Below are 127,933 nucleotides of genomic sequence, written 5' to 3' on the forward strand. Positions count from 1 at the left end.
AAACCAGCCTCATGGTGGCGCTATAACAGGCCCATTTGTGTTTTTACCTATAACTGCACCGATCTGTGTAAAACGTTGTAAGCGCACTCCCTAGAGGTCAAGGAAAAACCCTTGTCCTGCATTTTTCACATCTGCCTTTTAGAGCGCCACCAGGAGGCCGAGTTATGTAAAACACATTTTTGTATATTACTCCTTCCGATTTGATCCAAATTTCACGCAAATCGGTACACATGATCTCTATAGTCTTGTGATCAAGACGGATGTGTTTGATTTTTCACATTCCATCCTGATTGGCTAAGATTCACATCTAAAGTTTGCAGTAATGGCTTGTTTTGAACAAAATGCCGCAAATCATGAATGCAGCATCCGACTGCGGTCAAACTTTGCACGCACATTCACACTATGTTGAGGAGCAAATGCCACCCTTTAACATTGGCCTGTTATAGCGCCACCAGCAGGTCTAATTTAGCAAAATGCCTCAAATCATGAATGCAGTGTCCGATTGCCGTGCAAGGCCTAAGAAGAAATGGCACCCTTTTCACATTGGCCTATTATAGCGCCACCAGGAGGCCACAATAACCTACCTGACCTGGCGGAGACCTGTGCTCCGAGGAGCACTTTTTCTAGTGTTCAACATGTCTCTCTAGTAACTGGTGATGTTTAATAAAAAAATAATTCTGATTGGCTGTGAATCAGGAAGTGAAATTAAAGTTTGGGGAGTTTCCAGTGTGAGAGACACACACACACACACACACACACACACACACACACACACACACACACACACACACACACACACACACACACACACACACACACACACACACACACACACACACACACACACACCTCATGTGACATTTTGATCACATGAACATGAACAGTGTGTTTTTAAAGAAATGTGATGGTTTCAGCAGTGAGATGGTAAATGGTGCATTCATATAGAGCTTTTATCCAAAGCGCTTTACATAGATTGTGCATTACATTCACACACCGATGGAGGAGGAAACCATGCAAGGCACCAACTTGCTCATCAGGAGCAATTAGGGGTTCAGCGTCTTGCTCAAGGACACTTCAACAGTAACTCTGGGGGAGCCCCCCCGACCGGGATCGAACTGGGAACCTTGTGGTGTCCAGTTCACTCTACCCGGCCACTCTACCCCTGAGCCACTGCCGCTAAATAAAAAAAAACTAAATTACCCCAAAGATCTACATAAATTTACATCTTAAAAGACAGCATTTTATGTTGATGGTTTTGAGAGAAAGTTATTTAATTCGACTCCAATAAATTAGTAGTAATTAATATTTACCATTTACCATATTTATCAGAGTACATACCTCATTCCATATTCCATCCTTATATACTCAAATGCAGTGATGGAAAGTAACTAATTACATTTACTTAAGTACTGTACTTATGGACAATTTTGATGTATTTTTTTACTTTACTGGAGTATTTCCATTTTTCAGTAATTTTACTTCTACTCCACTACATCTCTTTCTGTCTTTCTGTCTTTCTGTCTTTCTAGCTTTCTGTCTTTCTGTCTTTTTTTCATTCTAACATTGTTTTTCTTCAAAATTCCCCGCCATCGTCTTCCTGGAAACAGATGATGTAACATCATATCTTTAATCTGATTGGCTGATTTGTCTAAACTACAGAACGAGTTCTCCTTCATTCTCTTTCAGACTCCAGAACTTCTCTTGAGGTAAACATCTGTTTATTCTGATGTGTTTATTCTGATCTGTTTATTCTGATGTGTTTATTCTCATCTGTTTATTCTGATCTGTTTATTCTGATGTGTTTATTCTGATCTGTTTATTCTCATCTGTTTATTCTGATCTGTTTATTCTGATGTGTTTATTCTCATCTGTTTATTCTGATGTGTTTATTCTCATCTGTTTATTCTGATCTTTTTATTCTGATGTGTTTATTCTCATCTGTTTATTCTGATCTGTTTATTCTGATGTGTTTATTCTGATCTGTTTATTCGCATCTGTTTATTCTGATCTGTTTATTCTGATGTGTTTATTCTCATCTGTTTATTCTGATCTGTTTATTCTGATCTGTTTATTCTGATGTGTTTATTCATCTGTTTATTCTGATCTGTTTATTCTGATGTGTTTATTATGATGTGTTTATTCTGATCTGTTTATTATGATTGATTGATTGATTGATTGAATACTTTATTAGCAGTATAAAGCACAGGAAAGTACAGTTCAATACAAGGTCAGCTAAGAGGATTTAAAACCTAAGAAAGCCTATGGCTTGTTTCCATTGTGGTCCTTTGTACTCAATTCATAGAGACATTTAATGACAGACATATATACACTACTATGCAAAACATCATAAAAACAGTTTGAAAACAGAAAAACTAAAATATGTAAAGTAAACAGTTTGAGGGGGGGGGGCTAGGCTTTGACTTTTACAGGGGTCAGTTTTGAAGGCCTGCAAGCTACAAACACTAGCCTGAAGGGATGGAACCTTCTGATTGGTTGCGAGGCCGTTTCAGACTGAAACTTCAAAATTAAATGACCGAAAATGTCATTTCACTGTGACTTTAACTGGCTGAAGCGCAATGGACTTTTTTGTACCTTTAAGAGTTAAATGACACATTTCACATCATGTGTAAATGTACACAGAGTTAAATGAGGACACATTTCACATCATGTGTAAATGTACACAGAGTTAAATGAGAACACATTTTACATCATGTGTAAATGTACACAGAGTTAAATGAGGACACATTTCACATCATGTGTAAATGTACACAGAGTTAAATGAGGACACATTTCACCTCATGTGTAAATGTACACAGAGTTAAATGAGGACACATATCACATCATGTGTAAATGTACACAGAGTTAAATGAGGACACATTTCACCTCATGTGTAAATGTACACAGAGTTAAATGAGGACACATTTCACATCATGTGTAAATGTGCACAGAGTTAAATGAGGACACATTTCACATCATGTGTAAATGTACACAGAGTTAAATGAGGACACATTTCACCTCATGTGTAAATGTACACAGAGTTAAATGAGGACACATATCACATCATGTGTAAATGTACACAGAGTTAAATGAGGACACATTTCACATCATGTGTAAATGTACACAGTTAAATGAGGACACATTTCACGTCATGTGTAAATGTACACAGAGTTAAATGAGGACACATTTCACATCATGTGTAAATGTGCACAGAGTTAATGAGGACACATATCACATCATGTGTAAATGTACACCGAGTTAAATGAGGACACATTTTACATCATGTGTAAATGTACACAGAGTTAAAGGAGGAGTTCACCCAAAAAATGACATATTTTCTATCAATTGCACACCCCATGAAGCCTTGAATTCATGGATTTATTTTAGTTTTTGTGGCATTCCTAAGCCAATAATTTGATGACCGAGTGTGTATCCGGTAGGAGACACAAATAATCTACTTTGTGTCTCCTACCGGATACATTAGCCGGTAGGAGAAAGGAATCAAGTTATTGGCTTAGGAATGCCACAAAAACAAAAATAAATCCATGAATTCAAGGCTTCATGGGGTGTCCAGTTCACTCTACCCGGCCACTCTACCCCTGAGCCACTGCCGCTAAATAAAAAAAAACTAAATTACCCCAAAGATCTACATAAATTTACATCGTAAAAGACAGCATTTTATGTTGATGGTTTTGAGAGAAAGTTATTTAATTCGACTCCAATAAATTAGTAGTAATTCATATTTACGATCAGAGTACATACCTCATTCCATATTCCATCCTTATATACTCAAATGCAGTGATGGAAAGTAACTAATTACATTTACTTAAGTACTGTACTTATGGACAATTTTGAGGTATTTTTTTACTTTACTGGAGTATTTCCATTTTTCAGTAATTTTACTTCTACTCCACTACATCTCTTTCTGTCTTTCTGTCTTTCTAGCTTTCTGTCTTTCTGTCTTTTTTTCATTCTAACATTGTTTTTCTTCAAAATTCCCCGCCATCGTCTTCCTGGAAACAGATGATGTAACATCATATCTTTAATCTGATTGGCTGATTTGTCTAAACTACAGAACGAGTTCTCCTTCATTCTCTTTCAGACTCCAGAACTTCTCTTGAGGTAAACATCTGTTTATTCTGATGTGTTTATTCTGATCTGTTTATTCTGATCTGTTTATTCTGATGTGTTTATTCTCATCTGTTTATTCTGATCTGTTTATTCTGATGTGTTTATTCTGATCTGTTTATTCTCATCTGTTTATTCTGATCTGTTTATTCTGATGTGTTTATTCTCATCTGTTTATTCTGATGTGTTTATTCTGATCTGTTTATTCTCATCTGTTTATTCTGATGTGTTTATTCTGATCTGTTTATTCTGATCTGTTTATTCTGATGTGTTTATTCTAATCTGTTTATTCTGATCTGTTTATTCTGATGTGTTTATTCATCTGTTTATTCTGATCTGTTTATTCTGATCTGTTTATTCTGATGTGTTTATTATGATGTGTTTATTCTGATCTGTTTATTATGATTGATTGATTGATTGATTGAATAATTTATTAGCAGTATAAAGCACAGGAAAGTACAGTTCAATACAAGGTCAGCTAAGAGGATTTAAAACCTAAGAAAGCCTATGGCTTGTTTCCATTGTGGTCCTTTGTACTCAATTCATAGAGACATTTAATGACAGACATATATATGTCACAGGGTGAATGGAGAACCAGGTAGATTGAAGACAGAGCGCTCGTTTTTAGGCACGGGGCTTCGGGCGAGGCGGGGCTTTTCGAGATAGGGTTTATTAGCGAGGCTCGCGAGGAGGAGGAGGAGAAGGAGGACGCGGCACTGCGAGGCGGGGGTTTATTACGTGAGGCGAGGAGGAGCTCCTCCTCACGAAATAAACCGTCCTCCTCCTCCGAGGAGGAGAAGGAGAACGCGGAGAGGCGGGGCTTTGATGTGCCGACGGGGACCTGTCTTTTGTTGTTCCCCCCCACATAGCAACCAGGAAGCTACGCTAGGGGAACGCTGAACACGCGTGCACACGCACACGCTTGTCCACGACGGAGGCGCGCCGACAAGTGGAGCTTGAGGCCGAGGAAGCGCGCCCTCGCGCCTCCAGGCGCGAGTGCCCGCGCTGACCGGCCGATGCTCCACTTGTCGACTCAGCGCCGTTTGAGTTGTAAACCGATAGGGACAGAATAGTTCTTTTCATGGATCACTGTGTGTGTGTGTGTGTGTGTGTGTGTGTGTGTGTGTGTGTGTGTGTGTGTGTGTGTGTGTGTGTGTGTGTGTGTGTGTGTGTGTGTGTGTGTGTGTGTGTGTGTGTGTGTGTGTGTCAGGGAGAAAGTAAAACAAAAGCCAGAACACAATAAAAGTATCTTAACAGTCCTGCTTTCAATAAACCAAAAAAAGCATGAGCGCGTGTGTGTGCGCTTGTGTGTGTGTGTGTGTGTGTGTGTGTGTGTGTGTGTGTGTGTGTGTGTGTGTGTGTGACTGTGTGACTGTGTGTGTGTGGTTGCAGCCATATAGTTTGTGCACAAGCCTGGCTTGTGGCTCCCTCTAGTGTTGCTTCTACAGAATTGCTGGGTGGGTGGTAAAAACGAACGCGCCTTCTTCAATCTACCTGGTTCTCCATTCACCCTGTAACATATACACTACTATGCAAAACATCATAAAAACAGTTTGAAAACAGAAAAACTAAAATATGTAAAGTAAACAGTTTGAGGGGGGGGGGGGGGGGGGCTAGGCTTTGACTTTTACAGGGGTCAGTTTTGAAGGCCTGCAAGCTACAAACACTAGCCTGAAGGGATGGAACCTTCTGATTGGTTGCGAGGCCGTTTCAGACTGAAACTTCAAAATTAAATGACCGAAAATGTCATTTCACTGTGACTTTAACTGGCTGAAGCGCAATGGACTTTTTTGTACCTTTAAGAGTTAAATGACACATTTCACATCATGTGTAAATGTACACAGAGTTAAATGAGGACACATTTCACATCATGTGTAAATGTACACAGAGTTAAATGAGAACACATTTTACATCATGTGTAAATGTACACAGAGTTAAATGAGGACACATTTCACATCATGTGTAAATGTACACAGAGTTAAATGAGGACACATTTCACCTCATGTGTAAATGTACACAGAGTTAAATGAGGACACATATCACATCATGTGTAAATGTACACAGAGTTAAATGAGGACACATTTCACCTCATGTGTAAATGTACACAGAGTTAAATGAGGACACATTTCACCTCATGTGTAAATGTACACAGAGTTAAATGAGGACACATTTCACATCATGTGTAGATGTGCACAGAGTTAAATGAGGACACATATCACATCATGTGTAAATGTACACAGAGTTAAATGAGGACACATTTTACATCATGTGTAAATGTACACAGAGTTAAATGAGGACACATTTCACATCATGTGTAAATGTACACAGTTAAATGAGGACACATTTCACGTCATGTGTAAATGTACACAGAGTTAAATGAGGACACATTTCACATCATGTGTAAATGTGCACAGAGTTAAAGGAGGAGTTCACCCAAAAAATGACATATTTTCTATCAATTGCACACCCCATGAAGCCTTGAATTCATGGATTTATTTTAGTTTTTGTGGCATTCCTAAGCCAATAATTTGATGACCGAGTGTGTATCCGGTAGGAGACACAAATAATCTACTTCTGTCTACCGGATACATTAGCCGGTAGGAGAAAGGAATCAAGTTATTGGCTTAGGAATGCCACAAAAACAAAAATAAATCCATGAATTCAAGGCTTCATGGGGTGTCCAGTTCACTCTACCCGGCCACTCTACCCCTGAGCCACTGCCGCTAAATTAAAAAAAACTAAATTACCCCAAAGATCTACATAAATTTACATCTTAAAAGACAGCATTTTATGTTGATGGTTTTGAGAGAAAGTTATTTAATTCGACTCCAATAAATTAGTAGTAATTAATATTTACGATCAGAATACATACCTCATTCCATATTCCATCCTTATATACTCAAATGCAGTGATGGAAAGTAACTAATTACATTTACTTAAGTACTGTACTTATGGACAATTTTGAGGTATTTTTTTACTTTACTGGAGTATTTCCATTTTTCAGTAATTTTACTTCTACTCCACTACATCTCTTTCTGTCTTTCTGTCTTTCTAGCTTTCTGTCTTTCTGTCTTTTTTTCATTCTAACATTGTTTTTCTTCAAAATTCCCTGCCATCGTCTTCCTGGAAACAGATGATGTAACATCATATCTTTAATCTGATTGGCTGATTTGTCTAAACTACAGAACGAGTTCTCCTTCATTCTCTTTCAGACTCCAGAACTTCTCTTGAGGTAAACATCTGTTTATTCTGATGTGTTTATTCTGATCTGTTTATTCTGATCTGTTTATTCTGATGTGTTTATTCTCATCTGTTTATTCTGATCTGTTTATTCTGATGTGTTTATTCTGATCTGTTTATTCTCATCTGTTTATTCTGATCTGTTTATTCTGATGTGTTTATTCTCATCTGTTTATTCTGATGTGTTTATTCTGATCTGTTTATTCTCATCTGTTTATTCTGATGTGTTTATTCTGATCTGTTTATTCTGATCTGTTTATTCTGATGTGTTTATTCTCATCTGTTTATTCTGATCTGTTTATTCTGATGTGTTTATTCATCTGTTTATTCTGATCTGTTTATTCTGATGTGTTTATTCTGATCTGTTTATTATGATTGATTGATTGATTGATTGAATACTTTATTAGCAGTATAAAGCACAGGAAAGTACAGTTCAATACAAGGTTAGCCTCGATCTCCAGGCTTTTATTGCTTAGTTTTGCTAAAAAATAAAAGCCTGGCCCAACTATAGCCTGTACTGGGTATGAGGAAGTGTTTCATTTCCCAACCAACCAGAGTGCAGTGGGCGTCGCTCGTAATGTTGTGTTAACGGGGCGGGGGTTGACGGACAGATCGGTGAACCAATGGGATCAGGCGCCGTCTCTCGCCGGCTCTATACACACGCCCCTTTATACACGAAATCAGGAGGGTTGCAGCAGGCTAATACAAGGTCAGCTAAGAGGATTTAAAACCTAAGAAAGCCTATGGCTTGTTTCCATTGTGGTCCTTTGTACTCAATTCATAGAGACATTTAATGACAGACATATATACACTACTATGCAAAACATCATAAAAACAGTTTGAAAACAGAAAAACTAAAATATGTAAAGTAAACAGTTTGAGGGGGGGGGGGGGCTAGGCTTTGACTTTTACAGGGGTCAGTTTTGAAGGCCTGCAAGCTACAAACGCTAGCCTGAAGGGATGGAACCTTCTGATTGGTTGCGAGGCCGTTTCAGACTGAAACTTCAAAATTAAATGACCGAAAATGTCATTTCACTGTGACTTTAACTGGCTGAAGCGCAATGGACTTTTTTGTACCTTTAAGAGTTAAATGACACATTTCACATCATGTGTAAATGTACACAGAGTTAAATGAGGACACATTTCACATCATGTGTAAATGTACACAGACAAATACTCCAACTAATTATGTTATTTATTTTATTAATATTAAAATATTTAATCACTTCAATATGGATGAATAACGGATGAACTTTAACCTCCTATCATGTCTCATCTGAAAGCTTTTAATTAATTACATTCACAACCATCGTCTTCCCGGAAACAGATGATGTAACATCATATCTTTAAAATGATTGGCTGATTCTTCTAAACTAAATAACGAGTCCTCCTTCATTCTCTTTCAGACTCCAGAACTTCTCTTTCAGTAAACATCTGTTTATTCTGATCTGTTTATTCTGATCTGTTTATTCTCATCTGTTTATTCTCATCTGTTAAATTCAGTTCAGTTTTGATCAGTGATGATGAAGATTACAGCCACTCTCCTCATCCTCTCCTCTGTACTTCATGTCAAAGCAATCTCAGGAAGTAAGTGCTTTGTGAGCTTGTAGATCTGCTATTTTAAAAAGATGTTTATTCATTTGAAATCGTGAAATTGGACATTCTGCATAATAAGTACTTTCTACTTTTGGTACTTTAAGTACATTTTGATACCAATACTTACTCAAGTAAATGTTGAAGTCTGGAGTTTTACTTGTAACAGATTATTCATATTATTTCTACATTGCAATATTGATACTTTTACTTAAGTTTCCACCACTATATATTATATTATATTATCTTACATTATATTATATAATGTTATGTTCACATCCTGAAATAAATCATTATGAATCTGTTTCATAATATTATAAAAACATTTAAATCTGTTGAATAAAATGTTTGACAGGAAGATACTTTTCTTCTAATATTCAACTTTAGAACCAAACATGATTATTTAACATGATGATGATGATGATGATGATGATGATGATGATGAAGATTTGAATTTATTTTAATCTTTGTTTTATTTCCAGTGTTCCATGAACACATTCAACTTGTTGGCTGTTCAGACACAGTTAAAGACTCATATAAAGAGTGGATGATGGGACTGGATGGTGAAGTGGAAGGGTACGCTGACTTCAACAAAGGGAAGATGGTGGAGCCTCAGCCTCCGTTTGTAGATCATATCAGCCTTCCAGCATCTTATGAACTAGCTTTTTATCATCAGGCGTTCTGCAAAGCCCAGCTGGACACCATCCGCACTGCCTTGAAGAAACCACCAGTGAAAGGTACATGAATACTATGAACACAATAGTTATTAACTAAAACGGTTGAATATATTTAACATGAATGAAAATGTTTAAACATGTATATTAAGCATTTATATTTTTATGGTGAAATATTTTCTAAATAATATTTATTTTTAGTAAACATGAATATGTGCTCAAGGTGCTTTCATTTTTTATTTACAAATCTATGCATTAGTATCTGCTCTGTAGGCTACAGCCTGAGCTGTAGGTGAGGTGTAGATGGTACGACTATGTAGATTCAGCTTATACGTAGTATACCATGCAGATTAATTTTTTTAAAAGCCTATACCATCCAAAAACCGTCCGAGGATTGAGAAGCGTAGCTGATATACAGGAGGAGGGGGGGGAGGGGTGATCAGACGTTAACAGTCTTTTTCATGTGATGATGAGTGACCTCTGAATTTCACATGTATGCTAGACGGGGGAATAAATGAGACACAAACACTAACGTAGGCTATATAGTATGTTTTTCATACATGAACACACACACTAACGTAGGCTATATAGTATGTTTTTCATACATGAACACACACACTAACGTAGGCTATATAGTATGTTTTTCATACATGAACACACACACTAACGTAGGCTATATAGTATGTTTTTCATACATGAACACACACTAACGTAGGCTATATAGTATGTTTTTCATACATGAACACACACACACTAACGTAGGCTATATAGTATGTTTTTCATACATGAACACACACACACTAACGTAGGCTATATAGTATGTTTTTCATACATGAACACACACACTAACGTAGGCTATATAGTATGTTTTTCATACATGAACACACACACACACACACACTAACGTAGGCTATATAGTATGTTTTCATACATGAATACACACACTAACTAGGGGTGTGCCGATATATCGTCCCGCGATATATCGCGATACGTTTTCGTGACGATATGTATCGTTTTGGATTTTTTTTCCCGTTTTGAGTATGTTTTTCATACATGAACATACACAACTGAATCAGTTCTGTGAAGCGCATGTGGCTTCCTGCTGTAAATGTAGCTTTGGGGAGGAGGGGGGTTGAGTGGCCCCGCCCCACTCATTAACTATTCTATTGTTATTTAATTAGCTTCCAATGGTTCTTAATCACTTGTCCCATTCACCTGAAGACGCTCCCTCGTCTCTCACAGTGAGTTGCAGTCAGTGTGTGGGCTGCTAGTAGCCTGGTAAACCCTCCCTCCGGAAATCTCATTTCTATTTGATTCCAGGAGTGAGTCTGGCCTGATCGCCCATTCTGCAATATTGGCTGTGGGCTGGAGTTGGGCGGGAGTAATACCGTTGACTGACAACCCCTTCAGCCAATGATCGTTTTTCCCCTTCAGCCAATCAGCAGTTCACCAGTCTAATGTGACGCAACGGGACTTTTGAGACGGCCATGCCCAAACGATATCTTATAAGTAAATTCCGTGCCTCAAAATAGAAGTTAGAGAGCTTTTTGAAGTAAAAAAATAGCGGAGAATATAGCGGACAGAAAAGATGGCTGCCGTTCGTGTTTTGTCGGCTGGATTCAGGCTGCACTCGGTGCCATTCGGGCTCACTCAAACTCGCCACCTGATTGGCCAACTGTCGCTGTCAATCACAGAACGATGTGCGACGACGCTGATAGGCTCGGTTAGTTGGTAATTCCACTAGAAACCCCCACAATGGGTAATCAGGCCAGACTCACTCCTGGAATCAAATAGAAATGAGATTCCGGAGGGAGGGTTTACCAGGCTAGGCTGCTAGCAGTGGTGGAAATTTACTGAGTAGATTTAGAAGTATTGTACTTAAGTACAATTTTGAGGTATTTGTACTTTACTTGAGTATTTCTCGTTTTCAATACTTTTACTTCTACTCCACTACATCTCTGATCCAAATATTGTACTTTTACCCCAGTACATTTATTTGAAAACGTTAGTTACTAGTTACTTTTAGCATACATATAGCATATTTAACATACATTAACCACTTTAGCCCTATATACATTTCGGCCATTTGAAAATAGCCGATCTACAAGCTCAGAAGAGCTTGTAGATCTGCTTGTTTCAAAAGATTTTCATACATTTGAAAACATTCTGCAAAATGAGTACTTTTACTTTTGGTACTTTAAGTATATTTTCATACCAACACTTTTGTACTTTTACTCTTCCGGACTTTTACTTGTTAGAGAGTATTTCTATATTGCAGTTTTGATACTTGAACTTAAGTAAAACATTTGAATACTTTTTCCATCACTGGCTGCTAGTAGCCCCGCCTGCCTCCTATTACTCTGTGGCTGTTTTCAATTAAAATACATGAATCACCTTTCTGTGAGTGTTATCTCTGTTATCCTGGAAATACATGATGGGGTCTGACAGACAGACAGACAGACAGACAGACAGACAGACAGACAGACATTGTATTTAAGATATTCAATCATTAAAAACATTTTAATGGCAGATTTCACATCCTGAACCTATTTTAGACTTTATGTAGTGACATATTTGGCCGATAGGGGGCAGTTAGCCTAGTGTGGATATTATACAGATGATAATAAAACTGAACATTAATGACATTTTTAATTGTCTATTTCCAGATGGATATGTGTACTATGTGGCTTCCCGCTGTTTGTTTAACTCCAGTGAGCTGAAGGACATACAGTACATATACTCATTTAATTTCGATGGTGATGAGCTGGTCAGGTGGGACAGTAGAGTAGATCAGTATGTTGGATACACTGAGCTTGGTGTGAAGAACGCAGAGCGCTTCAATAAAGATCCTGGACAACTGGCTTGGATGAGATCAAACCGAGAGAGATTCTGCAAACGCAACATTGAGATCAGATACTCCTCTGTTCTGAACAAGAGAGGTGAGCTGATCTCAGAGCAGCACTCAACACTCATCACCTCATAAACTATAACATGACATCATAATAAATCATTCTATTCAGAGATGATTAATAGTGTTAATATTGATCTGATAATGATTATAAAACATTCCTTAACCCATATTTTACAAATGTTTGCTTTAAAAATATAAATATTTAAAGATTTTCACACATTCTCACGATTTGAAAAAATCGCTTATAGCGCGAGCTTGTAGATCTGCTATTTTTTAATAGCCAAATAAATATAAAACGACACAGATGCGTTCCTGTTTTGAATGGGTTAATATTCTGAGAAACATTTCAGATCCTCTTAACTCTTTAAGACCGGGAACGTATCTGTCATTTTAACATTTCTTTAGCTATTCAAAAATAGCAGATCTACAAGCTCATAGCGCGGCAAACGATATGTTTAAATTACATTATATAAATGCATTATATGTTGTAGAAAACTGTAGACTATTGTAGAATCTACAGTATTCTATGAAACGTTGTTCTCTGGTGCCATCTGGTGGCCAAACACTGACATTTACAGTTACAGTTTACAATGTAGGCATTTATCAGACGCTCTTAATCCAGAGAGATTCACAGTAAGCAAGGAAAACACAAGGTAATACATCAAATCCATAGAAATAGTAATCTAGGATCATAGGTAAACCAAGAACCTATCATCAGTCTAAACATTATATTATCAAACAAATTAATAATCTGTAAATTGAAACTATCCAAACTATAGGATGCCAGGTCTACAAATGACCTGACATCTGCCTATACATAATGCTATTTACATTACATTTTAGCCATTGCATAGTCCTGCGAGGTCGTCGAGACTAGGGCACACTTTGAGACCCAGAAGAAAGAAGAGTCTAGGACGTGCTGAGCGTTGTCCAGAGTGTTTTAGAGAAGAGAGAAGAGTCTAGGACGTGTGGAGCATTGTCCAGGGTGTTTTAGAGAAGAGAGAAGAGTCTAGGACGTGTGGAGCGTTGTCCAGGGTGTTTTAGAGAAGAGAGAAGAGTCTAGGACGTGTGGAGCGTTGTCCAGGGTCTTTTAGAGAAGAGAGAAGAGTCTAGGATGTGTGGAGCGTTGTCCAGGGTATTTTAGAGAAGAGAGAAGAGTCTAGGACGTGTGGAGCGTTGTCCACAGTGTTTTAGAGAAGAGAGAAGAGTCTAGGACGTGTGGAGCGTTGTCCAGGGTGTTTTAGAGAAGAGAGAAGAGTCTAGGACGTGTGGAGCGTTGTCCACAGTGTTTTAGAGAAGAGAGAAGAGTCTAGGACGTGTGGAGCGTTGTCCAGGGTGTTTTAGAGAAGAGAGAAGAGTCTAGGATGTGTGGAGCGTTGTCCAGGGTGTTTTAGAGAAGAGAGAAGAGTCTAGGACTTGTGGAGCGTTGTCCAGGGTGTTTTAGAGAAGAGAGAAGAGTCTAGGACGTGTGGAGCGTTGTCCAGGGTGTTTTAGAGAAGAGAGAAGAGTCTAGGACATGTGGAGCGTTGTCCAGGGTGTTTAGGGGGAAGAGAGAAGAGTCTAGGACTCAGTTTCGCTTTTGGTATTGGTTTCGGACCATGACGGAGGCGCACAGTCTCAAGCGAACTGAAGCCACGTGAAGGACCACCGAGCGAGCTAAAGCGAGCGAGTTGCCGTCCTGAACGTTGCAACGTTTGCTTGAGCCGACTCAGCGCTGTTGGAGTTATGTGCTCCATTAGGCACAGAATGGTAAATCATGTTGTGGGGACTGCTCCGCCTCCGAGTAGGTCAGTATCTCCTGATTACGCCCAATGAATGGTCTGATAAATGGTGGGTAGGTCAGTATATTGCCTACTCGCACATTCAATGGTCTGATAAAACGTGATAATCTCCCATTCAATGCATTGATAGCATTCGAAGCCGGTGATTTGATCAGGCTTAAAGATATGGGGGTGTCATACCTTTGGTTGCTTTGTAGGCCATCAGTGTTTAGTACTCTGTGAGGGCAGCAACTGGGAGCCAATGGAGGGAGAGGAGAACGGGGGAGAGCCGGGAAGCGTGAAAATTTTGGCTGGTTGAAGACCAAGCGTTTTGCAGCTTTCTGGATCATTTGGATCTCATTTGGATGATATACAATTATTAATGATAATGACATTTTCCTATGACTGGTATAGATAATAGTAATGGTAATAATAATAATAATTATTATTATTATTATTTTTAGGAGTGGAGCCTAAAGTGAGACTGAAGTCAGAGACTCCCCCTCGTCGTGGTGAACACACTCACATGCTGAGGTGCAGCAGCTACGGCTTCTACCCTAAAGTGATCCTGGTGACCTGGTGGATAGGTCAAGAACCTTTGACCTCTGGTCTCTCCTCTACCGATGAGCTGTCTGATGGAGACTGGTACTACCAGTACCACTCCTACCTGGAGTACACACCCAGGTACACACCTAACAGACACCTATACATATATTCTTTAAAAATAAAACATGAATTGGTAGGCTAATATTAAGTCACACTAAGACACACACACACGAACACGCACACGCACACGATTCCTCCCGAGTCCCGACCATGTTTATCACCAGTCCACTCCAGACACAACCACGCAGCAAACTTGTCGCCGTGCACGCATGACGAACGCACACAGAGACCCGCGGGTGATCATGCTATACATGAATACACACACAGGAACACGCTATAACGTGCGTATTATATCTCGTTACTAAGCTTCTTCTGCCTCTTGTCTTCCTAATTTTCCTGCAATGGGGAGGAAATAGTGGAATACACAATAAACACTAGTGCGGAGGAGAGCCCAGCGGGGCATTCACGCTCCTACACAAAAATAGTCAAACAAGTATTTTCTTCTCCATAGAATAAAATATTAACACAGATCAATGGATCAATGTGTTGAATCGCGGTGCGTTTCAGCGTGTAAATCGGCTACTTTCACAATCTGTCCTAATGTTAGTGCTAATTAACAGCTGCTCACTCACTGCCAGACCGAGCGGGGAGGAGGGGCCGCTTCAGCTCTAAGCAGATCCACATGGACACACATTCTACTTCATGATTATTTTAAAGATGGAGTGCCATGATATTTTTCAACCCTAAAACCTGATCATAAGGTATTATTATTATGTAAGGATTTTTTTCAACAAAAAAAAAGTGTACAGTAAGTGTTAAAATGTTGTTTTTATGTAGACACACCCACCAGTGCATTAAGTATACCTGGTTCTCACCTTAGCACCTCCTCCACCACCTTAGCACCACCCACCTGTCCTAGTCCCTCCTCCTCCTTATGCCCACACCTGTTGTGTTATGATAATGAGGGGGAGGGTGTGGGCTTTGTGATGTCACTAAAGCGCTGTTTCTCTATTGGCACATTTGACCCTCAAGGTTTCAGCCTCCAGGAAAAAACTCCAAATAGTCAGAGAAGACATAAAACACCATAAAAACACCACCGGGGGGCTTAATGAAGTTCTATCAACCTCATAGACACATGAAAAACAGAAAAAGTGCAAAAACATGGCACCACCTCTTTAAATATCAGTATAAGCTTATCTTATTGCCTATAACGGACTAATGCTATGGTGCCTAATTACGGGGCCAGGCTGCCAGCATGGCTCCTGGCCCTGTCTTAAAGGAGAATTCCGGACATTTTAAGTGTTATCTTTGGTGTGTCGTTACTCACCTACCGACGTAAAAAGTGGCGTTGTTTTTTTCCAGAGATTCCCCTGTCGTAATTTTTTCAACCCCCTCCGTTGTCATAATGGGAGCGCGTGGCTTAGGGAAATTCGTCTATTATAACCGATGCAAAGTTATTTTTTTCTCTACTACTACTCATTGTAGAGTCTCATGATAGTCAAACATGCGCTGAAAGTTCCTGAGAGGCTACCGCTAACGCCGAACGATTTAACACTGGTTGCTTGTTTCTCTACCTGGCAACACCAAGTTGCCAGGTTCTGGAAAGAAACAAGCAACCAGTGTTAAATCGTTCGGAAAAAAACAACGCCACTGTTTACGTCGGTAGGTGAGTAATGACACGACAAAGATAACACTTAAAATGTCCGGAATTCTCCTTTAATATTCGCTTTATTCTGTCACTTCTTTTTCTGTCACTTTTCGCAGTTCTGGCTGAACCGTGCAGTTGCTTTTTACGAAACTCGGCCATATGGTAGATGGTCATGAAAAACTATCAAGAAATAATTTTCACAATCTTTCGTCAAAAGGTGGCGCTATAGCACTCAATTGAAAATGGCAACTTTGAACAGGTACAACTCATGCCCTGTTTGACCTACAGCCATGAAACTTCGATACACATATGCGTCTCCTCATGCTGAACAACTTTCACCCTCTGACTTTTGACCTCTAATAATAATAATAATAATACCTGGGATTTATATAGCGCTTTTCTGAATACTCAAAGACGCTTTACATGTTGAACTAAATAGAGCAAGATAAAACAAAACAAAAACAAAACAACTTTAATAAGAGAATCTAGAGAATAAAAAGTTAAAAAGTTAAAAGGCTGCAGAAGGCCAGGGAATAAAACAAAAGTTGAATGGCAGTTGAAAAGGTGGTAGTGGATCAGGCTAGGTGAGAAAAGCAGTTCTGAAGAGGTGGGTTTTGAGGGAGGTTTTGAACACGGCAAGGGTGGGGGCGGTTTTGATGTGAGGTGGGAGTGGGTTCCAGAGGGTGGGTGCTGCAACGGAAAATGCCCTATCACCCCAGGTGTGCTTGGTTTTTTTGGTGGGGAATTTGAGGAGGTTGGCATCGCTGGATCTGAGGGAACGGGTGGGGACGTGGTTGTGAAGGAGGTCGGAGATGTATTGGGGTGCCTGGTGGTTGAGGGCTTTGTAGGTGATGATGAGGATTTTGAAGTTTATTCTGTGTTTGACCGGGAGCCAGTGGAGGTCACGGAGGACTGGTGTGATGTGGTCTCTGGAGCGGGTGTGAGTGAGCAGGCGGGCGGCTGAGTTCTGTACATATTGAAGTTTATTGAGGGTTTTGGCGGTGATACCGTGGAGGATGCTGTTGCAGTAGTCTATCCGGGATGAGATGAAGGCATGAATGAGGGTTTCGGCAGCGGAAGATGTCAGGGAGGGACGGAGACGGGCAATGTTCCGGAGGTGAAAAAAGGCTATTTTGGTGATGTTTTTTACATGAGGGAGAAATGACAGGGTGGGGTAAAAAATTACACCAAGGTTGCCTCTGACCTTTAGATCTCCCACCATTTTGAATTATATGAAAAACAGTCATTGGCTCATAACTTCTGCATTTTTTCACTTATGGAAAATCCGCTACTAACGTTTTGTCGGCAGAGATCCAAAGTTCATGTGTAAAGAATTGTGCAGTTTACTAAAAAATGTGCAGTTTACTCAAAAATCCCAGGAGGATTATGGAGTTATGGAGGAGATGGAGTTTTAACAATTGCAGTTTTATGAAAATTATTCATCTGCCCCTAACACATACATGCAAGAGTCACATTTCTTTGAAACTTTGCAGTAATGTAGAGGGTCATTCCAAATATCACTGAAACCAATCTTACTCCAATTGGCCAAAGGGGGGCGCTATAGCAATTGTTTGAAAATGCAAACTTTAAACAGGCATAAGTCATGCCTCTTTGGCCGAAAGTCGTGAAACTTGCTTCCACTTGTGCCTTGACTCATGAGGAACACATCTATCACTTTGACCAGTAAGCTCCGCCCTTAGATTGTCCTCAATTTTGAGCAGTTTGAAAAACACTTAAATCCAGGATTTTCCAGCTATTTGCGTGAAACTGTATCATCTGTGTGAGCTCCTTTTTAACTTGTTCTTGTCTGTTGGTCCAATGGCTTCTCTCTGCAGAATCTGCCTCACAACCGCAAGGTTGCCGGTTCAAAGCTCATTTCATGCAGACTTCATTTTAAGTGCATTGCAAACAACATGACTGTATCAATGAATTCATGTGCAATTGAGAGTATTTTTTTCAATGTATGACATACTTCATTGTGAAAATCTCACAACTTTTCAGATAGCAACGTTTTGTGAACTTGTAGATCGGCTACTTTCACCAGTTTAGGTTCCAAGGAGACGTACACTTTCTCTATCGGTAGATGGTTAGGGAACCAGTGATCTAGAGTAGTTAGCAAAACAGAGTCTTGGTTCATCAGGGACGGAAAGACGTATGTATCAACAGACACTACCAGTGTGGCATATCTCTAGCTCAATGAGAAGAGAGGCAGCCTATGAGTCCAAAGGTCACTGGTTTGATCCCTATCTGTGACAATGTGTTGAGGTGATCATGATTTGGCATTCTTAGGTTTACACATAGTGTTTCTTGAGGATAGGCTTAGGCGTTGTTTTACTGAGGTTAGGGTTAATGAGGGTTTAAAATGCTCATGTTAATTTCATGGTCTTCTTTCTCTCAAGTTCAGTCTTCTATGTTTCTATGGCTCATTGTGCATATTACTTATCATTTCTTCTTTCTTTCTTCTCTCTGCAATCACTGGCCCCGTATTATCGCTGCTTGCAGCTATATTTGGAGTTGTGTTTTTAATCTTGCATTTAAATAAAATAGTTAATCATTTAGTTATTATGATGAGCGGTGTGTGTGTGTGTGTGTGTGTGTGTGTGTGTGTGTGTGTGTGTGTGTGTGTGTGTGTGTGTGTGTGTGTGTGTGTGTGTGTGTGTGTGTGTGTGTGTGTGTGTGTGTGTGTGTGTGTGTGTGTGTGTGTGTGTGTTACAGATCAGGAGAGAAGATCACATGCATGGTGGAACATCCCAGCCTGACCGCGCCTATCAAGATGGACTGGGGTCAGTTACTGTAATCTACTGTACTCTACTGTAATCTACTGTAATCTACTGTACTCTACTGTAATCTACTGTACTCTACTGTAATCTACTGTACTCTACTGTAATCTACTTTACTCTACTGTAATCTACTATACTCTACTACAACATAACTAGAAATACAAATAAATACAAATACAAATACATTAAAACATCCTAAAAGAATAACCATTCTAATAAGAAGGTCATGACAGGAGTCTCACCTACTTAGAGCTTAAGTGTCACGTCTAGATGAGGTCCATCATCTTAGTTTACTAATGGCTGCAGATACAAAGACATTTATATAATTTATAGAATTATAGAATTATAGAATTTATAGAATTTCCACCTCAGTGTTTTAATCTACTGTAATGGTAATATAATATAATATAATATAATATAATATAATATAATATAATATAATATAATATAATATAATATAATATAATATAATATTTGTATTGTCAGATGACTCCATGCCAGAGTCAGTGAAGAACAAGGTGGCCATGGGAGCATCAGGTCTGGTTCTGGGTCTGGTCTTGTTCCTGTCTGGATTCATCTACTTCCAGTGGAAGAAACGAGGTGATGAGCATGTTTAATTAACAAGTTAATTAACATGTTCAATTAGCATGTTTCATTAACATGTTTAATTATTTTTTATACTACCAGTGGAAGAAATTAGGTCAGATCAACAGAGGATCACATGACATGTGGAACCCTCACAGAAATGCAAACAAACAAACAAACATGTAAAGCCACAACCTAAACTGGTTTATATTGGTTTAGAACCTGAACCGGTTTAGACGACGTAGTTAGAGGTCAAAGTGTGTTCTAGTTGTCACATTTAGCTTTAATACATCAGTGTTACATTTAGTCCTAAATAAGAGTCAAATGTTCACATTAGTTCTGATGCAACATGTGACCCTGATGACTGAACCCTAATGTTGTTGTGTTATTGTGTTGTTGTGTTGTTGTGTTGTTGTGTTATTGTGTGTACATTTATGCATTTTATGGAGAAATACACACAATACAGTACATATGATTTATTTGTGTGTGTGTTTTAACTGTCTCTCTTCTTCTTCTATCAGGTCGTATTCTGGTGCCTACAACCAATGACGATCTTTAGACTCCTCCCACACACCCAGGTTGACTTCCTCTTTCTTTGTACTCTCTTTTTTTTGTAAATATAAAACTATAAAACATACACAAAACAACATGCTTGTGTAAGAAGTGAAACAACTAGCCTGGTAAAACATCCCAGTTGCGAGAATTCACATTATCATGTGTCTTCTAGCTTAATTTCTTAATTTTCTTAAAATAAGAATGAATCTAATAATCAAATTGAATAATCAAATGATTTGTTGTATCAGACGACACTGGGGGGGGTTTGGAGTTTGGACCATTCAGCCTGCAGGAGTTTAGATCCCATAGCCTGAGAGGACGTTCAGGTGACTCAGTCAGGAAGTGAAGAAACGACACAATGCAGCCAAACTCTGAACCAATCATTTGAACTAAACATTTCAGTGACATTTCACTAACCCTTAACTGAACCCAATGATTCAGTTCATTGAACACAACATTTCAGTGAACTGAACCCAATGATTCAGTTCATTGAACACAACATTTCAGTGAACTGAACCCAATGATTCAGTTCATTGAACACAACATTTCAGTGAACTGAACCCAATGATTCAGTTCATTGAACACAACATTTCAGTGAACTGAACCCAATGATTCAGTTCATTGAACACAACATTTCGGTGAACTGAACCCAATGATTCAGTTCATTGAACACAACATTTCAGTGAACTGAACCCAATGATTCAGTTCATTGAACACAACATTTCAGTGAACTGAACCCAATGATACAGTTCATTGAACACGAGATTTCAGTGAACTGAACCCAATGATTCAGTTCATTGAACACAACATTTCAGTGAACTGAACCCAATGATTCAGTTCATTGAACACAACATTTCAGTGAACTGAACCCAATGATTCAGTTCATTGAACACAACATTTCAGACAACATTTCAGTGAACTGAACCCAATGATACAGTTCATTGAACACAACATTTCAGTGAACTGAACCCAATGATTCAGTTCATTGAACACAACATTTCAGTGAACTGAACCCAATGATTCAGTTCATTGAACACAACATTTCAGTGAACTGAACCAAATGATTCAGTACATTGAAACCACTGTTCATTCCATCACTAGCAGGATAAACTGAGCTGCCCTTCCTACTAAGATACACTATTGACAAAGTATTGATCAAATGTTGTTTGAATGGACTGAGTTGTTTCTACTTTGATGGTTACTGTAGTTGCAGGGAGGGTGCTGGGAGGTTAGGTTTTTAAGTGGTTTACTAATAACTTGTTCATGATCTATTAACTATTCATAGCATGGTTTTAAATCATTACATCTTTAACCATTAACAAACATTTAACACGTTATGACTAACACATTAACTAATAATTTGGTTTGGGAATGATTACTTTACTATCATAAGGGAAGGTTATTCTAAAGTGTTAACATGTTCACACAGTTAATACATTCTGATTCTTATTGGTTTATTGTCTTTTCACAGAACACCTGGCTGTGTTTTCAGAGAAGCAGAGAGTCATCGCTGCCCCCAGGTGGAGAGAGGATGAAATACATACGTGTCAATTCAGCTTTTAAATACTATTATAGGTTATATAGCATAGGGTTAAGGTTAGGTTTATAGACATAGTTTCTGTGAGGTTAAAGGTCAGGGTTTAGGGTTAAGGTTAGGTTTATAGACATAGTGTTTGTGAGGTTAAAGGTCAGGGTTTAGGGTTAAGGTTAGGTTTACAGCATAGAGTTAAAAATAATAGAGAGGGCACCGGATATCGCCTCCCATCCACTTGCATTGAGTTGCTCACCCAGCGCATGGGCTCAATTGAACCCTTCTTCCGGGTTGGAAACGTATTGGAAAATGTGATGGGCGCGGCCTATTTGGGGCTTCAGTGACGTCACTGGAGCCCCATGGGCTCGTTCACATACATTGGCCACACCTGCAATACCTCAAATGGCCAGCATGTTCAATTGGCTTCAATGAAACCACTGGGTTCTGGGGGCTTGGTTTACAGACATAGTGTCTGTGAGGTTAAAGGTCAGGGTTTAGGGTTAAGGTTAGGTTTATAGACATAGTGTCTGTGAGGTTAAAGGTCAGGGCGCCCTGACCTCTAGTATGTATACACTTCAATTTAATACATGATCCATACATTCAGTCTATCCTGTCCCATCGGCCCATGAGGTTTTAATTATGTTAATCATGTTAATTAGGAGAATGAGCGCTCTGGGTTGTGACAGTGACCTGATGAGAGTCAACAATAACAGAAAGGTCGTGCAAACTTTACTAAAGTAAAGAACAAAATATGTGTCTAATTCAGACAGTTTAGATATTCCTTGGTCAGTATTATTTATCTTTCAGTTTTTCAGCTCCACTGTTGTGTTTCTATCCGTTCATATTGGCTGAACTTCACTCATTAAACTAGTTAACAGCTCTGTGGACAAGTGATGATGATGATGATGAAGCTTGTGGATTCATTTATTTGTCAGTTGTTGATGATCAGGACACACGGGTGGCAAAAACAAAACCTTCACAAAGTATTGTGTTTACTGTATGTGAGAATGATGAAAAAGTGGAATCGCTTCCTTATTTGAAATTACATAATTTATTTAAAAATACTTTATTGGAGGAACATGTCAGACACGTCCCCTCCTTCCTCCCTGGGATCTGCACCTGTTCATGAATGGTTTGAAGTTAATATATTAGATTTTGGCTTTAATTTGCTTGGTTTGAATGGAATGTCACAATATCAATAAAGGAATAAAAAAATCACACCCTGTGTGAAGTGGGCGGTGTACCAATGATGTACAAAAAATAAATAATTATATAACTAAATAACTATAAATATATTTATTGAAACAGTCTTTATGAAAGTTATATTCCGATGTACAATGGTTAAAAAAAATACAATATATTTACATATATACATAATAAATTATTTATTTAAAAAAAACATTTTCTGTTATACATTATTGAAAAAAAATATATATTTTGACAATTTTTTTTGCCCAAATAAAACACAAAAAGAAAAATGAAATAAAACTATGTTATCTTATCCATTTCTAAAAAACAAAGAAGAGATAGGTTTCTCTCACTAAAGTTGAAGTATACTAATAACTGTATCTTAGTTAATAATATCAGTAATATTCAGTACACTAGTATTTATTCTAGTTTCATTCTGGTGTCGTTCTATTTTCATTCTATTCGAAAAGATATGTTTTGTTAAAATTAAGTTCAGTAATATTTGTTTGAAAGATAATTCATCTGTATTTCGTAATGCTGCCAATTTCTCTGCATTGCAACCTAACAGAATTTCAGCCATCTTGTCGAAACAAATTACCCAGACTGAATCGGTCAAATCTTTAATTTTCAATTTCAAAGCAAATTTGTAGATAAATATTCTAATGTGTTTGCATTTTCCACAATAAAAATCATAATCCCTCTCTGTAATTTTGGTTAGACATTCTGGACATGCTTGATAAATGCAGTTTTCTATATCGACGTCAATAATCTCACCCACTAATTTGTAGTAATTAATTACTTCTATCTGTCCTTCTGCTGAATTCTTAATTTCTTTCAATGTTTTCCAGGTGAAAAATTCATCCGATGAATTTAGAGTTAAACATTCTATTTCTAAAGATTTATTCATGTTCTTATACCAATTTTTAAGAAATAGTGTTTGTTCAATGTCGGGATTCAAAATAATGTTCGAAATGAATGATGCTGAGAGTGATCTACCTTTGTAATCTGAAATGCATGCTGATTTTATAACTAAAATTGAATCTGAAGTTCCTTTAAATGACACTGCTGTGTCCCCCCAAAGTGTTAATGTAACTTTCGTATAACTGTCGTCTAATAAATCCATGGTTCTTCTGGCTAGTATTTTGTTTTTTGTAGTCCTGATATTTGATACATCATTAACGTTCGTGATAATTCCAATTAAATCAACAGTATCTTTTTCATTCATCTTTTTCAACTTATCTATCTTCACAAAGTCAAACGTCATCTTCGGTTTAATTGCAATGGAATTACAAAGTTCAATTGTGGTATCCTGTGTCAATACTATTTCGTATTCATGCATTGACGAATAATTCTTGTTAGATGGCTTTATCTTTCCGTTTGAAATACGATAAACGTTTCCTTGTTGAACTTTGCTGAAAAAATTGTCTGTATCTTTATCATATGCAGTAATTCGAATTTGGCCAGTATCGTCATTTAAATTAAAACTGAAGAATTTACCTTTTCCATTACTAAAGGGAATAATGTTCGATTTCAACATTACGATACCTTGAATTAACAATTTTTTGCAACTCTTGATTTCAGCAATAGGAATAATGGGTGTATTTCTTGTAATAATTGGTGTATGTTGCTCAGTATGTCCATATTTTTCAGCATTGTGTGGGATCTGCGCATCTGTACTACTACATGTATGAATAATAGAACTATCAAGTCTGATAGATGGTGATGTATGTCTCATAATAGGTGTTTCAAGTTCTTCAGCATTGTCTGTGATTGTCTTAATGGTGTTGCATAGTGTTTTCTCAGCTATCTTCATTTTTGGATTTGTAGTTGCTGTTCTTGACTTCTTTCGATTTGGTGCTTTTCCATTTGAGTCCAATTGACGTTTTGGCATTCTAAAAATGATAGATTGAATCAATACTTTTCGATATTAAAACTTTAAGGGTAATCCTTGATATAATTACAAACTTCTTCTTTTGCAGAATATATAGTGTCTGATGATGATGTGATGATGACATTACCACATTATAGTGATGTCATAATGAATTCGTTATGCCTATTTACTCAGGCTGTTGAGGTTCGACAATGTTTGAGATATTATCTAAGCAGTTGTTAGTGTCAGTTAACTTTACTGTTATCATTACAGTATCATGATCTCTGGCTGTGTAATATGAACTGTAGATAGAGGTCTCAGCAGTGAAGTTTTTATTATTCCTGAAGTAGGCATGGTCTAGGTGTCCTCCGTCGAAATGAGTTGCTTCTTTTATGAGTTGTTCGAATTGTATTTCCTGAAGAATTTGAGAAATGTGATTGTTACAGTTTTCGGCAAAACATATGTTGAAATCACCACAGATAAGAGTTGTTTTCACAGGGTTAATTAAAAGTAGCAAATTATTGATTAAGGTTTGATTCCCTTTGCTTTTGTAGACAGAGATTATGTCTATGTCTGCTGACCAAATCATGGTGATTTGCATAGTATCATCGTTCAAGTCTCTTTGATGTTGAAATTTCTGTGTTCTGTAGTAAGTAGCTAATCCTTTGCCAAGTCCCTCACTGTTTAGATGGAGTGTAAAGCCATTAATCTGCAAAAATGGGTCATCATTGTTGTTGTGTTTGATCCATGTTTCACTGAAACATAAAATGTCAGCATAAGCTAGAACAGGGTCTACTTTAATTTCACACAGTTTGTCTACTAGGGAATGACAGTTGAGAGCTATTACTTTTAGAGCCCAGTCTTTTGTGTTTTCCCATTGTGTAGGGTTCATGTTGATGGATACTTTCTCCATTCTTCTTAGTTCCTGTAGGGCATTTCTATCTGCAAGTAGCTTTTCTTCTGGTAGACATTTAATGATGTACAGTTGTTCTAAGGAAGGAACTCTACTCAACATCACATATCCCATAGCTGGCTGGAAAATTGTAGTTAAATCCATTGCTGCTTTTTGTGGTTTAGGAATTTCTTGTCCTTGGAATTTATGGCATGTTGCAGCATAGCAAACTACCAGTGGAAATTGATAAACTGTTGCAGTGCTAGATGCATGAGATTGTTTATTTAACAAGCTATATGAGAATTCTACTTTTTGTATTGGTGTACAGTCTGCGTATTTGATCTGTACTACTCGTTGGGTTTTCCGTCTGTTTGCCCCTTGATATTCTTCATCGAATTTGATCATTAGTTGTATGACCTTTTGTTGTTGATCTTTGATTACTGCAACAAGGGTTCCTCTTGAACCATTGGTCAAACCATCAAGAGTGTCCAAATTATGAATTAGCATGACTTGAGCATTTATCTTGATTCTCAAAGTTTGTAGAAATGCTGAATTCCCAACTGTTCCTTTTGTGTTCACTCTAGGTTGAAAATTTGGAATTGTAGGATGATGATTAATGGCTTCTATTTCAATCAGTTCAGTTGTAAGTTCATTTATTCTTATATTGTTATGTTTGTTCACTGCTGCGTTAGTGCAACTAATGTATGTTGCACCAACAGTGTCATAATGGCCTTCAGGTCTGACTCTGGTAGTTAGAATTTCTAAATCCTTTTCAGTCTGCAGACCAACTCTTATTCTGTTCAGAATATTAGCATATGTATGGTCATCTCCTTGTCTGTGATTTTCTTCGAGTGTAATTATGTCAAAATTTTTCCAATGAGATTGAATGTTAAACGGTATTTTGTAGTCTTCACAGTGGGGTTCAGCAAAAATATAATTTGCTTGACATGGTTTCAGTTGCATGAGATCACCGAAGAAGAACATTGCAAGTCCTCCAAATATCTTCTTAGGTTGGAGCATGATTTCCCGAAGTCGAAGATCAAGCATGTAGAGCATATCTGCTTTCACCATAGAAATTTCATCTACAATAACGGCTTTGAGGTTTGTAAGCTGTATTCTTGTGTTGTCTCGTTTCTTATCAGTCAATGGATAGTGCTTATTACCAAAGTTGAATCCAAATGTTGTGTGTAATGTCTGTCCTCGAACTTTACAGGCTGCTGTTCCAGTTGGGGCAGTGACCAACACATATGGGTATTCAGGGTTGTCCCCAGCTTTGTGTAGAATATAATGAAGCCATTGTTTCAGGATGTTGATTACAGTAGATTTGCCACAGCCTGCTCCACCATTCACCATTAGTAGTGGAGCTTTCGGTAGAGGGTTTTTGTCTTTAAATGACTTAACAATATCTCTTGCATATCTTATGCCTTTTTCTACAACCTTCCTCTGATAAAAGTCAAGGTTTCTTGTATTTCTCCACAGAACATCTTTTGTTTCTATTTCAATCGGTCGAAATGTTCTTTCCAATTGATTGTCTTCCTTTAGTAGTTCATGATTGTTAGGATCAAGATGAGAGAAATTAGGGTAAGGTAAAGGACCATTCAGATTGCAGTCAAGAATTTCTTGTTCTCCTGTTGGATTTAACATATTTTCCATTTCTTGTTTTCGTGTAGACTCGTTTATTACCAGTCTTACTTCTTCCATGCTCTGTAGGTGTTCCATGACATACTTTTTAACCATCATTATTTCTTGCTGTAGGTTTTTGTATTTTCCTTTTTTTTCATTCTCATCACAAATACTATCAATTGTTGCAAGATGTTTGTCAATATCTTCTTCTTGACGATATGGTTTATATAGGAGTAATTCTGAGAACCAATATGATTGTGTGTCTTTGCTTTTATTAAATTTTGACATTCTCATAACACGGGGTTTGGTCCTCTTTTTCATGAATGGTGCTTCACCTGGATGTAGTTGTCTAAGTTTAAAAAATTGTGGAAGGGGTTTATGAGATATTCCTTCATGAAAAGTAATGAAAAAATGTAGTTTGTCTTTACAATTAGCATGTGATGGAGGAATTCCTTCAGAATGCCATGTTCTTGCTGTGTCAGTCCAAGCAGGAGAGTACATTTTGGCAAATTGGGCTAAGCAAATGTTTTCCATATGTGTTGGTCTTCTTTCATATTTAGTGACAATGTCATATTTCTCTACATATTGTCCTTCTCTTCCTGAAATCCTAATTTTGGTAGTATCATTGTACTGTTGATTATCATCAACTCTAAGGAGAAATTTGCTTCTTTCTTCTCTACGATTTGTTGGAACGAATACTGTAGTGATATTTGAGTCTCTAAAGTGGAAATCTGGGAAGATTTTATAGACTGCTTCTGCTTCTCCCATCTGTCGGTGTGATATGAAGGTATTCATGAGTGTTAACATCCTTTCTTTCAAATTACTGGAATCTTTTTCTTTTAAGGCATCAAGAAGAATCTTCATTGTACCAGTATCATCCTTTGTGTAGTATTCAGAAATATAGGTTATGACGGCATGGAAGTCTAGTGTAACTTGCAGATCTGTGTTGCCATTCCAGGCTTCAGCCCATTCAGGATTGTAGGAATTGACAAATATTTCATCTATGTCCCTGGCCATAATGAGAGAATAGCCTACCTTATTGATTTTCAAAGCTTCTAAATAGCAATTAAAATTTGTTTCATTCAGACCTGCCTGTTTTAGGACTTCCTTAATCCTCTTCTCTCTATTTGCTTCATATTCATCTTTGTTATTTGGATTAATGATTGGGAATTTCTGAAGGATGTTGGATATTATGTCATTGTTCAGTAGTATTTCCTTTACTGTTTCTAATAACTTCTCATATTTTCTTTCGTTTGTTGCATCTGCTTTCAATGTATCACTTACTAGTTTGTATGGTGAAGATAATAAAGTAATCCATACAGGGAACTTTGGGAAGAAGAATCTACAAGTTGTATTGTATTTTCTACAAGCTTTTGTGTGCTTGTGACAATTAACTTCTTTTACTATTTGACACACCTTTTTACCTACAATAGCAGGACTGAGACTAACAGAAGTAAAAGTGTTAGCAAAGTTAATGACGGCTCTTTCTTCATAGTCTTCTAAGTCAGTTTGGGTTTGGAATTTCTTGAAAGCTGTATTGAGACCAAAGAACTGAAAAGTCTTGAGAAGGTTATTTGACTCCAAATTAAATAAATGCAGTTTATCGAGGAATGGAAGCAAATTGTTTTTAGTATCTTCATCTACTATATCCTTTTTAACAATGACAGTATTAAGAACTTCTTTAATTATTCTTCGTACATCCACAGTTTTCTTCTTGGTAACCAAATTATCAATGTCATGAATTTTTCTTCCATCATACATTTTTAGTTCCATTTTGTTCATATCCACCCAGAGAACTCCATGATTGTGACCGGCTCCTCTACCTTGGAATTCCAATTTGGTTGAGTAGTATTCCACGGACATTGGATTGTGAGAATTCAGTATAATGTCTTGAATGAAGGTGTGCACTCTGTGTTTGTAATTTCTTGTAGCAGTTACAACATTCTTTCTGAGAATTTCATGGATTGACTGAGCTTCATCTATGAGATAATGAGATAATCATCTATGGTTATGTTTTGCAAGACATATTCAATCTTCAAATTCTTTTCTCTTAAAATGCAAGTGATATTTTCTTCCCAACGCATGTCCGCACAGCTGACAGTGAAGAAGAAATGGAATGGACCAAGGTTGTCCAATCTTGCCATCATTTCATGTTTACCTTTTTTGTGGTAACTTGGAGTATTAGAGATATTGTCAAACACAGAAAAAGCATTTTCAAGTTGGTATATAGTTTCTCCTGCTGTTGATGTGGACTTTTTTCCTCTCATGAATGAAACATTAATATTTCTTTGAAGCTGTTTCTTTTCAATATAGGCCAGTGCTGCGAAAAGGTAGCTGGGATCATCTCTGAATCTTGAATCTATGTTTCTCAGTCTTTGAATGAAATAGTATTGATCAGTGAGGTTGGCTTGTCTTGGATAGTGTAGGTTGAATTTTCCATCAGGATGCTTCATTGGAAAAGCCATGGAATCCCAATCTTTACTGTGAAGGATATTTTCTGGAATTTTTCCTTCACCAGGTGCAAATGTAATTACATGAGATCCTATATGTTTTTTTTCATCATGAAATGCTTCCGGGAATCTTGGTGTTGCACAAACTGATTGGTCATAATCAATTTGAAATTTTCTGATTGGGTAATTTTGCCTGTATTCTACTTCCTCTTTTTCATCATCATTTTCTACATTATCAGTGTCTGTTGTAATGTCATCAACAATAACATCAGCAATTTCATCTTCATTTACATATAGCAGTTGTGAACCTGTTGGATCTATATGTTTACACTCTTCTTTAAAGGTTAATGGATCTGTGTAGAATTGATAGTGAGGATTTCCAGTGTCTTTTAGAAATTGCATTGCTTTGAATAGCTGCTCAGGATTTATAGTTGTGTAGTGAACATAATTTTTGTATATCTTTTTACGTTTCAACTTAACATCAATGGTAGTTATTCCTGCCTGAGATGGAGTTCTGGGAAGACTGTGCAGAGTGTTCATTACATCATTATCTTCTATGGGAATATTAATAAGTCTGTCTCGTGTAGCTGGCATTAATGAAGTGGGAAGTCTAAATATCTTTTGAAACAAAATCTTTTTGGCAATAAGATTGTTTGCTAATTCTGTCAGCTGCAAATGTTTGGGTACAAAGGTTACTTTTAAACCATTAGCTGCAGACATAGGTGGCATTTCTCCCTTTGTAAGATATCTCTTACAGGTGTCACAAACATACCAGTTTAAAATAGAATCAATGTAAACACTGAACTTTGGATCCTTCAATTTGCTTTCAAATATTTCTTCAAATAATCTCTTATTTTTGTCATTGCATACTTTCTCAATAGTGTTCAGGACATTGTCATCAATAATGGAAACTCCTTTGTCAAACATCATTTGTTCACACGAGCAACATGGAAATATTGGACCATATTTGACAGTGGTTTTGAAGTTTTTTAGCCTCTGTTGTTGTGTAAGTCCTTTTGCCAAATCACCACTTCTAGGAAGACTCTTACTTCTCTCAAACATCTTCCTTTTACCGATTATCTTGGCTACTGTGTGCCAGGAAATCTTAACTGCAGCGGCAATTACTTTGTAAGTTTGGCCAGATCTGTGCTTTGCCACAATTCTGTCTTTCATCTCTTCTAGAATACGCTTTGATCTTTTATCCTTTTGCTTATCCTTTTTTGGGTTCTTCTTTATGTTTCTCACCAAGTCTCGTCTCTTGCATGAAATTCTTCTGTGACCTTGGACAAATCTATGCTTTCTTACAATTCCATCTTTAACTGCTAGCTTCTCAAACATCTTCCATTTACCGATTATCTTGGCTACTGTGTGCCAGGAAATCTTAACTGCAGCGGCAATTACTTTGTAAGTTTGGCCAGATCTGTGCTTTGCCACAATTCTGTCTTTCATCTCTTCTAGAATACGCTTTGATCTTTTATCCTTTTGCTTATCCTTTTTTTGGTTCTTCTTTACGTTTCTCACCAAGTCTCGTCTCTTGCATGAAATTCTTCTGTGACCTTGGACAAATCTATGCTTTGTTACAATTCCATCTTTAACTTTTTCTAATATATCCTTGGATCTTAAAGAGCCACTTCTAAGAAGACTTTCTATCTTCTTCCCAATATCGGTTTTCCTTTTTCTCATTTCAGCCATAGTGATCTTTGACTATTAATAGTCAGTAATATACTAGTGTTACATCACAGTGGTTTTAGATTAGTTTCGTCATATGTATCACTAGCCAATCACAACATGTGTGTTGCTAGCTAATCACAATACTGAATGGAGTCGATCAATCATGTACAAAGGATAAATACATTTATTGAAACACTCTTTATGATGGACAAAACCATAACTTGAAAAAAACAAAAGTTTGGTTTTTTTCAAGTTATGGTTGCTTATATAGGGCTATGCACATGTGTCATGTGACACTGGCCAATCACAGTCCTGAATAGGCTGTGATTGGCCAATCACAGCGCAGGATAATTCTACTAATTTCCTGGGCCCAGATCACAGGGCAGGAGTTAGTACATTTTTCCAAATCTCACTTATAGGGGCGGTTTCACCGCCCAAAAAACATAATTGTGCCTCATGTTCTCTTAAAGTTCACTGCAGGTGGGTTGTCAATTTCAGCCAATCAGGAGAGAGTGCCCATTTAATAGGTTCAATGTCATAGTGTTCAGTTTAAGTTTCATCACTTCCAATTCCACTTTAAAAACCAGGATGAGAGAACATATCACTCCAGTTCTTGCTTCACTACACTGGCTCCCGGTTGTTTTTAGGATTGATTTTAAAATTATTTTAATAGTTTATAAAGCTCTAAATGGTCTGGCACCTACCTACCTCTCTGACTGCCTAGAGAGATATGTTCCAAACCGGGCCCTCAGGTCTTCAAGTGCTGACCTGCTCGAGGTGCCTACAATGACATATAAAAAATACGGTGAAGCAGCATTCTGCTTTTACGGACCGACAGTGTGGAATAAACTCCCATTACACCTAAGACAGGCAGCCTCTGTCGATAGCTTTAAAGCACAGCTCAAGACCTATTACTTCACTCTTGCTTTTAGCTGATTCTTTGGTTGATTTTTAATTCCTCACTGTATTCCCTATTTTAATGTTGTTTTATGCCTTTGCTTTTGCCTTTGCTTTTATTTTATTTTATTTTATTTTTGTTTGCTTTATTGTTAAATTGGTTCTAACTGTAATTGTATTCTTGCTCTGTAAAGCACTTTGAGCTGCATTTCATGTCATGAAAGGTGCTATACAAATAAAGTTTATTATTATTATTATTATTATTTAATGTGTATCCTGTGTGAGTTCCCTCTCCTGATTGGATAAGATTTGTATCCCAAACTGAAAATGCATTTTCTGTTTAGTAAAGAGCTGGAGAGACATGGATTCAATTCAATTCAATTCAATTTTATTAAAGTGTCAAATCACAACAAGTTGTCTCAAGACACTTTACATGTAGAGAAGAGACCCGACAATCCCACCTTGAGCAAGAAATTTTGCGACAGTGGCAACGAAAAACTCCTCCTTAACTGGAAGAAACGTCAGGCAGACCCTAGTAGGCTCTAGGGTGGCGGCCTTCTGCCTCGACCATGTCGGGGGGAAAGAAGAGAGAGAGAGGGAGAGACAGAGGAGAGACAGAAAGAGATACAAGTAGTAACAATAGTAGCAAATATAATAGTGTAAGATAGTATATGATAATATAATATAGTACAGCAATAATGTGTATGCAGTATATAATGGTATAATATAAGAATGTTAAGATAATAGTATAGTGTAGTGGTATAGTGTAATGTAGTAGAAATCCACGGTCGTAATCCATGGAGACTCCTGTTACTGAACAAACACTCTAGCAATGATTACTATCACAATATAGATCTATTTAACACTGTTACTGAACAAACACTCTATAGTAATGATTACTATCACAATATAGATCTATTTAACACTGTTACTGAACAAACACTATAGTAATGATTACTATCACAATATAGAGCTATGTAACACTGTTACTGAACAAACACTCTATAGTAATGATTACTATCACAATATAGATCTATGTAACACTGTTACTGAACAAACACTCTATAGTAATGATTACTATCACAGTGACATCACTTATCCTTTAAAGTCAATGGGTAGGCCTACATGTATTTGACCAGACTTAACACTTGTTTCTATTAATCTTAAAATAATAATACAGAACGGTATGTTTCTACTGGTTCTACTTATTGACTTTATTGCATAATGCTGTGAATAAACACATCATTCAGTATGTACTGTATATATATTCTTTATTTATAAATAACTGCATCCACATGGTTGTACAATGTACAGTACAGCTGAAGAACATAATTACATAAATATCAAAGAATCTGAAGAAGCATGTTACATTATTATTATCATTATTATTATTATTATTATTATTACTATTATTATTATTATTATTATTACTATTATTATTATTATTATTATTATTATTGTCTCCGCCAGAGGTGGAGAGTATGTTTTCGTTCTGTCCCGCTGTGTGTCCCCCCCCCCTAGCCAAGCTAACATTGGTCAAGCTTCACGTGACACGTGACAATATGTTGTCACCAATGCTTTTGATTGGCTAGCGAGACGCATGACGAAATAAAATCCTATAAATAGGTGTGTCACTTCAAAAAGCCATTTATATTTTTTTAAGTGAGGTAAGACAGGATCAATCAGTCTTGATTGGAACAGTACCTTACAGTACAAATCACCCGTCCGTCCGTGCGTGTGTGTGAGAACACCTAACATTGGTCAAGTTTCACGTGACATCACAATATGTAATATAAATATATAAATAGCTTAGACAGGAACAGTACTATCCAGTACAAACAGAGATCACAGCTGAGATCACACAATGCAACTAACTCCCATTACGCAAACTGAAGAAGCAGCAAATCATCGTCTGAAACCTGATGAAGAAGCAAAGGCGCAGAAGGCCAAAGCTAAGAAACAGAGACAAAGAACACTAAACAGAGACAAAGAATCCCTAAATGACAAAAAACGAAGAAGAGCCACAAATGCTGACAACATGACACAGCAAAGATTGCTACAATCTCTGGAAGAAAAAGTACAAGAGTCTGTAAAGAACATCGAAAGGAAAAGAAGAACATTCCCAGAAAACTATGGTTAAAGATAGGGTAAGTGATTTCATTTGATTAAAATAGCACGGGTCTGCTGGCGGAGACTTGTGCTCCGAGGAGCATATTTTCTAGTTTATTCTTGAATGTTTTTGTAATCAATGGAGTGAAATCTAGGCTGGCCAATGATTTTATACTGTAACTTTGATAATAATAATAATAAAAATAATAACCTAGGGTATTATGTGTAATAGGTTAGAAAATAACAGCAAGCCGGCATGACATCAAACAAGTGCATGTGCACAGTATGTAGCAGCCTACAGAATGCTATAAATGCTAATAAAAAACACCCCAAAAAAAACAGTTGGATAGTAAACAGATGTCCAAGCTTGATCCAAATTGTACACAAATAAAAGTGAGTGAAAAAAAAATATGGGGGAAATCATCTGCTTATTAAAGAAAAGTGAAACTGGAGCCAGATCAGGTTGAGTTGTGATTATTGTAGAATTACAATTCCATTTAGGCATGTAACATTTATTATGCTCCCATCCAGAGTGAAATATTAACCTGAATATACATTCAGGTTAAGTGGAGGGATTAGACTGAGGGTTAACAATCAACTAAGAACATACAACACACACAAGAAGTAAAAAAAACAAACATCTTTTGTCTCGAGACAATTATTAAACCAACACTTATTATTTTCTGTTACATGCACATGGAAAGAGTTAAACGGTTGGAAATACCTGCCCCAGTGTGGGATACAAGCAGTTATTGCAGTCTGATAAGGCGAAACATAACCTTGAGACATTCCTGAGGCTGCTTCCCCCCTCATGTTCCTGGTCTGTGAAGGAAGATTCACTGTTGTTCTTATAATGTACATCTCATCCCCTCTGTTTACATTTGGGTCTCTCACATGGTAAACATAGGCATAGTCACGTCTGGAACATTTAGCATTGTGGTAACTGAGGACTTCAAGGTCTGTCAGGAGGACCTCTGTCTGAAGATAGAGAGGTTAAGGTTGATATGAGATGTTGAGGTTAGAATGAGAGAGGGTAACAGAGGTGGTGGGTCGACTTAAGGTTATAGGCGGAACCTCTGCAGCTGATGGCCATCTGCAGTGGGACTGAAGGATGCTTTGAGGGGCATGTGTGTGTCCTTCCATGGGTCAAGAAAGGTGGCCTTTCCTTTGTTTTTCTGTCTTTGATTGTTTAGGCTCAACAGCATTTTAACAACCTCCTGGAATTCTTTATTGTACATGGGAATTATATTATTATGTATTTCTGTAAAGGCTCGAAGCAAATTGAGCAATCTTTGGACTGTATGGCTAAGTGGTTAATGTGGCCTGCCCTGAAGCTAAATGCTTTAGACGAGGAAGGCTAGTAGCCTCGGCTATTATTATAGACCTACTTTCAGGAGCATCAAAGCAAGGTCAAAGCATCCACATTGTTTGAAGGCAAACTATATGCACTGTCATTTGAAAACATAAAGAATTATTATTATTGTTAATTTTTAAATGAACGAGTACAAAGTCGGTTATAAACTAAACATTATAAACTAACCGTTTATAACCCATAACAGTAACGCTATGCATTCCATGTATGATGTGTTATAAACATACCTATAATGCATTATAATCTGCTTATAACACTGTATAATTATAGTTAAAGCACTCACAAATACTCATTATGATTTAATAATCATATAGAATAAAGAATTTCATAATGACTTTTGTATTATAATTATTATAATCTCTAAAATCTAGCAGACATTTAATATATTTCTTAAAGCTAAAGCAACACATGACCAGTGACTTATAATTAAAGTAGGCTATACTTTTTTTAACAGTGATGATTATAATACATTAGGCTGTATAAGAGTGATTATAAAGCATTATACAATTATTATTAATGTCTTACAACTATGATAATTAACATGGGATGCATAGGAAGTGTCATTATACAATGGTTTATAATGTGATTGCATGAGTAGCCTACTGTACATGGAGTGGCCTCCACCAAACATTACTTCAGACTGTAGTCGAAAGTAAAAAAAAGTTTTGTGCAAACTATTGCAAACTGTCAACCAAGCAAATTGTTGCGCACATACGTTGCCAGGTCTGCGTATTATAAGTGACTGGGCTTATTTTCCTGTAAAGTCGCTTGTAAATATTCGTACTTGCAGGACAGGTTGCTTTTGTTTGGGCTTGTTTTTGAAGTGTAGTTGCTTATTTGGGCTTGCTTTCAATGTACTTTTTTGAAGATAGCTGATGTAATAGGGCTCAAGTGGTAAAACTGGTCGCTTCTTTTGGGCTTTTTTTCATAGACCTGGTCGCTTGTTTCACTCACAGAATCTGACAACACTGCCCTCAGTTTGGACCAAAACAAAAAACTCCCCCCTCTTCACCACCCTGCGGCTATCGACGGGCTCTAGCCAGTTACTTGAGACCCGATTGCCCGATTTAGCAAGTGCGGTCAGCGATCTACGTTAGAAGTCCCCCCGACCCGACAGGCAGCAGGGCACTATCTAGCCTACAACAGGTTTTCGTTAAAAGACGATTTCCAACGCCTTCCGCCCCCAACGTTGGTGTGGTCGAGAACTGCCTTAACTGTAATGAAATAGTGTTATAAGCATATTACAATGCATTAATATACATAACCTTATTATAAGTCATTACGATGCTTTAAAATGTGTTATGATTTGGCTATTGTTTGAAATCATTATGAGAATGTATGAGTTCTTATAACTGTAATTATACAGTGTTATAAGCAGATTATAATATTGCTGTGCATAGACATGGCATAGCAAGTGCAACACTTTTAAATGTGAAAACACGTTGATGATGCTTCTAAAGGAACGTTTACAGAACATAGAAAGGTGCTGTTTCTATCTGACAAAAGAGAACCTGACTTTAGAGAACTCTTTAGCTTTGTTGTGGTGAGTCGTGACTGATGATAAGCAGCCATTCATTGTTCGGTTACTTAGTTTCTATTCTGCTAAATATCGTTTACACGGGCTAAGTTTCGTTTTGAGAGGCTTGTAACAGATGGATGCATATCCAGGCATGTCCATCCGCAGATGCGCTTAGGCTATACATGCTCACAGCTACTCTAACCTTTTCAGGGTTCGCTGACCGTGATGGGAATACCACCCGTGAGGACCATGGTAAGACATGATTGATTGATTGGTTGAATACTTTATTTAGCAGTTTGCAAAAAAAATGCACAGAAAGTAGGCTACTGCTCTATATAAAGGTATGCTAAAAAGGATTAAACCCAATAAAGCACTATATGGCTTGTTCCCATTGGTCCTGTGTATTCAATTCATCACAATTGCTCATAATGGTAAGAATATTAGCCTACTATTCTAAACTTTGCTTTGATTAATAATAATAATTGAATGTAGCCTCAAGTTTTTTTGCAACAGGGCTATAATGTATATAGGCTATAAAGGGAAGACAGATTAAAGGCCTAACCTACTGTAGCCAAATATATCGTTTTTGTTAAAACAAAACTATTTTTGTTGAAAGTTAAAGTTATATTTTTTGATAATTATGATTGCTAGAGAGAGCATTTACTTTACTTTACTTTACTTTACTTTAGGCTACTTCATTAGTTTATTTGGTCGCGACAATGCACATTAATGAACATAATTATGGTAATAAGCCTATCATCTAGCCTTGGATCAAGATAGATGTATTTGATCGATTTAACATTTGCATATCTTTGATGTCTTGGGCTTTACCCCCCAATTGTCACTGAACATCCGCCCGTAAAGTCCGTATTTCTCCGAACATGTACAAATGCAAAATATACGGTGCTTACCCGGTAGCCCCGGATGTTAACTCGTCATTCGGAATCTGTGTGTACTATATTAGTCCGTATTTTTCAATAGATATGTGTTTTAATCAATTTAATCCCGTATGTGCCTGAACGCCATTTGTTTTACCCTCGTTTACTTCCATTTTACATTGAATGTTATACCGACTTTCACCAGGTGCGCGCCATCACTACCGCCCATTGAAGGAACTTCCGACAGAATCCGACAAAGACGGAATTAAAACACACATATTTATTGAAAAATACGGGCTAATACAATGCACACAGGTTCCTAATGTTGAGTTAACATCAGGGGCTACAGGGTCAGCACTTTTTATGTTTTTTTTGTACATTTACGGAGAAGTACGGGCTTTCCACGCGGATGTCCAGTGACAATTGGGGGGTAAAGCCCAAGACTAGTATCATAGATATACGAAAGTAAAAGTCAGACTCGACAAAACAGTCTTCCGGATTGCCGGATTTTGCAAATGCAACTTTCCATCTGTTGTCCCCAAAAAGATCACAATATAGCCTAACAACAAAGGTTATAACCTTGTTACATTGCGTTATAACAACACGTGTTATTAGGCTACATCAACAAGAGGCATATATATATATATATATATATATATATATATATATATATATATATATATATATAATAAAAACTGTTCAGAAAACCTAATTTAGAGTACGCCTACTTTATAAAAGTTTTTTTTTTCATAATCAGTTGTGGTACCAGCAAATGACCAGTTTGTGAAACAGCATTCTATATGTGATAAGATTATACAATGGAGGTATGTCTTTGCAGTTTGTTCAGTATGGATAGCCGTCCCATTCAGTCTATCCAGCTCTATAACCTAATAAAAAGAAAAGTACTATGAGTAGGCCTAAACTTCATGAACTCTAGTCAACTGCAGGTAGGGATAAAGAATTAGCCTAATTAGAATGATAAGAAAACAAGCAGCCAAAGTGCTTATTCATGTACAAATATACCTTGAGCAAGAAGGCACGCATGCACGCATGCACGCATGTACACACACACACACACACACACACACGCACACACACACACACACACACACACACACACACACACACACGCATGCACGCACGCACGCACACACACACACACACACGCACGCACGCACGCACGCACGCACGCACGCACGCACGCACGCACGCACGCACGCACGCACGCACACACACACACACACACACACACACACACACACACACACACACACACACACACACACACACACACACACACACACACACACACACACACACACACACACACACACACACTTCACACATTATTCAGTCATCTTTGTCCTCTTTCACTGCAGGTGGGCGAGGTGGCCGGTGTTGTTGTGTTCTTTGACTTGGAGACAACAGGCTTCGGTAACTTGTGTTTGAATCTCTCACTTGTATTGTGGCGAAGTCTAAATTATTTTCAGCAGAGGAATTTCTTTATACAAGTATATTAGCTGTGATATTTTATTATGCTGTTGATAATAACACAGTTGATCCTGTTTGTTTGCACTTGTACATTGTACAAATAAAGCACACATACATGGCCAAATTTGACTGACCACAGGCAGTGGAAAAGTAGTAGCCTAGAGACTGTGAATCTGTATTTCCTCATAGTCCAGTGTGTGAGGATAGAAAGCCTCAAGGTTATATCTTAAAGGGATATTTCACTTTCAAAAAAATGAAAAAAGTAATTGAAAAAACACGGCCCCCTCACGTATTAGGGGGGCGGTATGAGTCACCAGAATCTAACATGGTTAAAATGGAGTTTGAAGTTACAATGGGTTTGTATAGGAAGGGGGCGTGTCTGATAAAATGAATATCAAATATCTAAATACTGAATCGAGCAACTTAAAAACTGTCTGGGGGTTCACAAAAGCCTGAGTAGACGATAAAATGATCAAAAGTTTTTTTGAAAGTGAAATATCCCTTTAAACTCGTATAATAAATAAAGACTGCTCCGTTTCAGTGAGTGGTGTATGCAGTTCTGTATTGTCTGTATCAAATGAAGTCCATAAAATCTTTCATCTCTGTTCATTGTTTGCCAAGCCAATTGTTGTAAGGATCAAACTGGGATAATTGGTTCAATTATTCTTCACCTCAATCTCACCCCATGTTCCTAACTTGCTCTCTCTCTCTGTCTCTTTCTCTCTCTTTTCTGTCCTACATAATCAGACAAGAAATGGTGTCCGTGTCACATTTTGCAGCTGGCTGCCATCAGTGGTGACAGAGAGTTTAACAGGTTCATCTTCCCGCGCCGTGTTATTGATCACGATGCCTCTCTCTTAAACGGCTTCACTACCAGTACCTACGGAGGCTCACTCCTACTCCATGGACAGCTCGTAGACGCCGTCCCCCTCAAGGATGCCCTCATTGATTTCATCAGCTTCCTGAGCTCCTTACAGGCTCCTCTGCTCCTGGCAGCCCACAACGCCGAGCGTTTCGACACTGCGGTGTTGACCAGGAGCCTGCGAGGGTGCTTCCTCATGCAGCAATTCCTGGCAGTGGCCAACGGTGGGTTTCTGGACACTCTCCCGCTCAGCAGGGAGCTGTTCCCTCATTTAAGCAGCCACAAGCTGCCGGTTCTGGTGAGCGAAGTCCCTTACATGTCCTACAATGCACACGACGCTGTGGAAGATGCCAGGGTTCTGCAGGAGCTGTACATGGAGTGGAAGCCAAACGAGCAAGCTGTACAGAGATGCACCTTCTATTCTAACTAACACATTTTGAATCGGTTTTTATTTCTGGTCTATTTACAGTTATCTTTACTATTCCAGTTTATAGCTGGACAATTTTCGTTTTTGGATACCCATTTCTATTTAGTGTTATTAGTTTGTGATTTTAGTGTTAAAGTCTCAACATGTTTAACGTGTTATTGACAACAACAAAAAAATATTCACACGCACGCGCGCGCACACACACACACACACACACACACACACACACACACACACACACACACACACACACACACACACACACACACACACACACACTGGGAGTCGGCAGTATACTCCCCAAGGCTAGCAGCAGGCTCGACAACAGAGAGTTATTGTGGAACTTATCAGTTCAGCCACAGGCTGACAAAGTCTTGAATGCCAGCCTTGAGACTTTGAACAGAAGAGCACATCTATTTCCTGAGATAGGTGCGTAGGAGAGGGATGAATGGATCAAAAGTAGCAAACAAAAACATTCTGCACACTGTCTAACGTGTAATGATATATTTATTCCAATGTTTAGGTTTTAGACATTTCCCACTTCTTTGCCTTGATGAAGATCTAGCACTGAAACGTCACAATATATATATATACACACACGTGTATATAAATGGTTATATATATATATATATATATATATATATATATATATATATATATATATATATATATATATACATATATACTGTATGTATATAATTTTTTACAATCAATATTTCTCTGCTGTCGGGCAGAAACCAGCTAACTCCAAAATATTTTTCAGGAAATGACAAAAACAAAACAAAAAGTGGAGTTAGGAGGTTTTGTTCATCATTGATAAGAACAGCTAAATGACAAATGAGATTTCCGGAGGGAGGGGTTTACCAGGCTGTACCACTGTAGCTCTGGGATGTGAGTGTGGAACTGTGTAAAAGTGTGAAGCTGTGTGTGTGCCCTGTGTTTCTGTAATATACATGTGTGATCATTTATACCTTCCTGATTAATAAAGTTTTTTTTAAAGAGTGCTTTAATTCCTTTCCATCTTTCATCAATGTTGTCTTTGCTTTTGAAGCTTCTTTCTTTTCACATTATTTAATGTTGATTTTTTTTGTTTTTTTAATCAATGGAGTGAAATCTAGGCTGGCCAATCATTTTATACTGTAACTTTGATAATAATAATAATAATAATAATAATAATAATAATAATAATAATAAAAAACCTAGGGTGTTATGTGTAATAGGTTAGAAAATAACAGCAAGCCAGCTGGCATGACATCAAACAAGTGCATGCAGTATTAGTATGTAGCAGCCTACAGTAATAAATGCTAATAAAAAACACCCAAAAAAAAAAACAGTTGGATAGTAAAACAGATGTCCAAGCCTGATCCAGATTTTACACAAATAAAAGAATGAGGTTAAGTTGAGTCACTGGTTAAGATCAAAACACAATATGAACTAAGTAACTAATCTTATCTCCATTTTGTACACTCTCAGAGTTACAGACCTGTATAGGGTGCACTTTTTGGACCCCTGATGTGACGTTTAGAACAGTATTCTAGATCAGTGGTTCCCAAACCTTTTTAGCTCAAGACCCAAAAGAGAAATTTTCCGTTACCCAAACTAGTGAAAATAGCAGATCTACAATCTCACAACGCCACCTTTGCGCCACGTTGTGAGCTTGTAGATCGGCTATTTTCACTACTTCTTAAACATTTGTTTTAGTGGAGGTGTTAAGACCCCAAAATATGCTGTTCAACTTCAAGTCATGATGCAAAGGTCCCCTTTGGTATGGAAGTACCTTAGGGCCATAGGAAAACATTTATCCAAAGAGACGAGTTAGATCACCCTTCATTTCTGAAATATACACGTTTTTAAAAATGGCCGCCACCATTTAATTTTTGGGGTCAAGTAATCCAATTCAATAGGTTTCCAGGCAAAAAACCCAATCATTTTCTTATTGCCATTGAAAACAGGGGTAAAATATGCACATTTTATTAGAAAAATATGTTTTAACAGGGTAACTTTCCATTTATTTCCCCTCTAAAACTTTAATTTAGTTTTCCCTTTGGCTTGGAAGTACCTTCGGGAAATAGGAAATAAATTATCCAAAGACACAAACTAGATAAGACCTCATTTCTAAAGTATGTGCGTTTTTAAAAATGGCCGCCGCCATTTACAGCAATACAGCATAGCCCATATCTTTGCTTCTGTTAGAGCTATAATGATAATATTGGTGTCAAAATGTACATTTCTGGGGCCAAGGAATACAATTAAATAGGTTCCAAGACTAAAAAACCCAATAGTTTTCTCATTACCCTCACAATGGGGGTAAAATATGCACATTTCATCAACAAAATAAGTGACAACAAGGTGACATTAAATGTTTCCCCCTATAAAAAACTTTAAGAAGTACAACCTCTTATGCACATGCCATATGCTCTATGTGTGTCTGTCCAATCTAGGAACCCAGTCAAAAAAAAAAAAAAACAGCACCCTCTTCTGTTTTTTTCCTTTGAATTTGACTCTGGGGGGGACCTCCCAATAGAATGTGAATAACAGGATGGTGGCCATTGGGTCCGCCCTCAGCCCTCCACTTCCGGTCTATGTGTCTTTGTTTACATTCCTAACATTCCTAACTATACACGTTGTATCAGGAGCTCCCGACAGATTTACTGTAGCTGCGGTCACCTCAATCAGAGGTGACAGAACAGCTGAGACACTTTGAGGTTAAATTTGAGGTTTGCATTACTTTCTCTTTGAATACAGAACATTTTTTATGTTAGCTGTGCCATTAAAGTTCAAAAAGTGGACAGAGCAAGAAGAAGACATGAAGAGTCTGTGAGCCCAGTAAAAACACAATGCATGAATAGTGGTGGCAAGTTCACTGCACAGTAGTGATGAGCGGGTCGACCCGTAACCCGCGGGACCCGCGGGCCTACCCGCGGAGCGGGTAGGTCGAGTCAGGATTTCAGAGAAAATTATGCGGGCTGAGGGTGAGCGGGTCAGCCGCTCTCCACGAAAAAAAAAAAAACTAACCCTATTTTGACCAACATGCTTGTTTATTCAGCCCATGACAATGTTGTGCTACTGTAGACATTTAAAGGGACTTTGGGTACTTAAAAGAGCGCTATATAATATATATATATATTCCCACCGCGGGTCGCGGGGCGGGTTGAGCCATAGATTTATATATGGGTTCGCGGGGCGGGTTGAGGCGGGTCGCGTTCCGTCGCGGGTTGGGGCGGGGCGGGTCATGAAAAAACCCGACCCGCACATCACTACTGCACAGGCTTTACTCTCATGCTCATCATCATCATCCTCATGTGAACAAACCACACCGTGTTTCTTCTGTGGTGAAGTTGGCAACAGAAAGGAACTAAGGAGGGCTTCCAACCTGGGATTGGATCGAAAAGTGAAATAATGTGCTCAGGTGCTGGGTGACAAGTGTCTGTTAGCTAAACAAGCTGCTGGTGACATGGTAGCTATGGAGGCAGTCCATCATTGTGCATGCCTGACTAGGCTCTATAGAAAAGCAGAAACCGCCGTTGTGACACGACAGAAAATAAGGCAACACAGGTCATCAGAGCACATGTCCTCAATGAATTGTTTGAGTCAATCAATTATTGTAACACCACGCGCCTTGTGAGGATATTGACATCAGATCTGTGCGACTAGATCGTGGCTGGTCCCTGTTATGTTGTTTGATGATGACCTGGCATGAAAAGCAACACATCTACTGAGGTCTCCATCATCTTCAGAGCAGCTAAAATGCTCCGGGAAGAATATCTTCCGATGAAACAATAATTTACAGGTTCCTTCACAGCCTCCTGATTCAATCCCTCCCCTGCTGCGATTGTTCCTAAAGATGCTTCTGGATGAATAAGGTATTTACCAGCCAGCCCCTGAACCAGAGAAGTGCCAGGTTGCTACATCAATTGGGCAGCAAATCATTTACAACTCTGTGAAATGCAGATCCAAGAAATGTGGCAGTAGTGTTAGTTGTCACATAAGAGAAAGGGAAACACCAGCTTCACTGTATCTGGCAATGAATCTGCACCTGCATACTGGCAGTAAACACCAGGTGGATACCATGCATAAGCGAGGTATGTGTATGTTATATAGTGAAGTTTACTATTACTACTGCTAATTTCGGAAAGCAGCCAGTCTGGGGGCTGGGGGGTTGTCTTGGGCATGACGTAGACTAGTACCCCGGATGCGATGTTTTCGTTCAGTTGCATGCTACCAGCGGAATGTTGTGATTGTATAATGCTGAAGTTTACTTGAGTAGAAAGGATTATTTCACAACACCTGTGTGGTTATTCACAGTCACGATATAACAGTGTGTATCATATGATTGCTTGAAAACATTGAGTACAGTGATCAATCAGTGGGAGCAGATTGGTGTGGTGGTCCCACCTCAGGCAGTTAAGGGTGTCTTCACCAATGGTGGTTTTGACAACATTGACCACAACCCATCATCAACAACAACAAAATCAGCCCTCCACGTGACATGCATTAGCATTCAGTAACATCCTAGTTCCAGCTAAGATGGGGAAGAACCTGTTCAATCCTTGCCAGCTTTCTACACAACAATGGATCTGGATGTTTCACTCCAAACTGATGTTCCTGCCCTTAATACAAACAGTCATCCTCAGCCAGCCTCTTGTCCTCTCAGCAACATACTTGAAGAAGGCTCCCAGTGGTTGGAGAGAGTCAGACACCTTGTGGGGAAAGCCAACCTTGAGGGTGAAGAATGGATCTCATGGGCTGCATATTATGCAAGCATTGCAGAGCGTTGTTCAGCCCCCCCCCCATCCAGATCATACATACTGCCACTGTTCATAGAGTCTCCTACCAGTCCCATATGGCTTGGCTTGGCATGCAATGAATGTCCTCCTTCAAGCAATCAACTACCTAAATCCAGGTCAGACACCAGTCATGGTAGCTGATCAACCCCTATTCACACTTGCCAAAATACTTCAGTGGAAGTTCCCCCAGACAGAGCTTGGTGAGGACTCATTCCTAGTTACATTGGGGGCAATGCATACAAAGAAGATGCTCTGGAGTGTGTCTGGAGACTGGCTGGATGGATGGCAGTGGATGGACTACAGCTCTTACCAATAGGGGTATTTCAACTAGTGGCAAAGCTCAGTCTTTCATTGGTGTTCACCACATCTGCAGAACCCGGTACATGCAACAGGTGTCTGTAGCTGCTCTGTATGTACTCATGATGAAGGCTTATGAGCGATATTTGGAAAAGGCAACAACTGCAAATGATGAGTGGAGCCCCCTCTTCCTTGTGTCCTTTGATGAATGGCTTAAATTTCAATTATTTCAAGGGACTTGCCAGAACTGGTTATTTGCAAGTGCAAGACTCAAATTACCACGACAATCTCATTGTCATGGTAGTAAGAAAACTATTGGGGATTGGTTTTGCCTTGAAACCTAATTAATTGGATTCCTTGACCCTAAAAATGTAGTCTTTGACACAATTTTTACCATTATAGCTTTAACAGAAGTAAATATGGGTTCTGCTGTATTACTTCAAATGGTGGCGGCCATTTTTAAAAACGCATATATTTCAGAAATGAAGAGTGATCTTATTTGTCTCTTTGGATCATTTCTTTCTTAGTGCCCTAAGGTACTTCCATACCAAAGGGAAAAGTAAATCAAAGTTTTAGAGGAGGGGGGGTAAGTTACCCTGTTAAAACATATTTTTCAAATGAAATGTACATATTTTACCCCCCGCTGTCATGGCAATTAGTGAAGACTTGGGTTTGTTGCATTGAAACCTATTTAATTGAATTCCTCAACCCCAAAAATGTACAATTTGACACCAATATTATTACTATAGTTCTAACAGAAGCAAAGATATGGGGTCTGGTATAATAGTGGTTAATTGTCATCAGCCTTTTTTATAAAATGTCTATATAGATGGGTTTCCGCGCGACGTCATCACAGAGCAGAGTGTGCAATCTGCGCATGCGGGAGGTAGAACGACCCGGAAGTGCCATTCACTCTATTGTTATTTTCGGGATTTAGATAGGCATAATGCTGCTATTATAGGCATAATAGGCATAATGCTGCTATTATATACAGACAGATCCAACTTCCGACAAATCATTTTTATTGAGTAAAGAAGATATTACAAACTGCATCATTTAATCTACTTTCATTAAACCCGGTGAATACCATTTATTTTATCAATGTACAATGGCCAGAGCTGCTGCGGGTAATAGCGCCCTCTACAGGCTCTTCCCTCCACTGCGCGCATCATCCTCTCATGTTTACAAACGGGAAACCCATCTATAAAGAAAATGAAGGGTGATCTAACTTGTCTCTTTGGATATTTGTTTTCCTATGGACTTAAGGTACTTCCATGACAAAGGGGAAAGTAATTACAAGTTTTAGAGGGGGGGGGGGGGGTTAAGTTACCCTGTTAAAACGTATTTTTTTTAATGAAATTTGCATATTTTACCCCCGCTGTCATGGTAATTAATGAAGTATTTGTTTTTTTTGCCTTGAAACCTATTTAATTGGATTCCTCAACCCCAAAAATGTACACTTTGACACAAATATCATTATTATAGCTCTAACAGAAGCAAAGATATGGGGTCTGGTGTAATAGTGGTTAATTGTCGGCGGCCATTTTTTTTAAAACGTCTATAAAAAAATAATTAAGGGTGATCTAACTCGTCTCTTTGGATAATTATTTTCCTATGGCGCTAAGGTACTTCCATACCAAAGGGGACCTTTGCATCATGACTTGAAGTTAAATGTGTCTTAACACCTCCACTATTTTCTAATTTATGGAATTTCTTCGATTTTTTTAATTATTTTTATTTATTCATGAAATTCTTTTGAAAAATTATATATGTATATTTTTTTTATGTTTTGACATTTACTAGTGACCCATTAAATTGGTCTGCAACTCATTAATGCTTAACCTTATAATGCTTTATAATGTGTTATGATTGTTATAAATTATTATAAGTATATGAGTTCTTATAACTGTAATGATACAGTGTTAGTGTTAGTTGAGCAGGTTAGAACAAACAGAGATACATAGGTGAAAGGAGCTTGTTACAATCCTTTCTAGGGGAAGGATGGATTGCGACATAAAGTTGGAGAGTGAAACCCAGTTTTTATTTTAGGTTTGCATTTTTACATGTTACTTAAAGTATTAAATGATGAATAAACTGACAAAATATATATAGTTCTTTTCAACGTAAAAAAAATAGTTGCTATAAAATACGATAAAAACAGATAAAAAGAAAACAACTCCTGGATATTACATGCCATGGTATGTCATCTGTTAATTTGTTTGTCTGTACAACAGTACAAGTTGTGTGTGGTTATGCAACTTGAACATGGACATTTCATTCATATGGACAATTCATGGACATTTAAAAAGATGACAGCAAATGGCTGCCAACAAGGACATACATGTCATTTCATTTACAGTGTTTCAGGTGTCTTGCACTGGGTAAATAAAACCCCCTTGAGAAACAGCAGTTGGGAGTTGCCTATCCTGCCTCAGAAGAATACAGTTTAGGAGCAGTTACAGCTATAGCAACACCAACACGTAGGCTACTTTTAAAACCATGCGCTAAAATGTGAAAACCAGTTGTAAGTGTCGTGTATTAAGGCATAACTATACTGCGGGTTACCAGGCCAGGCTGTTTAAAAGTAGAGGAGAAGAGACGTCCGGACCACGTTCCAAATCATTCATTTATTCAGCAACAAACAAACAGCATCATAGCAACAGCAGAAGGAGCCGAAGCTCCCCCCAGCCTCACGACGTGTGAGACAGTAGGCTACCTACCCACTAACAAGTCATTTACAGTCACTCTTATACATTGTCGTCTGGCTCACATTAGAATACAGGTGGGTGGGGGTCAGAGAATCCCCCCACCTGTTGATCAACTTTTTTGATCAGTGTCGCTATCTGATTAGCAACTGTATGTCAGGAAGCCAGACCTGATGTCTTCAGGTTAACAATGGAGATGTAGATTGCACTTCACACCAGAGCAGAGTGTCCTTGATTTTCTATGCAAACACTATCACAACACACTCATGATTACTCTTATACTATAGTATAATTTCTATCCGATTTTTAATTGCATACTGTTCAATAGCCATACGGGCTAATATACCACATAAGTAACTAAGTATATTTACTCATGTTTTTTTAGAGGTATTTTTTACTTTACTGGAGTATTTCCAATTTTCAGTACTTTTACTTCTACTCCATTACTTCTCAGAGGAAAATATTGTACTTTTACTCCACTACAATTATTTGAAAACTTTAGTTACTAGTTACTTTGTCGATTTTGATTATTATTACAAAACATACATTAACCACTAGGCCTATATACATTTCGACCATTTGAAAATAGTCGATCTACAAGCTCACAATGCATAGCTGTGTATAGATCTGCTATTTTCAAAAGATGTTTATACATTTTATAAATTTGAAAACTTGTGAAATGGGACATTATGCATAATGGATACTTTCTACTTTTGGTACTTTAAGTTTAAGTACATTTTGATACTGTAGTGAACCTGCACTTGGGTGACGTCGACAGTGACGTGTGTCACAGGCTGATGGCACTCACCCGATTGTGACTGACAGAAGGAGCGCTAATCAATCACGGCTGGACATGATTGTGTTGAGGGTGACAGGACACTATAAAGCTGTGAACTCAGAAGTGACAGGTCGTGTTGGAGAGCGGAGCTCAGTCCAAGTTACAGGCGAAGCCTGCAGAGCTATTTTGTCTTGCACTCACTGCTGGGGGGTGGTGCTGCTCGCATGCTGTGTAGGGCTGCCGGCGGCGAAGATAGATAGGAGGGCCAGGGCCAGGTTGCTGTTTAGGCAGGGCGAGAAATTAGTATAGCGGGGACTAAATAGGAGTGCTCTTCCGCTCTTCATATGTGCGAGTGGTCTCCTACAGTCAACGGAGACTGCTCACGGCGTTGGACGGGCAGCGTCGACTCACACAAAACTGACTGTCAAGCAAAGCTGCCGACCCAGCGCCAAAGCTCCGACCCTTTTGGGGGGTCGCATACCTCGGGGAAAGAGCGCCAAAGCTCCGACCCTTTGGGGGGTCGCATACCTCGGGGAAAGTTAAGTAGTAGTTTTTCCTGCTCAACCTGAGCGAGTCTCTCTTCGACTTGGCGTTTCTTTCCGTCAAAGTAGATTTGGGCTCTCAGCTCCTCGAAGCTGAACTCCACCGCCGCCTCTCCCTTCAACTGCTCCTTGCAGTACATAGGCCGCACGTTGTCTCCGCCCCTTTCCTCAAGCCCGCCTCCTCCAAGGAACCAGCAGGTTGTGTGTGTGTAGACTCGTCTTGCATGTCTTCATAGACAGTAAAGGGGACGGACAGCTGTTCCTCCATCTCACTGCTCTCTGATCTGGACGCCTGTGGGAGGTGCCTGGGAACACTGGTTGGAATGGCCAGCGTATTACCAGTTTTCCCTGGCTGTGGTTGGCTGTGGGGCTCTGGTGCCGTAGCCTGCCGGGCTGAGTCCACATCACATGTCTGGAAGGTTCTGCCGGGGCTCACGCTTCTAGACGAGACGCCTGTGTGTGAAGCGGATGTGCTCAGATCTCTCCTCCTCCTGCGACGATTCACACTGGTGCTGAGGGGAGCTTTTGGTGCCTCCTCCGGGGCTGGACCCGAGCCAGACTGATGCCCCTGCTGCAGAACCCTTTGGTAGTTGAGGAGTTGGTCTGCAGGCTGGGTGTTGGAGGCCAGTCCCTGCTGGACGAGACGCAGCGCCATCTGGTGGTCCCCCTGGGACTGCAGGCACTTGGCCCAGGACAGGTAGAGTTCGGCGTTGGCCACGCCGATCAGAATCAGAATCAGAATCAGTTTTATTGTCACATCACAGGTTTACAAGGTAAAAAAGTGGGTGAAATTCGTTTTTGTACATCGTTCCCATCGCAACGTTAGTTTCCATAGAAAGAAGAGGGGGGGGGGAGAAGAAGAGGGGGTGGGGGGCAAGTGGGAAGGAGATCAAAACAAGAGAGCAACAGAAGGCCAGACAAGTTATCTACATATTTACAAAGTACCTGAGATAATAAAAAAAAAAAAAAAACTAAGGTGCCTGAGCATAGCAGCAATGTATTGTATACTGTGCATGTTATACTTATACTGTGCATGGTATACATATGGACGTTAAGGTGCTTAGAGGAAAAGAGCACAATAAAAAGACAAAAAAAAAAGTCAGTGCGTTATACATGGGATTAAGGTGCAAAAGGTCAGTGCGTGTCCACCTAGGGTGGACTGACCCTGGTATAATCCGCAAGTAGCTCCATGAGGGAGTGCAACAAAAAGTCATTTGTACCTGGTGTAGTCCACAGGTGTGTCCGAGGGGGGGCTAAGTCCAAGTCATTGTCCCTGGTATAATCCACAGGTGTGTTCAGGAAGAGCCAGAAAAGTCTGCACCGCCTGTTGTCAGGCTGCTGAAACAAGGCCTATGCCTCATTCAGGCTTATGCCCCATTCAGCATTCTGACAGCAGCCGGATTAAAACTGCACCAGTACCTGGTGGTGGAACTCTTGATACTGCGGTAGAGCCCCTTGCCCGGTCGCGGTCGTTGTAGGGGTTTGAACAGTCTGTGACTTGGGTGGTGCTTGTCCTTGATGATGCGCTTGGCTTTGACCGATGCCGATGCCGATGCCCTCCGCCTGCATGTAGCTGTACATGTCCCCCGGGGACGCACTCTGCTGGGCCAGCTGAATCCAGAGGTTGACGTAGCGAGTTGTTGTAGTTGTGTTGGTTGGCGAACTCGATGACGGCTCTCTCTAGCAGCTCATTGACTTTACTGCCCTTTCCGCCCTGTGGGAACACTTGCCACGCCCATTTGATGTACCTGTCCCAGACATCCAGCAGCGCGTCTCCAGTCTGCGTACGGAGCATAGACTGTAAAAAGAATGGACAATGGGAACGTGACGTCACCCATTGGTTTCTACAGACCGTAAATGAAGCCGATTGTTGAGGAACGTGCAATCCGCCATCTTTAATATATACAGTTGGGCACGGCGGAACTCAAACGCTATTGCTTGAGACCAGACATGTGACCAGGGAACCGGAAAACAACCCCCAAAGAATGCTATTGGTTGGGTAGCTTGTCAATCAAGAGCGGGGCAGGGAATGAATGCTATTGGTTGTGTAGGTCGTCAATCAAATCATCCCGCCCCTCCTGGAGCATAGCCTACTTTATCGTCAATTTTAGAATAAATGGGACCATAGTTTAGCAAAACGCATATCATGATGATTGAAAGGAGACTTTAAACTAGTGACTGGAAGCATATAGTATTTATGACAATTTTTATTAAGGTAAGAAAATCTAGTCTAAAGTTTGTCCAAAAACCCATCCGCTTACAATGAGAGAATATTCTTTCTGACACCTGCAGCCACCTACTGGCCATTTATATGAACTGTCTCTTCCTTATCGGCCTCATTGTAAATATCCAAGCCTTGGCCCTTGGTACGGAGTTGTGCTTCAAACAATTCTCTTTGCTGCTGGATGTCAGCTGATGTTGATCCACCTGGGAGGTCCAATCCAGATGGATTATACCTCTGCTCTCCTTCAGCCATGGCGTTTGGAGCTGAAATGTTGTTTTATTCAATGTTTTCGTAACGTTCAAACTTCTTTGTAAACGTTCACAAACAAACCGCTGCCACCAAACGTTTGAACTCAACTACAATAACCCGTTGTCAGGGGGGAACATGAATGGGGAGGGTAATGAGAACGCACCCTCTACTAGCTCTAATCACTCTGGGTGGGCAGACACCTCGTCCGATATTTATGCCTGAGACATTCACAGGGGCAGGCCGTGAGTGGTCCGATTGGTCAGAACAGTTTGACTTGGTAGCTGAGGTTAATCATTGGGATGAGGCACTTAAGTTCATGTCTCTCTTGCTGTCAGGGCGTGCCCGAGACATGTATAGTGGCCTACCTAGGGAAGCTAAGAACAATTATGTCCTGTTAAAAGCAGCTATGTCACAGTGTTTCGAGCCGTGTGATAGCGATGATTGGGGCAGAGCTAGCTTCACTGCCCGCCGCCGGCGCCCAAATGAGACTGCCAGGGAATTTGGTAATGCATTGAGGAGGCTTGCAAATAGAGCATATCCCTCAGCTGATGATCGCACCCGTGATATGTTGGCCAGAGACCAATTCATATTGCATCTAGCTACAGGTGATTTTCGAGTCAGCTTACGAGCTGCAAAGCCTAAAACATTAGAAGAGGCCATTGAATTGTCCGCTGAAATGGAGCTGCTTAGAAATCTGGAACAGTCTCACGTGACTCCAGAGGCTAAAGTGATGGGTGTGTCGGTGGCGAAATCCAGCAGCGAAGAGCAGATGGGGGTGTTTGAGGAGTTGAGACAGGATGTTGCGTGTCTTCAATCAACTGTTAAAAACATGCAACTAGCTCCAAGGGCACCAAAGCCCTCGCAGCCCATTGAGCACCCCAGTGGGGACCGTGGGCCGCGTAGTGCGCCACCTAGTGGGGCCGCCAGTCAGGGGTACAGGGACAATGGAGGGGGTTGTTGGGAATGTGGGTGTACCAGACACATCAGACGTAATTGCCCATACCTGCAGGGAAACTAGAGTGGGCAGGTACCGCAGGCCAACTGCCTGCCCCCGAGTGCATTAAGACAACTGTGGCCGTTGCAGGTAATCATGGGGGTTCTGCGTATATTGCAGCAAAAATAGGGGGGGTAGACTCATTCCTATTAGTTGATAGTGGTGCAACATTCTCTGTGATTCCAAAAGGAATTTGGCTAAATATCACTAATGGGGGATCAAAGTTGGGTGGGCACCAGGGGGAGGTATCTGCTGCAAATGGTGGGGGGATGGGAATCCTGGGGAAGTGGCAAACTGTCTGTCAGTTTGATTCACTGGCAGTAGTTGCTGAGTTTTTGGTGGCTGATGTGCCATCTCAGGAGATCTTACTGGGGTTTGACTTTCTCCACAAGTATGGAGCTGTAGTAACCTGACGCTTCCAGATCCAAAGAAGCTTTCGTCACATTTGCGTCTTGAGAAACTAGTTACTCAATACCGCCCCCATCTGACAGAGTCAGGTTAGAGCTGTAGTGGATTTTGAAAAAAATGAATGTAGAATAATGGGGAACGCTTTCCTCTTATTGTGCCAGCAGACCTGGAGAAACCCCAAGTCGTCACAGTCCCTCTGGACACAGTAATTCCCCCCCGCAGCGAAACGATCATCGAAGGTAGAGTAGGAAGCATTATGGGGTCTGGGCGGGAGGGGATGTTTGAGCCGGTTGAATCTGTATCCGAACATTGTAATGTCATGGTGGCCCGGGTGGTTTGTAGGGTAGAACAAGGCTCCCTGCCAGTCCGGGTCATCAATGTAACTGACGAGGCACTCACTTTGAAGGGAGGGCTGAAAGTGGGTATGTTACATACTGATGTAGAAGTGGGGAAGAAGGCAGAACATTTGGGGGTGGGAGACAGGGGGGGTGGTTCACCTTTATCTTGGTCAGCTGACTCACTATCAGACCATCTGGGGTTAAAACAGAAAGGTTTTGAGGCCCCGGAGTTGGCAGTTATCCACGATTTACTGTACCAGAATTTAGCAGCATTCAGTACAGGAGATAATGATTTGGGGAGAACTCACTACACTGCGCAATGCGCATCAGATTGATACCGGTGAGGAGAGGCCAGTGAGGTTGCCCCCTCGTCGTGTCCCACTCCATTTACAGCATGAAGTGTCAGAGCAGGTAAAGCAGATGCTTGAGAATGACATTATTCAGCCCTCTCACAGCCCCTGGGCAGCCCCTGTAGTTCTGGTCTGCAAGAAAGACGGCAGTCTCCGCTATTGTGTTGATTACCGTAAATTGAATGATTTAACTCGAAAAGATGCGTACCCGTTGCCCCGCATTGATGATGCCCTTGACATCCTGAGTAAGTCGTGTTGGTTTTCCACTCTCGATTTAGCCAGTGGGTACTGGCAGGTCGAGATGGACCCCCAAGACAGACCTAAAACAGCATTTACTACGGGTCAAGGCCTTTTTTAGTTTAATGTGATGCCTTTCGGCCTTTGTAATAGTCGGGTACATTTCAGAGGTTGATGGATCTGGTGTTGGCAGATCTGCAGTGGGTAACCTCTTTGGTGTACTTGGACGATGTTATTGTGTTTGGCCGGACATTTCATGAACACGCCGCACGCTTGGATGAGGTGTTAACTAAATTACGGCAGGCTAATCTCAAAGTAAAAACAGCTAAATGTAACCTATTTGCTACTCAGGTTAAATATTTGGGCCACATAATTTCCGAGCAGGGTGTGGAAGCTGACCCTGCCAAGATAGAATGTGTGCGACAGTGGCCTGTACCAAAGAACCAGACTGAAGTCAGAAGTTTTGTTGGGCTAGCATCCTATTATAGAAGGTTCACGAAAGGTTTTGCCGACATTGCCCGCCCCCTTCATCAACTCACAGAAAAGGGTAGACGGTTTAAATGGACAGACAGCTGTCAGGCAGCATTTGAATCCCTAAAGCTTAGTTTGATGTCAGCCCCCGTTCTTGCGTACCCTGATCCCCACAAACCATTCATTTTAGACACAGATGCTAGTGATACAGGCATTGGGGCAGTATTGTCACAGGAAGAGGAAGGGCAGGAGCATGTCATAGCCTATGCCAGTAGGGCTCTATCCAAACCGGAAAGGAAGTATGCAACCACCAAGAAGGAGTTGCTGAGCATGGTCATGTTTACTCAACATTTTAAACACTACTTGTTGGGCAAAGAATTTGTGCTACGCACAGACCATAACTCTTTGAGGTGGTTGCATAATTTTCAGTAGAGGGACAGCTAGCTAGGTGGCTAGAACAGCTGGCCAGGTTCCAGTACAAGATTGTGCACCGTCCTGGACGAGTACATTCTAATGCAGATGCACTCTCTAGGTTGCCGGCATTTATATCAGAAAGAGAGGCAGGGGAGTCTCCAGTGACTCAAGCCATACGTGCAATACATCATGCTCGTCCTAAGGGACCGCCAGTTCCAGATGAGGGAGATGAGTTGGCGCAGGCTCAGAGAGAGGATGTGGAGTTACAACAAATTATTGGGGGAAGAAGGAGTGTGTGCAGCCCCCCAAGGAGTTACACAAGTTTGCACTAGTATGGGCGCAGTTGCAGGTGCAAGGTGCTATGTTGGTGAGGGTACCTCCCAGCAATTCAGATGCAGCCAACCAGGTTCAGGTTGTTCTCCCCAGAGCCTTGGTGCCGAAAGTGTTAGAACAGCTGCACAATTCAGTTACGGCAGGCCATTTGGGGGTACAAAAGTTGCAAGCTAAGGTGAAAGACCGGTTTTACTGGCTGGGGTGGTTTGGGGACGTGAAGCGATAGTGTCAGGAGTGTCTAGTAGTGTAATACAGATAATCGGCTGGTTGTTTAGAACCAGACTCAAGAGCCACTGTGAAGGCCCCTGATGTCACCACGAGGATGTCAGATAGTGTCAGACATCTCAATACATGGAGCTGCCCATGTCAGTTATGCCCAAATATGGGACCATGACGTCAGTCCTGGACGTGACGGCCATCTCCATATATGGAGTCTCTGGGAAGGGTTCGCATATGTCAGACCCTGTATCTATCGCACGTCTTGGGTCTCTATGACGACTTCGTAGGTCGATCGTCTCCATTTATGGGGATCTCCATATATAAGCCAGTGCTGGCAAGTATGCCCTGAACGTTCGCAACATCTAGACTGTGGCTCTCAAAAAACAACGGGACCACAGCGGCGCGTTCCCCTCCAGACTACAGTAGTCTCCAGGCCGTTTGAGCGGGTGGCACTGGACATCTTGGGGCCACTGCCAGAGACCTCTAACAAAAATAAGTACATCTTGGTTATTGGGGATTATTTCTCCAAATGGACAGAGTCCTTTCCCCTCCCAAATCAGGAAGCTAAGACAGTGGCCAAGGTGTTGGTAGAGCAGTGGGTTTGTCGCTTAGGGGCCCCCCGTACTATTCACACAGATCAAGCTCGAAATTGAGGTTTGCCAGCTGTTAAAGATGCACAAAACCTGCACGTCACCCTACCACCCCGAGTCTGATGGAATGGTAGAAAGGTTTAATAGGACACTAATCTCCATGTTGTCCTTGTTTGTGGAGGAAAATCAGACAAATTGGGATGTGCTGTTACCGTATGTAATGTTGGAGCAGTGTGCACTCAAGTACAGAGTTTATGCCCTAGGTAGTGTTTGGGCAGGAGATAATTCTCCCAGTGGACTTGATGTTGAATCTTGGTGGGGGGAGAGGTTCTCCAGCTACTGAATATGTGTCTAGATTGGCTGACACACTGTCCACAGTGATAGGTGCTGTAAGGCAGTGTTTATCAACCTTTTTTGTGCCAAGGCACACCTGGCATAGCCAAAAGATCCCAGGGCACACCTAGATATACGGTATATATATATATATATATATATATATATATATATATATATATATATATATATATACGGTATATATATATATACACACACACACACACTAGGGGTGTGCCGACTAATTTCACGAAACGATACGATACGATATTGGGCAAACAAACAAATATTTCTGTTTTTGCATTATTCAGACATGCAAACTTGTAGCTTTTCAGCTTCCACTAGCCGTTTTGAATCCAAATAGTGTGACACCTGACCCGAAAAAAAACACTGTTGTCACCCTTTTCACCTCGGGGCTGTTTGCATGCCTGATTATTATTATTGTATTTTTTTTAAATTTTTTTTTCAAACCATCTTCAAACGGCGCAGCACACCTCAGCAGTAGCCCCGGCCCAAAATTGGGACGTTTGCCAGGGTTGATAGACACTGCTGTAAGGGGACATCAGGCCAGAAGGCTTTGATGTTAGAGTCAAGTGGCAGTATTATTCAGAGGGGGAGTTGGTATGGGTCCGTTCTAAGGCTAGGAAGAGAGGCGTTTGCCCGAAATTGCAGAGGCGATTTAAGGGCCCCTATAGGGTCCTAGAGAGAGTGACAGAAGTGTTATATAGGCTTGTGTTAGTTGAGGGAGGACCCGAGGTGGTTTTGCATTTCAACCGACTGTTAAGAATAGTATAAAATAGTTGTATTTCTGTACCCAAAATCAGAATCACTAAAACACATTAAACAGGAGTAAATACAGACATTAAGTTCATAAGAGCAATACAGAAGTCACACAGGAGTACATGGGAAGCACCCAGAAATGCAGAGTAAAGAATAAAGAGTTAGAATTAATGATTAATGACACCAGATGCGAGGAGATAAGCATAGTTAAGAAAACAAAGGGCTCCAGGGGTGGGTGGCTAGACGTAGAGAATTCCAAAGGGACCAAAGGTATAGAGACATAGGGGGAAATGCAATGCTAGATTTGACTCAGTCGACTCAGGACATAGAAGTGAGCAGCAGAGAAAGGGAGCCTCAGGCTTCGCGGTTTGACCCCAACAACCATGCATCACACTTCTCTAGGTACATACGTTCTGACATATGCCCTAGTGAGGCATGCAAGAAGCTCGACATGTGTCAGAGTGAAAAAATAGTTGTCAACACAGGGCCTATGCAGTTTACAGGATGAGACAGATCAGAGAGGAGGAGAAACGGGACAGCTCTGGCACCGAAATTGATTCGGAACCAGATCTGGAACTCATAACATCATGGGAGGAGGAACAGAGAGTGAGACAGGAAGACAAAGACACAGAGAGGAGGAGAGAGAGAGAAAGAGAAAGGAACAGAAAGAATGAGAAGGAGGTACAAAGACTAAGAGAGCAGGAAAGAGCAAGAGAAAGTGAGAGAGAGAGAGAAAGAGACCAAGAGGAGGAGAGACAGAGACAAAGGGAACAGGAGAGAGCAAGAGAAAGTGAGAGAGAGAGAGAGAAAAAGGAGGAGAGACAGCAACAAAGAATGGCAGAGGAGCAAGGACGTAGTGACAGATACGAACGAATGCTAATGGGGGCAGGGCACACAAATACAGAGGAAGAGACAGACGAGGTGGGAGAGCTAATAAGTGCAGCTTGCATGACACTTAGAGCCAGAGGTCACACTGATATACACACTGCAAACACAACTCTACGTGTCTCAGGCAATCACGGCACTCGAAAGAAGGCGAGCTCTCCCCAAAACAACATGATGCCCCTCTTCAGCATTGGGGGAGGCCCCATCCGTGACTATCAGCCATGGAAAATTAAGGAAATGACAGAATTAAAGAAACTGCTTCCTGACTTGTCGGATGGTTTTACTGGCTGGTACAGACAGTTAGGTTCACTCACAGTTGGCACTGAACTCTGTTTGGGAGATATGCGCCAGTTGGCAGCTGCATGCACTAGCACCTCTCAGATGGAGGAAATAGGCATGCAGGAACACTTAGGGCTAATGATAGGGCTCTGATATCATTCCATGAATTATAATGTGATTTACCTATGGTTACCTCTTGTCTTTTATTAGTGTTGTCTGCTTTAGTATAGTTCAATAAAGTATCCTGTTAATGTCCATTGGAAGTTCTGCCTCCGTTATTAATGCTTACAGTAGAAATATTCTGTGGGCGGGCTCTTTACATTTCTCATACCTGAGACAATGGTTTATTACAATACCAATACTTTTGTACTTTTACTAAGTAAAAAAACGTTTACTTGTAACAGATTATTTCTACATTGCAGTTGATAAAGTTATTTAATTTAACTTTATAATTAGATTGAAAAAGATGGTTTGGTACTAAGACCCCCCAATAGAGCGTCGCAGTTCCCGCCCACTTCCTGTTTTTTTTGGTGCCGGAAGAAAAAACTCAATGCATTTTTCCTTTGACATTTCCAAAGATATTTATATCTATTAATTTAAGCCTCGAATCAAGCCATCATGAGATGACATGAATCATGACCATAAAACGTTTTTTTCTGTGATTTTTTTAAATTTTATATTTAATTATATGATATACTATATTTAATAAATACCCTTTGTTTTGCCGTTTTCAACAAAAAAAAATCACAGAATCAAACGTTTTATGGTCATGATTCATGTCATGTCATGATGGCTTGATTCGAGGCTTAAATTAATAGATATAAATATTTTTGGAAATGTCAATGGAAAAATGCATTGAGTTTTTTCTTCCGGCACCAAAAAAAACAGGAAGTGGGCGGGAACTGCGACGCTCTATACCCGTCCAGTCAACACCCAAATAAATGAGAGTCACACACCGGTATGTCCAAAAATGATCAGTCTGTATTGCTGAGCGTGCACACGGGAGGCAGTACAAGTTACAGACAAGAATAACAATCACACACTAATATTGTAATAACAAACAATGGTATTTATACACAGTTGGACTTCATTGACATCAGACATAGGTGCATCCTTATGATTGGCTTTAAGACCCTCAGACGTAGAATGGAGTCATAGGATGGACAGGCGTCTGGCTGTCTTAATAATAAGTTGTTGTTCATCTTATGGTGTCCTTGTGTACAATTCTCGGTTCCATAAACAAGTTAAGTTATTCCTTCGATATCATAGGACATGTGCATGGTTTTATCTGTGACAGGATGACAGCTGACAAAAGGGAATTAGTGACGATGTCGGGTCAAACAGAGATATCGGTCATCGTACAGAGATACAGGTCATTAGGACATTAAACACACCATTTGACATTAAAGCGCAAAGCGTTGACAAGACAAGTTTTACTGATTTGGAAACATATGGAGCCGGTGTGGGTACAAGATATGCTCGGCCTGCTCGGCCATGCGCGGGTCCTTCGCCTGCGACTGACGTCACACACTATGATTGGCTGTACGTCTGAACGATGACGTGGCACATTCTGATTGGCTTGTGGCTTTTTTTCTTTTCAAAACTTTATTGAACACTGTAACAAATCACACTAACTAACTGTTCTTCATATAACAATGTTATGTTGAACGTCTTTTTCCAATGGTAACCTATTTATATCATTGATATATAAAATAAGTTTGAAAAGGGCTTAATGGTGATTATTTAGTGAATAATGGACAATTTGTTTGTTTTAACAGAACGTTTTATTAAATAAGTTTGAAGATGCTTAATGGTGATTATTTAGTGCAGAGGTCTTCAACAGGGGGTCCGCGACCCCTAGGGGACAGGGGGTCCGCGACCCCTAGGGGATAGGGGGTCCGAGACCCCTAGGGGGTCCGCGGAGGTACAGCAGGGGGTCCGCGAAATTGTTTGATTTAAAAAAAAAAAGTATTGACGTGTTAAATAAGTTTGATAAGGGCTTAATGGTGATTATTTAGTGAATTATGGACAATTTGTTTGTTTTAACAAAACGTTTTATTAAATAAGTTTGAAGATGCTTAATGGTGATTATTTAGTGCAGAGGTCTTCAACAGGGGGTCCGCGACCCCTAGGGGACAGGGGGTCCGCGACCCCTAGGGGATAGGGGGTCCGAGACCGCAGATGGGACTTATAAGGGCCCAAATGTGTACTAAGAGCAGCATTCAATTTCATTGGTCCTCGTACCTATTCAATTTCATTGGTCCCCTAAGCGGGGTAGGGGCGGGGTTAGAGGTGGGAGGCGGGTTCAAAGGAATTTTGAACTGTGCAGCGGCAGCCATCTTGTTTCACCCTGCTGCAGCTACTGTTAACTGCCTACTGGTCCTCTTCTCTGCTCCTGATAAATAAAACTCCTGCTCCCATAAGGTAAATCTTTTAAACATTAATAGGTTTGATTAAGCTATGGTTTGCTAGCTAACTAACTAAGCAAGGTGCTGATTGTTTTGATTAGCCTAAGCTAAGGTTTTCTAGCTAACTAACTTAGCAAGGTGCTCATTTCAGCTTAGTTAAATAAGACAAATAAGAGCAATAACAAGACAGAAATTAGCTGTTGGTTTTACACGTGCCACTCTGCCTTGAAATGCAATGTTATTTAATCATTTTCAAACATAGCTAGCAAGCTAATAAGGCAACTTCTGCTACAAGGCAATGCTGTGTCCTAAGAGCAGCAATTTAACTTTGTTCTATGCATACCATCTAAGCTGCCCTGAGAGCAGCATTGACAACGTGCCCCCAGAGCAGCAATTTAACATTGGTCTATGCATATTATTAAAGCTGCTCAGAGAGCAGCATCGACAAAGCAGCAATTTAACATTGGTCTATGCATATCATTTAAGCTGCTCTGAGAGCAGCATTGACAAAGTGCCCCAAGAGCAGCAATTTGATATTGGTCTGTCTATATTATTTAAGCTGCTCTGAGAGCAGCATTGACAACGTGCTCCCTGGGCAGAAATGTAATATTTCTCTATGCATATCATTTAAGCTGCTCTGAGAGCAGCATCGACAAAGCAGCAATTTGACATTGGTCTATGCATATCATTTAAGCCGCTCTGAGGGCAGCATTGACAAAGTGCCTTAAGAGCAGCAATTCAATATTGGTCTATTCATATCATTTAAGCTGCTCTGAGAGCAGCCTTGCCAACATGCCCCCAGAGCAGCAATTTAACATTGGTCTATGCATATTATTAAAGCTGCTCTGAGAGCAGCATCGACAAAGCAGCAATTTAACATTGGTCTATGCATATCAATTAAGCTGCTCTGAGAGCAGCATTGACAAAGTGCCCTAAGAGCAGAAATTCAATATTGGTCTATGCATATCATTTAAGCTGCTCTGAGAGCAGCATCGACAAAGCAGCAATTTAACATTGGTCTTTGCATATCAATTAAGCTGCTCTGAGAGCAGTATTGACAAAGTGCCCCCAGAGCAGCAATTTAACATTGGTCTATGCATATTATTAAAGCTGCTCTGAGAGCAGCATCGACAAAGCAGCAATTTAACATTGGTCTATGAATATTATTTAAGCTGCTCTGAGAGCAGCATTGACAAAGTGCCCCCAGAGCAGCAATTTAACATTGGTCTATGCATATTATCAAAGCTGCTCTGAGAGCAGCCTTGACAAAATGCCCCCAGAGCAGCAATTTAACATTGGTCTATGCATATTATTAAAGCTGCTCTGAGAGCAGCATCGACAAAGCAGCAATTTAACATTGGTCTATGCATATCATTTAAGCTGCTCTGAGAGCAGCATTGACAAAGTGCCCCAAGAGCAGCAATTTGATATTGGTCTGTCTATATTATTTAAGCTGCTCTGAGAGCAGCATCGACAAAGCAGCAATTTGACATTGGTCTATGCATATCATTTAAGCCGCTCTGAGGGCAGCATTGACAAAGTGCCTTAAGAGCAGCAATTCAATATTGGTCTATTCATATCATTTAAGCTGCTCTGAGAGCAGCCTTGACAACATGCCCCCAGAGCAGCAATTTAACATTGGTCTATGCATATTATTAAAGCTGCTCTGACAGCAGCATCGACAAAGCAGCAATTTAACATTGGTCTATGCATATCATTTAAGCTGCTCTGAGGGCAGCATTGACAAAGTGCCCTAAGAGCAGCAATTCAATATTGGTCTATGCATATCATTTAAGCTGCTCTGAGAGCAGCCTTGACAACATGCCCCCAGAGCAGCAATTTAACATTGGTCTATGCATATCATTTAAGCTGCTCTGAGAGCAGCATCGACAAAGCAGCAATTTAACATTGGTCTTTGCATATCAATTAAGCTGCTCTGAGAGCAGTATTGACAAAGTGCCCCCAGAGCAGCAATTTAACATTGGTCTATGCATATTATTAAAGCTGCTCTGAGAGCAGCATCGACAAAGCAGCAATTTAACATTGGTCTATGAATATCATTTAAGCTGCTCTGAGAGCAGCATTGACAAAGTGCCCCCAGAGCAGCAATTTAACATTGGTCTATGCATATTATCAAAGCTGCTCTGAGAGCAGCCTTGACAAAATGCCCCCAGAGCAGCAATTTAACATTGGTCTATGCATATTATTAAAGCTGCTCTGAGAGCAGCATCGACAAAGCAGCAATTTAACATTGGTCTATGCATATCATTTAAGCTGCTCTGAGAGCAGCATTGACAAAGTGCCCCAAGAGCAGCAATTTGATATTGGTCTGTCTATATTATTTAAGCTGCTCTGAGAGCAGCATCGACAAAGCAGCAATTTGACATTGGTCTATGCATATCATTTAAGCCGCTCTGAGGGCAGCATTGACAAAGTGCCTTAAGAGCAGCAATTCAATATTGGTCTATTCATATCATTTAAGCTGCTCTGAGAGCAGCCTTGACAACATGCCCCCAGAGCAGCAATTTAACATTGGTCTATGCATATTATTAAAGCTGCTCTGACAGCAGCATCGACAAAGCAGCAATTTAACATTGGTCTATGCATATCATTTAAGCTGCTCTGAGGGCAGCATTGACAAAGTGCCCTAAGAGCAGCAATTCAATATTGGTCTATGCATATCATTTAAGCTGCTCTGAGAGCAGCCTTGACAACATGCCCCCAGAGCAGCAATTTAACATTGGTCTATGCATATCATTTAAGCTGCTCTGAGAGCAGCATCGACAAAGCAGCAATTTAACATTGGTCTTTGCATATCAATTAAGCTGCTCTGAGAGCAGTATTGACAAAGTGCCCCCAGAGCAGCAATTTAACATTGGTCTATGCATATTATTAAAGCTGCTCTGAGAGCAGCATCGACAAAGCAGCAATTTAACATTGGTCTATGAATATCATTTAAGCTGCTCTGAGAGCAGCATTGACAAAGTGCCCCCAGAGCAGCAATTTAACATTGGTCTATGCATATTATCAAAGCTGCTCTGAGAGCAGCCTTGACAAAATGCCCCCAGAGCAGCAATTTAACATTGGTCTATGCATATTATTAAAGCTGCTCTGAGAGCAGCATCGACAAAGCAGCAATTTAACATTGGTCTATGCATATCATTTAAGCTGCTCTGAGAGCAGCATTGACAAAGTGCCCCAAGAGCAGCAATTTGATATTGGTCTGTCTATATTATTTAAGCTGCTCTGAGAGCAGCATCGACAAAGCAGCAATTTGACATTGGTCTATGCATATCATTTAAGCCGCTCTGAGGGCAGCATTGACAAAGTGCCTTAAGAGCAGCAATTCAATATTGGTCTATTCATATCATTTAAGCTGCTCTGAGAGCAGCCTTGACAACATGCCCCCAGAGCAGCAATTTAACATTGGTCTATGCATATTATTAAAGCTGCTCTGACAGCAGCATCGACAAAGCAGCAATTTAACATTGGTCTATGCATATCATTTAAGCTGCTCTGAGGGCAGCATTGACAAAGTGCCCTAAGAGCAGCAATTCAATATTGGTCTATGCATATCATTTAAGCTGCTCTGAGAGCAGCCTTGACAACATGCCCCCAGAGCAGCAATTTAACATTGGTCTATGCATATTATTAAAGCTGCTCTGAGAGCAGCATCGACAAAGCAGCAATTTAACATTGGTCTATGCATATCATTTAAGCTGCTCTGAGGGCAGCATTGACAAAGTGCCCTAAGAGCAGCAATTCAATATTGGTCTATGCATATATTAAGCTGCTCTGAGAGCAGCCTTGACAACATGCCCCCAGAGCAGCAATTTAACATTGGTCTATGCATATTATTAAAGCTGCTCTGAGAGCAGCATTGACAAAGTGCCCTAAGAGCAGCAATTCAATATTGGTCTATGTATATCATTTAAGCTGCTCTGAGAGCAGCATCGACAAAGCTTTGTTGTCACACTTATGTTCTTTTCTCACTTTAGCTATCTGGATGACTTGGCAGATGCAGGGAGATTGAAGGTCTCCCACTCAGCCTTGACTGATACAGAGGCATTGGAGAAGGGCCTGGGACAGCACATTTCCATTGATGAGGAAGGGATGTGCTCTGTGCCAGCAGAGTCAGACCTCAGCCACAACACAACAGACTGTGCCATCCAAACAGTGGATTTAGTGAAGATGCAGTGTGACTGTAGCTCTTATATCAAAGGCAATGTATGCAAACATGTAGCTTTAGCATGCGCTGAAGCACAGAACAGATGTGTAGATATTGATAAACTTTGTTCTGATGTTGCAAAAAACATGATTGGAGTACATCAGAAATGTTCAAGTACAGTAATGAACTGTACACAGTTGTTAAGAGGGCACATACATTAGCCTTCAATAAATGTGGGATTCAGTCACATAAAAGAAAGATCTCTGCACTCCATGCTTACCGCCAGCGAATGGAAATTGCTAAACGCAGTGAGCTTTACAAAAAGCATATAAAAAAGTGTCTAAAAAAGCTCGTTAAAGGGGAACGCCTATATTGAACCTTGTCTATTGCTCCATCTATCTAATTGAAAACTGAGGCCAATTCTATATAATGTCTTCTAAATCAGCAGTTGTCTAACATTTTGTGCCCAAGACACCCAAACTGATTTGGCCATGGAGCCCCCTTTGAAAATGTTTTGTGCCAGGGATCTCCAAAGGAGTGTAACAAAAAATAGAAAAATGTCTGTGTGTGTGTATATATATATATATATATATATATATATATATATATATATATATATATATATATATATATATATATATATGTATATATATATATAATTATTATTTTTTAAATCTACATTAGAGCTAAAATCAGTGTTGTAAAGTAACTAAGTACATGTACTGAAGTACTGTACTTGAGTAACATTTTGATTTTTGTTTTACTTTTTACTTTGAATAATTTAAATTTACTTCTACTCCACTACACTGACAGACAAATATTGTACTTTTACTCCAGTACAATTACTTAAAGTTGTTACTACTTTGCTACTTTTAGTTACTTTGTAGATTTTGATTACAAATATACATTAACCACTTCATCCCTATGTACATTTTGGTCTTAGCCAATCTACAAGCTCACAATGCGTCATATTGTGATGCATTGTGACCTTATAGATCTGCTATATTTAAAAAAAAGATTTGTATAGAGGGTATGAACATGTATAAAGTGAATGGGAAATGGAGTGGCAAAGTGAGTTTAACATTGGTTAATGCAATCAGACTGTATAAAATCAGGGCTTTTCTGTTTGGATGTATGGGCTGTCAAGGCCAGAAAGTATTTTTTTATTTCTAAAATTTTGCCACTTAGATGTTTTCGCATAACTTCCGGGTGATAATGTCAATGATTATACCCTGTACACGTTGATACCAATACTTCTGTACTTTTACTCAGGTAAATTCTTTAATTCCGGGCAACTTTTTCCACCGTTGCTGAACACAGATGCTTTCCCGGTTTTAAACCAGCTCTACAGTCATGTCCCCCACTGGATGAAAACATTAGGGTTCAATTAATGTAGTTTCATTATTGTTGGTTAACTAATGTACAATAAATGATTAAGAATGTGATTTGCTGTGATTTGCTGTCATCTGTCTGCTGGAAGATATAAACTGAATAGCACAAAGGCGCCCAGAGCACAAAGGCCCCCAGAGCACTAGAAGGTTACATCTCTGTAACCCGTTTTGATAGAACGCTTGTGTTGTCTAGTTAAGATTTCTTCTTGTTGCCCTGGTCAAATAATGTCCCATGGGTTTATTTTTAACTTTATCTAACGCCTATCCCCAAACAGAACCATAAAATGGTTCCCACTGAACTCATTAAAGTGGTTTTCTTCTTCCCTGTTTTAGGATCCTAATGGTGTCTAATTAAGATTTCTTCTTGTTGCCCAGGTCAACTGATGTCCCATGGGATTCATTTGGTGACGACTTTGAAATGTCCACACAAGGACGATGTTCCTATCTCCTGAACCAGACAACATACAAAGACTGAACTGACTTTTTTTCCTGCCCCAAAACATTATACTTGGAAGTTTTTTCCAATAGTGTACAGAAGGTGTTAAAATTATGTTTTGTGGCCACACACACCTGTTCATTAAGTATAGAGGGTATGTGCGTGACATCATACCAGGAAGTTAAGCTGAAACACCTACTGCGTGGCAAAAAAAACACTTTCTGGCCCTGACAGCTCATGCATACAAACAAAAAAAACCTTATTTAATGCAGTCTGATTGCATTAAACAACATTAACTCACTTTGCCACTCGATTTGCCATTGACTTTATGCATGCGCATACCCTCTATACCTGGTTTTCAGGTGGGTGGTGACCCAGCTGAACTTAGCCAAAAGGGGAGCTGTACTTGTGTCATTAAAGCTGTGTCTTTTGACTCGGAGGATGAAATAATTAACTCAATGCAATAATTGAAATAATTGACTCAATGCAATGAAACCATTTTATTATAAGGAGCCTATTTACATTAGGTGATTCTACAAATGTCTTCTTCTAAATCCGTATGTTTCTATGTCAGTGGTGCTCAAATATTTTAATGCCAAGGACCTCAAAAATTATATGCATTTGGCCGCCGACCCCCACTGAAAATATGTTGTCTCCACCAGGCCGTAGGCATGAGGGGAGAGTATGTTTTGCACCCTGTTTGACCGTGTGTGTGTCCGTCCATCCGTCCGTCCGTCATGTCCGTCTGTGAACACCTAATGTCCGGCACCGTTGGCTCGGCAGCTATGAAACTGTGCACACACACTCCCTGGATGCCAAAGACGAACTTATGCCCCACATTTTCCAGATAAGCCTGTTATAGCGCCACCATGATGCCGATTTCTGCTAAACACAGTATCTCTATAGTCATGTGACCAACATGGATGTGTCCAATTTCCCATATTCCATCCTGATTGGCTAAGATTGCCTTCCATATTTTGCAAGATTGGTCCGTTTTGACCAAAATGCTTCAAATCACGAACACAGCGTCAGATTTTCATGGCCTACGAAGAAAGGCCACTTGAAAATCTTCATATCTGCATCATGGTGGCGCTATAACAGGCCCATTAGTGTTCTTAGGTATGACTGCACCGATCTGTGTAAAACTTAACATTCAATAGAATCCTCCTATTTTCCACACCAATATACATATCCACTTTCAATGTTTTTCTTTGTGATCCTCTGCTACATTCAATGTCTACAAATTACCTACTTAATTCACACTCAGTATAGCAGCAACACTTTCTGCGCTCTGATGAGCACTTTTTCTAGTTTCAGTTATCTTTTTTGGAGCTTCAGTCTTGTTTCCTTGAGAGCCTGCTGGATCATTTCGAACGTGAGGTCAGCCACTTTCGGTCCAAGACCATGTGTGACTTCATCATAAGTCTCCATGTTGATCTTGAAGACCCTTTGGATCTCCTCCAGGAAACTACTGTAAACACACAAGTTTTGACATCTGAGACCGGTTCATAATACTGTACACACAACACATCAAGGATGTCCTGGGAGCACGTTGTCAATGCTGCTCTCAGAGCAGCTTAAATAATATAGATAGACCAATATCAAATTGCTGCTCTTGGGGCACTTTGTCAATGCTGCTCTCAGAGCAGCTTCGATGATATGCATAGACAATGTTAAATTGCTGCTTTGTCGATGCTGCTCTCAGAGCAGCTTAAATGATTTGCATAGAGCAATATTACATTTCTGCCCTGGGAGCACGTTGTCAATGCTGCTCTTAGAGCAGCTTAAATAATATAGACAGACCAATATCAAATTGCTGCTCTTGGGGCACTTTGTCAATGCTGCTCTCAGAGCAGCTTAAATGATATGCATAGACCAATGTTAAATTGCTGCTTTGTCGATGCTGCTCTCAGAGCAGCTTTAATAATATGCATAGACCAATGTTAAATTGCTGCTCTGGGGGCATTTTGTCAAGGCTGCTCTCAGAGCAGCTTTGATAATATGCATAGACCAATGTTAAATTGCTGCTCTGGGGGCACTTTGTCAATGCTGCTCTCAGAGCAGCTTAAATGATATTCATAGACCAATGTTAAATTGCTGCTTTGTCGATGCTGCTCTCAGAGCAGCTTTAATAATATGCATAGACCAATGTTAAATTGCTGCTCTGGGGGCACTTTGTCAATACTGCTCTCAGAGCAGCTTAATTGATATGCAAAGACCAATGTTAAATTGCTGCTTTGTCGATGCTGCTCTCAGAGCAGCTTAAATGATATGCATAGACCAATATTGAATTTCTGCTCTTAGGGCACTTTGTCAATGCTGCTCTCAGAGCAGCTTAATTGATATGCATAGACCAATGTTAAATTGCTGCTTTGTCGATGCTGCTCTCAGAGCAGCTTTAATAATATGCATAGACCAATGTTAAATTGCTGCTCTGGGGGCATGTTGGCAAGGCTGCTCTCAGAGCAGCTTAAATGATATGAATAGACCAATATTGAATTGCTGCTCTTAAGGCACTTTGTCAATGCTGCCCTCAGAGCGGCTTAAATGATATGCATAGACCAATGTCAAATTGCTGCTTTGTCGATGCTGCTCTCAGAGCAGCTTAAATGATATGCATAGAGAAATATTACATTTCTGCCCAGGGAGCACGTTGTCAATGCTGCTCTCAGAGCAGCTTAAATAATATAGACAGACCAATATCAAATTGCTGCTCTTGGGGCACTTTGTCAATGCTGCTCTCAGAGCAGCTTAAATGATATGCATAGACCAATGTTAAATTGCTGCTTTGTCGATGCTGCTCTCTGAGCAGCTTTAATAATATGCATAGACCAATGTTAAATTGCTGCTCTGGGGGCACGTTGTCAATGCTGCTCTCAGGGCAGCTTAGATGGTATGCATAGAACAAAGTTAAATTGCTGCTCTTAGGACACAGCATTGCCTTGTAGCAGAAGTTGCCTTATTAGCTTGCTAGCTATGTTTGAAAATGATTAAATAACATTGCATTTCAAGGCAGAGTGGCACGTGTAAAACCAACAGCTAATTTCTGTCTTGTTATTGCTCTTATTTGTCTTATTTAACTAAGCTGAAATGAGCACCTTGCTAAGTTAGTTAGCTAGAAAACCTTAGCTTAGGCTAATCAAAACAATCAGCACCTTGCTTAGTTAGTTAGCTAGCAAACAAACCATAGCTTAATCAAACCTATTAATGTTTAAAAGATTTACCTTATGGGAGCAGGAGTTTTATTTATCAGGAGCAGAGAAGAGGACCAGTAGGCAGTTAACAGTAGCTGCAGCAGGGTGAAACAAGATGGCTGCCGCTGCACAGTTCAAAATTCCTTTGAACCCGCCTCCCACCTCTAACCCCGCCCCTACCCCGCTTAGGGGACCAATGAAATTGAATAGGTACGAGGACCAATGAAATTGAATGCTGCTCTTAGTACACATTTGGGCCCTTATAAGTCCCATCTGCGGTCTCGGACCCCCTATCCCCTAGGGGTCGCGGACCCCCTGTCCCCTAGGGGTCGCGGACCCCCTGTTGAAGACCTCTGCACTAAATAATCACCATTAAGCATCTTCAAACTTATTTAATAAAACGTTTTGTTAAAACAAACAAATTGTCCATAATTCACTAAATAATCACCATTAAGCCCTTATCAAACTTATTTAACATGTCAATACTTTTTTTTTTTAAATCAAACAATTTCGCGGACCCCCTGCTGTACCTCCGCGGACCCCCTAGGGGTCTCGGACCCCCTATCCCCTAGGGGTCGCGGACCCCCTATCCCCTAGGGGTCGCGGACCCCCTGTCCCCTAGGGGTTGCGGACCCCCTGTTGAAGACCTCTGCACTAAATAATCACCATTAAGCATCTTCAAACTTATTTAATAAAACGTTCTGTTAAAACAAACAAATTGTCCATTATTCACTAAATAATCACCATTAAGCCCTTTTCAAACTTATTTTATATATCAATGATATAAATAGGTTACCATTGGAAAAAGACGTTCAACATAACATTGTTATATGAAGAACAGTTAGTTAGTGTGATTTGTTACAGTGTTCAATAAAGTTTTGAAAAGAAAAAAAGCCACAAGCCAATCAGAATGTGCCACGTCATCGTTCAGACGTACAGCCAATCATAGTGTGTGACGTCGGTAGCAAGCGCAGGACCCCGTGCATTTCATGTAGCCGAGCATATCCTGCACCCACACCGGCACCAGATAACAACTATGGAGCCAGCTACATGGCCTTGGAAGGGAAAATATAGTAGAGTTACAAAAGGCATGTTTAAAAGACTGAAGTACAGGCCAAAAAAGACATCACTATATTAATTTGACATCTTAAGCAGGTTTATGACACTAGACAAATTAGGATCAATCAAGTTTAAGATCAATCAAGATTAACTCTATCAGCAGTATTGATACTTTTACTTAAAATACTAAATACTAAATATCTGTACTTTTTCCACTAGCCTTGGTGAACTGAAAACACATTGATGACGCTTCTAAATGAACGTTTACAGAACATAGAAAGGTTCTGTTTCTATCTGACAAAAGAGAACCTGACCGAAGCGTGAGGAAACCTTTGACATGAACATCTTTTGTATTCAGACTGACATGGTGACAGAGAGAGACCTTCTTTAACCCCAGAGCTTTGGTGACTCATAATAGCAGCCACTCCTTGTTTGGTTATTAGTTTCTATTCTGTTGAATATTGTAATAGGGACTAAGTTTCGTTCTGAGTGTCTCTTAACTTATAGAGATGGATGCATCATCCGCAGATGAGCTTTGAATAGCACGTTCACAGCTACTCTAAACCTTCTCAGGGATTCGCTGACCGTCGTAATGGCCATGGTAAGACAATTGCGCATAATGGTAAACTATTACTATTCCAAACTTTGCTTCGATTAATAATACGAATTTACACCTTTGTTCCATGTAGCCTCAAGTTTTTGCAACAGGGCTATAAAGGCTATAAAAAGGGAGATAAAATGCCTATATTCGGCTGCCTATGTAGCCTACAGTAAATGCAAATTTGTTAAAACAAAACGATTTTTGTTAAAAAATTACCTACACATGAATCATGATTAAGTAGGCTATAGGGTAAGTGATCTAGTTTTGGTTAAAAAGGTTAAAGTACTATATTCTGATAGTAATCATTGCTACAGAGCGTTTGTTCGGTCACATGGGTCTCTCCAGCTGTTCAGTCACAGGGGTTTCTATATTTCCCGGTGCCGTTTGAGCAGGACATTGTCGCACATTTTCCACTTTACATGTTTCTTACCCCTTTCTGTACATCGTATCCAAAAAGTAAAGGTTTTCTGAAACGCTCACAGATGTTCTAAGTTCTAGCTGGCAATAAAATCTATCCAACGAGTTGAAAAAAGTATTTAATTCGCTTCTGTCCTAAGCCGGTTCCATAATATTTTGCATTAGAAGATGCAATTCAACATTTGACCAGTAAGGGAATCAGTAATTTTATCTCTACGGGCGCAACTCTTGCGCAATGTCTTAAAAACATGTAACCGGCAGAGGACAGGAGCGAGTTAAATACTTTTTTTCAACTCGTTGGATAGATTTTGCCAGCTAGAACTTAAAACATCTGTGAGCGTTTCAGAAAACCTTTACTTTTTGGATACGATGTGCAGAAAGGGGTAAGAGTAAGAAACATGTAAAGTGGATAATGTGCGTGTGACAATGTCCTGCTCAAACGGCACCGGGAAACGAGGAACCTCATCTCGGAGCTATACAGCGGAGGGAGAGATTCCGTCGGAGCTAGGGGTTCTCCAGCTGTTCAGTCACACATGGGTCTCTCAGACTCCAGCTCTTAAGTAAACAGAAGATAGTGCATTTCCAGGTAGGTGACACAATTTAAGCCAACCAGGAGAGCACTGAAAATGCATTTTCTGTTTAATAAAGAGCTGGAGAGACATGGGAGACTATGTACTGAACAAACACTCTATGAGGTCTTCAACAGGGGGTCCGCGACCCCTAGGGGGTCCGTGGAGGTACTGCAGGGGGTCCGCGAAATTGTTGTTTGATTAAACAATATTTTTATTTGAAAAAAAAAAAATCATTTTCCCCCCCCCAAAATGTCAAATTGTCTTTAAACATAACATGAATCCATAGCAAACAGATAAATGGAGGCACAATGCACAATAACATGGTATGTTTATACATATTTTACTTTACTATATGAAGCGATCGAAGATTCCCAAATGAGGATATCAATACAAAAAGTAAAGCCATGAACCTGCGGAATGTGCCCTCTACTGGCAGTGAAGTCAGGACTTCAGAGCTATTTAACACGTATTTTAACCAAAGTAAATCACTTACCCTACCTTTCAGAAAACCTAATTTAGTAGCCCAGTCCATGTGTCCCTCTTCCAATGAATACATTCCCTTAGGGGGCATTTGTAAATAAAACAGGCACTTTTAAAAGCTCTAAAATGTTCTAATCTTGTAATATTATGTTTTTCCAGACTGGTACAGTGATGGTATTGAGTTAGGTTTTTTTTTATCAAACACTTTAATGGCTCTCTTAAACAGTTGTTCTACAGATGATTGTGGCACCAGCAAATGACCCTTTGAAACAAAATGTGTGATAAGAATACAATGGAGGTATGTCTTTGCAGTTTGTTCAGTAGGGATAGCCGTCCCATTCAGTCTATCCAGCTCAGCCTAATAAAAAGAAAATACATTTGCAGCATATGAGTAGGCCTAAACTTCATGAATTCTAGTCAACCAGGTAGGCAGATAAAGAGTGACAAGAAAACAAGCAGCCGAAGCGCTTAAACTCATGTAAAAATAAACCTTGAGCAAGAACACACACACACACACACACACACACACACACACACACACACACACACACACACACACACACACACACACACACACACGCACACACGCGCCACATTATTCTGTCATCTTTGTCCTCTTTCACTGCAGATGGCTGGTGTTGTGTTCTTTGACTTGGAGACAACAGGCTTAGGTAACGTGTGTTTGAATCTCTCACTTGTATTGTGGCAAAGTCTAAATTATTTTCAGCAGAGGAATTTATTTATAAAATGATATATTATTATGCTGTTGATAATAACCCAGTTGATCCTGTTTGTTTGCACTCCTTATGGATTTGAAACTATTGTATGTAGTACAATAAATTAACTGCTCCGTTTCAGTGGTGTATGCAGTTCTGTATTGTCTGTATCAAATGAAGTCCATAAAATCTTTCATCTTTGTTCAATGTTTGCCGAGCCAATTGTTTTAACGATCAAACTGTGATAATTGGTTGAATTGTTCTTCACCTCACTCTCACCCCTTCCTTCCTAACTTTCTCTCTCTCTTTGTCTCTCTTGTTTCTCTGTCCTACCCAATCAGACACGGCACAGTGTCACATTTTGCAGCTGGCTGCCATCAGTGGCGGCAAAATGTTTAACAGGTACATCTCCCCGCGCCGTGACATTGACGCTGGTGCCTCCCGTATCAACGGCCTCACTGTCCATGAAGGGCATGGCTTTGAACGGCGTTCACTCCTGCTCCATGGACAGCCCATAGACACCATCCCCCTCGACCATGCCCTCGCCGACTTCATCAGCTTCCTGAGCTCCTTACAGGCTCCTGTGCTCCTAGCAGCCCACAACGCCAAGCATTTCGACAGTGTGGTGTTGACCAGGAGCCTGCAAAGGTGCTCCCTCATGCAGAATTTCCTGGAAGTGGCCAACGTTGGGTTTCTGGACACTCTCCCGCTCAGCAGGGCGCTGTTCCCTCATTTAAGCAGCCACAAGCTGAAGGATCTGGTGAGCTACTTCCTTCCCACATCCTACAATGCACACGACGCTGTGGAAGATGTCAGGGTTCTGCAGGAGCTGTACATGAAGTGGAAGCCAGACGACAACACTGTACTGAGTTGCACACATTTTTAATCAGTTTTTATTTCTGGTCTATTAGTATTTAGTTTTCTTTAATATTTCAGTTTGTAGCTGGCCAATTTTTGTTTTTGGATACCCATTTCTATTTAGTGTTAGTGTTATTAGTTTGTGATTTTAGTGTTAAAGTCTCAGCATGTTATTGACAAAAAATAAATATATAAATAAACACACACACACACACACACACACACACACACACACACACACACACACACACACACACACACACACACACACACACACACACACACACACACACACACCCCTATAGTGGAAAATTAACGATTGCAAAAGGGGAAAAATATATACAGTATAATATACTGTATATTATACAGTATGTATATATTTTTTTACAATCAATATTTGCTAAATCATGCCCCAAAGGAACATCTTCTTTTGCCACTTACTGTAATCAGAAATCATCAGAACATTGCCATCTATTGGGCATTGGACCATCGCAGCACAGGAGTTAAGTGTGCTAAAAAGAAAAAATGTAAGGAAAAATAGCAAATACAATTTTGCCTTTGTATCAACAATATTTCTGTTGTGTTTTAAAGCCAGTATTTCCCCCCCCAGTTTTGTTCCACACATGATTAGTTTTAGAATGTAAATGAGCAATGCTCTCTGTTTCCTGTCAATGTGCCTTTGAGCAAGTGACTCACAACCAAATTCCTCTAGTGGAGGAACCCAGTGGCCTACAGTAGAAGACTGTCACTGTAGCTCTGGGATGTGAGTGTGTGGAACTGTGTAAAAGTGTGAAGCTGTGTAGTGTGTACGCTGTGTTGCTGTAATAGTGATCATGTATATACTGATTAATAAAGTTTTTTTAAAGAGTGGTTGAGACCATGCTGCCTTTCCATCTTTCACCAAAGTTGTCTTTGCTTTTGAAGATTATTTCTTTTCACATTATTTAATGTTGAATGTTTTTTTTGGTGTGAAATCTTGACTGGCCAATGATTTTATACTGTAACTTTGATAATAATAAAAACCTAAGGTATTATGTGTAATAGGTTAGAAAATAACAGCAAGCCAGCTGGATTGACATAAAACAATTGCATAGGTATTAGTATGTATCCTACAGTATGCTATAAATGCTAAACAAAAACAAAAAAACTGTTGGGTAGTAATACTTATCCAGATTTCACACAAAGAATGAGCGTAAGTTGAGGCACTGGGAATAGCATTGTCCACTCATTTGTATGTCCATGGCAAAAATAGAAATTTGACAAAAATGTCCACCACAAGCCAGCATGGCGATGACCCCTGGTCACTGGTAATTAAGATGAGCCACACTCAATGTTTTGAGGAATCAAAAAACAATATTAACTATGCAGCACCAAATATAATTGATTGATTGATTGATGTACTTTATTTAGTAAGACATGAGAACATCAGTACATGGAAGTACAAATTCACAATACAAGGTCTACTAAACTGGGAGTCTCATTAAGCACTAAGCTTGTTTAAGATGAGATCCGCATGCACACAAATCATGATGACATAAGAGACAGACAGATATACACACTACTATACAGAAAGTCATACAATCAGCTTACAGGTTACTGGTATGAAGAGTTAAAAAAAAATGTACAAAAGAAGAAAACGAAAAGGGGGGGAGTAGGGGGGGTAGGTTAAGACTTAGACAGGGGCCATTTTCAAATTGCAGCCTCCTGAAGGTGTATCTTTAGGGCAGTTTTGAAGGTGAGTAGGGTTTACACTCCTTTACTTCTTTTGGTAGGGCATTCCACATTTTTGTGGATCTTAACTAGAGTGTAAGACAACAAACAACAAACTCGAGTTTGGTTCCATTTTGTACACTCTCAAGAGTTACAGACCCGTAAGGGTGCATTTGGACCCCTGGTGGTCCCCGGACCTGACGTTTAGAACAGCATTCTAGATCAGTGGTTCCCAAACTTTTTAGCTCAAGACCCAAAAGAGAAAATAAAACGTTTGCCCGGTACCCAAACTAGTGAAAATAGCAGATCTACAAGCTCACAATGATTATTTTCACTACTTGTTTTCTAATATATGGAATTTCTTTGATTTCTTTTTTTATTTATTCATGAAATTATTTTGAAAAATCATTTTGAAAATGTTTGCTTTATTTAATTTTTTGGGGGAAATGTTTTTTAAATGATATTTAAAAACAAATTGTAGGAAACAAAAAATAAAGGGATATTTTACTTGCGACCCATAACATGTGTCCGCGACCCAAAAATGGGTCCTGACCCACTGTTTGGGAAACAGTGTTCTAGATTAAGTTTGTGCAATGCGCATGCGTCAGTGTTTTGAATGAATACGGAGTGGGAACAACAACAACCCATGTCTGGAACTCGGAACGTTTACACATAGTAGGAGGAACTGATGAGTATTATCCACAATAATAACTCTACTTCTACTATCTGTGAAGGCCACCGATTCACCGGTCAGCCGTCGGTTAGTTTAGGTTTAAAACTGTCGTCCTAAAGCGTGATGAAGACAGACGTATCGGTTCATTTAGATCCTTGTCAACCGCTGGTTTTCTTTGACTTGGAGACAACTGGACTCGGTGAGTGCAGTAGAGAGTGGAGTGTCTCATGTTTTCGGGTGTCCCTGTTTTATAGAGAGGTAGACTCTAGTCACTCTACCATAAATAGGAGGACTAACTAGCACAATGCATGTGTGTTATTTATTTGTGTTGCTGAAGTAGCGTCAGTGTAACATGGAACAAACTAGAAATGGCGCCCCCTCCTGGCCGTTGTGTTTGACTTCTCACAGTAAATTCAACGTTTTCAAACCAAAACAGTTTAATTGTATGCACAATAAGCACTTACCGCCTTTGTAATTGTTTTACAAAGTCTTAAGAGCTATGAATAATAAAATATAAGATAAATGAGAAAGGCTTTTGTCTGAAGAGTGAAGAGGTCTAGGTCAGGGACACAGACATATGCAGTTGTAGTTTACAAATGTAACTACTTTTCACATTTTCTGTTGTCAATTATTTGTACAAGCTCTTGTTTTATTGGGTCTTGTTTATTTTGATACACTTATTGGTTTTAGCTCTTGCTCATTTGATTTTGTCTCATCTGTTTAAGAAAGTAGGTAGCTGATATACAGTATTGCAATTTTACATTAGCGCTAGGTATACTCTTAGTTGCTTGTTTTAGAAGAGAATGCACTTAAGACTTCCGGTGATTAGTATTTTTCTTGCCTACCTATGTTGAATGCACTTATTAAGTAAGTCGCTTTGGATAAAAGCGTCTGCTAAATGACCGTTATGTAATATGAAACAAAGACAAACGTTAATATATAGGTTACAATCACTTACGAGAAATATTTTACAAGATGCATCACTACTAAACTGATTACTAAGATGTAATTAGATAAAGTTTCCATGACTGTTGATTCGATAAATTGATTTTGTGGATTAATCGCTTCACCCATATGTATTCGTCATACCGTTCAGGAGCGAGCTGTGAAATCATCCAGCTGGCCGCAGTGAGCGGAGATCACTCTCTCAACCTTTTCACCGTACCCCGCTGTCGCATGCAGCACGGCGCTGCCAGAGTCACCGGCTTCAGGGTCCGCAGACACAGGCTCTACCTCCACCGCCAGCCCGTCCGCACAAACTCCCTCCGGGAGGTGCTGGTGGCCTTCATCGCCTTCCTCCGCATGCTGGGTCAACCGCTCCTCGTTGGCCACAACATCAGGCGTTTTGACTGCCCGGTCCTGGCCAGAGCGCTTGATGAACTGATGCTTGGAGCCGAGTTTGAGTCTTCAGTCTCGGGCTGCCTGGACACCCTGCCTCTGGCTCGCGACGTGCTCAGAGACCGTGGCCTCCGCAGTTTCCGACAGGAGAACCTGGTCCGGGAGGTGTTGGGGATGGACTACAAGGCCCATGATGCTTTGGAGGACGTGCGTGCCCTTCAGACGCTCTACGGACGTGCACTTCAGCCCGACTTGACGCTTATGCACAGACATGCTTTTGCTATGGAATCTGTGAAACGGACGGGATCGAAGTCCACATCTGGTCAATCTGTGGCTTCTCGCTCATTACCTGAACGATAAGTAATGTTAATTGTGGGTGTGCTTCATGTGTCTGTGTGCCGGCATAAGGAGCTGTGCATCCATGCTGACACACAGTAACACCTAACACACCCTGGCCACAATTAATTGTATTACAGTACCTTCTGCTGGGGTTATCTACAGCAGTTATTTATGCCAAAATAACTGCTGTGAAAAGGGTCTGCTAAACAGTTTGATGGCCAATGAACACTGACGCTGATTATTACATGGATTGCTTAAGGCCATTTTCATGGTTGCTGTTGCTGAAGGGGAGCCAATCCTCATTACTTTTGCAGTCCAGATTTTTCCAGTCGATAAAACCTTGTTCATCAATCCTTTATACCAGTGGAAAGACATTGGACAGTTATGTCAACTGAGTCTCAGGAATAGAGCCTGCTAGGCTGCTTCCGATTGGCTGATATCCATTTCTGATCATCCAAAATACTTTGTCTCTAAATTATGACCTATAATAATGATCTAACTAAGATAAATGTATTTAATGCACTTAATTCTATTTCCTATACATGATTTTAAGGTGTGATGGAGTTGCTAATAAATGTCTTGAATTTTACCTTTTGGGTGCAGTATTTGTATGCATGTATGTTGAGTATATTTGCTTGTTAAAAAAGGATGTGTGAGTTGATCACACACTGGAACAGAAAAAAGGCCAAGGGAGTTCTTAACCACCTTGTGTGATCTGCGTGTGTTCTCAACTCAGGTCCTGGGGTCCAGAGTACTGCTGGTTTTCATTTTAGTTGTCTATTGGGGATTCATGTAGACCTGGGACACCAAGCCAAGTTTATTTTTTTTATAGCAGATTTCATATACACAAAGGGAAATTCATAGTGCTTTACATAAGGCATAAAATGGCATTTAATGTCATACAAGGAATTTAGGGAAGAAATAAGATTGGCAAAATTAGGTCAGGGTGTATTTGTATTTTTCCTCATACAGATTCATCAGGAGTATCATATTGTAAAAACATCTTATACTCAGACAACACTTAGGACTTGAACCCACATGCCAAAGGAGACCCGGCCCTGGTCAAGCGTACTACAACCTGACTCTTCGTCCTTCAGTATACTGTAGGTACCAACCTCGAACGTAACATTTATGAGTGTCCTTTATGCCTACAACACAGTGCATTATACATAAAAATGAAACGTGTGTAAAGTGAACTTTTGTTTTACAGACCCCTAATCTCCAGTTATTTACAAGGAAAGTAGATGGTAATCAAATATAGTCACAAGGAAAGTATCCATAGGAAATGCATAGTACATTATGTAACTAGTTGGCAAAAATAGTTATTAGAAAATAAGTTTGTACTTTGACATTTTATTAAGCATTATCCAACCTTTTTGGGGAGTCTTGTTTGGATCCTCTAATTCTTTCCGTATCTTCATATAGATAATAGTAATAGATTTAATTGTCTTCATGTGGCTACTAAACATTTTATCTGGAATTGAATCTATAATTATGTCAATATTTCTGGATTGGTTCAGTTTCTCTGCATTTCTCTTGCATTCTATTAAGTATAATGAAGCGCTAGTTAAAGGATATAGACACGGAAGCAAAGGGAAACACTTAACGGAACAGGTCTTTATTCATCCATCTTGAGATACTGTACTATATTCTGTACTATACTTTCTCCCCACAGCTCCATGCAGTGGGAAACACCATCTCATTCCAAAACACTAAAACATGCCCTCATTGCAGACTTTAATATTGGAAAACATTCTCATACAGTTGCTTAGATTAAAAAAGAACCCTTGTTATACCATCACAGCCTTCAGATCTGTGTGCTATTAAGATGCACACATGTATTTTAAAATTCTAAAAGTAAAACACTTTAGTGCAAACAAGTTCAGTAACAAAGTGCCTGATTGGTTAAATTCTTAAATATCTACTATTGTTAGACCTTCATATTAGCACCAACAAACCAGCAGTGAACGGTTACTTCATCAGGAAGAAGACAGCAGGATCAGATACACACAGTAAAACATCAAAGCACCCCATACAGGAAGTTGTGTTACAGTAAGTACACAGGATGCAGGAAAGTAGCATAGACATATGGCCTTTATGACATTACACAATGGACCCCCAATATTTCTTCAACAGTAGAATGTATAATCTGTGGTCTGTTTCAGCCCAGGGCCTTCGGATGGGATGGGATGAATTTAAACTCTTTCAACATAGATCAGGGCTGGAAACGTTTTCAGTCATCATCCACTGTGGTCCACCCTTTACAAGACACTTTTTGCCATTTCAAAAGACAAACTTCACATTTTTACTTGAAATTCAGAAATTGACAAGTGGTTTTCTGCAAGAAAGGTTGGTACTGTACACAAACTTCCCAGCCATTACTGTTGCACCAACCCTGGATAGGATGAACAAAGAAACCCATTCTTAATCTGGCCTTGAGTACAGTAGTTGAGGTCACAGTAAACCGATTCCATTTTCTCAAAGCAATTCGCTAAAGTGTTAAAGCATAAAACAAAATAACATAGTCTCTCTGGAAGCTGTTTTTGTAATACGGTACTGTGATGGGCTTGGTACAGCAATATGCTGCACTACTCTACACAGGTGTACAGTACATTACAATATATGTACTGTATTATATGTGAGCAGTACCGTGATTTCATTCTTGTATAATAGATATGTTCGGACAAGCAATCTGATTTGTCAAAGCCGCATTCCAACCATACTGATGAGTCCTATAGCCGTGCTGTATGGAATAATGTATTCGCTATGCTAATAGTAACCATGACACGGATCTATATAGTGATCATTCTTCTGTTCTTAAATACATCTTAGTACATGACTAAGAATACAACTTTTTAGATGGTACGCATGCATTGATATCCCTTATATGAAAGATTTTTGTTGGTATTATGGCTTATTTGAATGTTTATGGTCTTTGTACTCGTAGACAATAAATAAGCCATCTACGATGTGATGACTCTGCACATGGACAGAGTAGACATCTCACCATACCGGAGGGTTCACCATACTGTTTATTTTAGGGCTACACAGTTAATTGGAAAATGGTTAATACTTATGATGACTAAACTTTCCAAATTGCAACATATTTCAAAGAAAAGTGCTGGAGACCGACTTAAACAGGATGTTCTGTTCTTGAACAGAATGTCTGGCCTGTCAATTCAAAGTAGATGTCACAGAACGGAATACGATCATATTCAAACGAAACAAAAAATAAACATCAGTTTTCCACCTTCACCTATTATGCAATATTGTGCAGACCTAGGCTGTGTGTTGTGTGTGTTAATGTAATCATGTTGACCTGGGGTTGTAGTCGTACCTTACAGAAAACCACTACATCCAGTTAAACCAATCCAGTTGCATTCGATTTGTCAACTACTTGACTCAGGGAGCATGCCTGTTGGCATGGAGGTCACAGGGTGCTCTAGACTGTGATTGGTTGGGGAGACAGCAGAGAAGTCATGTGGTTTCTCTCGTTAAGGAAGTGTTTGGACCAATCAATTAGAGGAGTCTGGATTCACCGTGGCTTTGTGCTGGATTCCACCAAGTGATAGTTTATTCTTAAAATTTCAACAAGGTTCTAAATTTGTTTTTTTGCAACAGCATCTCTCTGTAAAATTCAGGACTGGATAAATAATGTGTGTAGAACCAGGCAGAACCCAAACTTTGTCAACTCTGTGCTACAAAATAAAAGTTCTTCCAAAACCCCAGGGAACGGTGTGACTTCTCCACTCTCACACTGCAGGACGACAGACTCACAGACTAGAATCCTATTCCCTACAATAGGCAGCAGGCTCGGAACATGGTCATCCCCGACTGGGACGCAACATGCAGGCAGACACTCTCATTGGCTGACACAAAGAGGACGATGCCCCGACAGAGATTGATGTCAGAGTGGGCAGCGGCAGAGGTTGCAGTGGCATCACCCTCGATGACCAGGAGAATCCCGGCGCAGTCCAGTGGGGCCACTGTGTACTCCTTGACCCCCGCTGGTACCTGAGGGACAAGGTGAGATTAGGGCAGCTGGTACTCACCCTGCCTGACCACTAAGAAATGCCCAATTTGTACTCATCAATTGTTTTACCTGTATCTTCATGACAGTGAAGTCTGGTATGGGGGGGTCGTAGAGGGTCACACAGGGGTCAGAGGGGTCCTGGGCGGAGGGGAAGATCTTGGCACTGGCTGGAGCAGGACTGTAGTTCAACATCTCGCACAGCGTGTTGACGTCGATGTATTTGGGCGTCAGGCCAGCTCGGACTGTGTTGTCTGAACACGCCATGCACTCCATACAGTCTGAGCAAGACAGGTTGGGGTGGGGGAGGCATTGAAATTTAGAGGGAGGCAGAAAGAATTAAGTATGGTATGGCCAAAGATTTGAATTACATTTTTTACTTTTAATCCATATCCAAGTGAGTCAATACTGACACAATACTTATGTTTACGCTAGTTCACTACAGGAGCTTCCATGCAGTAGGGGAGTCCTGCTAGCCTGGTAAACCCTCCCTCCGGAAATCTCATTTCCATTTGATTTCAGGAGTGAGTCTGGCCTGATCCGCCTTTCTGCAATATTGGCTGTGCTGGAGTTGGGCGGGAGTAATACCGTTGACTGACAACCCCTTCAGCCAATGATAATTTTTCCCCTTCAGCCAATCAGCAGTTCACCAGTCTTAATGTGACGCAACGAGACTTTTGAGACAGCCATACCCAAAATGGGTTGCCTTTTTCGGATACAATGGTGTCACTGCCCGCCCCTACCGGTTCTCTAAATTTTTATTTTTAAATAGGCTTTGTCATGATTAATTGACCACATATATGAAGTTAAACAACTAAATTCTATCCAAACGATATCTTATAAGTAAATTCCGTGCCTCAAAATAGAAGTTAGAGAGCTTTTTGAAGTAAAAAAATAGCGGAGAATTGGCCGCAGATGGCTGCCGTTCGTGTTTTGGGCTCACTCGAACTCGCCACCTGATTGGCCAACGTAAGCTGTCAATCACAGAACAATGAGCGACGACGCTGATAGGCTCGGCCGTTTGGCATACACAGCCAATATTGCAGAAAGGCGGATCAGGCCAGACTCACTCCAGGAATCAAATAGAAATGAGATTTCCGGAGGGAGGGTTTACCAGGCTAGAGTCCTGCATGCATCAGCTTGCTTGGAACCACAAAACCAAGCACCAGGTAGTATGTACTGTGCGCAATGGAAAAGCCCAGTAGTACTCTTCTTTTCCTTTCGGCTGTTCCCTTCAGGGGTCGCCACAGCGAATCATCTGCCTCCATCTCAAGGCAGGTACACACTGCAGGACCTTAAAGTGCTCGGGGGTCATCTGATCGTTAAGCATTACACACTGCAGGAGTTTATTTCTTGACATCGGCTGTCATATGTCGTTGTGGTTTTCACACTATATATTTATCCCCGACCAGGGATTACACACTGTAGGATAGTTCACTAGGATGCTATCTCCAGAGTCAGACCCAATACATACATTTGTGTTTATTCCAATTCATTTTAATCGACGTAATCCGTGATATGCCTCTCCCCCTCTCTCTCTCTCTCTCCCTCGCACGGCAAGTGCGCTGATTCCGCTGAAGCAGTCAGTGACAGAGTTGCCATGTCCGCTTATTATAAGCGACTTTGGGATTGTTTTTCTGTAAAGTTGCTTGAAAGTGTAGTTGCTTTTTTGGCCTTGTTTCCTAATGTTGTTTGAACCAGTTGTTCTCAAACATTTTCATGGCAAGGACTCCCAAATTAATATTTGTCCGCAGAGGCGCAGCCCTTCTGAAAATATTTTGTGCCATAGACCCTCAAACAAGATCTGTGTGGATTTGGAAAATATTCCACAACCCCCCCCAAATTAACCTGACGCTTCCAGATCCAAGAAGCTTACGTCAAACATTTGTTTCTCAGCTGTCTTGAGAAACGTAGTTACTCAATACCGCCCCCATCTGGCAGAGTCAGGTTACCCCCAAATGTCTTCTTTAAAAATAGCCTATCTACAACGTGAGCTTGTAGATCGTCTATTTTCAAGTATCCAATGTATTTGTATATAGGCTTAAAGTGCTCATAGTCGCTTTTTTTGGGCTTGTTTTCACAAACCTGGTTGCTTATTTCTCCCGCAAAATCTGGCAACACTCACTCACAGACAACGACACACACACACACACACACCGCTCGCTCTCTGTGTCTTTCTCTCTCTCTCTCTCTCTCTCTCTCTCTCTCTCTCTCTCTCTCTCTCTCTCTCTCTCTCTCTCTCTCTCTCTGTGCAATAGTCTCAAATAAACAGCCCCCCTTTGAGCACGCTCGCTCACTCTCATTCTGTTTTATAATAATGTTTAACTTAATACAGGACTGGACGGTAACTATGCGTTGTGTGTTGTGGTCAGGTCCACCGACCTTCCATAGCCACGGTGGCTGTAATGTGCTCTCATTGGCTGTAGCGTGCATCTCCTCGCAGAGTGGTCTCAACTCCTTTCACACTGTATGATATTGTCTGATGTCCTATCTGCGACAGAGCTGAATATCTAACAGGGTAGTTATCTGAAAAAGGTCGGAAAGCCGTCGCAGAGCGGATAATCGCGGCCATATCGTCTCGCGGAGCCTTTCACACACAGCGAGCATTAGCTCGCCGATCAAAGGCCGATCTGTGTCAGATCGGGAGATTTTGTCGGCGAGCGCCAAAAAAGGTCGGCGACAGCATTATCGGACCAAATATCCTGCAGTGTGTACATGCCTTCACCCTGTCCTCTGCCTCCTCTTCTTTCACACCAACTAACTTCATGTCCTCTTTCACTACATCCATAAGTCCCAACCTCAGCAACTTTCTACCAATATACTCACTATCCCTCCTCTGTACATGTCCAAACCAACTCAGTCTGGCCTCTCTGGCTTTATCTCCAAAACATCTAACATGCGCTGTCCCTCTGATGTACTCTTTCCTGATCCTATCCATCCTTGTTACTCCCAGAGAGAACCTCAACATTTTAGTTGCTGCTACCTCCAGCTCTGCTTCCTGTCTTTTCCTCATTGCGACTGTCTCTAAACCATACAACATAGCTGGTCTCACCACCGTCTTGTACACCTTCCCTTTCGTTTTTGCTGATACTTTCCTATCGCACATCACACGTGACACTTTTCTCCACCCATTCCAACCTGCTTGCACTCGTTTCTTCACCTCTTTTCCACACTCTCCATTGCTCTGGAATGTGGACCCTAAGTACTTAAAATCCTCCACCTTCTTTACCTCTACTCCCTGTAACCTCACTGTTCCACTTGGGTTCCTCTCATTCACACACGTGTATTCTGTCTTGCTACGGCTAACCTTCATTCCTCTCCTTTCCAGGGCATATCTCCACCTCTCTAGATTTTCCTCTACCTGCTCACTGCTCTCACCACAGATCACAATGTCATCTGCAAACATCATGGTCCATAGGGATTCCTGTCTAACCTCATCGGTCAGCCTGTCCATCACCATAACGAACAAGAAGGGGCTCAGTGCTGATTCTTGATGCAGACCCACTTCCACCTTGAACTCCTCTGTCACACCTCACCACTGTCTTACAACTTCCATACATGTCTTGCACCACTTCCTCATACAATACCAAAGTTCCTCTCACGGCACCCTATCATATGCTTTCTCTAGATCTACAGTACAAAGGCACAATGCAGCTCCCACCATACAGTGAAAAAGTGCCATTAATCAACATGGATAGTGCAATTAATCAAACTGACCACCAGACAGGTAGGCATGGGGTTCGTTGGCTCCGAGGAACATTGCCTGGCCAGGTTCTAGCACCATGTGATTCAGAAAGTAGATGGAGAAACATCCGATGTCACCAGGATACTGAGAATGGAGGCGGAGCAACAGATCTCCATGGCTGCTGGATGTATCGTGTCCCGCCGCACCTGGAAGGAGAGTGACATTCATCCGTCAATCAATGATAGGTAGGTCAGTCCAACACACTCCATCCATTCAAACAATTACACCAATCACACTAATACTTCAAATGGGCATGCCAATGATTCACCATAATTCCCCTTCAGGGATCAGTAAAGTTTGATCTAAAATCAGTAGTTTGAAAATACAAGACATTTTAAGTGGTTGCTTTGTCTTTCCACATTTACAATAAATAAAACACATCTTATCTTATCAGAGAGGGGCATATCTTCTAGAGACAGGTCAGAATTGAGTTTTTTCATTTCTCTATTCTATTCGGTCTAATTATAGGGCTACAAATCGTTCAGACACCCCTTTACAACAATGAAATCTTCTCTCTGTAACTACTTCATCATTCTACCGATGTCTTCCTCACCTTCCTCAGTGACTCTCTTCACCAGCGTGTTGAGTTTGTCGACAAACACCTTCTTCTCACAGTTCATCATCCTAGTGAAGCACTTCTTAAGGGCTTCGCTCACACAAACCGCATCTCCCACGCTGCACTGCAGCTCCTCTGCCGCTGCGTTCCCCACTAGCGCACGGAACTCTGGGACAGCTGGCAGACAGACAGGCACACACACAGTGAAATATGACTTTCTCTGAGATCAATCCTTGGTGAGAAGTATCAAGCATACATACATACATTAATTAAATAAACTTGGGATGTACTGATATTCCACATGATTATTTATTTATTTTATACAATTTATTGTTTTGATGTTTACTTTGTTATTAATTAATGAGAAACTTAATACCCCGTTTTTGCTTGAAGACGCCTTCAAGAAATGAATTACAGAAGTTCTGGACTTAGTGAGTTCCTATCTTTTGTAACAAGTCCATAAGTGGTGGCAAAACAGACCCGTCTCTGTTTATCAATTTGACTGATCCTTGATGTGATTGAAAAGAGCACGTGTCGCCACTGATTCAGAGGGACAGCTGCAGGGAAGGCTAGTTTTAAATTGAGATCAAACTCAATTTAAAACAGACAGACTTTGTCTACGTTTCTGTGAGTTGTGTTGGAAGCAGACCTGCGCCGTCACAAAAAACAAACTTCATTGCAATAATCAATCAATAGCTAGCATTATCTTATAGTTTGTTGCACTTTAAAAGTATGCACGGTCACCAAATATAAAGCATTCATCTTACTTCTCTTAAATGAATAATAATGACAACTACAATAATAATAATCTCAACAACCCCCAAACCATCTTTATGATCCCAGGAAGCTCAAGGGATTGCGGGTACTCACATGTCAGGAAGCCCAGGATCTCCTCTAAAGGCCTGAAGCCACAGAGCCCTTGGAAGCGGGTGAGAGCGATGGCCATCTCTGGTTTGTGGTTGTTGTCGGGGTAATGTTCCGGAAACTGAGCATGAAGCCTGGCAGCCAGCTCCTGGCCAAACACCATGATGACGAAGACGAGACAGGATGATTAGTGATGCTGAATGCCCACATCTCAGTAGCTTGTTCAAGTACTCAATAAATAATTAATGGGTAACAAATAATGTATTCAAACAAATACCATCAGTAGAACAGTATATAAATAATTGTGTTTTCAATTCCTTTATGCCAGCCCACGAACAACACTGACAAGAGAGTGATTGAACAGAGATAGTGCTACCTCTAATAGTTCCCAAGGATATTAAATCAGGTGACAGTTGCTGTCTGAATATGACATTGATACATTTGGTCTAACGCAGCTGTACTGTATTCAATGCTGCTGGAATGTACAATGTTTATTACACATACTGTATGGGTTATATATATGATCTGCTCCTGGTAGCATGTCATTCATTGTTTGTGTATTGTATATAAGTCCAGTTCTCTTTTACGTACAACATATACACTGTCTGACAGAAATCCTGACAGTAATGCTAAACATTCTGATTTTAAAGGGAATAGTAAGCATTAGTCGGGAAAAACATACTTAACATATACAGTACATAATACACAAAGGTGTAAGTCGATTTCATTGAAAAAAAGGTAAGTAGCCTTGGCAACCAACGGTTCCTGAGCCATGTGGCCGATAGGCTCCGGAGCCTATCTCCTGTTTCTGTAGCGTGCGGCGGCTTGATGTACAAGTACATCCCCCAGCCATGATCTACAAGTACACCCCTTGCACATGACGCTAGTATGTCGCAGGGACTTACCCCATATCCAACCCTTGATGCAGAGTGCCAAGCAGGGAGGCATTGGGTCCCCTTTTTACAGTCCCGGCTGGGGAAACTGACCCTGTGGTTCTTCTAAATTATGTCACCTCAAATTCTTACACAAAACAAGCACGACCTGCGGTGCAGCGAGGGTTTCTATAGCAGGAAACAACAGAATGACCTGTGTTGTAGTGTGGGATTCTGTAGCAGGAAACAACAGAATGACCTGTGTTGTAGCATGGGTTTCGCAGTCGACAACAGGATGAAGCTTCTTCTTTTACATGCGTTTACTTCTGCTTTATCTTTAACAATGTAGTAGGCTTAGGCCATAGTTTCAAATGGAACTCTGTTTAGTACCTCCACAGTGACATGTAGGGTATGTATAACCGGGCCGTGCTTTTGCAACACGTGGGCCGAGCACTGTCATTTACGTTTGCACACTTACTGTATGTTAAGTATAATTCAGGCCTTAATCTCAACAATGCTTTGTCATTTTCACATTGTTGTTTTACCTGTAAACTGTTATTCTTTTTATTATTATTATTATTATTGTACATTTCCTGTTACACCTTGTCCAGAACCAATTCCTGTATTCCAAATGGAAAGGTGAGTTCTGAATGACCAAACATTGTGTACAGTATGTGCACATATCGTTTGTATAGAGTGCATGTGTGTTCTTTTGCATGAACAGTATGTGCACATATCGTTTGTATAGAGTGCATGTGTGTTCTTTTGCATGAACAGTATGTGCACATATCGTTTGTATAGAGTGCATGCGTGTTCTTTTGCATGTACATCAGTGCACGTGGATACCTGTGAGATTAGACAGCGCATATACAGTATGTGGTCTTTTGCATGTACAGTATTTTTTTTGTGTGTGCACACATGGTATACTCACCCTATTGGGATGTGCCTGTATAGACAGGGCTGTGTTGACGGAAAGCACCTTGAAGAGGAAGGGAAGCTGGCCCTGGAAGGTGTCTTTGACCTTTGACCCCAGACAGGCAGGGTTATGGGTAATCCACTCTCCCAGGGTCCTCTGGGATATTCTGTTGTCTTTGATTTGGGCATCACCTTTAGGGTGAGCACCCATCCAAAGCTATGTGAGAGACAGAGAGAGGTCACCTTTAGGGTGAGCACGCCACCCATCCATAGAGTTCAAAACTTTTAATGAGATCATTTGGATTTTGGGTAGTTCAAATCAAAACCAAAGATATGGATATCCGATCAGATCAGGAAATCAAATCCAAGCTTTAATCGGGATAAAATCTTCAAAATGGGTAGTTCAAAACAAAAACACAGGATTGGGATCATCAAAATCTGGATTACCTTGATCGCACTGGAAGGGTAGATTTAGAGTGGATTACCAGAGCAAAATGCACCATACAATTAATTTAAACATATGTTTCATTATAAATAAGATGTTAAAGTTTGTAAATTGAAATAGCCTTTATGGTTGATTACAATTACAATTTATAATTTGTTGTCACATTTGCAGTGTACACTTTCCTACTGTACCTCTCAGAACAGTGTATTCAAATAATGATTTAACAACCCCCCCCCCCCCCCCCAACACTATCCTGAAATACTTTGAAATACAGAGACAAAAGTTGGCTGGATTATCTGATCCTGGATCACAAAATATAGGATTTCAAAATCTTATCAAATCAGATTAAAAGTTTTTAACTCGTGGGCCAGGCTATGTGAGAGACGGAAAGCGATCAGGGGATACTTTGGTATAGATCCTAATCCAGGGGTCCTGGGAACCCAGAGTACTGCAGGTTTACAATATAGCTGCCAAATTAGGGTCTAACATGGAAGCGTGACTATAAGGATGCACATTTTGAGGCCGAAGAGTGAGACCTGCTGCGAAAATCTGGATCGGTAAAGTTAATGATTAATGCTCTCCACTCCACTTGAAAAAGTATCCTTGAGCAAGGCACTGTGTAATTTGCTTCAGTGTAGCTGGTAAGAAACCAATGGCCGATTAGAGGACAGCTTCCAAGTGTGAATGTGAGTAAATAATGTTTAGTAACTGTTTAATAAAGGTTAAAAAATATATATTTTGGTCAGTTGACACAGAGAAGGCATTCTAACAATAAATGCTTATGCTGCCATATCCAGATAACTCGCTCTGCCATTGTGCCAACACAACCCCAGCAGATAAGAAATAATGCAAATCAATAGCACCAACCACAGCATGTTACTCAACTGTGATTCCGCTGTTAATGTACGTGATAAGGTCACACTGCCAAAACTAGGGCTGTTGACCTTTATGACAAAGCCTCCAGAGGCTGCCTTGAGGCTAAGAATAGATGGATGCATGACTGGCATGACGGGTTAAGAGCATAGCTGTCAAGATCTTGACGTGACGTAACGTTTGTGTGAAGATAGATAATCTATACATGTAATGGGCTTTTCAAATAGTCTTACAAGTTTGAGCTTTGTGAATCTCTCTTGTTGCGGCAATTCAGTGGTCGAATATCTAGTCGGCAGCAGTGGCTCAGGAGGTGTGCGGCCACTTGGGAAACTGAATATTCCCGGTTCGATCTCTACCTGTGTTAGTGTCGGAGTGTCCTAGAGCAAAGCACTGAAACCCTAAATGCTCCAGATGAGCAGGTTGGTGCTGCTGTTGTCGGTGTGTGAATGGGCACATTGAAAAGCGCTTTGGATAAAAGGCGCTATATACTGTAAATACACCATAGAGTATAAATTCAGGCATCAAGCCTGAATTTAAGCTTTCTCTATCCAGGGATGATTTCACTGGGTATGTATACGTTTTTCAGGCCCACCGTTCCGGCTACCTTTTTCAGTACCATCTTTCACATTCCTACACTGCATTCATTGTTTTTATTTGCTGTTTTCTCATGCCCCCATGTAAAGCGTCTTTGGGTACTCAGAAAAGTGTTATATAAAATCAAGATATTATTATTATTATTATTCACAGCAAAGAAATGCCCATAACACAGCTCCAATAAGTAGTTACTACTCAAGGGTACCTCTGCATATGGTTTGCCATCTTCGATTACAGCCAGAGGGTCTCCACCAACAACCAGTTTGGCTACTTCACTGCTGAGCCCCACCTTCCCCCATGCATAGTTCTGCACAGCACAGGTCAGTGGAAATACTGTGGAGGAAAAAATCACAAAATACACAGATCTAGTTTCTGTTCAGAAATAGATACCTCATCACACACCAGACGTATACTTACAGTGTTATTTACAGAAGACAAGATCAAACTTTATATTAAGGTGACGACGGTCCCAGCATCTTTACAGTACACAGCAATAAAACCTGTGGTGTAAAGTAACTAAGTACATTTACTCAAGTACTGTACTAAGTACAATGAGTAAGTACAATTTTGAGGTATTTTTTACTTTACTGGAGTATTTCCAATTTTCAGTACTTTGACTTCTACTCCACTACATCTCAGAGGCAAATATTATACTCTTTTACTCCACTACAATTATTTGAAAACGTTAGTTACTAGTTACTTTGTAGATTTTGATTATTATTTAAAAAAAAACATACAGTAACCACTTCAGCTCTATATATACATTTTGGCCATTTGAAAATAGCCGATCTACAAGCGCAACGCACTGTGAGCTTGTAGATTGCTATTCTCAGAAGATCTTTATACATTTGAAAACTTGCGAAATGGGACATTCTGCATAATGAGTACCTTTACTTTTGGTACCTTAAGTACATTTTTATGCCAATACTTTTGTACTTTTAGTACATTTTGAATTCCGTACTTTTACTTAAAAGGTAGGGTAAGTGATATTTTGGGGTATTTTTTAAATTTGTATGAAAAAGGTTAAAGTATTATATTCTGATAGTAATCATTGCTACAGAGCGTTTTTTCGGTCACAGGGGTCTCTCCAGCTCTTTAGTAAACAGAATATAGTAAATTTTCAGGTAGGTGACAACATTTAAGCCAATCAGGAGAGAGCACTGAAAATGCATTTTCTGTTTAATAAAGAGCTGGAGAGACATGGGAGACTCCTTATACTAAACAAACTCTATAGCAATGAGTACCATCAGAATATAGAGCTATTTAACACTTATTTTAACCAAAGTAAATCACTTACCCTACCTTTAACAGTATTATATTTCTACATTGCAGTATTGCTACTTTTACTGAAGTAAAACATTTGAGTACTTTTCCCACCACTGAATAAAACACACTTTTGCGACGGTCCCTTAACTCTCGCCAGCTGATTCTGCGTCGTTCATTGAAAGCAAAACATCAGCTACTTTAATTACAACCATTGAACGTGCTTTAATTGATCTAGTCTAGATAACGACGTTATGACAATTAATCAAGGATCAGTGATGACTGAATATATGCATTTATCCTTTCCAAGTAACGTTACAATCGTAATTAAATGATCAATGACTCTCGTTAAGTCATGTATATGAAGAGATGAACATTATTGTAATCCTAGACAGAATTCTAACCATACTGTACTCTTTTTGGGGAGTAATAATGCACCAAGAAGATAGATGAAATAAAATAAAAGGATACAGGATTCTCTCACCCACCTCTTACTTCCTCCATGGCTGTTCTGTTCTGTTTTCTGTGTGTATGGTCATTGGCAGAGTTGCCAGGTTTTGGGAGAGAAATAAGCAACTAAGTTTGTGAAAACAAGCCCAAAAGAAAAGCACTTTAATTAAATACACCTTAACCTACTATCGGATTTTTTTAAAGTTAAGTGTTTTGAATTTTTTTTATATTCAAAAATATTTCAAACACAAATCTGGTACAAGGGTCACATAATACTTTTAGATGGGGTGGGGTGGGGGGGGTCCATGGACAATTACATTTGGGGGTCCTTGACATGAAAATGTTTGAGAACCACTGGTTTAAATATCATTAGGAAACAAGCCCAAAATAAGCAACTACACTTACTTTGGAAACAAGTCCAAAAACCCGCACCCGCAACTACCAATATTTACGAGCGGTTTGCGGTTTCACAGAAAAACAAGCCCAAAGTCGCTTATAATAAGCGGACATGGCAACACTATGTATGGTCACAGCGTACGTGACGTCACGATGATAAATCTCTTTAGTAGGCTAAAGTGAGGCCATAAAGTAGTTGAGTCACTATTATTCACCCAAATGTCTTAAATGACTCTGAAATGTACATGTTTGTAAACATCTTTAGCAAAGAATAAAATGGAGATTGGACAAAACATTCTACATTATTTTCAGTGGTGGAAGAAGTGCTCGCATTTTTTACTTAAGTAAAAGTATCAATGCAATGTAGAAATACTCTGTTACAAGTAAACGTCCAGAAAAAAAAGCAGATCTACTGTGAGCTTGTAGATTGGCTATTTTCAAATGGCCGAAATATAAGTGGTTAAAGAAGAAGTGAAGAAGTGGTTAATGTATGTTTTGTAATAATAATCAAAATCTACAAAGTAACTAGTAACTAAAGTTTTCAAATAATTGTAGTGGAGTAAAAAGTACAATATTTTCCTCAGAGATGTAGTGGAGAAGTAAAAGTACAGAAATTGGAAATACTCCAGTAAAGTAAGAATACCTCAAAATTGTACAGTACTTGAGTAAATGTACTTAGTTACTTTACACCACTGAGAATAGTTTTAAAAAAAAAGTAAACAGTGAACAATACGGGAAGAAAACGATACAATTCCAATATAATTCGTTTATTGTCGTTTATTGAATTCGTTTATAATTCATTGGAAACAAGTCCGCAAGGACTTTTATGAACGGACCTGTTAGACAAAGTATTTTAAATGTAACTGTGCTGTTTTACATTTTTGCCTAATAAAATGTTCAATCAATCAATCAATTGAGAAGCTAATGTTATAACTAACTAACTAACCAGCCAATCAGCTTTTTGGACTACACTTGTAGTCCATTTGGTAGGATGTGTCTGCGCATGCGCTTTAAACGATTCAAGGAAGTGGTAGACTGAGAGGAGGAGGAGAGAGAGAGGCACATCAAAGTATTGTTGATTTCCTCCAAGTTCGCGAAGACAAAAACAGCGTCCAAAATGTCTGGATTTGACAACAACCCGTTCGCAGAGCCGGCGAATGACAACCCTTTTCAAGTAAGTGTGTCGTAAAGAATCACTTTTTATTACATTACTAGTATTAACTAGCAAGTTGAAGGTCCCACTCAAAATGTTGATGACTGGCTTATCATTCGTAATAATGATGTTGCATGCCAGGAAATGTGCTGGGCGGGACCAGCGTGGTCTCTTGACTGTCGTTGGCTAATCCGAAGTGATTGACATGACTTTAAGCCAGTCGACGAGCCCTATCTGTGTTACGGGCAGTGTTGCCATGTCGGCTTATTATAAGCGACTTTGGGCTTCTTTTTCCTGTAAAGTTGCTTTTAAATAGTGGAGATTGCGGTTTTTTGGGCTTGTTTCGAAAGTGTAGTTGTTTATTTGGGCTTGTTTCCAATTTATTTATTTAAACCAGTGGTTCTCAAACATCTTCATGTCATGGACCCCACATTAATATGTATTTGTCCCTATAACCCCCAAAATGTTTTATGCCAGGGACCCCCATACAAGATTTGTGTTCAAATGTTTTTAAAAAATCCACATTTTTCACATTTCCAAGATAGCCAAGATCAAATAGCCAATGAATGTATATGTTTTAAAGGGCGAAGGGTTCGCTTCTTTTGGGCTTGTTTTCATAGACCTGGTTGCTTGTTTCTTTCTCAAAACCTGGCAACACTGGTTAAGGGAGGGGTTACCCAGGTCTTTGATTTCACAGGAAGTTACAATGTATCAAACTTTTAGAATCAAACTACTGCAGGGTCACATTTGACGTTTTGAAAAGAGGTGTGGTGGGAAAAGTACTCACATTTTTTATTTAAGTAAGAGTATCAATACTGCGATGTAGAAATACTCTGTTACATTCAAGTAAAAGTCTGGAATTCATAATTGACTTGAGTAAAAGTACAAAAGTATTGGTATCAAAATGTCCTTAAAGTACCAAAAGTAGAAAGTACTCATTATACTTTATACCACTGCTCACTGTAACTCATATTTTTTGTTGTTGCTAGTGGTTAGCTTTTCAGCCCTGTGTAAACCATTAACCAGATGGTATTTCCATAGTGTTGTGGACAAAAGATGTCTCATTCAATGTATTAGGCCCTGAGTTAATCGTAACAAAAAACAAAAAAACAACCTCTGGTGTCATTATGAAACCACCAGGTTTAAATAACACATCCCTATTCCCTATAATATCATGGAAAGAGGTACTGTAGGCTCAAATGTGAACTGTAACTTCGTAGCTGTGGACCTCACAACTCACTGACCCCAGAGAGACATCAAATATCCCCTACACATTAAACACATGGTTAGTGGTGAAATGTTCAGAATTTCTCCGCTGTCTACATAGTAGCCACATTAGACAGTTAGACTCTACTGTGGTCTACTGTTCAAATAATGACCTATGTGAGATATCTTGTAGCATGTGTCAGGGGGGAAGTTGGAAAGGAAGCAGACAGCCAGGCTAAATGCATTGTGCAACATGCATGATGGATTATAATAATCTTTGGCTCATCCAAATCCAAGCTGTGATAACGGCTAATACTTTCTCACATGACGATACATGTCGAAAGCTAATTGCAATGTAGTATAAATTAGCCTTTAATATGGATGTCATTAATATCAACACATCGGTGTATCTATTAGAGATGGCACATGTATTTACATTTGATAGGTTGTGGCAATGTGCTGTGTTGCTGTATGTGAAAGTTACCAGTTAACTGTCATTTCAGCAGAGTTGATATAGGAATGTGTCAAAATATATCAAAATCGATATTTATAACCGAATAACCAAGAAGCTCTTTTTTAAATATATATATTTTTGTAGTATATCAGTGAATCGACACGAAATTGACTAAATCAATTAGTCTGATTAACCACTTAACTCACAATTTTTGTTAATCGTTTATTAATCGTAATCGAGGCAAACGTTTGTAATAATCGTGATAATGATTTGAAGTCATATCGCCCAGCCCTAATATCTATCACGTTGAAGGTTTAGATTTTTTTACTCAACCAAAGAAGAATAGTACTTCTAGACCGTAATAATGTTGTATACAATAATTTTGAATACATCTGTGTCTGTGACGTGTGTATATTGAGACTATGTGTGTTACTGTATAACAGGACATTCATTAAAATGTGTTGTTTTTAATGTTCATAAAGTTGTGTTGTGAAACAACTTGAACTACATTCAAGGATGTTTTGAAAATAGCAGTATTTTGAGTCATTTGGAGTGAAAATAGGCTGATTTAAATCGTAGCACCCCTAGTCAATTTTCAATATGTATCATATTGCAAGTTATCCAACTTGCCATTATGTCCTTGTATGGCCACTTTTACAATGCGTCAGTCATTTGTTTACAGTGTTGCAGTCACTAGACCTGTCAGGTGCACAATAAGCTGACATCATTGACCACTGTTTGTCTGCTGGGTGTGGCTGAATACATCAAATAGCCTTCAGCTAGCAGCTGGAACATGGGGCCCGCCTGACCAGCCCTTTATTTCTAACTGCCCTACAGAGTGAGGCTCTTGACTAAGTTGACTAATTTGGCAAAGGTTTTACTGAACCTGGTCCTGTTTGAAAGCAATGCAGCCTTCTTAATCCCATATGAGCCGGAGCACAGTCTGTGATCCTTGGGAAGGGCCCTTCAGACCTTACTGCAATCTAGGTAATAGATTAAGTAAACACACTGGTTATGTTTAATGTCTTACTAGGTGTGGCAATTCTGGCTAATGTACAGCCATCTTAATACTCTAAGAGCCAGGAAACAGTGTTAGAATGAGAGTCCATTGTCCCCACTGTCCCCATTCCATGTGAATTCACTCACTGATCATGTCGGTTGTTGGTTTTCTATCCTACCAGAACCTCTAGTACTGCTGGTTTTCTATCCTACCAGCCAGGACCTCTAGTACTGTTGGTTTTCTATTCTAACGGGACCGACCTCTCTAGTACTGCAGGTTTTCTGCCCTACCAGGCCCAGCATTGATGGTTAGAGATGGGACGATAATCGCTATCGCGATAAAAAGCTGCTTTTCCGTCTACACAGAGATTTCTTCACCAAAAACAAGCTCACTATGCGTCGGGGCGCGTTTTGAGCTTGTAGATCTGCTATTTTTGGCTTATGTTCCCCCCTGAATATGGATGCTGGGATGCAAGTGGTTAACAAAAGTGGCATTTTAAGAGGTTTGATTTTGATTATCGTGATTATAGCGTTATATCATACCATTCCTATTGCTGGTTTTCTATTGTTCTACAGTATATGTGAGTGAGGTCCTGCTGTCCCTGGCCATGTGTGTCAGTTTGGATCTCATACATACTGTATTTGTGTACTGTATGTCCATACCAATGTCACTACAGCTGCTATACTTGCTGACACAATACTTATGTTTATGTTTGAGATACTACTCAGGTGACATTCATCCAGAGAAACTTAATATGTGACTGACCATTACAATTCATCTAATTTTATCTAATTTCCCCCTGTCATTCAGTGTAAGACAGAATGAGGGTATCAGTTGCCTAAAATGTAAATACAAATTCAAGTTTCTCGAGTAACACAGTTGAAGTCTAGAAGGGTATATGGGCTCATTAGTCTATTCAGTCAGAATACAGCTAATGTTAAGGAAGTGGCACAAGACCTGATTACTGATCATCAAAGTGAATAGTTTCCTGATACAATCAAAGGTTGTGTAATGACCATTAATCTCTATACTGAATCATGTCTCATACATTATGAGACATGATTCAGTATTGAGATAAAAAATGTTTTTCTTTACATACCGGTATGTAAGAAGAATGTTTTAATTCTGCTGTGTAATCACATCATTTATCTGATACTTCTGTTATTAATTTTACACCTTTTCACTGTGGCTTCAGCATTGTATCTTTCCTATTAGTCTGTGTGAATGGAGGCCATATCTTTAACTTTTGTGTGAAAGCCTGCAGGTGTGTTCAGCACAGCTGACTGATTTACAGTTACTGTGAATCACATATCTGGGTTAAGTGAGTGACGTCACATGGTGGGTTTGTTCATGTGAGGTCCAAGGTCACAAGTTCAATCCCTACTTGAGGTTTCCTTGAGGTCCAACAACTTAAGGTCGCAAGTTCAATCCCTACTTCATCAATGTTTCCTTAAGCGACATTGCTAACCCTCTACCTGCTTGCTCAGTGGAACTCACTGTAGATATATTAAGTGTCATGTCTCAAAGTGGAGACCAGCTACCAGGTCCTTGAAGAAAATGGAGTGGGTCCTTAGAAAGATAATTATTTTAAATTCAGTAATATCACCAATATCACCATGTCCCTATTTTGGGCAAATCTTTGGATTTGAAAAATTATTATATTTTCGAAGCATTTATAAGCTCACAACGTGTTGATGTGTCTCGAGTAGAGACACCAACGCGAAATACTCGTGATTATAACATGTTCTTTCTTTTATATCAATAGATTTTGTCACTTTTTTTCACTGGAGTGAAACTTGCCTTGCGTAAACACAGATTAGGCCTATATGCAATGCACCATGGGAGACATAGAACAAAAAAGCCAACATATAGGCCTAAACTCCACAATAAAGATATGTGCTACAGTGAATGTGCACAATTATAATGATCTTTACACAACAGAGTAACACATATCTACATTTTTATCGTGGATAAATTGAGGAAATAAAACGGTCCAAATTTGATTTTGTGTTGAGTTTTGACCTGCTCCCTAGTCATCTGGGGGGACTGGGTTTGTATGCCAGTTAATATCAAACTTTGATTTTTCTGACTATACATGTAACACAGACACTGGCGTCCTATCAGCTATAAACTGTTCTTAGATCAGCTGAGTTGACTTTGCCTGGATTCTACAGTTAGTCTGGAGAGACGAGCTGAGATCTGTTCACATGATTCTTTTTGAATGATGTCATGTATGAACTATAATGCCATGCAAAAGGATGATACATGAATAAATCATAGTTTACAAACAAAAACAGAACACAGTCAAGTAGATGAACACTCAAACACACAAAGGATGTAGAAATTATAAAGCAATATTGAAAGGAGGCATAATTCAAGAGAAAATAAATGCTACTGCTTAATTTATACGTTCTATGACGGAGACACAGGCTGACGTTTAAATCAGGGTTAAGAGTACATAATCTTGTACGGTTATCAAAATTCAAAGTTTGCATATCAAAATAACTAAATGAAAGCTATCAGATGTTGCTTTCTTCACCCTGTCCTGTGTAGTAGTGATGTCTGTATAGGTAATGATTGAAAGAGGTTATCAAAACAATGTCTGAAGGTCACTCTGTGCTGCTTGTTACACAGCTGTGAAATGAACTCCTAGTTGAGATTCATATGTATACATATATATATATATACAAATTATATGTTGTCGTCGGCGACTAATCAATTTAGTCAATTATAAAAACATCTATTTTAATTATTTTGTGCCCATTCATTGATATATATACAGTATATATATGTCACAGGGAGATCGAAGAACCAGGACGATTGAAGACAGAGCGCTCGTTTTTAGGCACGGGGCTTCGGGCGAGGCGGGGCTTTGATGCGACGCGGACCTGTCTGTTGTTGTTCCCCCCCACGTAGCAACCAGGAAGCTACGCTAGGGGAACGCTGAACACGCGTTCACACGCACGTGATAATAGTTATTGTCCATGATGGAGGCGCGCCGACTCAGCAGAGCTTGAGGCCGAGGAGGCGCGCCCTCGCGTCTCCAGGCGCGAGTGCCCGCGCTGACCGGCCGATGCTCTGATGAGTCGAATCAGCGCCGTCCGAGTTGTGAACCGATAGGGACAGAATAGTTCTTTTCATGGATCACTGTGTGTGTGTGTGTGTGTGTGTGTGTGTGTGTGCGTGCGTGTGTGTGTGTGTGTGTGTCAGGGAGAAACTAAAACAAAAGCCAGAACACAATAAAAGTATCTTAACAGTCATGCTTTCAATAAACCAAATTGAAGAAAAAATCCTGGCTTGCGTGTGCGTGTGTGTGTGTGTGTGTGTGTGTGTGTGTGTGTGTGTGTGTGTGTGTGTGCACTTTAGCTGGGACGCCTGGCTCGTTGCTCCCTCTAGTGTCTAAATTGAACGCATGAGCGCGTGTGCATGCGCGCGCGTGTGTGTGTGTGTGTGTGTGTGTGTGGTTGCGGCCATATATGTGTGTGCACTTTAGTTGGAAAGCCTGGCTCGTGGCTCCCTCTAGTGCTTTTTCTACAGAATTGCTGGTTGGGTGGTAAAAACGAGCGCGCTTTCTTCAATCTCCCTGTAACATATATATTCTTTTTTTAAATGCGCCTTGATTAATCGATTATCCTACATGAGCCAGATTAGGTCTGTTATTGGTTCTAATACAGTTCGATACATTTTCAGTTAAGTATTGAAATGTTGACTGTGATGCTTTATTTGTGTTTCAGGACCCATCAGTCACACAGGTGACCAACTCCACTGTAGAACCTGTTGACCAGTTCAACCCTTTTCCTTCACATCCCACTGTAAGACACAAGAATTGCTGCTCTTGTTATAGGAGTAACAGGAGTCATAGAAGTAGTATCACTGTTGTTACTCTGGTTATAGGTATAATAGAAGTAGCACCAGTATTGATACTCTGGTTATAGGAGTAGTAGAGAAGTATCAGTTGTGTTACTCTAGTGGTTATAGGAGTAGTATAAGTAATATCAGTATTGATACTCTGGTTGTAAGAGTAATATGAGTTATAGGGCATAGCAGTGGTGGCCATTTTGTGGTTCCACTTCAAAATAGTCAATGCATTTTTCCCATTGACATTTCCAAAAATATTGATATCAATTATTTTAAGCCTTTAAGGTCCTGGTGAATCATGACCATAAATGTTTTCCCCCTGTAATTAAAAAAATATATATATTTAATTATATGATATACTATATTTAATAAATACCCTTTGTTTTGCCGTTTTCAAAACGTTTTTTTTCACAGAATCAAACGTTTTATGGTCATGATTCACCAGGACCCTGGATGGCTTGATTCTAGGCTTAAAATAATTGATATAAATATTTTTGGAAATGTCAATGGCAAAAATGCATTGACTATTTTGAAGTGGAACCAGAAAATTGCCGCCACTGCTATGCCCTATAGTAGCAGTAACAGTGTTGTTTACTTAATTGTTTTAGCTCTTTCTGAATTCAGTTATATTCTTACAGTATGTCAAGAACTTTGTGAATGCTTCCTTCCTTCCTTCCCTCAGGATGATGTAACCATCAACACCACTCCTGCCTTCACCACTCCTTACCAGCCCGCTGTCCTGCAGCCCTCCATAGAACCTAGCCCTCAGGTCAGTCACCTCCACACAGTACTGAAACTGACCTAGGATCTGCTTTCCCCATGCATTCCGTTCACACAGTCATATCTCTGCAGGTCCTCCCTACTAAATAAATACAGTTTGACTTGTGGGAGACCACGGTTGAGTTTTTCATTTATTCGGCTCTGCAACAAATATAGTTATTTATTTTAGTATTCCCAACAAATGCAAATGCAGCAATGCAACATATCGACTGTCAGCCCTGAATGTTGTATTAATATATCAGCATTCATGGACTCCCTCTTGTCCAATAGTATTATTTCGAGGTAATGTTATAATCGTGTTTTAGTGTCACTTTGACCAGTGGTGCGTTCTACCGTGTTACGCTGTATACGCCGTATACAGTGCAGATTTGTTTGGGGAAAAGCGTATACATTCTAATAACCATTTCATCCATTGAAAACGCGATAGCGTATCACGCATGTCGTGCAGGGAACGATTATCGTATACCCTCCGAAAAAACCTAGAACACACCACTGACTTTGACATAACTTTCATGTCCTACCCGGTTCCCCGGCGCAAGCTCCAAAATGTACTGTTGAGCTATAACATAAAGCATGTGGAAAGGCACATTTTTTCCCCATTTAAGTTTCACACAATGCCTTTTATCAGCCAGTTGTCCTACCTGACCACATGATCTAAATGGCTCAGTAGAAGAGCAGGGAGACTACCTCTGTGTGTGTGTGTGTGTGTGTGTGTGTGTGTGTGTGTGTGTGTCTGTGTGTGTGTGTCGTTTGTTGTGTCATGCCATGTTTCTTGTTGTTTCATGTCATCTCATGTCGTGTTGTGTAGGCAACAGCAGCTGCAGCCCAGGCTAACCTGCTGCGACAGCAGGAAGAACTGGAGCGGAAGGCAGCAGAGCTTGATCGCAGAGAACAAGAGTTACAGAACAGAGGACCCACAGGTACAAAGCAGTAGAACTATACTGACCTCTGCTACTACACTACTGCTATTCTGACTGCTACTACTGCTGCTACTTCACAGATCTCTATTATCTTCTCAATCTTTTATATGTTGTAAGTATATGTACCAACTCTGTTGTTTACTTTGGAAGGTAAAGCCAACAACTGGCCTCCTCTCCCTAAGAGCTTTCCCATCAAGCCTTGCTTCTACCAGGACTTCTCTGAGGAGATTCCCCCGGAATACCAGAGAGTATGCAAGATGATATACTACCTCTGGATGTGTAAGTACAGTACAATACAAACCATAATACTGCTTGTACTCATTAGTATCAGTAGAATTTTGATACTTTATTCACCTTCAAAGAATAAGCTTTAAAGAATAAAGAAACGCCAAATCATGTTATTTTATTATTATGCCACCATGTACGGTAAAACATGTCACTCCTAGTCATTTCATGTCCAAGAAGAAGACATCATAAAACAGTCAATACAGGCATTAAGTGTTATTGGTGCTCTTTCAGCACTCCATCGTTTGTTTCTGTCTCTGTTTACTTCTCTCTGTAATGCTGTCCTCCTTGTCTCTCCTGGTCATTGTTGAACTGTGTCCCTCCATTCTGTATCTCTATTCCTGCTGAGTTGATTCATAATGGTATCTGTCCCTTGTGTCCCTCCAGTTTATTGTGTGACTCTGTTCCTCAACCTGTTGGCGTGTCTGGCCTTCTTCACAACTGATTCGACATATGGCGTCGACTTTGGCCTCTCCATCCTGTGGCTCATTCTGTTTGCTCCCTGCTCCTTCCTCTGCTGGTACAGGCCGGTCTACAAGGCCTTCAAGTGAGTCTCTACGTTCCTTCGATTCAACAAATCCTTAGCTTCAGTGCTGTTTTGTGGGGTCTATTTCTGTTCTCTGCTACAGTGAGTTACACCAGCCTTGACACCATGTATGTGGTGGCATTAGTTGTGATTGGCTAACTTCTGTAGAGTGTATTGTGTGGAATTGATGATATTGGTGTTGACTGATGCAGTTGTCTGTCTCATCTCCAGGTCTGACAGCTCATTCAGCTTCTTCTTTTTCTTCTTCGTGTTCTTCTGCCAAGTGGTCTTCTTGATCATCCAGTCGGTGGGAATCCCCAAGTGGGGCAACAGGTGAGTTACACCCAGTCTGTCGAACGGGTAACCAACAGATTTATACAAGAAATACTTAAAAATCGACAAAAACTGTGTGATAATAACAAGAATTGGAAGATGTTTATGTCAGCTGCAGAAGTTGTATAAGTAGGTTTTAACTCTTACCCTGCCAGAGTTTTTTCAAAAAGTCTGTAGCCTCTGCCAGGGTTTTGACCGATTTTGGTACCTTTTCGCATAGCCACAGAATATTTTTCTCCAGTATGATTGATCCCAGATAATTTCTAATCACAGATGAGATTCAGGTGTGGTTTCACAAATGTCAACGAGGTCAATTTGACCTTGTTGTCATGTGTTGTTTGATGTTTGAAAATAGCTCAAAACCAGTAGTTTCAAACCAAAAAACATTGTGAATTGTTTGTCCGTTTCAATTTTAACATTGAAGTGAATGGAGCAGCAAATCTTTGGGAATTGTTATCTCCTTATTCGTTTGGAATATCGAAAAGGTGTCAATGTTAAATAATTAGAGAATCTTTTTAGAAATTTTTTTTTTTTGAAAAAAGTTTTTTTTTTTTTTTTTTTTGAAAGACGTTTTTTAACGTCTTTGGCAGGCAATAGCTGAAGGCCCAAAGACGTTAATAAACGTCTTTGGCAGTTATAGAGTTAACATTGATTTAATTTGGGTTGCCTGGTGGTTCAGCCTCCTTTTGAGCGTGAGGACCAGAGTTTGAATCCGACTTACGTCTTGTCTTGCATGTCTCTCCTCTCTCTGGCCTTGGTTTCCTGTGTCTACTATCTGAAATAAAGTACAACATACTGTGAATAAAAATGATATAATTTTTTTTTATTAAAAAACATTGATTTAATTAGCCAAACAAAACACCTACATGTAGAGTCTGGTCTGATGACAGGGTGCCTCTATAATGATACAGGTGACAGATTAACTTAAATTGCATCTGCATGCACACAAGGTAGCATGATCCTGCTGTATGTCCTGTGTTTCAGTCCTGTAAACTACTCTACTACTCTCTCCTCCATCTTTGTCTTGCCTCCATTTGTATTATCAGAGATCTTCCATCCTTCAATGCTTCACTGCCTGTCTCTGCTTCCTGATGACTTCTGTAAGTCTCTGCTTACCCTGACCACACTAACTCTCTATTTGCCTTTTATGCATGGCAGTACTAAACCAAACCTTTATTTCTATGTCACTTTTCAAACCATACTTGCATTATAGACCATAAAATAAGAAACTGAGGATTGTTTGAGGTTGTCCAAATCAACAGGTTTTGCAGTCAGGTGAGTAAGCTAAACATGATACAAGAAGAGCAAAAGGGAAGCTTGCACACCAACACATTAAAAAAGGAAATGTCCACAGAGGTTAGATCAGATGCAAAAAAAACTGCTTTTTAATGATCCATAGTGTGAAAAAAAATATGAAAAAGTGTACTGGTACAAAATGGAAATGTTTCGGTAAAAAAAGAAAACATCCTCAGTCTGCCATATACTGTAGGCTCTGTGGCAAACTGAGGATGTTGTTTTTAAACGAAACATTTTTTAACCATCCTCTGGCTGCCATAGAGCCTCTGCTTGTTTTGATTGCAAACCTTATTTAGAAATGACATCTCAAAAATTTAAATGAAGAACTATTAGTCTCAGCTGAGCCTGACGGTGCAGTCTCCTTGGGTCTTAAGGCAGGTACACACTGCAGGACCTTAAATGGTCGGGGGGGTCATCTGATCGTTAAGCATTACACACTGCAGGAGTTTATTTCTTGAAATCGGCTGTCATATGTCGTTGTGGTTTTCACACTATAGATTGATCCCCGACCAGGGATTACACACTGTAGGATGGATGCTATCTCCAGAGTCAGACCCAATACATACATTTGTGTTTATTCCAATTCATTTTAATTGACGTATCTCTCTCTCTCGCTCGCGCGCGTCAAGTATATAAGCTTTGGGATTGTTTTTCTGTAAAGTTGCTTGAAAGTGTAGTTGCTTTTTTGGCCTTGTTTCCTAATGTTGTTTGAACCAGTTGTTCTCAAACATTTTCATGGCAAGGACCCCCAAATTAATATTTGTCCACAGAGGCGCAGACCTCCCCCTTCTGAAAATATGTTGTGCCATAGACCCCCATACAAGATCTGTGTGGATTTGGAAAATATTCCTCAATCCCCCCCCCCCCAAATGTCTTCTTTAAAAATAGCCTATCTACAACGTGAGCTTGTAGATCGTCTATTTTCAAGTATCCAATGTAATTTGTATATAGGCTTAAAGTGCTCATAGTCGCTTTTTTGGGCTTGTTTTCACAAACCTGTTTGCTTATTTCTCTCGCAAAATCTGGCAACACTCACAGACGACACACACACACACACACACACACACACACACACACACACACACACACAGATCGCCCGCTCTCTGTGTGTGTCTCTCTCTCTCTCTCTCTTTGCAATAGTCTCAAATAAACAGCCCCCCTTCGAGCACGCTCGCTCACTCTCATTCTGTTTTATAATAATGTTTAACTTAACACATACAGTGCCAAGATCCCGTCTACACGTTCTTTCAAATCCATCGCTTGAGTGCCAGGATTCATAAGAGCCTGTTTACACGTTCTTTTGAATTTTCATTGTTTAATCTGTGATCGCACGGCTGTGTTTATTTCTCATCAACACTTTCGTTTTCCACTTACGTCACACTCACCCGGAGCCGGATGTAAAAAAAAAAATCATTTCCGGGTCACGTTGTTTTTCTCCGGTGATTTTCGGCCAGAATAAGGAAAAACACAGTTTTTCACACGGTAGAAAAGACAAACGGACAGCTCAACTTCTATTTTCTTTGGTCCGGGTGACTAACAGCCATCGTCGTAGTGTATCACGTCGTTTTCAGGCCGATCAGCGGGCCGGGAATTGTCGAAAACGTCACATCCTTTGAATGACCGGATATGACGTGGGCCTGTTTGGGAGGGGGTGAGCGAGGTGATCAATGTTTGGATGTGCTGCTCTCTACTGGTGGAACAATCGTAGGTGCTTGACAACACAATCAGAGAATGTATTTGAATGAAAAATTACAAAACAAAAAAATTAAAAAACACGCAAATTGCTGGCACAGGGGTGAGTACATTATGAATAAACTCTGGCAGTCAATGTGTTAATACAGGACTGGACGGTAACTATGCGGGGGATCTGTTTGTTGTGGTCAGGTCACCGACCTTCCATAGCCGCGGTGGCTGTAATGTGCTCTCATTGGCTGTAGCGTTCATCTCCTCGCAAGGTGGTCGCAGCTCCTTTCATACTGTATGATATTGTCTGCTGTCCTGTCTGGGACAGAGCTGAATATCTAACAGGGTAGTTATCTGAAAACGGTCGGAAAGCCATCGCAGAGCAGATGATCGTGGCCAGATCGTCTCGCGGAGCCTTTCACACACAGCGAGCATTAGCTCGCCGATCAAAGGCCGATCTGCGTCAGATCGGGAGGTTTTGTCTGCGAGCGCCAAAAAAAGTCGGCGACAGCAAAGTCGGACCTAATGTCCTGCAGTGTGTACCTGCCCTTAATCATACCTCTGAATGGTCTTAGATCATGTGGAAGCTACATGTATGACGGAGAGGGAGTGGCCATGTGAGAACCATGGAGTTTCCGGTTTGATTATGCCAAAGGGTTCTTGAGCAAGACACTGAATCCCTAATTGCTCCCAATGAGGGTGGTACATTGCATGGCTGCTTCCACCATCTGTGTGTGAATGTGTGTCTGAATGGGTGAATTCACACATGGGATAAAGGCGCAATAGAAATGCAGATCATTGACCATTTTACCAAAGTTCAGCCCAAGGGGCCTGCTTGTGTGCCTTTCTAACAGTCTTAATTGTTGAGGCTATATCAATGATGATAATTTATGGATGTTGTCAAGATCACAGACATCTGGTCTTTGCCAACCAAGTTCACCACAGAGGTCTTACGTAATAAAATTATGATTTTATTCCTCATGTCTTATAGTTGACATGAACATCTTCCCTTGCTGCTTATCAAAAGATTTCTTGATCAGAATGATCTCTTACCACTGGTTCTCAACCTCAGTTACTCTGTATGTCACATAAGAACAGATTCGCCTGCAATGATCATAACATGTATTGCATGTCACTCCTTGCTCTGCCAGGTCAGCTGAAAAACACAAAAAAATACTGGAAACTTCAAGACTCTTTTTCCATGCCAACTTATAGTTCTATACGTTGATTCCAGAAGCTCCATACACCATTTTTTTCATTCAGTGAAATTTTAAGTGTGAAGTTCAATATTTCAAGCTCCTCCATTAGGAAACTTAGAAAACAGCCAGTACACAGTAAATGTCCTTTTCCCATAGCCCTGTCCTCTCCACGGACAGAGCAACATTACTGGCTGTTTTCTCAGTTTCATTATATTGTTGAGACGTGCACCTTAACTCATTCACTGCCTAGAACGACTAAAACGACTTTTGTCCTTTAAGCCCCCACTGCCAAGAACGACTAAAACGACTTTTAATTTTTTCAAAAAAAAAAAAAATCTTTTTTTTTTTTTTTTTTTTTTTCTTATTTATTTATTTAATTTTTAACCTAAAGACCAAGGAGATATGATTTGTTGAAGATCTAGACTCCAATCCACTTCCTTGTTAACTTAAAACTTAAACATTTTGTATCTTGGCTCCTGAGTACTTTTTTTTAAAATTGAAACATTTCTGGCAGTGGGCAAACGCAAAAAAAAAAAGTTCTGGCAGTGAATGAGTTAAGACTGTATTTAATCTGAAGTGTTGCGGGCAGTCTGCATTGCATTGCATCTGCATTTTTTTTAGCTCCTCCATTACCCCGTTGAAATACTAACTTTGAAACGGCCGTGAGAATGGACCTACTAGTCAGCCTTGTTGTTGCCATAGCGATTTCAAACCAAAGCCCTGTATGTGGTTTGGTGACGATAGTGTAATGTGCAATGAAACATCTGTGAAATCTTGCATACAAAGATAGCCTCAGTAATCTATTGCCCATGTGCAATGTGTGTTTTGCCTGGAAGAGGTCCACAGGTCCATCGTAACCCTGCGACGCCTGTCAATCTCAAAGACACCGTAAGACGTTGAGTACATAAATATTAGTAGCACCTTTGTCCTGAAAATACTGGTGTTTAAATTAACCAAACATAAATGTCCCCTTAAACTAATGTTACAACAATAATTGTCAACTTTAAGAAATATAATGACTAGCAACCTCTTGCTGTTTATTCCATGTCAATACAATGGAAAGCAGTAGCAGTTGAAGCTTGTACGCTTTACTTATAGGAAAGATTATGGACCGTTAGGATATAAGATTGTATCGATTTTGATCACTCTCTTTTTTTGGGGGGTACCTGGCAATTTGGTTTTGGCTCCTACTTCGGACTGAATGTTGTGGGTTTTATTTCGGCCTCAAGACCAGTCTTACATGAACACTGTCTCGCTTTGTATTCTCTCTGCTCTGATCCAGCGGCTGGATTTCCGCATTCACTGCCATTAGCCATAACACGGCGGTGGGAGCCATCATGATGCTGGTCGCCTCTTTCTTCACCATCTGTGCTGTGCTCTCTGTCATCCTGCTGAAAATGGTGAGGAATTGTCTCTGTCTTTCTGTCCCTGTCTCTCTCTTGTCTTGATACATATCTCTCAAGCTCTCGCTTTCCCTCCAATGTATTGACTTGTGAGGGTGGAAAACACATCTGTTGATAATAATAATAATAATAATAAACTTTATTTGTATAGCACCCTTCATGCCATGAAATGCAGCTCAAAGTGCTTTACAGAGCGAGAATACAATTACAGAAAAGTACATGCGTTATTTGAATCCGAGAACTATAACTGAAATATCCCCAACCTCTCTTCACTCACCTCTTGTGTTTCGTGCTGGAGATGCCATCTGCTTATCTTTAGCTGACCATTGTCTGTCCCTCTACAGGTTCACAGTCTTTATCGGCGGACTGGAGCCAGTTTCCAAAAGGCTCAGCAGGAGTTCTCCCAGGGCGTTCTCACTAACAAGACCTTCCAGACTGCTGCTACCACCGCAGCCTCCACTGCTGCCCAGGGAGCCTTCCAGGGCAACAACAACTAATGCTAGGCTAGGCAAGGCTGAGCTCAGCTGAACTTGGCTAGTCTGGTTTCACAGATCAACGCAAGTCTGATTTGGCATATCCAGGGCAGGCTAGTATAAGCCTAGTCTTGTCGAAGTGAGGCTAGACTAAACTTGGTGATGCTTGACTATGTCAACGTCTCTAGATAACGAGGTCAAGACAATGTTAACTTTACAACACATTTCAGTAAAGACACATATCTCAACCTTTTAATTCATAGACTTTTGGCTAAGCTAAAAAAATCTTGTTCAGCTAACCCAAGCTCAGCTCAACCTTGTTAAACTATGCTCCCTCATTTCACCCCCAACATCAATGCATCTCCCCTTCCAGGAATACCTCCATGATAAGTGTGGTTTCCTTTTAGTCTGTCTCCCACAGAGACGGCAAGGTGTCCTGGCTCTGCTGAATTCAGCTCTAACATCAGTTTATGAGACGGTTAAGGGGAAGTTCTCCCATCAAATGCATTCTGGGAAGGAAAGCATGAACAAAGTTGACTGATTGCCATTTTAAAGTGTCTTCGCTTGGTGTATTCTGTGTGCACTTTTGGCTGAGCTCTACAGTATGATGCACCCTTGTGGACTTTCTCCAAGGCGTTCCTGTCTTTTTAAGTGTGCCTGTGTGTGTGCGATCGTATAATATAAATAAGATGAAGTGTTTGTTCTTCCTCTCAGTCCTCTATGGTGTTTGTCTTGTTCTAAACCGTTTCACAGCCTTTGTCTTCCTTTAATTTCAATGTGCAGAAGAGGAGAAGTTTCTCCTCTACTTATGAACCTGCGCCACTGCATGGCAAGCAGAGTAAAGGCTCATTTATACTCAGTTGCATGTCGGTGTCGTGCGCCAAAGTCTAAATTAAGCATGACTTTTCAGCTTCTCAGTAAGGAGATCAGATATTGTGCTTAACACCTGAAGTTTCCTTCAGCATCCATGGTGGTGCTCTGAAGCAATCTGTTGGCTCAGGGAGTTCAAAGTTTATAAGTAGAGCAGCGTGTGCAATTGCATGAATGGAATGGAAAGACCCTGACTTCAGAGAATGAATGAAGTTAATCACAGTCTCCATACTAGTGTTACTGTGATTATTAACTAGAAGATTTGATGTCATGTAGGCTTCAGCTTATTCACAAAGGAAAATCAAAGATGCCACATTTATTGAATTTTGTATTGTTTTCCTGTCACAAGCAAGTATTGTTTAGTTGTTGTGTTTTTTGTTTTGTTTTTTTTACAGTATGCTCTTATTTCTAGTCTGGAAAAACAAACAAAGACGTGTTGATGGATTTAGTAGAATGTTATAAAGTGAATCTCCAGCCTGCATAATTTGTGTTATTCAATCAAGAGAAACATGACCCCCTAGTGTGTCAAATAGCCAATTTTCAAACATTGGTCTATCTCTGTTTGCAAAGAAAATCTCAAATGTTAACCTTTATTATTATCATCATCAACATCATTCATTCTCATGTACTGTATGTAAAGGTCTAAATACAACTTCAAATGGCCAACACGCACAGGAAGGAAGCTTCAATAGATAGATATAGATTGCCACAAGTCCTTGGTATAGTGGATGCACTTTCAGCCGAGACGGCCTTCTGTAGCACTCAGACAAACAAAGCGACGTGTCCACTATATCGGGGACCGCTGCATTACAGATATTAAAGAGTCCTGGTGTGTGCCGAGTGAGTTTTCTTTTTTTGTATATTCCCATAATACTAAAAGAATACACATTTATTAGTGAGTTGAGTTGAGCACGCTTTGTGTTCTGGAAAGGTCTAATAACTATAATATACTGTATATAAATGCTGTAAAGGTCTCAATTCAGAAGGAAGATTGTAGAACATGGATCTATTTTTATGACTAAAGCTCAACGGTGGAGGTTTTATTGAATCAGCAGTAAATCTAGTGTTGCTGATGATGCAGCTTTGACCAAAACTTTGAAAAGTGCCTTGAGTTTGTTCTTATGTATCCGACCGTGGTCATTGGTTCCTAAGGTAACCAACACGGTATAGAAGATTGAAAAAACTATTACTCAGAGGAGATTAGCAAATGCCATTTAAACTTGTGAAAAAATAAATAATTTGGTGACAGTACAGTCAATGCTTTCTGTTGATTTGCCATAGATGTAACAATAGATCAATAAAAGTGTTAATTATTGTGTATATGTGAATTTATGCTGTGTTACAGGCTTTGGAATGAAATTTTTTTTTTTTGTATTCACTAGAATCTATGAATTCTGAAAATAATGGAGTTCATACTTTGATTGGCTATAGTACTTTTGCCCTGGAGATCAATACAGTTTCAACTCAACATTTTCAGAAATCACAGGTTCTTGTGGATATACAAGCACCTGTAATCCAAGGTTCCCAGTTGTGTTTTTGATGTGGGGTTTCTACAATAACAGTTTGCATATGATGACAATTTTGTTCTTAAGCAGTCAAAAATAATCACTGCACTCAAGACTTTAGAAATTGGCCAAGGTGCTAGAACACTAAACAGTATATAACATAAAAGCTTCACAAAGTTCAGCGCACTTGGATCAATGCAAGTTTCTTTAATAAAAATGCCAAGCTTTTGGTCAAACGACCTTCATCAGGGCAAAAGCCTGGCTTTGGCTTTTGCCCTTCGCTTTCTTCTATTGACAGACATGCAGATGTACAGTATATGTGTTGATTTCTAAAACATCTGTTAGAATGTAACAAAAATTTTCTGTACTGTAATGATGCATGTAACATAACTGCAAATGATGGTTTAATGTCAAATTCAGTTAAATCATATTTATGTTTTTATTTTTTAAGATTTGTCTTAATTCACGCATTTGTTTATGTTTTGTATTCGGAGAACATAATTCAGTGCCTTTTATATTTCAAAATTTAATATAGCATCTAATAAAACTGGTTTGCTTTCATTGACTCTAATACAATCATAAATAACATTCGCAGTTTATACTGGCTTAATAATTTAGTTTAAGAAGTTTTTTGTTTTGTTTAAAGCAGTGTTTTTGCAAGACAGTGTATTGTGTTTCCACTGCAGAGCAGCTAGGTGGCACTGTTGTCCAGTTGAGGTTTACTTAGTTCAGACCATTTTTTACAGTCTATGGTTCAGACAGCTATAGCATTTTTATTAAGTGACAGTCAATCTGGGAACCCATTCTATTAAAAAGAAAAAAACAGTTGCAGAATCTGTCTTGAGAGATAAGTGACAGTTAAATAGTAAGCCAATTGGCCTTCACAGACAACTATTTTTTTAGGTATATTTGTCCTCTGAGTCTGATGCATAACATTAAATATTTAATAGGCTACTCCTTCTAGCAGTGGGGATTAGTATAGGATGAAAGAGTTACGAGGTAGCCTACAACTGTAGTTTTATATTATGTTTATGTTTAATTGAAGAGGATTATAGTTACTGCAAAGAAAATAAATTGAAAAATGCATTTTTACTTTTAATTTACTTTTCTCTCACCTCAATTACAGTATGGCATTCATAATACATAACAGGTCTGCTGGTGGGTGCTCAGAACAGCAGAGTGCCACTCCCCCACCATAAACCTGCATTAACCATTAGCCTATACATTGACTTGTTGGAAGTAGCCAAATGCATGCAATTCAGCACCATAGAGAATGAACAGCGACTTTCACACAGGCACACGCACACAAAAGGTTTATCCAATGATACACACCGTGAAATTCATGTAAAGTAATCATTTTGTTAGACAAGATTGCCAATTGGCACCCTTGTGACTTCTATTTTGCAGAGTTACATAAGCACCACTAGAGGGCATAATGGCAGTAATAGCAGTTGAAGTGCTGACTCACTGCTGTGTTGAATGAGCCCTGCAGCACAATAACACTGCTAGACTAGCACACACACACAAAATACAATATCCCCACTTACTAAATGACTGAGACAGTTATTTAGTATTGAATAATGTCCTCTTTAATTTTGTATCACTTTCTCTCTACTTCCCCTTGCTCTCTCTATTTTCTGCTTCTCTCTGCCTTTTTGGCTTTTCTCCTGTATCTTGCTGATGCTGATGTAGGCTATACAAATAGGCTATAATAAGCTACAACTGTATGTCCAAATCTTGTCAGAAGCAGTTTTGACACCAAAGCTATATGTAGTTGATCTGAACTGGGCCCACAGCAACATGGCTCTATGCAGCAGCCATGTTGGAAAGAAATTGGACCACTTCCTTACTTTCTTCACAGGTGTTAATTTCAAGGACCTCCATAACTCAAATGGAACAATTTGTACACTTTCAGAGTAACACACCCATAAGGGCCCATTTGGAACCCCCTCAAGGAACCATGAGGGTCCCTGGACCCTAATTTGAGACCCACTGGTGTAGCAGAGTGTTTCCAGTGAGCCAACATGCACAATATCAGCGCCCTGACTTTGTTTGACAAGTATGGAACGCGACCTTAATACGCATCATTGGGTAACACCTGTGAAGGAAGTAAGGAAGCGGCCCAATTTATTTCCAATAAGGCTGCGGTGCATAGAACCTATTTAACTCTGAGTTTAAAAATGGACTCATTATGGTCCATTTACGTCACTCTGAGATATATTGACACTGAGGACTATTCTGTGCATGGAACCTCTCATTATCCTCCCTGTGTGAGTCTGATGGCTGGTGCTGAGAGACTTTCTGCTACAGTGTGAAATGTTCCAAACCTCAAGGTTAACCGGCAGGAAATCTGAGTTCTCAAAAGACGACTCTCAGACTCGCTCTTTTCTTCTGTCAACGACCCCCGTGTTCTCTCCCTGTGTAGTTCCCCTCGTTCCCCCTCATTCCCTTCTCTGTACCTCTCTCTTTCCCCCAAGGAGAATTGCTCTTCAATTTCCCTGAGATAATGTGAATGAGTCACTGTATAGGTCTGACTCACCTCCGACACCAGCTGACTTGTAAATGTAAGACAACAGGGTTGTTTAGCTGCAAAAGCGTTGGTTAGCCTGAGTCCCACCAGTCTATTTGAGACTGTTCTCTACAGAAAAAAGTCCCTCTTTTCTAAACTCATATCCTTTTAAAGCAGAGGTTCTCATACTATGGGTTGGGAACCCGAGTGGGGTCGCCGGAAGGTGACGGGTGGGTGGGTCGCACGTTGATATCTGAAAAAAGAAAACAATGATCCTTTCCATTAAGTCTGTTTTGTTTTTGAAAAGCAAATCCTCTGAATGCATTTTCTGGCGCTGATTGGCTAATCGTTAAACCCAATTCCGCCTTATTGGACGATCGCTTTTTCAACTGGCACAAACTGCAGGTTCAAAACACAATGCCAGACCAGAGAATTGTCCACTCAGTGGAGTGGGCAGAGTTGATGGTCTGGAGCCAGGCTATGTTTGTGGGTCACATTAGCATGAATTCATTTCAGCCACTATGGATAATTCCATATTTAGGTAGTCAATGTAAGGTTTTCTGGGCAGCCAAGAATAGCGCACTTCCAATAACTTCCAATTACAACTTCTAGCTGTAGTTAGCTTAACTAGAAATACAGTTATTTGGTGGCCGAAGGCAAACACAGGAATGGGGCCTACTCACCCCCAATTCTCACCCTTTTTATCCTTGTATCCAATCAATCAGAACTACTTGCAAATCATAATTTCATTGTACTCTACACTGCTGAATAGAAGAACAATGATGTATTTTATGTAAGAATAGGAGTACAGTATGCACACAACCAGGTGCTCACCGGAGACACAAGTGGTTAAAAATAGTTAAAAGTATCAAAGGTGCTCTTGGATCAGACGGGATAAACCATGAGATAAAAACAGAGGATCCAGGCACTCAACTGTAAAAGGGAGGAAACAGCCTTGTTTAATTACTTAGCTGTTCTTACGTGTTCTAGCACTATAATGAGAGTATGTCTGTTTGTATTAATTTCTCCCCGATGAAGACCGCTTGAGGTCGCAACATATTGGCATCTGCCTTCTTTTAATAAAGGCTGTTTCCTCCCTTTTACAATTGAGTGATCCTCTATTTTTATCTCAGTACTCAGTACTCGTACTCAGTTTAACAAAGACAACATAAGGGCACCATCCACTGTCAGGAAACACAATGAATAAAATACTAGTGTGATCTGTCCATTGTCTTTAAGATTTAGTTTGCCTGACCTGGATTCCCCAGAAGAGTCAAATCCTACTTAATATGTAAAGATCAATTTTGTAATGTAAATTTTGACAAGAAGGGGTGTATCCCAGTGGCAGCACATTTGAATGCAGATGAAGAGGTCCCTGGTTCAATAATAGGTACCTCCTCCATACAATGATGTGAACTTAAATATATAGTTCAGGGTTGGTTTGAAACGAATTACATGAAATGCACACACACACACACACACACACACACGCACGCACACACACGCACACCCACGCACCCACGCACACGCACGCGCACACGCACGCACACACACACACACACACACACACACACACACACACACACACACACACACACACACACACACACACACACACACACACACACTGTTTGAGTATAATAAAGGAACAGCAGGACCTCACAGAAGGAGCACAAAGGCAACAGAAGATCTAATGTAATTTGTCTTGGTGACATTGCAGAGAGGTACAGGCTGGCTATGAATGCCACTTTTTACATTTTTGTTGGTGCCATTTTAACCTAGCCTGGTATCCAGCCTGCTTCGCTACGTTCGGCGGATTTTTTTTTTCTCTCTTCGCTTATCAGTCTGGAAAGCCTCCCATTGGAAGGTTTTGCAGAACTACACTGGAACTACATATGTTACGTTGGGCAACGTCGTATGTTACGTTGGGCAACGTCGTTGCTGATTGGATGTTGTTCAAACGAATGACGAATCACAACGATCACACTGTTTTTTTGGTCCCGCCCCGCACCACAGACCAATCAGAAGCCACGTTAGGTTTGGAAGCTTGTGGCATGTCCCGCCTCCCTTGGAGATAGGAGGCTTTCCAGACTGATAAGCGAAGAGAGAAAAAAAAAATCCGCCGAACGTAGCGAAGCAGGCTGGATACCAGGCTAATTTTAACCAACTCTAAAGCCAAAACTATTGTGAGCTTGTAGATCTGCTATATTCGATGCACCTCACATATACAGTAAATCAGGAATAACTGCCCTAAATCTGACCTCTAAATTGTCCTCACAGTGTCTATAGTTCTCAAATTATATTTGTAGGGACATTTGGCCCTCACAAGTATAGTAATACCACACACACACACACACACACACACACACACACGCACGCACGCACGCACGCACGCACGCACACACGCGCACACGCATGCACACACACACACACACACACACACACACACACACACACACACACTGCTTTTCTGAGTTAGATTATTACTTTCCTCCCTCTCTGCTTACAGTAGCAATGCTTCATTTCATTTATTATATTTGACTGTCCACGAGTGTGCCTCTTCAACAGTGTTGTTTACACACAGGATCAAACTGCTTCACGGTGGAAACACACCAGACTTTTTTCGCGCACACACGCATATACGCACACACGCACATACGCACTTTTAGATCCAGTCCTATTTTAAAGCCTGCGTATGCGGGACTCGCGTATCCACGCGCCTGGTGTAGCCGCTATCATTGATATCAATTGGATCTAAACAAACGCGCTCTACGCGCCACGCATACGCGTGCTTTAAAAAGTCTGGTGTAGATCGGCCGTCACTCGCTGTTGCGCAGTAAAATGGAATAGTCCACTGTCGGGCTGAGGGGGACGCTTGATAATAAACGTTTTGAGCGCATTTGTGAGGATTTTAGGGAGCATATGTTGGAATTAAAACATTAGTTTATAATGCAATTAAAATGTGTTCTCTTGGCTGATGGGGGCCATAAATCATAAATTAGATTAGATTAGGCTATATAAACCAACCCTGTCACCACTCAAAAAACATATTTGACACGAATCCTTGGATATGATATCCAAGACACAAATCTTGTTGTTGTTTACAATTATAGGCATAACATTACATTACATTACAGATAAGCAACAGTCAGCATTTTGGGGTTGAGTGAGAGTAGCCTACATAGTCTGAATTCTATATAACAGTAATGTTAAAAGTTATTTAAGTTATATAAAACTTTGGTGCACAGTGAGTGCACACACATTGATTTTGGCTTCTCTGTGGTAGACAAAATACAATATAAAAAAAATTTCAACAAGTGATGAGTGTGTTTGTCCATAAGTATGTCTTATACAGCATCAACAGCTGCAGCTAATTGCAACACAAATATGCAACCAGTTACACTAATTAAACACCAACAGGAGACAGTGCAACACATATGCCACTGTCATGCACCCACACACACATTTTCGAGTAAAAGTACTTTAATTACTTAAAAGTAACTAATGTGACTATACTTTGAAGTAAATAAAGTACTTAAAAATACTCAAACGTACTGAAAATGAGTAGAAGTAGCCTACTTAGAGGTTTTTAAAATAAGTAAAAAATACTTTAATGTAAATAAAGTGGATACAAATACTTAAAGGTTAATATATTGAGTACAAATGCTTAAAGTAGTTACTTTTTTTTAGAACAGTTGGATTCATTGGGCACAATTTCCAGAACCTCAGATGCAGAGCCAGACCTCCAACCGACCGATACATGATGTGACATCACCTCTGCTGCAGCAGGAGGGGGGCTCCAGTCCGGGACCAATGACATCCAAGAGAAACACGCCGGAAAGAATTCTCGAGAGTCTCGCTCAGTGCTGCCCCCCTCACCCCCTCCACCGTGCCACCCCATACCTCCATAGTGGTATACTGGTACCACCCACCCTCCCCCCACCGTACCCCCACCTCGCGCACACACCTGGAGTTGTCATGGCGATGCTGAAATCATCATCATCATCATCAGCCCCGACGTCGTTCGCTCGAGCCCGTGCCGGGACTGTTGCCATGGAAATGGAGATGCCCGTCCGCGGTGCGCTGGCGGCGGTGGCGGAGGACGAGGGGTCGGAAGAAGAGTTCCTTCAGCACCGCGGAGAGCTCCCGTTCTTTCAGCACCGCGGAGAGCTCCCGTCGGCCCGCCGGCCCTGCAGGACGAGCCACGGGCCGCCGCCGCCGTTCAACCAGCAGAGCTGCTACATGCTCATAGTGATCGGAGAGATCGCCACAGAGCACCAGCTGCACGCCGCCAGGGAGCACATAGAGAGGGGTGAGTGAGTGACTGACTGACTGACTGACTTTCACCGGACTCACAGAACAAAACTGACCGTTATATACCGAACAAAACTCACCTTTTTTTATTGGTGATTTTGGTGACTTACTGCCGAACACAGCTGACTGGAGAAGGGTAATTATACCGGACAGAACTGCGTGTTGTGTGTGGCGATATGGCGAGTTATAGTAAACTCTATACTAGTGTCTTTTCTGTTTTCTATTATTGTGGAGAAAGCTTGTGTTGAAAATAGCCGATCTACAAGCTCATGAGTTGTGAGCTTGTCAATCTGCTATTGTCTGCAGCTTTCCCCACCACATTACGGATGCTGGGGTTTAAGTGGTTAACAGACAACAGCATAACTTATATTTTTTCTAACGATAAAACGTTTTTTGCAATGGTTTTAAGATTTATTGAGCGCTATTGAAGTAGGAAGTCTTACCAAAGTAACGTGGATTTGAAACACCGCGGGGTTATCTGAGGAGAGAGTTTTGCCGCATTGGACGTGTAGGGTGGTCGAGGTCATCGAGTTCACAACACACTTGGTTTTATATTATAGAGAAGTTAGACTATAGGCCTAGGCTACATGTGTCTCTGAATCTCTGCATCTGTTTCTTCAAAGGATGCACTCGTGTGTTTGTTTATGTGCGTGTGTGATTTGACCTGCTTGGATTGAAAACAACAAGCCACAGAAAAAACATTGGCAATTAGAAAACATTAATGGCATTTGCCCAATGAATCTCTTGTACTCCTATTGCCTGCTCCTGGTTTCTTGTAATGTTAGTGATGTGACATGTGAGAGTTGAAGCTTATTCTACTATCATTAAAAGTGTCCACCCCTCCATCAGTTTCAGAGCTACTATTGTGCTTGCTCAGAGACTGAGCTGTGTGACCGATGTTAATATTATGTGCATGGAGGCAGCAGTTGTGCTGGTCAGCAGTAGAGTCATGCCAGCCTTGCTTCTCTGAGCCAAACTTAAACACACACCTCCTATTAACACTTAGATGGACTGTAAATACTACGAGTAGGCCTACTACTACTTTACTAACTAGTGCTATTACAACTACTAGCCTACAAGCTTACTACTATCACTACTACTATTGTAGTAATGCTTATGCTACAATTCTTTACTTACTATTACTATTACATTATTAGTGAAATTATTAGGCCTACAACTACTATTTCTGCCACTGCTAATACATTAAACTGCAGCTAAGTTCAGGTTCCAGTATTGTTACACCAGCTATTTTAGAATACAAGAAGACTCACTCCAAAACCAACTCACCCCAACTCAAAAAGGAAAACTCACCCCGGAGCTAGGAACACTCACCCCGGGGGGTGGGTAAACTCACCCCAGGACCTGAGAAAACTCACTCCGGAACACTCACCCCGGGGGTAGGAAAACTCACTCCGGGGGTAGGAAAACTCACCCCGGGGGAGACGCACTGTGATTGGCCAGTAGTCACTTTGAGTGGCAGTTGGGGCAAACGCAGTCAGTGGGGCAAACGCAGTCCCCACCAAAAAATTTACTATTCTGTCCCTATCGGTACATAACTCGGACGGCGCTGATTCGACTAGCAGACCATCGGCTGGTCGTTGCGGGCACTCGCGCCTGGAGGCGCTCGGGCGCAACTCCTCAGCCTCAAGGTCTGCTGAGTCGGCGCGCCTCCGTCATGGTCCAAAACTATACTTTATCGGCGAAAAAAAGTCCGCGGATGACTGAAAAAGTTTTACCCCAAGCATTCTGTGAAAATGGAAAGCTCACAAAGTTAAAAATCATTGGGGTGAGTTTTCCGGAGTGAGTTTTCTCAGGTCCTGGGGTGAGTTTTCCTACCCCCGAAAATCTTGGGGGTGAGTTTTCCTACCCTGTGGGGTGAGTTTTCCGGAGTGAGTTTTCCTAGCAATGGGGTGAGTTGGTTTTGGAGTGAGTCTTCTTGATACCCTATTTTAATACCAGAACTCAAATACGGTTTCTGTGTTATTACAGTGTCATTTTGACTCTGCAATCTCAGCGTGGTATAATGATTACAGTACCTCGATATCTCAAGAACTAGTTGCAGGTAATGCAAGACCACATAGTTAGATATGTTATGTATTTAACTTACCACCTAGGACTCACATGGGCTCCAGGAATTTCAGGCAAGCTATATCCTGCTGTGTTAGCTGAAGCTGACACATTTGATATTATAGAGGAAATGGAACCAGGTATCTAAATGGCCATGTAGACATGATTCATATCCAGTATAATCCTTTTGCTTGTTAGTATCAGGTCATGTGTAATATACCTAAACTAAAAAGCACCATGGCAAGAACTTATATTCTTTAGGTATTAGACATACAATCTATCACTATACATCAGACAAAGTATAAATAGTAAACGTAAAAAGTAAAGACATGTGGTGCCTGCTCCAAGACTAGTTAGTCAGGAATTAGCTTTTAATGTAAAGTCAACATTTTTATACTGTTGTTTTTTCTTTTACAACTGTGACTGTACTACTATTATTACAATCTCATAAGCCAAAAATGGTCACACATTCTCTTCTAATACCAACATTACTAAATGGTACGTCAGAGCACACACATATGATCACAAAACATAACAAACAAGTCACTCTTTGTTTTGAATAACCCTTTTAACCTCTAAATAATTATAAGCTGTAGGCAGATTTGAACTTTCAAACATATCTTGTCATGTGGACCACAATGGAAACAAACTTCTGCTTTTTTGTGATTAATCCAATTTGGCACTTTTAATTGCTGATATTGTGCTTTTAATTGTTGGCAATAAAATATTCGGTAACACTTTATGTAAAGGTCGGGTCTATAATGCATTATAATCGCATTTATAATGAATTATAATGCGTTATCAATGTTTATAATCATATGACAACTTATAACAATGTTTATAACGTATTATAAGTGCTGGTCATAATGCATTATAAACTCAGTGGAACAACACATTATAACTACCGTAACTTAGTTAGTTATAAAGTGTCTTTGTTATAAGTTGTTATGCAGATTTTTCTTTGTCTAGCTTTATTTTATTTTATTTTTATTATTACATTTTTTTTTGTTAAGTGTGGGTGGATGTGCCAAGCTCCTGTACTGTGCCTTGGTGGGGGTGGGCGGGGGTGGGGTTGTAGATTGAGGACAGCACTGTTGATTGCTGTCCACATGACAAAGTTAAAAAAAATGAAAAATAAAGTCTTTAAAAAAATTATAAACATTTATAACAAGTGTTATGGAGCATTATAAGTGCATTATGCAAGGGATAATTGACGGCGAGGCGGTCATTGTTGAGAAATAAACCCCGACAGGATGATTAAACCCAGAGGCGAAGCCGAGTGGTTTAATCATCTTGAAGGGGTTTATTTCTAAACAATGACCACCTCGCCGTCAATTATCTTATTATCTTATTTTTGTGGATAAAGTGCACAAGTTCAAGTGCGCCTCAAGTGGTTTAATGGATTGGATTCCATTCATTTCAGAATACAGTAGCATGAAAATCAACTTGCAGTCACTTGAGCGAGGTTTAGCCAACAAGTCATCAAGTATAATTAATTATACGAGTCAATTATTCAGGTTAATAACTTTTGAGAGAATGTTAATAAACACACAATCTTGAAATAAAGCAGGAAATGTGTCTATTTACTGTCTGTACGATATATGGCCCACGCTGTGAATAGACGAAAACATGTACTTAAGTTTTATGGGTGCTTCAAACACCATAGACACTCTTCTCCACCGTCAGCAACCTCCTCGAACCCGTGGATACCACCACCTCCTCTTTCACCACCAGTAAATGTGTGTTTTTAATTAATTCTTTCAATCTAAAATCGATACTATTCATTCTGAACTGGCCACCTCCTCTTCCACCACCTCCCCTGATCCCAAACTTGCCTCCCCTCTGTTCTCTGGTCACCCACTCATTACTCAATAAATCGGAAATCTTAATAATTGGCCCAGACTCCCTCACCCGCTCCACCCAGAACTTCAGGCTCCACTGTGACAACCTCCACCCACGTCCGTAACCTCTGTGTCATATTCGATTCCACCCTCTCATTCATTCATTACCTTTTTACATTTACTGTACTGTCTGTGTTATTCAAAATAACAAGAATTTACTTGAACTCTTACAAGAGACTTTTCTCTTGGGAATGGGTTACCTTAAGTCGGGGGAAAAAAGAAAAGAAAAGGGAATGTCAGCACAAACCCCTGGTCATGTATACCGCTATGCATTTTCTATCAATAAAAACATAATTTTGTCACCTTTGGTTGTTTTGGGGTATTTGTCACTGTACATTTGCACACACAGTATGTGAACATTGTCCTCTGCATTTAACCCATCTTACCTATTAGGGGCAGTGGAAAAGTGCCATTAATACAGCGCCCGGGGAGCAGTTAGGGGTTAAATGTCTTGCTCTGGTACACTTCTCGACACTAAACTCAACGAACCTCTGATTACCATACGGCCTCTCTACCCATTCCGCTATGGCCACCATAGATCTATGAGCAAGCATTAAATAACAAATGTCTGATATGAATTCAGTGTTTATGCTCATTGTACAATCATCCCACCATGTATGAATTGTGTTTTTTTTTGTATGGTTTGGTATGGTTAACGTGTACGTGAAACTGGCCTGCTTTACATTCCCAGTGACTCAGCATTACTGGCTAAGTAGACAATCTGCAGTCTGACAGCATCTCTGTACAGGAGTCAAACAGACCCTTCAGAAACTCCCTTCTGAAGGTTCTTCATTTCATTCTGATATCGTGCAGGGCAGGATTTCAGAATAATGTAAAACAATGTGGTGTGTGGATGTGAGTTAGCTGGATCACGGCAACTGGCCAAACCTGTGTGTGTGTGTGTGTGTGTGTGTGTGTGTGTGTGTGTGTGTGTGTGTGTGTGTGTGTGTGTGTGTGTGTGTGTGTGTGTGTGTGTGTGTGTGTGTGTGTGTGTGTGTGTGTGTGTGTGTGTGTGTACTGGTTTCTAGGTTGTTATTATGGCTTCTTCCACTTGATGGAGTAGTACGGTAACAATTATTCCAAGGTTGATGAAGACAGTGTCAGCACAAAGTTTATATTTGAGAGAGCTTATAGTCCCAAAAAGGAGTTGAATTAATAACTTATTTTCTTTTCTTTTCTCTATCCTCCTGCAGGGATTCGTTCCTGGGATGTGGACCTCAGGTCATGTGACCTGGACCAGGAACTGCAGTTGTTCATAACACGACATTCCGCCCACTTCTCCACAGAGGTCAGAGGTCAGTCCTGATATGGTGCTCCATAATGAAAAACAATGAATGGATCAATGACCAGCCTCCCACTGACACACACACACACACACTGTGTTATCTGTTGGTAGAGAACTCGGTAGCTTCATGACAATGTCCTGGCATAGGCTGATTGACAGTTGCCAAAGTAACCACAATGAGTGGCATTAACCAGTATAACCCCTTTCCCAATCACATGTAAATCCACTAATCTACTGGTATTTGGCGTCCTATGGGAATAGGTGCTGATTTTGAATGCCGGTATATTCCGTACCACCAAATGCACAACTCCCTACATTGTCTATTTACCAGTAATGTTCTCCCACAGCTGAAGTGGGAATGAAAAGTGTAACGTCATGACGGTGCTTACATAAGAGACATTAGTTCTATGAGCAAACAGTTTTTCTATGAAAAAAAATGCTTCATAAAAACGATGTTGCCTCACAAAACTGTTGACAGAATTCTTCAATGTTGCATAAATAAGAGATTAGCTGAACAATATATTATTTACATGCATGGAGTAACCAACTATGATGGGAGTTATACAAATATACAAAACTCCTTTCAGTATACGTTATGCGCTTAGGGAGTGAGTGAAAGAGAGAGATAGGGAGAGAGCTGTGACCGGAGCAGAGAGCTAAATGAGCCAGTCTGCGAGTCTGCAGATGGATGCTAGTATTTACAGTATGGTTGTCCCAAATACATATTTTATCATCCCCCCTTATCTTGCCTTCTTTTAGACACCTCTCGCGTACCCGTTACATTCATCTAACGTGGGAACAGTCACACGATGGTCCTTAAAGCTACAGTATGTAACTTCTTCAGTGAATACAATTCTATTTTGACCAATCTATATGGCAGAGTATGTAACTAGTTCAAAACAGTGGGTTGTGCACGTCCAGTTCGCTGCTGGTGCTAGACACAAAATGACAGTTTAAAAGAATAAAAGTCTGCACAACAACATTGCTCCTCAGTGTTTCATTTACTTTAAAACACAGAAATCACATGGTACACAACGTTTCGGCCACAGTTGGCCTTCATCAGGCCCAGACTCTAGAGTACAGTAAGTAACTAGCACAACTGTGGTGGTTGTATTTGATCTACCTGCTCTTCTGCTGAGACATTTAGACCCTGTGGTCTGGTTTTGCCTCTACTGGGAGACAGGTGGTACTGCCTGAATGTCAAAATATCAATATCTCCCCTGCCCTGAGCAAACACCTTGCGCAAGATACCTGGGTTAGCATCACTGGTAGGGCATGGACGTTACATAGTGTAGCTTTAACCATACAGTAAGTACTTAAGTAAGTTGGGGAGGCTTATTGTCGGTATCAGCCGAGAACGCGGGAGTCTATCCCTGTTACATTGCGCTAGAACCCTGGGAGGTGGATTGCTGAGGTGGAGCGCCACGCCTACCATCAGCTCCCAGTACTTACCGCACGACTTGCCGCACCCGAGCCGCGCTACTCATACGCTGAGTTGGCGGTGCCCGGGATCGAACTCATGACCTTGCGGTCCAAAGGTGAGAGCTCTACGGACTGAGCTATACCCAGACACAAACCGACTATAAAGGAGGGCAATGAGTGAAAGACTTTTCAATCTCCACTGCCAGTGCCTATACCAGCAAGTTATGTCCATTTTCTGTCTAACAATGTCACGGTATTCCAGTGGAAAACGCACTTATGATTGATTGCTGTTTAGTGTGGTAACCGAGGATAGTTGATGGCCATTCTTATGGTAACCTCGATGATTGACAGGTGTTATTATGGCAATGGCAAGCAGTGTTGGAGGTTCGATTTCCCCTGTCTCGCCTGCAGACAGTACAGTTTGTGAGATCACCATGGCAACTATCAGAAAGCAAGCTGCTTCAAAGAGAGCTGTGGTGCTGCAACATCAGGCCATGTGTGCGTGCGTGCGTGCGTGCGTGCGTGCGTGCGTGCGTGCGTGCGTGCGTGCGTGCGTGCGTGCGTGCGTGCGTGCGTGCGTGCGTGCGTGCGTGCGTGCGTGCGTGCGTGCGTGCGTGCGTGCGTGCGTGCGTGCGTGCGTGCGTGCGTGCGTGCGTGC

General features: G+C 40.3%; 6 protein-coding genes across 9 annotated transcripts; 5 read left to right on the plus strand and 1 right to left on the minus strand.

Moving 5' to 3' along the window:
- Nucleotides 1-7,268: 7,268 nt before the first annotated feature.
- LOC308091420 (H-2 class II histocompatibility antigen, E-S beta chain-like) lies at nt 7,269-24,299 on the plus strand. 3 transcript variants are annotated; one of them, XM_080437037.1, is made up of 9 exons: nt 7,269-7,357; nt 8,869-8,952; nt 9,441-9,695; nt 12,299-12,571; nt 14,768-14,987; nt 19,273-19,340; nt 19,824-19,937; nt 20,444-20,500; nt 21,949-24,299. In XM_080437037.1, the coding sequence occupies exons 2-8, from the start codon at nt 8,886-8,888 to the stop codon at nt 20,479-20,481; spliced, it is 1,035 nt and encodes a 344-aa protein (XP_080293163.1). In that variant the 5' UTR covers nt 7,269-7,357; nt 8,869-8,885; the 3' UTR covers nt 20,482-20,500; nt 21,949-24,299. The 3 variants fall into 3 exon arrangements, with proteins under 3 accessions (XP_080293163.1, XP_080293162.1, XP_080293164.1); XM_080437036.1 differs by lacking the exon at nt 7,269-7,357 and adding an exon at nt 8,691-8,791; XM_080437038.1 differs by lacking the exon at nt 7,269-7,357 and adding an exon at nt 8,691-8,791 and having other exon boundaries at nt 14,771-14,987.
- A 12,723-nt stretch (nt 24,300-37,022) lies between these two features.
- Nucleotides 37,023-41,837, plus strand: LOC308091474 (DNA polymerase III PolC-type-like). 2 transcript variants are annotated; one of them, XM_080437107.1, is made up of 4 exons: nt 37,023-37,296; nt 37,810-37,851; nt 39,857-39,911; nt 40,716-41,837. In XM_080437107.1, exons 2-4 carry the CDS (start codon nt 37,825-37,827, stop codon nt 41,258-41,260), a joined length of 627 nt encoding a protein of 208 aa, XP_080293233.1. In that variant the 5' UTR covers nt 37,023-37,296; nt 37,810-37,824; the 3' UTR covers nt 41,261-41,837. The 2 variants fall into 2 exon arrangements, with proteins under 2 accessions (XP_080293233.1, XP_080293234.1); XM_080437108.1 differs by lacking the exon at nt 37,023-37,296 and having other exon boundaries at nt 37,815-37,851; nt 39,866-39,911.
- Nucleotides 41,838-72,510: 30,673 nt separating this feature from the next.
- On the plus strand, nt 72,511-76,064 carry LOC308092566 (DNA polymerase III subunit epsilon-like). Its single transcript, XM_080438541.1, has 3 exons — nt 72,511-72,727; nt 74,825-74,867; nt 75,254-76,064. The coding sequence occupies exons 1-3, from the start codon at nt 72,719-72,721 to the stop codon at nt 75,796-75,798; spliced, it is 597 nt and encodes a 198-aa protein (XP_080294667.1). The 5' UTR covers nt 72,511-72,718; the 3' UTR covers nt 75,799-76,064.
- Nucleotides 76,065-78,112: 2,048 nt separating this feature from the next.
- On the plus strand, nt 78,113-80,417 carry LOC308091473 (protein PML-like). Its single transcript, XM_080437106.1, has 2 exons — nt 78,113-78,352; nt 79,250-80,417. Exons 1-2 carry the CDS (start codon nt 78,277-78,279, stop codon nt 79,849-79,851), a joined length of 678 nt encoding a protein of 225 aa, XP_080293232.1. The 5' UTR covers nt 78,113-78,276; the 3' UTR covers nt 79,852-80,417.
- Nucleotides 80,418-81,432: 1,015 nt separating this feature from the next.
- Nucleotides 81,433-94,511, minus strand: LOC308091988 (mannose-6-phosphate isomerase-like). The gene is made up of 8 exons (XM_080437760.1): nt 94,476-94,511; nt 92,930-93,057; nt 90,829-91,029; nt 89,032-89,173; nt 88,159-88,338; nt 87,578-87,751; nt 83,933-84,141; nt 81,433-83,844 (listed from the first exon to the last, which is right to left on the minus strand). The coding sequence occupies exons 1-8, from the start codon at nt 94,489-94,491 to the stop codon at nt 83,626-83,628; spliced, it is 1,269 nt and encodes a 422-aa protein (XP_080293886.1). The 5' UTR covers nt 94,492-94,511; the 3' UTR covers nt 81,433-83,625.
- Nucleotides 94,512-95,862: 1,351 nt separating this feature from the next.
- Nucleotides 95,863-113,120, plus strand: LOC308091765 (secretory carrier-associated membrane protein 2-like). The gene is made up of 9 exons (XM_080437483.1): nt 95,863-96,007; nt 102,381-102,458; nt 103,187-103,273; nt 104,093-104,204; nt 104,355-104,483; nt 104,877-105,036; nt 105,247-105,348; nt 110,809-110,926; nt 111,274-113,120. Exons 1-9 carry the CDS (start codon nt 95,951-95,953, stop codon nt 111,424-111,426), a joined length of 996 nt encoding a protein of 331 aa, XP_080293609.1. The 5' UTR covers nt 95,863-95,950; the 3' UTR covers nt 111,427-113,120.
- Nucleotides 113,121-127,933: the final 14,813 nt, after the last annotated feature.

The sequence above is a fragment of the Gymnoscopelus braueri genome (assembly GCF_963280865.1).
Source record: "Gymnoscopelus braueri genome assembly, chromosome: 9".
NCBI classification, from domain to species: Eukaryota; Metazoa; Chordata; class Actinopteri; order Myctophiformes; family Myctophidae; genus Gymnoscopelus; species Gymnoscopelus braueri.

Coding starts and splice junctions, on each gene's coding strand:
- LOC308091473 (XM_080437106.1), top strand. CDS start 78,277: ATGAAGACAGACGTATCGGTTCATTTAGATCCTTGTCAACCGCTGGTT. Junction 78,353..79,249: donor CTTGGAGACAACTGGACTCG/GTGAGTGCAGTA, acceptor CATACCGTTCAG/GAGCGAGCTGTGAAATCATC.
- LOC308091765 (XM_080437483.1), top strand. CDS start 95,951: ATGTCTGGATTTGACAACAACCCGTTCGCAGAGCCGGCGAATGACAAC. Junction 102,459..103,186: donor CTTTTCCTTCACATCCCACT/GTAAGACACAAG, acceptor TCCTTCCCTCAG/GATGATGTAACCATCAACAC. Junction 104,484..104,876: donor GATATACTACCTCTGGATGT/GTAAGTACAGTA, acceptor GTGTCCCTCCAG/TTTATTGTGTGACTCTGTTC.
- LOC308091420 (XM_080437037.1), top strand. CDS start 8,886: ATGATGAAGATTACAGCCACTCTCCTCATCCTCTCCTCTGTACTTCAT. Junction 14,988..19,272: donor TACCTGGAGTACACACCCAG/GTACACACCTAA, acceptor TGTGTGTTACAG/ATCAGGAGAGAAGATCACAT. Junction 19,341..19,823: donor GCCTATCAAGATGGACTGGG/GTCAGTTACTGT, acceptor TTGTATTGTCAG/ATGACTCCATGCCAGAGTCA.
- LOC308092566 (XM_080438541.1), top strand. Junction 74,868..75,253: donor CTTGGAGACAACAGGCTTAG/GTAACGTGTGTT, acceptor CTACCCAATCAG/ACACGGCACAGTGTCACATT.
- LOC308091988 (XM_080437760.1), bottom strand. Junction 89,174..90,828: donor TACAGGCACATCCCAATAGG/GTGAGTATACCA, acceptor GTGTTTGGCCAG/GAGCTGGCTGCCAGGCTTCA. Junction 88,339..89,031: donor GATCCTGGGCTTCCTGACAT/GTGAGTACCCGC, acceptor TCTGTCTGCCAG/CTGTCCCAGAGTTCCGTGCG.
- LOC308091474 (XM_080437107.1), top strand. CDS start 37,825: ATGGGAATACCACCCGTGAGGACCATG. Junction 37,852..39,856: donor TACCACCCGTGAGGACCATG/GTAAGACATGAT, acceptor CTTTCACTGCAG/GTGGGCGAGGTGGCCGGTGT. Junction 39,912..40,715: donor CTTGGAGACAACAGGCTTCG/GTAACTTGTGTT, acceptor CTACATAATCAG/ACAAGAAATGGTGTCCGTGT.